This window comes from Thamnophis sirtalis, unplaced genomic scaffold (genome assembly GCF_051295495.1).
Source record: "Thamnophis sirtalis isolate CommonGarterSnake01/CBP01778 unplaced genomic scaffold, rThaSir2_p1.2 scaffold_1, whole genome shotgun sequence".
Taxonomy (NCBI): domain Eukaryota; kingdom Metazoa; phylum Chordata; class Lepidosauria; order Squamata; family Natricidae; genus Thamnophis; species Thamnophis sirtalis.
In genome coordinates, this window is record NW_028261381.1 from 101987855 (window position 1) to 102132033 (window position 144179).

The 144179-nt window shown below is 38.5% G+C and overlaps 2 protein-coding genes and 2 long non-coding RNA genes across 6 annotated transcripts; 2 read left to right on the plus strand and 2 right to left on the minus strand.

Moving 5' to 3' along the window:
- Positions 1-9232: 9232 nt before the first annotated feature.
- LOC148049634 (uncharacterized) lies at positions 9233-13119 on the minus strand. The gene is made up of 2 exons (XR_015697294.1): positions 12799-13119; positions 9233-9896 (listed from the first exon to the last, which is right to left on the minus strand). It is a non-coding gene; the product is annotated as an uncharacterized LOC148049634 (long non-coding RNA).
- A 233-nt stretch (positions 13120-13352) lies between these two features.
- On the plus strand, positions 13353-32557 carry API5 (apoptosis inhibitor 5). The gene is made up of 14 exons (XM_087719869.1): positions 13353-13531; positions 16097-16258; positions 16640-16733; positions 17498-17563; positions 19509-19660; positions 21589-21795; positions 23507-23611; positions 24007-24096; positions 25626-25807; positions 27728-27821; positions 28672-28728; positions 28946-29022; positions 29837-29973; positions 30689-32557. Exons 1-14 carry the CDS (start codon positions 13463-13465, stop codon positions 30766-30768), a joined length of 1572 nt encoding a protein of 523 aa, XP_087575995.1. The 5' UTR covers positions 13353-13462; the 3' UTR covers positions 30769-32557.
- On the minus strand, positions 31639-34267 carry LOC148049635 (uncharacterized). The gene is made up of 2 exons (XR_015697295.1): positions 34117-34267; positions 31639-33982 (listed from the first exon to the last, which is right to left on the minus strand). It is a non-coding gene; the product is annotated as an uncharacterized LOC148049635 (long non-coding RNA).
- On the plus strand, positions 34251-108113 carry TTC17 (tetratricopeptide repeat domain 17). 3 transcript variants are annotated; one of them, XM_014064941.2, is made up of 26 exons: positions 34251-34443; positions 64640-64729; positions 65406-65575; positions 65866-65977; positions 71603-71734; positions 72249-72358; positions 73454-73598; positions 73882-74021; positions 74372-74532; positions 75485-75597; positions 77112-77258; positions 77384-77499; positions 77854-78028; positions 79179-79256; positions 81848-82072; positions 83469-83655; positions 93016-93186; positions 95557-95819; positions 96246-96411; positions 97477-97512; positions 97628-97748; positions 99474-99633; positions 100361-100444; positions 104648-104767; positions 105513-105656; positions 107062-108113. In XM_014064941.2, the coding sequence occupies exons 1-26, from the start codon at positions 34282-34284 to the stop codon at positions 107191-107193; spliced, it is 3660 nt and encodes a 1219-aa protein (XP_013920416.2). In that variant the 5' UTR covers positions 34251-34281; the 3' UTR covers positions 107194-108113. The 3 variants fall into 3 exon arrangements, with proteins under 3 accessions (XP_013920416.2, XP_013920418.2, XP_013920417.2); XM_014064943.2 differs by having other exon boundaries at positions 73933-74021; XM_014064942.2 differs by lacking the exon at positions 97477-97512 and having other exon boundaries at positions 34255-34443.
- Positions 108114-144179: the final 36066 nt, after the last annotated feature.

A 144179-nucleotide genomic window follows, 5' to 3' on the forward strand; every position in this document is an offset into this window, starting at 1 on the left:
TGAAGAAACAGAGGACTCCCTAGTTAGCTGTTGCAAGAAGGTGATTGCATAGTCTGATGCAAGTAGCAACAGTGGTGCATTGGCGGATCTGCAAGAAACACATTTGCGTGCAAGCAAAAACTGGTGGGACCACAAAACAGACAAAATAATAAAAAAGTGACAAAGCTAAAGTGCTCTGGGATTTCAGAATTCAAACAGACAAGCACCTGCTACATAATACCACTCCAGACTTAACAACTGTCAATAAAAAAAGCAAAAAAATATCCAGATAGTGGACTTGGCAATACCTGGAGATAGCAAAAGAGAAGAGAAAGAACTGGAGAAAATTATCTCTCTCAGTAGTAGCTAATGTACATAATACTGTGACTAAGCCATACAGATGGTAGCCTCTCTTCTAGGGTTCCAAAAAGCACTTAAAACATGACTCTAACCCCAAATCTATGAATAACGTGTTGAGGTGTTTGTGTTCTGTTTTATTTTAATGAGTATTTTTAGTCCAGGCCATTTGTTTTAATCTGGCATTATATTTTGGGTCTGTTAGAGTGGGCAGCTATAATGCATGTAATTAAATAAATAATGTCCTAGGCAGCGAGATTCAAAAGAGGCTTCTTATTTGGAAGCTAGTTAGATGTTAGACCCGAATCAGAAAATTAAATTAAGAACATGCCTCTTTCAGCTGTACTTTAAACATTCAGAATGATGAGCAAAAGATAAGAAAAAAATGACTCTCTGGGACCCCTTCTGTATTAACCACAAACAGTTGAAGCTGTTAAGTCCTTCCCAATCTTACCTTTCCCCAGGGGTGGGTTCCTGCCAGTTCTAACCTCTTCTATAGAAGAGGTTCCACAAATCTATCGTGCCGTTTAGAATCAGTTCCACCTCCCTACCCCCATCCATCCGCACCACGCTTGCCCTGCCCGCCACTCACTGATTGGCTGGCTCACCAATCACCCCTCCTGCCTCTTAGAGTTCTATCTAAACCTTAAAGTCTTAAAGCTGTCAAGTTTGAACATCCCTTGGGGTTTTTTTCTAAATGGTTAGTGGTGCAAGGGTCTTGTAACTTGACAGCTTTAAGACTTGCACATTTCAATGCCAGAGTTCCTGAGCCAACATGACTAGAGGAGGAATTCTGGGAGTTGAAGTCCACAAATCTTAAAGCTGTCAAGTTTGAACACCCCTGGGTTTTTTTTTCTAAAGGGTTACAAGGGTCTTGCAACTTGATAGCTTTAAGACTTCCGTGCTTCAAATACCAGAGTTTCTGAGCCAACATTTTGGTTGCTAAGCAAGAGCATTGTTAAGTGAGTTTCACCACATTTTACAAGTTGGCCATGCCCACCCAGTCGCATGACTGCCAAGCCACTCCCACCCAGTCACATGGCCAGCAAGCCACTCCCACAAAGCAGGCCACACCTACAGAAGAGGTTCTAAAAATTTTGAAACCCACCACTGCCTTTTCCCCACCTGATTTCTTACTTTTCAATCACATTTTCCTACCAATTTAATCTTGTTCTTCTATTTTACTGCTCAGTTTTACTCTTAAACAAGAAAAGACGAGAGGAAGGTAAATAATAGAAGGGCATCAGAAAAGCAAACCGTGAAGTAAAGATGATTCTGCAACTTTTCCTCTGCAATCCCTTCAAACCAAATGCCAATTCACAGAGGAGCATGATGGTAAAATGCCAAGTTAAAACTAGTCTGATACCAACTTTGAAAAGAAGTTGGAGAAAATTGAACACATCTTGATACAGCTCTACCAAAAGCAATCACTGATTTACTTCATTTCTTTGCTTGCCTTTCATGTGGACTTCCAGTTCAAAATAGATGTCTTAATGGCTTGCAAATTAAACATGGTACCAGACCTTCATTATCTCCTGTGAAAAATGACAGCACTAGCATATCTATGTTTCTAAACTTGCATATGTTTTAGCATATACTTTTTACTTCTATACATTAACATAAGTACTCAGTAAAATGTTGACATAAAATTAACACTAAGTGACAATTTCCACTAAATTAAGTCTGACCTTAGCTTCTGTTTCTCCAAAGGGTTAAAGAAAAGACATAGAAAATGACCATTAAAAGCAAAAAGGAAAAAATATTATATTTGGGGTTCTTTAACCTAAGGAAAGAATGAAAATATGAGAAGAGAAGTGTATTGTCTTGTCATTTAGAAGAAACCCAGGAACATCCAATAAAATTGAGAATAGGATACTCAGGGGAGATAAAATGAAATATTTCTTCACACATGTATGTTTAAACTAAGGAATTTGCCACCGTACAGTGATGTTTATCAGCTTAGGAAGCTTTGGAATGTAGGTCTATCAGATCCAAAAGCAAGATGACCACTTTTAAGATTTAAGATTAAGATCATAACTCAAAGTTCTGAAGGATCTGGCAGACGTGATCTCAGAACCATTGAACTATATTTTTCAAAGATCCTGGAGCACCGGGGAACTGCCAGAGGACTTAAAAAGAGCGAATGTAGTTCCCATCTTCAAAAAAGATAGCTTTTTTGCTATCAATGGCTAAAAGCTATGATAATATTATTTCAGGATCACAGGTATAGACTGTGTTTTGCTGAAAATAAGACCTATTCTGAAAGTAAGCCCTAGCTTGATTTTACATGTGCACCTAATATAAGCCCTACCCCCAAAATAAGCCCTAGTTAGGACCCTACCCACTGTGTCCCACCATCCGGTTGTAGGAGATGCGGCGAGACGCATGGACAATAATCAAGATAGGGCAGAGGTGGGGGGTGGAGCCACGCCATACACCATGCACCTGCTTACCTTAGGACTACAGCAGCCAAGCCACCCACGTCCCGACACATGTCATGCTGCTGCTCGACTTCTTCTGTAGTCGTTTGCAGCCAATCACGGCTGGAACCACATGGCACATCATACTGGTGCCATCGCTTGTGGCAGGAGGCTACATGCCATATTGTGTCAGTGCCTCCGCTTGCAGCAGGATGCCATGTGCCATGCTTCACTGGTGCCACTGCTTATGTGTGCAATACTACAATACACCACACAGCCTCCTGCCACAAGTGGAGGCACCAGCGCAATGAACCACATAGCATCCTGCCACAAGTGGTGGTACTGGCACAATGTGCAATGTGGCCTCTGGCTCTAAGTTAAGTGGGTAAGACATTCCCCTTCCCCCAAAATAAAACCTGGTGCCTCTTTTGGAAATATATATATATAAATATATGTATATAAAAGACCGGTTCTTATTTTCGGGGAAATACCAGAGATAGCCCTTGAGATATTGTTCTAATGTAGCCAGCCCATTACAGTTGCATGTCATGACTGTTATTAACTGAAGCTTTTCACTAACAATCCCACCATTCCTGCTCTCTCCAATGAATTGTTAAATGAGTGCATTGGTTGTTAAATGGAGCACAGGGAGTTCATGCCCACCTGTCCTTGATCTCCCAAGGCCTCCCTCACTCCAAGGTGCTTTGTGGCCCACTTCCTGACCCTTGGGTCCCCACAGGCCTTTTCCCTCTCCTACTGCACACACACCCCCCAGGCCTTAAGCCTGATTCTTTCGCGCCCCCCCCCCCGGCCAAACATCCTCCTCTCCCCCCCTTACCTTTTGAAGATGTCTCCGATGTCTTCTAGAGTGCTCAGATTGATTGCATTATGCCCCATTTCTGGTTTTCGGTTTTCCAAGTAAGAATTACATAAGTCTGATTCAACATGATTCTTTTTATGTTTCCCTTGCAAAACATAAAACAGTTGAGGAGGTCTAGTTTATATCCATAAAGTTATCTAAGTTGTAAGGAAGACTTAGACAATCTTTTTTTTTATTCTACTGTTGATACTTTAAGAAAATTCACAATTCCGCTAGAATTTGTTTAACTCAGAATTAAGCTATTATGAAAAATTATTACAGCTAACTTCAATAAGAATTTCTCTCTCTCTTTATCTCCCCCTCTCTCTCTTACACACATACACTGAACTACAGCCTCACCATTTAATTTAGTAAATTCACATGAACCCATCTTGTGTAGGTAATGATGTAGTGTGACATAAAATTGTCCTGGAGTAACACTGTACACAGGTGGTCCTCAATTTAAAATCACAATTGAGACCAGAATTTTTGGTCTTAAAGAAGCCAATTGTTAAGTAAGCCAGGCTCAATTTTAGGATCTTTCTTGCCATTGTTGTTAAGAGAATCATAGCAGTTGTTAACTGAACTGAGAAATCGTAAAGGGGGAATCCTTATTTCTCCACTGATTTTGCTTGCCAGAGAATAGCTGGGAAAGTCACAAAGGCTGTTCATGTGGCTGCAGACATTGCAACCTTTAGAATACATACTAGTTAATAATGACCCAAATTTTGAACATGTGACCATGGAGATGCTATGATGGTTGTAAGTATGAGGACTGGCTGTAGGTTGCTTTTTTCAATGCCATTGTAACTTTGAACGGCCACTGGTTGTAAGTCAAGAACTACCTATAGTTATGAACAAATATAAATTAGAAACGAAACAATGCATGCTTTGTTCTTAAGGAAAAATTGTAAATGCCACTAGGGACTATATTTAGGATTATAAAGTCAATAAAAAGTATTGTACAATTTTACACTAAGGGTAGCACATTACATTTAACAAAATAAAGCATACAAAAACAATAAGTTGCCATCACAGAATCAAAACTTATTCTAAGATTCTGTCATTCCTTTCACACAGAACATTGTTGTGGAGCTGCCTACCCAGAAAAAAACAACAGATTGTCAAAATCTACCCACTTAAAAAAACATATTATAAAGCTAACTGGTTTTGTAAAAACTGTCATATTATAATGCAAAGAAAAAAAGAAGGAAAGCTAACACATAGAAATACCCTCAAATAACCTGTAGCAATTAGCTAATTGTACTAAATTGTACAATCTAATGTTATAAAGTTGTGTAAAACAACCCATACAATTCATCAGTGCAGATTTGTTGATATTCTGAATAGTTTCTTATGGTTTCCCATTTATTCCTTTTTCTGCCATAAGTCTTTCTCCCCTGCCAAGGATAAATTATAATTATAATTAGACTTTTCATAGGTTTTATGTTAGCCATGCAGGTGTTATCCCCAGGAACTATCACCTCTCCTTTATATCCCCCTAGCAATTTGAATCAGATTTTTCATATTACAAATATATCCCTTTTACCAACTCATTCATCTCTGTAAATAAAGATCTGTTGGCTCCTTGATTGGGCACTTAATTAGAATTGCTAGAGGCGGTCACTACCTAGGAGATTAATTATCACAGAGGGAATTCAATCAATTGTTAGAATGACAGAGGAGGAAAAATAAGTCAGAGTGGAGGAAGAGAATTGATATACCTCTAGTAACAGAAATATCAGGAAAACTCTTGAGCAGAAAAAATGCTGCATTATTGGTATGAAGAACAAAAGAGAGCCGTAACATAAAAGAGAGAACCATATTAATAATTGTAAAGATTATTTGATGAGCATATCTGCCACCCTAAACCTTCTTCAGTTTTTTACTCTAGATACTGTATGTTGGACCATACAACTCCGAGACAGCATCTGAGTTTGTTCTGTTAATTGGGTATCATGAGACTTGAGGTTTGTCAAATCTAGACAGCATCAGGTTGGAAAGACAGCAGGTTTTTAAATTGTTATTCTTTCTGATTTCTTTGAAGGGGAACAGTCCACCATACTATATTTGGGTTAAATATGAAGTCAAATATTGTTTCTAATAATGTCTCTGATATTTAAGGATTATTGGTACTGCATTACAAGATAGCCTTAGCTTCTTATTCATTCCAAGTTTGGATAATCTTTTTTTTTTTCATGCTATAGATATGCATCAATCTCTTTGGAGAAAAAAAAACCCCAGTATTTTGTGAGTATGTGTATTGAATGTCATCTGCTGGGCAAAGAAGGAACAACGTATCAGTAAAGAGTCCTATTTTAACCAAATAGTTTTGAAAGCCCAACGCCCAAACTAGCTAATCTAAATTCCTTGATTTAAGATTATATTTTCTTTAAGTCGCAATGGCATTAATCCAGTTTAAATCCCAATGTTGTATCACAGAAATGGATAAATGCACTGTCTTGGAAATAAACTTTATTAAACCCAATATAAATTACTAATCTGAAGCATGCACAAGACGATGACTGTTAATAGAAATCCAGAATAAATTGATAAATAAATAGCTCTAGTTTTTTAAGAATAAAATTTTGAATCTTCTTAGAGAAAAACCCAATGAAGGGATTCATTCAATGGATGAGCGATCAATAATTGGTTGCATTAATCAAGAAGATAGGTAAACATAAGCAAAATATTACAAGCTGAGATATGAGTTTATATTGTGCCTTCACTCTGAATTTGGTCATTCATAGTATGAATAGCACATCTACAGAGAAAGTTAACAGCAGTTATTTGAAGTACTAGAGAGAAAAGGAACAAAATTATTGTTTACAATGAGGCAACTTGGCATAGCTAGAGCATATCTTATAAGCTCTACAATCTTGTGACTGACCACAATTATAGAATTATTGGAGTCATTTAACACATTTATTATGTAAATATGTGTTCCGAAGCATTGGTTAAAAATACAAGCCTACCATTTCTGCACTACCAAAAAAATCTGGATGATCACTAGAAGGAAGAAAGAGGTTTCTATATCTATTTGCTATCCTCTAGTGGTTGTTTGGATTTGTGCCCTACCAGAAGCCCTGTATCAGAGTAATATTTTCTCAGTGCTCTTCCACAGCATTCAGCCAGATAGAAATACAAAATGAAGTTTTTAAAATAAATACTGAGATGTGTACCCAGCTGGCATGCACAAATCTGTTCATGACATCCAATCAGTGGATGGGCCCCAGCTTCATAGAGCACTTTATTAGAATATAAATTTCTAATTCAATCTGTGTCTTGATTACCGAAATAAACAAATTGTCAGGGTCGAAGTAACATTAATGAAAGAAGACTCCGCGGCTTGAAGTTCTTCAAAGTTCCATTTTATTAGAGATGTCATCTGAAAGCTTCCAGGTTTTCCCCAAATGGAAGTCCAAGACCCTGCCCAGCACCAACATGTCCGTCACATGCCCCAATCAAGCAGTGTCCCAACTGGGGATGCCTCCCAGTCACACCTCAGGTGCAGAGCAAAATGTCCTTGACTCTCTGAGAAAGGAAAGTTATTATGACTACATATATTTCCTATACTCCATATAATCTCCCTCTCATTTTCTCGCAGCATGAAATGTGACAGTCCTGAAGGCCCAATGCAAAAGATGGCTTCCAGGCCTGACACAAATGCAATATTTAGGCAATCAAATTTATAAATTTTCACATTGGTGTTCTGTACTAATGTTGGAATATAATTCTGGAACTAGGCAGAGTGTAGGATTAATTCAGATACATCCATACATTATTGAGTGACACCAGTGAAGCTCTACCAGTTCTTATATACATCGCAAAGCATGCAAAATAGCAAAGTGATATTAATATTAAAAAAGTAAAAAAAACTTTTGGAATGCTTTCAAATAGACGGGTGTTCTCTTGTGAGGCACACTTACTCTACACTTCTGCCACATTCAATCCTTAATCAATTTCAACCCCATCCCGGATTGGCTTTGGAATCAATTTGATCAGCCTGGCTGATCACAGGACTGAATCTGGTGAAGGCTTTCCACAGAATCAGCCACCAGGGCTTTTAAAAGAAGGCTGGTGCAGAATCTTTGTTTGACTATTCCCTTCCCCACACAAACATGCACTTTCTTCTCACTACCATCCATGTCAGTGTTGTTTCACCATTGCATTGTCCACCAACAGCAATAGCTCAGGTAACCTGATGAATGTGGAAAAACATGAAATACTAGAGTAACTTTTGCCATTATGTATAAAATATTGGTTTGCTTTGAATGAAAAATGTTCATCAATAATCCAATCATTTCAAATATGAAGTAATATTTCAGATGAAGTCTCCACCATGTGGAGTCTAAGCAATTTTCCTCATTATGCTCTTTTTAAAAGACAAAGTAGTTCATTAGCAGGATACTTGGGTCAGGCAATACTTTTGTTCTGTTTGAATAAAGGAATGAGACCATTTTTGCCAACTGCCCCTTTATTCAATGTGTCCTTAAATCTGCTTCAGAGATTAGAGAACATCTGAAATAGAGCTGAAAGTGACTCCAAGGTGACAGAGAGAGCTAACTGGGTAAAGAAACCTCTGAAAGAAAACAACCAAGTTTAGAGAGAATCAAGGACCCCTCATTTCAACCAGTGGCGCAATCAGCCGGTTCTACCTGGTTCGGGCAAACCGGTAGCGGTGGCGGTGGGAGGCTCCACCCATCCAACCAGAAGTCATCACGTGCTGTTTTTGACACTTTACACATGCTCTCACATTTGCGAACTGGTAGCCAAGGTAAGTTGATTTCACCTGTCATTTCAACCCCAAGCTACATTCTCCTTTGTTGGTAAGATTGATCTCTTTTCTGACAGAAAGAGCAATACAAAGGGTCTGATCCAAACAAGTTTGTTGCACAAAATTCCAGGCCAATCAGTGTTTCTGTTTGTGCCAATGTTTCTTACATGCCTTCTGTAGCTCCTAATGCAAGCATCCTGGCGTGGTTACCAAAACGATCAAGAAGCTAATGACAATAGGAAAAGTGGGAGGGGGGGGGGGCGGCAACTATTTCCTCTCCTTAGACCTACTAATTGCAATGAATATAGAACTATTTATACAACCTCTGTGTGTTCACACTTTATGGTTTTGACTTCTGGAAACTAGTACCTACAGCTTTCTTGGCAAGCTTTTTGAAAGGGATTTGCCTGCTTCCTAGGGTTAAAAGAGAGTGACTGGCCCAAGGTCACCCAGCTGAATCTGTGCCTATGGTGGCACTACATTCTCCCTATTTGTAGTTGGTACCTTAACCACTACATCAAACTGGTTCCCTTTATGCAACCATTCTGAAAAATCTAAACCTAATAAACCTCTTTCCTTTGCCATATAATGTCTTTAATAGAATGAACCAAAATGTTCAAAAATACTAAATCCATTTGGAAAATGTTGGATTTTTAAGCAACCATGAGAGGGAACCTATTATTGGATAAAAGGCATAAGATCAGCAGTCTCATACCAGAGAGGACATGGATTTCATATTAACAATGTGGTTTCCTTGTTTGTGTGGTGTGTAAACTACTCCCGTGATGCATTCATTCAGTAGATCAAGAGAACTAAACCATGATTTCCCCACTTATAAAATGTCAGTCATACCAGAATTCCCACTGGCATTTATTTATTTTTTATTTATTTATTTGTCAAACATGTACAAGATACCAAGTGTAGCTATGAACATAAACATGAACAAAGGAAGTAAATACAGATAAATGGGGACAGTAAGACAGGGATGGTAGGCACACTGGGGTGCTTTATGGCCCTCTTAAAAATGGGTTGAGGTCCACAGTAGACAGTTTGAGATTGAAGATTAATTTCTTATATCTAGAACAGGGGTATCAAACTTGCAACGTGATGGCAGCGTTACGTGACGTAACATGACTTTTTTTTCACCCTTTGCTACATGGGGTACAGGTGTGGCCAGTGCATGATACACCCAGCCCACGGGCCGCGAGTTTGACAGCCCTGATCTAGAAGAACCTTCCAACCATTATGCTGAAAAATGAGGGCAGGCTTTATATTGCCTCAACAATGGCTAGCTGATGCTAGAAGATCCTGCAGATCAGCAGTGAGGAGATGGCAGAGATCTTAACTAATGCGCTGGAAGAAATCATCAGACATAATGGGGATAGAATCAATTACATGATCACGGATTTCCAGCACAAAGAATCCGTCATGGCGGCCCTTTTCCTCTTTCATTTTAGCCACATAATTCAGGCTCATCTCCAGTTGTGAATGAAATGCCCAGGTCCTTTATGAAGCAGAGAAAAGTAAAAGGAAGCAAGGCAGTCGTTTATAATAGGCAACAATAGAGTGTAATTTTTTTATAACATGCAAAAGGAAATTACTAGAGAAGTGCCTGAGAGATCTATTTAAGTCACTAATTTAGATAAAACCCCGCATAAGAAGATGGTTCAATAAAGGACTTTCCTCTGATTAGAGAGAAACAGATGCAGCATATGTATCTGTACAACTTTGAAATTTCATTATGAATGGTTCAAGCCAAACAGTTCAAAAATACCCTGGGAATCCAGTATTATAAGCACTTTCACCAGCCATGGAATTGAAATGTTTTGCTCCTATTAGTGCCTTTCTTTTCATATGACATAAATTGCAGGCTGTCATGGATTCCTACTGCCATCTTGTGGAAATTAAATGTGGCTGGTAAATGTTTTGTTTATTGATAAGAAAACCTTAAAGTCAGCTTATGTCATAACCAGGGATATAACTGCCTCATTATAGCTCTGAATTACCCAGATGCCTTATTTTGTTTCTCAAAGCCTTTGGGGTCAGAGCTGCCAGATCCAGCCTGGAGCAATCTAGGTGATTACTAGATAAAAACATTATCTCTTTGCTGCAATCTGGTGATTTCCACTAGGAGAGTTTAAGCAGAGCTTCTAAATGTTTGGAATGTTGAAGTAATAAAATACCATTTATTCCACAAGAAGGCAAACTATTGAGGTTGATTCCTCTTATTCCCTCTAGACCAGGAGTGTCAAACTTGCTATGAAACATTGTCCTCACATGACATATTGCAACTTTTTCCCCCTTCACTTAACCGGAGGTGGCCATGGCCAGTGTGTGACGCATCCAGCCCGTGGACTGCAAGTTTTGACAACCCTGCTCTAGACTTTCAGTATCATTTAAAATAGCAGTGCTGGTTGAGGAATTTTGGAGATTGAAATCCACATATCTTCAAATTGACAAGTTTGAAAAACACTGGTTTAAGGTGTTGGATTGGCAGAAGGGAGATTCAACAGCAATAGCGCTTAGACTTATATACTGCTTCAGTGCTTTACAACCCTCTCTAAGCGGTTTACAGTCAGCATACTGTCCCCAACAATCTGGATCCTCATTTTACCCACCTCAGAAGGATGGAAGGCTGAGTCAACTTTGAGCCTGGTGAGACCTGCACTGCCAAACTGCTAGCCGCCAGTAATCAGCAGAAGTAGCCTGCACTCTAACCACTGTGCCACCATGTCAAGTTATCTACAACTATGGAGGCCAATCATTCTTTCTCCCTAGCTTATTTCACAAGGATGTTGTAAATGCTTTCTACCACTGCTGTATATCCCTGGTTTTTTTTCCCCAGAGCTGCCATTGTTTTTATCATGTAAACATTCAGGATTCAGGAGCAGTCCTGGAATTATGCTAGAGGTTGCCGTCTTGTTTTCTTCAGTCTCATCCTTTATGTTTGAATTAAAAGAATCCAAAAAGAAATGGATATTTTCAGGTGGCACACAGATTTGAAAGGTACTAAGGGAAGAATCACCTATATATTTGATGCCCTTAGATATCACAACTCTAGTCTGTTTGTAGAGACTTTCCATGCCCAATGAAACATTTTTCTTTACCTCTTTTAGATTTTTAAAAATGGATTTAATTCTCTTTCCCTATTAATTGCTCATCGGTTGTGGTTTTGGAGAGAGCACTTCAAGATATGTGTAACAGCATGCACACCCATGGGTGGTCATGTTGACCTGTGATTTGCTACAGGAAAATAACACATGGGTGAAACTGCATATATCAATCAAAGTAGAGCTGGAAGGGATCTTGGAGGTCTTCTAGTCCAGGGCTCCCCAACCCCCAGGCCATGGCCCACTACCAGGCTGTGGCCCACTCAAAACTGGACCGCTAAAGAGATGGGCAAGGGATACACACGTGAAGCCCCACCTGCATGAGCAGATGGCATTTGTGTGAAGCTCAATGAAGCTTTGTACGCAAGCGCCCGTTGCTTGACTGAATGGAGCTTCATACAAGAGCACAAGCGCCCTCCATTCATGCGAAAAGCTCCATTCGCTCAAGTGTAGGGTGTGCATGCCAGGCATTCATACAAATGAAGCGGTGCGCATGTGCGGGCACCTGCCACTCACATGCCTCCACCCACACCAGGTTGGACTGCCAAGCTGGAAAGGTTGGGGACAACTGTTCTATTCCAATCCTGGTTCAAGTAGGTGACCCTATACCCTTTCAAACAGGTAGCTGTCCAGTCTCTTCTTAAAAACCTCAAGTGATGAAGCACCTACAACTTCTGAAGGCAAGCTGTTCCATTGATTAATTGCTCTCAGTGTTAGAAAGTTTCTCCTTAATTTCAAGTGGCTTCTCTTCTTGATTAGTTTCCAATCATTGTTTCTTGTCTTGCCTTCTAGTGCTTTGGAAAATAAGTTGATCCCCTTTTTTTGTAGCAGCCCCTCAAAATACAGGAATACTGGTATCATGTCACCCCTAGCCTTTGTATCAGACATCTTAGGGAAATACATAGTACAGCATTTTTGCGTTGTCCTTACTCTGACACAATGTATATTGCAAACACCACTATGTGAGTGCTGTATGTTTTCTGACCATCAGCATAGCTAACAAAGCACACAAACACAAGTAAATAATATAAATAACAATATGTGTACAACAATAAAACGTATGCTAAAGTTTTTTGCAGGAGAAGACGAATACAACCCCTGATACAGAAAGTGTATTGAAACACTAAGATGATTGGGGTAACCAGAGCAAAGGGAACTTCTTCCAAATGTTATATGGCAGGGTCCGTTTAAAAATAGACCATTAAAAAAGAGATAAAAGAGCAAAAGAAACAATTTACCCAAAATGTAAACCGGGAATTTAACCCCCGTATTATAAATAAACAAACACCTCAATACCTTAGCATAAATAGCGAAATTTGTAGAAAGACATCATAACAATCCTATCAAAAACATCCAGAGAGAAGGACTTGGGAGTTTCCTTGACTTCCCGTGTTAGCCTTCTTGGTAGTCTTCCATCAGACGGAAATAATGCAGAGCGATCTCTACCTTCATAAACTCTAAAGGGTAAAAGAAAAAAAATATCAAAATTACGACATGTATAAAATGAACAACAGCTCGGCTTACAGCTTTTAAAGCGAGTTTTAAGACTCTGATTGGAGTCGGGCAACGAATAGCGCGTCGTCCGCAAACCCAACCATCAGCGATCACTCGCGTTGTTCCATGTGGCTAAAGCGGAATCACGTGCCCCGCTTCCTGACACCGCCCCTTGGCGACGTCACTCGCGCAGCCGCCCCGCCCCGCCCCGCCGCACCCCATCCCACCCCACCAGCGGTAAGGCTGCATTGTCACCTCCTCCACGACAGGGGCCGCTGTCGTTCGGGAAGCGAGAAGCCTTGGCCACCGGATGTTGCGTAGCTGTGCGCGGCCTGGCTTGGCGGTATCGCTGGCTCGGGTTTGCGGTGTGGAGGAGGAGGGAGGGTGGTTGTGTTCGCCGCTGCAGCAAAGGGCGTCGGGGGTAAGGAGGGCGGCCAGCCGGAGGAGCAGACGCCGAGGAGGCACGATGCCCACCGTGGAGGAGCTCTACCGTAATTACGGCATCCTAGCCGACGCTAAGGACACCGCTCCGGAGGTGGGACGCCACTGGGGTTTTGTTTGGGTGGGGGAGGGGGTTGCTTGGAGCTTCGGGCTCTGGCCTAGCGGGGAAGATAAGGAAAGGGAAGCCCCCCCCCCGCCTCTCCTTTCAGCGTGGGTTTGGAAGCGGCCATCGCGGCGCGAAGGACCCGGTAGGTCGACCAATGTCGCCGAAAGGCCCGGGGATCCGTCCGTCCTCCGTGTTCGTTTTGTTTACCCCAGTCCAGCTTTCATTGCCAGTTGACGAAGGCGAGAGCCTATGGAGACTTATTCCCAGGGGTGGGAAGCCGGTAGAGATTGCTGCTTTCGTTTCTCCCGCGCGCTGTGCCGAATGGATAGTAAACAGTAAGAGTTGGAAGGGACCTTGGAGACCATCTAGTCTAACCCCCTGCTTACGGAGGACGACCTGTACTAGGGATTGGAACCGGCGAACTGCCGACCTTTCTGATCAAGAAGCTCACTTAGCAGTCTTAGCCACTGAGCCATCTAGTCATGGTAGGATAGGATTCAACTTAAAAAATAAACAAGCAGAAGCTGCCCAGTTTTACATAAACAATGATTGGCGGACCCTAACATCTTCTCCTTCCCTCTGTCCCGATGAGAAATTTGAGGAGTGGGGTGTCTCTGTCTTTAAGATGTACTCTTTCCCCGACTCCCCTGAGGTAAAACGAAACGAACAGGCTTCTGGGATGCTCTTACTTCAGTCTGCCAACAGGAAGGTTTTGTAGACGGGATCCTGTGAAAATTGACTCTAAAATTGACTTTAACAGTTCTGTGGGACTTTCTTTAGGCTGTGGTTTGTTTTGATATTTTATAAGTGCTGCAGCATGGATCATTTCATTGAGAATATATGCTTTTTCCTATGAAATGGTCACCTGTGTAATAAAATAGAATTCTTTATTGGACACACAAGGAATTTGTCTCTGGTGCATATGCTCTCAGTGTATATTAAGAAAAAATAAAATACACTATATTGCCGAAAGTATTCGTTCACAACTGCTTCTGATTATGTGGATGGGTGAGCGAATACTTTTGGCAATATAGTGTATATTCGTCAAGAATCAGAATCAGAAGATACAATACAGTGATAGTCATAGGTTCCTAATAAGCAATCAAATCATACTAGGAAACACATAAAATTTCAATATTTACCTTTCTGTATGTTAATTAAGACAGGTTAGAGAGTTGAGTGCTTTTTCTGTTGTAGTGGATAATGTAAAATGTCAATTTTTAAAACAAAAAAATGAAAGGGCTCATTCTTTTCCTTTGAAACATTTTCTTAAAATACATTGGAATATGATAAGGTATCATATTAAAAAAATCTGCCTCAAGAAATATTCAAGGCTCCTTTTCTGGCTGGCTGGTTCTTATAACATTGTTATATAAAATATCAAGTGTATTTTTTACCTCAGTTATCCTTTTTCAGGGTGAAATCTTTAATTTACAATTTCTAGAGAAGCATTGCAGCAAAAAATGGTGTCACTGCATCTAATATTGCATCTAACAATTTGAGGAGTTACAGGCACACTCATTATGTAGTGTATATTACATAACATTTTCTATATTAGATATGCGTTATAAGATACAACAGAAGTCCCATTTTTCTGTATTTCATTTCAGCCTTGTACTGAAATAGTCAGCATATTAGAAAGGAAAACTGTACAAGTAGTGCATTTATATGGTAAGAAGACTAGATCCCCACCCCACCCTACACATTTAAAATGAATTGGCCTCTCTAGATTTTCTGAAAATATAGTAACTATATGTTTGTGTAATCTTCCCTTTTGGAATAGACATATTCTTACATTCAGGGTCATTGGCCTTTCAGATGAATACAGTATAATAGATTTTTTTTTAAAGCATAGAATCCACTAAGTAGAGAAAATATGGTTAGGCACATACATATCACAACTGCTGCTATCGCCTTAATTAAAGCAACAGGATCCAAGAAGAAGATGAAAGTTCTTTAAGAATTTGCCAGTGCAGTATTAATGTCCATGTCTATGCTGAATTACATTTTGATTACTGTACAGCCCTAGTGTTAAAATACTTTCAGTCCTTTAACAGATAAAGCTTAGTGTTCAAAAGCTAAAATACATTAAGAATTGCAACACCTATCAGCTATAAAAGATGCTTAGCCTCATGAACTTCCAAAGAAAGGCCATTCTTAACTGTAGAAAGGCAGCAAACATTTTCTGGTTGCTTGGTACATATGGAGGATGATAAAAACAGTGCTTGTAGAAAGATTGCAGTAAATTGCTTCCATACGTATATTCATTATTTCATAGGCTAACACTTTAATATGCTAGCAGGAATGGGAGCTAGCATATTACACCTTTTGAGTACACTATCAAAAACCATGTGTAGCAGAAGAGCACTCAACCATTACAAAATGTGATACTTTCAAAGTAATATGTCTCTGCTATAGTAAATGTAGAGTCAGAAATGGTGGGATAATCTGAATTGTTAATAATCTGATGAGAATTTTTTCAGTCAAATGTAATTTTAAGTTTTCATTGCTTGCTTAAGCTTTGCATTCTTAGAATTCTCTCTTCTTTTCTAGCACAAAGATGCTTATCAAGTTATCTTGGATGGTGTCAAAGGGGGTGCTAAGGAGAAGAGATTAGCAGCACAGTTTATTCCAAAGTTCTTCAAACATTTTCCCGAATTGGCAGATTCTGCTATAAATGCTCAGTTGGATCTTTGTGAAGATGAAGATGTTTCGGTAAGTGCCTTTTTCTTTACAAAAGGGAAAATGCTATTGGAATGTGAATTGATACAGTACCTTAAAATCACATTAGCAATACATTTTATGTGCCTATTTTGGCCATTCTGTGCAAGCAGTTGCAAAATCTTTTTAACAATTATGCTAATTGTTAATAATAGTCCATTACATGTGCTATTATTTCTGCTGTTTTGCACAATTAAAATATATACAACAGTTGCTGAATTATGTCATAAATACTATAATATGCTAGTTTTGATTCATTAGAATCCTAACTATTGTTCATGCTGGATTTTATAGTGAGATGATACTGATGCTGAATCTTCTGTAATTGAACATATATTATCCAGTTGTTCCATGTGTGTCTTTTTTTGTTTATAGATCCGACGCCAGGCAATTAAAGAATTACCTCAGTTTGCTATGGGTGATAACCTCCCTAGGGTAGCAGACATACTTACCCAGCTTCTGCAGACAGGTGAGAAAGATTATTGTATTAGTCTTAGTAAAAGGCATGGTGAAATATTCATTACTATAGCTTTCTTGCTTCAGCTTTCTTACTGTTTTCTTATCAGAAGTTGTATTAGTATATTTTTGAAGATTTTTCCCCTTTATTCTTGTTATTTTTCACATTATTCCTGAGTATTATATTTTCCCATTGAAAATGTGGTATGAGAAATGGATGTTGTGATCTAAGAGATAGATGCTAATTTTGAGTCTTTATTAGCACTGGTAACACTACATAATGGAGAAGAAACATTTTGATAGAAGACACTTTGCAGCTTCAAATTCTTTCTTAGTTATTACCTATTGTATATAATTCTGTGGTCACTAAAAGTCAACATCAACTTGATAGTATGTAAGGAGTTAGGAAATTGTGCTTTAGATACTGCTTTGGAAGTGTAAAAGCTAAAAACCGCCATTGATATCTGCTTACTTTTTAAATAATGATGCCTAAGTTCATTTTTATATTTGTGTCTGGTGCAAAATGAACCTTTTTCTTTTGTTCTTATTGCGGTCATATATTTATATACTTGGTATATATCTGTACATGCAAGTTTATTGTAAACATTTAGCCAGAATCATTTTTTTCTGAATTTTGTATTTTCACTGTCTTGGTTTCTTTGTAAGGGTTTTGCCTGGAACAGTTTATTGTGTGAAATTCTTTATTTCCTGAATTTCCAGTATTTGGCACTATCTAGCTTAAAAGAATTGCTGATCCTTTGTTTTCTTTATTTTTAGATGATTCTGCAGAATTCAACCTGGTTAACAATGCTTTGCTTAGTATATTTAAGATGGATGCTAAAGGTAAAGGATGCGTTTGATACTAAAATATTTTATGTTATCTTTTTTAATATTTTGAAATAAAAGAAAGGATTGAGTGTACTTTGTCACATAAAATAGAATAATAATCAGAACAAAAGATGTTATGGCAACAATAACAAAATTGCATGCAAGGAAAAGAGTTCAATGCTTGCACTGTGATAGTTATTTAGAAATATAATACAGATCAGTTAGAAAGTTATAAAAATCTTAAAGCTATATTTTCTATATTATTTCAATTTACATATAAGGTAAGTACAAATAATGAATTGCACTATCTCTGGCGGGCCAGGAATAGAGGACATTCCTCTATCCTGGTGGTGCTTGACCTCTCAGCGGCCTTTGATACCATCAACCATGGTATCCTTCTGCGACGACTGGGAGAGGTGGGAGTGGGAGGCACCGTGTTACGGTGGTTCTCCTCTTACCTCTCAGATAGGTCGCAGTTGGTGTTGGTTGGAGGACAGAGGTCGACCCCTAGGCCCCTAAAATATGGGGTGCCTCAGGGCTCGGTCCTGTCCCCCGTCCTATTTAACATCTACATGAAGCCACTCGGTGAGATCATTCGTCGGCACGGGATCAAATATCACCAATATGCGGACGATACTCAGTTGCATCTGTCCGACCCGTGCCAACTCAGCGAAGCGGTAGAAATGATGTGCCAGTGCCTGGAGGCTGTTAGGGTCTGGATGGGAGTAAACAAGCTGGCACTCAATCCAGACAAGACCGAGTGGCTGTTGATGTTGCTCCCCAAGAACGGACCAGATATTCCATCTCTTAGCCTCGGGAGCAAAACCCTTCGCCCTTCAGAGAGGGTCCGCAACTTGGGTGTCCTCCTGGATCCTCAGCTGACATTAGAATACCATCTGTCGGCTGTGGCCAGGGGGGCTTTTGCCCAGATTCGCCTGGTGCACCAGTTGCGGCCCTACCTGGACCGGGAGGCACTTCAAATGGTCACTCATGCTCTCGTCACCTCTAGGCTTGATTACTGTAATGCGCTTTACTTGGGGCTGCCCCTGAAGAGTGTTCGGAGACTACAATTTGTCCAGAATGCAGCCGTGCGAGCAATATCGGGTGTACCTAGGTACACCCATGTTACACCTATCCTCCGCAAGCTGCACTGGCTTCCCATCGGTCTCCGAACGCGCTTCAAGGTGCTGGTCGTTAGCTTTAAAGCCCTACGTGGCTTAGGACCTGGATACCTACGGGACCGCCTCCTGCCACATACCTCCCAACGACCTATAAGATCTCACAGATTGGGCCTCCTTCGGGTACCGTCGACTGGGCAATGCCGGCTGGCGACTACTTGGGGGAGGTCTTTTTCTGTAGCTGTCCAGGCCTTGTGGAATGATCTCCCCTCAGAGATCCGGACCCTTCCCACTCTCTTGGCCTTCCGTAAAGCCACTAAAACCTGGCTGTTCCGGCAGGCCTGGGGCTGTTGACCCCAAAATATGGCCCAGCCCCACTTGGAATGGAGTGCATGGTGTGTTTTTGAATCTATCTTTTCTTTCCTTCTCTTCCTTTTGATTTATTTGTATTGTTAGCCGCCCGGAGTCCTACGGGATTGGGCGGCATATAAATGTTATTAAACTTATAAACTTATAATTGGTATGTCTCAGCAATATTTATTTATTTAAAATTTTTGTATGGTGATCCACTTCAACCAAAGGTGACTCGGGTGTTTACAAGAAAAGCCAACAAAATTATTCTATTTCTCCCTTATTCCCCTTTGCAGAATCTGCTGAGCAGATTTAGAATAAAAGCGACGGGGCCGGGAAAGTAGTTAAAAAGGGGGAAACTTGCAAAGAGAGAATTCCTTACATAAGCAAGTGCCCTTTGATATTGTTGGATGTAGCTTTAAATGTTTTAACGAAAAGATCAGTTCCTTTCAGTTATAAACAAACAAATTAATGTCTTATCATTGTTTTAGGAACACTCGGTGGTTTGTTCAGTCAGATTCTTCAGGGAGAGGATATTGTGCGAGAAAGAGCCATTAAATTCCTCTCCACAAAACTCAAAGCACTGCCTGAAGAGGTGCTCACAAAAGAAGTTGAGGAGCTAATACTTACAGAATCAAAGAAGGTGGATATATTAATCTTGTTAAATGATTGCAAAGATTTTATAATAAACAGCATGAACTGTTGTACTGCATTTTGAGTAGAAAACAATTAAATTAACTCTAGCCATTCTCAAAAACCAGTTGGTGTTAATAATAATATTTTGGCATTGGTAAAGAGATGTTTTCTTTCCTGGATCATGACTCCCTATGCTCAGTTACTCAAGGCCTGGTCATCTCTCATCTAGACTATTGCAATGTGCTTTACATGGGGCTACCCTTGAAATCTATTCAGAAGCTTCAGCTGATGCAAAATGGGGCAGCGAGAGCAGTCTTTGGTCCACATTACACTTCTGCTCCATGAACTTCACTATTGGTCTGCTTCTGATTACATTTCTTTTGTTATGACCTTTTAAGTTCTTAATGGCAAACGTCTAGGTTACATGATGAACCAAATCCTGCTACGACAAGGTAGGCCTTGTGCCAACAGAAAGGTCCTACTTTGGATCCCATCAGTCAAAGAACTCTTGACTATCAGGATCCAGAAGCGGTGCCTTGTTGGCTGCAGCACCCGCCCTTTGGAATATCTTACCCTATGAGGCAGAGGTGGGGAACTATGGCCCCTTTAGAACTTGTGGACTTCCAACTTCCAGAATCCCATACTCAGCACCTTCCTATTCTTCCAAAAGAGCCTGAAGACTGCCAATTGGCCTGGGGACCAAATCGGGACCTTCCACATGTGGTATTTGCTGGATTGATGGCAGACTCCAACTCCCATCCCCCCCCCTTCACTCTGCTCTGCTTACCTTGCAGTTTCCATATGAAATTCCATTGTTGCAGAACGGCATAATATAACTTAATTAAGCTTATGTTGATTATTTTACCACATCAAAGATGATATATATACTATGTTATCTAAAACTAATTTCAAACCGTATCAAAATAAGACCTGACAAGTTTTTCTTATTGGTATAATTATAACTTGTTCCAAAGACGGAATTGCATGACTGTGTGTGTGTGTTTGTGTGTGTGTGTGTTTGTGTGTGTATGTATTAAATACCCATTGTTTCTGATGATGTGCAAAATATTTCAATTTCATTAGCCCAGCCCAGACCTTGTTTTTACTGTAGCAAGAGCATTCAGAGTCAAAACAAGACCATTCTGAGGTCAGAACACTTTCAATAAGATGAAAATGACCTATTACAAGATCTTAAAATTTAGAATTGAAAAACATTGGCACATTCTAGTTGGTATAGTTGTATAGCATTAGTTCCCATCTTAACAATATTGCAAATTTCACATTGAGACATTGTGTCAATATTTTTTTTCTGTTTTGCTTAATATCTATTTTGAAAAAGAATTCTTTGAATTTGTCTGTTACTTTTGTGAGAGGCTTAAGATCTCATAGGATCCTGTACCCAATAATTCATGTGAGATTAACAGTTCTTTGTAATATTAACACATTTTTCTCAGTTTGATTCCATGCAATTTTGAGTCTAGTTGATTCTCTTGATCATTAGCTTTTCATTGGATGACAAAGTTGTTTTAGTCAATCCTAATAAAAATACTATTACCATAATTTAATACTACTGTTAAACAGTACAACAATAGAATTACCTGCCTAAAGGTAAGAACTTTGCTTGTTCGCAGTGTCTTTTGCAAATTGCTTTCTCATGTTCTAATGATACTGCTATTACCTGTAACTACTGTAATAAGTCATTTAGTATGATATAACAAGAATATAATTAAAATTCAAATCTTTGCTTAGTTATTGAATGGACTTGGAAGAAATTAACATTATGTAAGAGTACTATTAGGCTAAATGAACAGCTATTTAAATACTGTGTACATTGCAAGTAATTACAGGATCACTTATTGGGTAAAGAAAAGGAATATGCAAATGTTTCCCTTTCAAGTGCTATCCTTTATTTCCTGTTTTCTTGCATTTCTTCAGGTGCTCGAGGACGTGACAGGGGAAGAGTTTGTCTTATTCATGAAGATACTATCTGGCTTAAAAAGCCTTCAGACAGTAAGTGGGAGGCAACAATTAGTTGAACTAGTGGCTGAACAGGCTGACCTTGAACAAACCTTCAATCCATCGGACCCTGATTGTGTGGACAGACTCTTACAGTGCACTCGCCAAGCAGTTCCACTGTTTTCTGTAAGTATTCGTGTTAAGGAATGTTGTGTCTTTCATGCCAAGTCTTAAAAAAAAACTAACTAGCATGGTTGGAGTGAATGCAGGTAATCCTCACTTTAATAATCATTCGTTCACCGGCTCTTCAAAGTTATTCATGACCATTCCTCAACACTGTGACTGCCACACTGGGAAGTGGTCACCATTTGGGTCCTTAGCAACTGGCTTGCAATTACAACAATCATAGCCTTCCAAAGTCACTTGATGGCATTTGGAACCTTCATTGCCAGCTTCCAATAAGCATAGTCAATGGGAAAGGCAGCAGGAGGTCACAAATGTCAATCATGTAATGTGCATAATAACTACGTTTAACGGCAGCAACAATAACTCTTAATTTGGTGTGGCCACATCATGTCATGCTTTGTGACCACATATCTTAGAGAAATAAAAAATGTTAAGTGGGGACTACCTGCATTCTATGAGGCAGGCCACAACTATGTATACATTTCTTTGAAAATGATTTTTATCTTGATTTTGAACTCTTACCACTAATGGACCACTAATCCAAAGGGGCTGACAGTAGAAAAACAAACATTCAATCACAGTGCATTAAATAAGGATTTGTCATTGAAAGATGTAAAAGGATACATGGGTCACAAAGTAGTAGACCTTCTTTACTAAGTGAAAAAATACCAAGTGAAAAGTGAAAAATATAATCTGTAAACAAGAATAAAAGATTCAAAGTAGATTAAGATTAAAAAAACAAATAACAACCTCTGGGATGTCCAAGACAGTAATTACTTTCTACTCTTGTGGCTACAGAACAGTAATTCTATAACATAGTAGCAATTCTCCCAGATTAATAATGTTAAAATCGGACACTGCAGGTAAATGTGACCTGGTTAGCAGGTGCCCAAAATTCAGTTTTGCGCATGGAAGAGAATGGCCATCAGAATTTGGAATCCGGCTCATAAATATCCCCACAGGATGCGAGGATTACCGATAAATGCACTCCCATCGAAAAAGCTAACTGTGTAATACTGTAATATATCTATTCTTATAAATATTTTCCAGAGGGAGAGTCATATTGATAGTGTTTCTGAAAAGTCTTTTAATACTAAATATTTGTATGTAACTCACTTTTGGAATGTACTTACCCATATTGCTTCCTCTTACGTACAGTATTTAAGATGCATTTTATTAATTGTGCCTGAACTAAAATGATTTATTCTTCAGTATTTTCAGTAAAAATAGTTTCAATAAACTTCTTTATGGTTTTATGCATGTAGCATACAACAGGTAAAAGAGAATTGATACATTCTTTAAGGTTCAGCTTTCAACTTCAAAATATCCTTTTTTTCCTTACACCGCTATTTTTTTTTTACTTTATCAAAGTTTGAACTTTGTTATAGATGTTATTTAGTTTTACAGATGAGAATGAATTAAACGTCAGTCAGCACTTTGCCCCCTCCAAAATACTAATTTGCTTGAGTATGAATAAGTAGTTTACTTGTGGGTAATTTTTGCCTAGAGGGATGGTTAAGTTCAATAGTGTTACAACTGTGCATAAACAGCACTTTGTGAAAATGAATTTCCCAAATGTTGAAGTTAATTCATTATCTGAAAAAATAAGGCCAGGCTTACCTGGTAATAGAGAATTGTAACAACCATATTGATACATTTTTCCCAGTGCTAATTATCTTGCAGTAATAATTGCTGTTCTGATTTGCCACAGAAAAATGTTCACTCTACAAGATTTGTGACTTACCTCTGTGAGCATGTGCTCCCAAATTTGAGTTCTCTGACCACTCCAGTTGAAGGCCTTGATATCCAATTAGAGGTAAGCTAATCTGAATATATCTGACATGACTAGAATTACAGTTATTCAATGTATATATGAAATAAATAGTAACAAATGCCTTTAAAGTTTTATTTTCAAAATTTTTCCAATAATTATAAAATTCCATTTCATTCTGTACATTGCAGTGCAAAAATAAAAAGCAAGTTACTTCTTTCTAAGTTTTTCAGTCTAGAATAATCTAGGGTATACTGCATTCAGTATGCAGGCTTTTTTTTTTTTACAAATCAGTGTTTTATCAGTTTCACTTATTTATGTCATAATCAAGTGAACAAGATTTGTTTTTCAGGTCTACTTCTCCTTAACATTGTCATCGTACAAAGTTATAAATCTTCATTTTTACTTCATTTTCTAAAGATAGAATTTATCTTTTTCAGGTACTAAAATTACTTGCTGAGATGAGTTCCTTTTGTGGGGACATGGAAAAATTGGAATCAAATCTAAAGAAACTTTTTGATAAATTACTGGTAAGTGTATTCATAATCTTAGAGATATTGTAAATGTTCAAAATTAAACTTACATTTCTGATCATTATTCCAAAGGTGCTTTTTTCAAGAGGCAACTAGACTTTCTAGGGTTTTTTTTAGATTGGAGATAGATAATGCCGTATCTCCCCCCCCCCTCCCTCTGTTGAGAGAGGGCTGTTCAATTTTGACATGGATGGCCTCTTTAACCCCTCTTATTTTGGACAGAGAGGATGCTAGTTTGAAAGAAGGGTTAAAGAGGGCATCTATGTCAAAATTGAGCAGCCCTCTCTCAACAGAGGGGGAGGGATACGACATATATCTCCAGTCTACAACACAGTCCTTTCAACAGTTCCAAGAAAGCTCCACACCGATTTGCACCACTCAGGTGACCCTGATGACACAGATAAACCTCCACGTGACTTTAACGCTCCCCCTAAAAGAATGCAAATGTCCTGCTGTCTGCAAGGAGTATAAATCCTTCCATTCCTCACCATCTAGTCACAGCTAAAGAAGCTTCTTGGATGACAAGTGCAATGTCTTCAAAGAAAAACCAGAAAGTCCAGTTGCCTCTTGAAAAAAGCACTTTTGGAACAACCATGACCTGGATGACTGAGACTCTCCATAGACATTCTGATTGTTATATAAACATTTCAGGAATTAAAACAGTTCTTAAGGTGCTAACTGGACAATCAATTTTAAACTGTGTGTCATAATAGCTAACTATTTTAGTGGATTAGTTATAGATAAGGTCCATGTGTTGTGTGTGTGTGTATAAAATTTGGGTATGTATAAATTTATAACTTATAAATGCATAATGCATTTATATAAAGCATATGTAGAAATGCTAAACATTTTTGAATGTCAGTTATCTGAATAATGCCGCATCGAAAAGATAAATGATTGGCAGTTTGTAGGACTTACTTTTATGTTAAAGGGTAGCGGTCCATGTACTGTGGTAATAGATGGGGACCAAAGTATTGATTCCATTAGTCACTTCTACTACAGAGTCAGAATTTTAAGTGTCATATTCATAGTTATAGAAAAGAAGTGAAAATTAAAGCAATTTTCAGAAATTGGAAAGTAGAAAACTGCATATGAAATATAAAAGAATTGAAAAACCTGATACTTAATCAGACAAGTATGGAAGACTAATAAACTACTGGGAAAAATGCTGCCAGTTATTGATCAAAGATGATGGAATGAAATTCTTTATTACCATAGCAATCTTATTTGTAGATACTTATTTAAAGGAACATTCAAATGGAATCCAGACTGTTGTTCTTTGACCAGTTCTATTCTCCCAGTAGGATTAAACCCTTCATGCATTTATGTACCCAAAAATCTGCTTAGTGAAGTTAGTTTTCTGCTCTTGAGTGGGAGAATGGAATAAAACAATAGAAAGTTCAATTTATAAATGAAAATGTCAGATAATGTTGGAAATAGCTCATTGTACATAATTTCAAATTTGAAATACATGAGAACTATTAGCTGAAAATAAATAGTATATAACTTGTATTTCTATTTCTCAGGAATACATGCCACTTCCTCCAGAAGAAGCAGAGAATGGGGAGAATGCAGGCAATGAAGAGCCTAAGCTACAATTTAGCTATGTGGAATGCTTGTTATATAGCTTTCATCAACTAGGACGGAAACTTACAGATTTCCTAACAGCAAAGTTGAACACAGATAAAGTGAAAGACTTTAAAATCAGGTAGTACTATGCAGGCTTTATTAGAGTGAAAATAATATGTCCAGGTTAGAAATATGAAATATTTTTCTGTGCTGCAAACAAATTATCTGTATTCATAAAGGAATGGTCAAAGTAATTGAAAGGGAAAGGTAAAAAGAGAAACGTTTTCTGTGCTACAATAAGTACAGTACTTATTGTAGAACTACAAATTACAATTTTAGATGTAATTGGTTTAATTGTGTCTTCTGAAGAATCAATCTTGTGGTTTTACCTGTAAAGAAATGCTATTGAATTCTGAGAAAAAAAAATAATGTAATAGTGGTTAAAATTATTCCATAAACCTTTTCTCCACTGTAAGTATTGATTTCATTTATCTCAGAATTAATTATCACACATTCTAGGTTTGGCTTTCTAAACAGCACAGCTGCCGCTAAATATTTGGGTTCTAAATAATACAAATGAAATACAATTTATTGATGTGAAAAAATAGGTTCACCAACAAAAGCGCGCCTGACAAAACCGCTGTGACAAAACCGCAAGTTCTAAACCGCGCCGACGAATGAGCGCTGAAGCGCGCCGACAACAGCGCGCCGACAACAGCTCGCCGACAGAAGCGCACTCTAAACCTGACCCTAACCCTTACCTTAACTTAAATCGCGCTTCTGTCGGTGCGCTGTTGTCGGTGCATTGATGACATCTAGGTTTTTGCGCTGCGGTTTTGTCGGCGTGCATTTGTCGGATCACGAAAAAAAATACACTTGTTCTATTTAGCACCTAAATACTTAGCAAACTCAAAGCAATATCCAATAGATTTACTACAAAGTATTGTCTGTATGTTCATGTCCCACAACATTTTTAGTCAAAATTGAACTGCAGTTTAAGTGTTCTGTAATAATGCATGAGGAATGTCTTCCTAAACCTAATTCCTAAATCTAATGCTGCTCTTATTAACAGCAGGCAAAATTAATCAAGTGGTCATATAGTGGACTTTTTGGCATAAAGTCTTGGCCTTTGTCTCCACATAAAGAAATTGTAGCCAGCAGGTGAAGATGCGATGTCAAAGTTGCTGTTAGAAAAAGTTTTTGTAGGTTTCTCAGTGACACTACTTTTTCTGGAATGCTATTATTGCCACATTACCTTTTGAATACTATTGCTGTCTTAGTGACTTTTTACATTCCAAATTAAATAGTTTGAGTTGTGAATGTAATAATATTATAATTTATGGGGAAAGAAAAAAGAAAAATCTATGGATTTGCCTCATCAAGGATATAAAAGGCATTTGCACATTCATACTGTTAGTAAATTAGTAGTCAATTGTTTCATTTGATTTATTCTTGTTTTCAATAAATATTCTAATTTAGGTGAGTCAGAGTGCAAAATAGCTGAGTAGACTGAGACGTTTGCCAGGTGGTAAACTAATAACATGTAGAGATTTTGATTTACTGCTAAGCCATAATCAAAGGAACCTAATGGCTAGTTTCAACTGTTCCTTTCCAGTATTCATCCAGAATTGTATTAGACAAAGACAGAGACTAATAAAAATACTTTATCCAAGTTCCCATGATAATTGCAGCCATTCTTGATTGTCCATCCAATATGCAGCAAAACGTTAGAATTTCAGAATCAGTGCTAAGATATTTCCAGGGTAAAATAATAAATGGCTGCACTATTATTCATAAAACTTCTACTTTTAATTAGCCAATTTTATTATTAAACAGCATTGGATTATAATAAAACTTCATTGTTTAAAATGTTGCATGCATTTATATCTTTGTACATGTTTCCTACTACTACAAATTCAGTGTTCAGAAGTTTTTCTGACGGGCAATATAGGTTTCTTTTTAGGTGGTCAAGTTTGTTATTCTTTCCTAAGATTAAGAAGGCTGTTGGTTTCACCATATAGTCCTGCACAGTTTTATATTAAATGCTTCTCTCTTCTAGATTACAGTATTTTGCTAGAGGACTTCAGGTTTACATCCGACAACTTCGTTTGGCGCTCCAAGGCAAAACAGGAGAAGCACTGAAGACAGAAGAGGTAAGTCTTTGAAAACTTTGACCTTAAATGACTTTAGTTAAAGGTTCGGTTTTCATGTCATTGTAAAACCTGACAAACACTTGTGTTACTCTCAAGTTCTTGAGTATCTGGTTCAGCAATTGCAATTTGTAAGCTCATAACAATATAAAAGATATGATTTGTACACCTAATAACAGTGACTTGGTTCATAACACTAATATGTGAATTTTTCTCTGTTTCCAAAAGTACTCCAAAAGTCTCTGCTCGTTAGAGTCTTCTGTATAATAAGATATATTATAAAGTCTGGCCAAGAACATTGATGCAGATCAGAAGCCTGTCTTTCACTAATAAAAGAGTCACTCGGGATAGCAATATGGATGGCATATAAATTAAATAAATAAATGCACAACTGAATGTGAATTGAACAAAACAGGATAATCAAAGCTAGGTACTCTTGGAGGAGGGAAGGAGACAATTTTGTTGATTTTACCATCGTAGCATCTGTGGAGAATCTTCCAGAGTACAGCAGTGGGTTGTTCACTTAGTTTTATCATTTCAAGAAATTCAATCAATTTCAAGAACTACTATAAAGGTTGTAAATAGCAAGTTTCTTAACTCAATAATTTTTGTAGCTGTTAGATAGCCATATCATAATTACATATTAGTTGCAGATTATTAACATGGTTTTCAAGGCTTCTGTGAATGTGAAAGCTTCCAACTAGAATAAAGTATATTATTCCTATTGAGAAATAATTAGTACCTTCAATGCCAAAAATTTGACTGGGGAAAATGGCAGAGGATATTTCAGTGTTTAAATCATATAGGGGTATGATTTAATAAATAGTCCGTTTTTTTGTGTTTTTTTTTGCAGAATAAAATTAAAGTGGTTGCACTAAAAATAACAAACAACATCAACGTTTTAATTAAGGTAAGTGTTAAATTGTGGGACAAAAATATTGACAAGTCTGTCATTATTCTATTTGAGCAATATGCAAAGCTTGTGTCAAGTATAATATTTATGTCTTTGAAAACAACATAAGGAGAAAATGAGGTTGTTACATTTTTTGAGATTGAGAAATTTTCATCATTCTGAAATATATGAGACCTTCAGAAAATTCAAAACAGACTTCTCATTTTGCCTCTAGGATCTTTTCCACATTCCTCCTTCATATAAGAGTACAGTTACACTCTCCTGGAAACCTGTACAGAAGTCTGAAGTTGGGTAAGATAACAGTGAATGTTCTAATCTTTTCTTTGCAGTCCAAAGAATCTTACTGTCTTTCATTATGCTTTTTATGAGCAGAGAAAAGGTGCCAAAATATGATGAAACGAACTAATTTTTCTGCAAGGTGTGTTGATGTAACATATGGGTGGCAACTTGTAAATGCAACATTGAAACCCAATCAGAAGGCATCGGGAGGTGTTCTCTGTTTTTGTGATGTTGCTGGGTAGGAACAAAAGTGTTCAGACTTTTTAGGAGATTGGGAACTATGGGATATGGAAATCTGTAGGAAGCAAATTACCTATTCCTATACTTAAAATTTAAAAAGATCCCGGAAAAATCATGCCTTCAGATTTTGGTCCATTTTTCAAGGGTTTCTGTGGAAACAGTTTGTCTCCCAAAGAGAATCTATTCTATTCCCAGGTTTATTTTAAAAAAAGAAAAATAATGCCATTCAAATTCAACGATTTTGCAATATAGAAGAAACATTAATTACACCAGAACTGCCTTTTATTTTAAAGTAAACATGCTACTGTATTGATTTTACATCTTCTAAAATAATTTTCTTTCCAAAGAAAACTGGTAATGTAGCCCCTTTCTCTCAGCCCTAGGAAGGAGGCAATGGCAAACCACTTATGGAACAACCTTGCCAAGAAAACTTCAAGGACTTGTCCAGGCAGTGACAAAGAATCAAATATGATAGAACAAAAAAAAACTTTTTCACTGTCATTGACATATTCCAAAATTGAACATTAAGAATCTTTCCATTTTTACTTGTCTTCTAATTATATTGGCCCTGACTTTTTTTTTAAAGGCAAAAACGAGCCAGTGAAGATACATCTTCAGACTTACCAGCAAAAAAGTCCCAAGCTGGCCCCAAAAGAGATGCTAGACAGATTTACAATCCACCCAGTGGGAAATATAGTAGTAACCTGGGTAATTTTTCATATGGTGAGTATTACAAGCTTAATACTATTACAATTCTGTCTAATTTGAGAACAATGTCTTTTTCCCTTTGTATCCTTTTTAGGATTATGTATGTGTCTTCTTAGCTCTTGAAGGCATTCCAATATTTCATTTTAAATCTGTATTATGTAATTTAGGAAAATATTGATATAGATAGTCCTCAGCTTACAACCAGTTGCTTAGTGACTGTTTGCAGTTAAAATGGACCTCTCCAGGGCTACTTACGATCTTATGAAATTATTTTGATTAGACTAAAAATAGATTATAGAGAAAATATAAACAATATGATAATAATAAGAATTTATCTTATCCCGTACATGTAATGCTATAAAAGAACATCAGAAGGAACGAACTTATAATCCTTTTTTCTCTTTTCTTTGGTTTCTGCACTTTTGTCTTTGCTCTTCTTTTTTCCTCTTTTTATTTTGGTTATCTGGTATTCTTGGTCTGGTTAACTGTCAGCGTTGCACTTCCTATTAAACAACTACATTTAAAAATAAACACAAACTCATATTTAGCGGAAGGGGGGGTTAACTATTTAGAAAACCATTTTTAAAATACTACTGTTATTTTAATTTCAAACAATGGTATAAGAACAGTTATGATCATTAGTTAACTTCCAGAAATGGGAAATTACACTGTTTTATGTCAAACAGTTTAAATGCACTGGGACGTAACCTTTTATTTTCTTTGATTTCAGAGCAGAGAGGTGGTTTCCGTAGTGGACGAGGAAGAGGATGGGGTGGACGTGGTAATCGCAGTCGTGGAAGAATCTACTGAAAGCATTTCCAAAGCCATTATTGTATGGCTAAAGCATCTTTAAAGTTTGAAGGATTGTCTGTAGGGGGCTACGTTGTCTAAAAGACTTGCCTTCTGCAAAAGACTGGTTTAAATGTTCTTACACCTTTGTATGTATGATCTACTTTTCTAATGGACAATAGATTCAGTGAAACAACAACTGTATTTTTGGATGTTTAACAGCTGGTATTTTGAGTTTGTGTTTGTTTTTAAAGCGTCTTCAAGATTTATTCAGGAAAAAGCATGGGTGTTCAAGCTGAAGCTGCTTCCGTACAGATGTTACATTCATCTAGAAATGTGGCTTATAATACAAAGTGGACTGTATAATAATAAAATACTAGATAATGGATGGAAATATTCTAATTGAAATGAGTAGGAACTTCTCTTCAAACTGAATCATATTTCCACATAGGAAAGAATTATATTGCAAAAGAACTATAAACCGCCAAAGGCATGGTTCATTGACTGAATTCTTCGATTTTTAAAGCGTTCAACAAGATAACATGTTATCTTAAACCAATCCAATCATTTCTGGAGAAATGTGTTAATTTTAACATTATCTTGCTCTTCTCCATATATGGTTATACAGTGTATGTGTTGCAAATTGATTTTTAAAAGTTCTGTACAAATGTGTCTAGGCGCACACAAAAAATCCAGTGAAAAATAAAATTCAATCCAGAGAAGTTGAATCCTGTAGCAAATATTAGGGTGGCTAATTAGTAACCTGATCCCTGTTAAATTAAGATGCTTTTTTGGCCTTGAGCAGCTGTTTCTTTTCAAGACAGTTAAATGAGTGTTTTAAAATAAGTAAAATTGCAACAGCTTAATTGTACTTTGTTTTTTTTTAAAAAAAAAACAACAACACACAAATATCTTGGTAATTCTTCCAAAATAAAAAGCTCCTTATGGTAGACATTTTCAAACCTTTATTTAAAACATTGTACTGTATCAGATGCAATTGCTTCAGTGTTTGACATTTAACTTTGAGAATTTTTCCCAGTTTTCTTTTTGGACTGAACATTGTAAGGTGCAGATGACAGTATAAATGTCAGAAAGGAGTAAAAACATTGAAATCAATCCAGCTAGAGTTGGATTTAAAGAACTGCAAATTTCTTTTTATCTTAGACCCAAGCCTTTTTTACCATTTTGGAAGGCATAACAGAGTCAAATTATTTGTACATAGACATTTCTGACAACTTGTAATGTGTATTAGCTAAAATTAGTTTATAAAATGGACAGAGATGCATTTCTTGGTAACTACAGATTTCTCTCATTCTTTTCAGATATAGAGATGTTGAGCAAAATGATTCAAGTTAAGGGTCTGCTCTACATTTGTTGTACTCATGTTATAAAGAAAGTGATTTTAAAGTTTCCAAGTTGCATTGAAAAAAAGGATTCTAATTTGGAGGGGTAATTTGTGTCTCCCATTAAGCTATTATACTAAAAATTGACCAATTCAAACCACAAATAGTGGATTAGATTTTGAAGCATTTTCTATTAATTCATTCTATTTGTTATTTGGACTGTCAGTTTTTAGAAACCCAGCTTTTATGGAAGTTTAACTACTTTTACTACATAGAGTTTTGGGAGGGGGCTCTGTTGAGTAATAGGTTGACAATATAGTTCTCGGAAATAATGTGCAAATTGTCAATTAGAAATAGCTCTCATTTTGTGTTATAAATGCAGTGAATTATTTTGGAGACACCCTTTAACCACTTTTTATTTGTAAAATTTCCTTTATTATTTTGCAATAAATCCATTTTGTAATTTTGTTAGTGATTTGTGGCTGTTTATTTTTTAATGATACTGATAAAACGTGCAGAACAAATTATGAAGCCCTTGATCTCTGCATTTTCAGAATAGTATAAATGTTAGCAGTGTTTAAGATTCTTATAGATATGTGGCTATGTAAAAATACAAGTTATTCAGAAACAAGCATACCTGGGTGTTTCGGCTTTTGTTATTGAATTCTTAAAACAAAGTTAATTCTTGAAACATTCATAATTTGCAACTGACAAGCAGAAGCAACTAATTATTTTCTTCACACAATCTACCTCTTGACAAGCTAGTTAATATGTGCTCGTATATCATGGACTGGACCATTATCTCCTCAGCTGGACTTTGTATTTGGTTCCTGTAGTCAACCGCTATTTATCGTAAATCTGGTCAAAAGGAATTAGAATAGTGCTAAAGGGACTTTGAAGGTCTTTTAGTCCAGCCTCCTGCTCAAGCAGAACTGTCATATACTATCTCAGATAAGTGACTGTCCAGTCTCTTAAACACCTTCCGTAATGAAGCACTTTTGCATGTTAGTAGTAAAATTTTCTAACCGCCCACCGGTTCCACAGTAATGGTGATTTATAAAGTAGGGAAGTAACTACTTTATAAAATTTATAAAGCAGAGTTACAGCAAACCCCTACCGCCCACCATGAAAGCTGGAACGCCCACTAGTGGGCAGTAGGGACCAGGTTGACTACCACTGGATTAGAACCTTTCTGATCGACAAGCTCAGCGTCTTAGCCACTGAGCCATCATGTCCCGCAATAATTGTCCTTACTGTTAATGATTTTTCTCCTCAATTCCAGGTTGCTTCTCGCTTTGATTAGTTTCCAGCCATTGATTCTTGTTTTACCCTCCGGTGCTTTGGAGAATAATTTGACCCCCCTCTTCTTTGTGGCAGCTCCTCAAACACTAGAATGCTGCTATCATGTCACTCCTAATTCTTCTTTTCTTTAGACTATCCAATCCCAAAACCTGCAGTCGTTCTTCATACGGCTCAGTCTCCAAGAAAGAAACATTTCTCCGGGTGGGGGGGAAATTTAAAAGAGGAATTGGGCAGGATTTCCGTTTCCAAAACAATCCTTTTGTTTCCAAAACGGCGCTTTTGTTCAACCAGCTGCCCAATCATCACTCGCAGTCCGAAGGCCAACTTCTTTGGCTGAGCCAAGAGTGACTGCGCGTTTTCAAGCTCTGCAGGGCAGGTGCAACACCGGAGTAACTTCCCCTTCCCTCCGCCAACAAAAGGGGCGTGGAACCTCGTTCGGCTGACGGCGCCACGGAGCTCCGGATTGGCTGCTGGCTCAGAGCTGCACGTGGAACCGCAGGACGGGCGACGAAAACAAGCAACAGGCCGCGCCTTCTCCCTTGGAGGCCACGCCCTCTTCTGCCACATTCTTCCTCCCGCCTCCGGTACTCCTGTAGAGATAATTACAAAAGTCAAGAGTCGCCTTCCTACCGCCATTCTACAAGTTAAACAGAGCACTCGCTCCGCATTTTTTTCATTCCCGCGTCAAACAGCACGCAGACATATCCACCACATATCCACCCACCCAATTTCGCGTCGTTCGAACTCTTCCTTTAAAAAAAATAACCCTCTCTTTCTTCTTATGATGATGTAAGACAGAGCGATAGAGCTAGACGCATTATCTTCTCCAAAATGGCGAATTGAGCGCTTCCGGTTCCGGGCAAGGCGGGCAAGGCTAAGGTTGTGGAAGATGGCGGTTTCAGCAGGAGCGTCCGGATGGAGTGGCCGAAGGCTGGCGTGCGCCTCCCTGCGCTCGTTCTTCGGCCTCTTTTTGCTGCTGGGCTTGGCGTCTCATCCAGGCGCTGCCACCACGCACTGGGTAGTCACCGAAGACGGCAAGATCCAACAGCAGGTAAGAGAGAAGGTGGGGGGGTGGGGGGTTCAGGTCGACGCGAAGAAGCTCCCCGTGAAAACATTTCTCCCTTCCTCCTCCCGTTTTTCTCGGGCCGGTGGGAAGAGCCGAGGACTGCGCGGTCTCCTAGCTAGGAAAAGCTTAGCCGGGTCAGCTTCCACTCGAGAGTTGCCAGGTAGGTAGGTCGGTAGGTAAGGGCTTGCTCCTTGAGAAGGACAGCTGAAGCTGAGGAGAGAGTTCCGAGCCGAAAGTTTTTTTCCCTTTGCGATTCCAAATACCCTGGAGGGTATATTTTCTCTCTCTCCCCCTGGTTTTTTTTTAAGTACTCGAAAGAAAGAAGTCTTGCCCAGCTTTTCTCTGAACAGTTTGTCTGGATCCACCAAGGCAAGGCGTCCGCCGTTTCCCCACACGGGCCAGTGTGAATTCACAAGGGAGGGGCGATGAAATCAACGCGCATCGTCTCTTGCGTGTGATTGTTCGAGAATAAGCTGCCCGTACGCGTGAAGGTTTTGTTTGGCCATTGAGAGACGGGTGGCTCTTATTGGAACAGAGGGAGTGAAAACACAGAACTCCCCCCCCCTTTTTTTTTTTGGTAAATGCAAAAAGCTAGAATATTAATTTTTCCGTATTAGAAAACTCTGGACCCTTAATAATTTGCTGCTTTTATGTGTGGCGTTGTCTACTTCTAATGATTTGATTTGCCCCAATTGTTTTCCCGTTATTCCATCTTGAGGCAATGCTTTCAAAAGGAAAAAATGGCTAAACCGAAGTATTTTTCTTTGGTACTCTCTCATATATACTTGGTACCCACAACTGCCATTTTATTGCTCTTTCAAGTCACCTAAGAACATGTTTGCAGAGTTTTTTCAGTCTTTCTTTGCTGAATTAGACTGGCTAATTGTAAATGCAAGCCTTTAGTAATTGAAAGCTAACATTGAAAGGGGGAAAAAAACCATCTAGTAATACTAGATTGCAGTTGCATCTCTGGAAATTTTACTGCTTGGCTCTTATGCATTTTTATTATTTATTACTTTGCTTAACAGTTTTATTATTTGAAAGCCTTAATCAAAACATGAGTTTTACACAAAAAGGGAACTCTGATTCTCAGCTGTTCTCCATTTTAATGACAAATTGTCCATGAGAAAGGCTACACTCTCCACATAAAGTTTACATCTCTCATTTTCCTGCCTATATATGGCAATGAGAAGCTGTTGGTGGTGAATAAAGTTTCAAATGCTGCTTTCTGTTCTCATTGCAATGAACCAGATGCCTATGTAATCTAATACAAGCATGACATCTCTTTGCAAAAGCCATTCTAATTCATTGTTTTTTAAAAAAATCTTCTAGGTTCAAGAATAAATTCTGATACACTAATTAGATTGAACACTGTATTTTCTCAGATTTTTGACTATTTCATTCAGATGATTCAGTGGACAGCATTGTCAACTTTACCTTTAGCCCTTTCATTCCATTTGCTATTTAGTGCCAGTAAAATTCAGCAAAAGATGGAGATTCTTAACAGGGTTTCAAGAGTACAAAGTCCCATTTTGTCACATAGTGACAGAACAGTGCTCTTTGGTGTTTACTGTTATGAATGCAGCAAACCAGATTGCTTTGTCATTTTTAAAATAAATTCAATCAATAATAGTGCAGATAATAACCATCAAATGGCATTTGGTCCTTAACAAAAAATGATCTATAACATATATTCTTTATTCCCTAATGTCCTTGTATCTTTTTGTCATACTGCACATGTACTGTAGGGCTTTTTAAAAGAAATTGAGAACTGTAGGTCTTGTAATGAGTCAATCCTATGACCAATGTCTATGAAAATTTGTGAAATTATTTAATATAGGAAGCCTTGAAGAGAATTCTATATTTTCTTTTTCTCCCATGTTTCTATTTTCTCTCTCCACCATCTGTTTTTTGTCTTTGCTCAGATTCAATAATACAAAAGAACCAACAAAAAATGTTTCAGTTTGTATATTAGATATACATTAGCTGTTGAATTAATAGAGCTACAGCTGATGAGCTAATTCATATTTCATATTAGATAGCCCACACCTTAAGAAAAAATATATTTTTTAAAAATGTTGCCTTAATTAATCAGTTTGTCCTGGAAAGAACACAAGGGACACAGTATTTTAGTCCAGATCACTGAATATTATTTTAGACTTTTTTTTTACAATGAAACATACTGATCAATTATTATGGAGAAATCTGCCTCTTCTGAAATTTTTAAAATTACATTTCATTAAGCAATTACTAGATGATATATAAATGCTGATACACATGGATAACTCTATTTCCTTGATGCAGATAATTAGATATATAATATAAAACTAATGTCATTACAGCTTTTTCTCCATTCTTCACATGTTGAGTGTTTGCCAGCAGAAGGGACCATTATTGTCCAATGAAGAAGTGCTCATATCTAGGTTTTGCATTGTGGTGTGTATGAGCATTAATGGATTTGTGGACATTTGGGGGGTTTATCACCTGTTCCTATTCAGATGAATTTAATTTTAAATAAAATTTATAATTGTGCTGCAAAGGATTCCCCTTATTTATTTCCAGCAATACCCCTATAGGCATTAGAAGGCAGTAACATTGATGGGTGGTAGTATTTCATTGTTTTGTTTGTTTTGTTTGTAATGCATTTACATTCAATGTTGAACTCAACTCCTAGTGACTATATGTATATTTTCTTTTCAATCATATAATGCTATTAATCTCTTCAAGAAAATTGGAGCTATGAAGGGAACATTTCATGCAAAGATGGGCATGATAAAGGACCAAAATGGCAGGGATCTAACAGAAGCAGAAAGGATTAAGAAGAGGTGGCAAAATTACACAGGAGAACTATACAGGAACAAGCTTAATGTCCCTGATAACCACAATAGGGTGGTCTCTGACCTCTAGCCAGACATCCTGGAATGTCAAATGGGCCTTAGGAAGTCTGAGCAACAACAAAGCTAGTGGAGGTGAGAGTATTCCAGCTGAGCTACTCAAAATCTTGAAAGGCGGTACAGTAAAAGTGCTACACTCAATTTGCCTGCAAATTTGGAAAACTCAACAATGGCCACAGGATTGGAAAAGGTTAGTTTACATTCCAATTCCAAAGAAAGGCAATGCCAAAGAATGTTCAGACCACCGCATCATTGCACTCATTTCACATGCTTGCAAAGATATGCTCAAAATCCTGCAAGCTAGGCTCCAGTAGAATGTAGACCGAGAACTACCAGACGTACAGGCAAGATTTTGAAGAGGCAGAGAAACTAGAGGTCAAATTGTCAACATACCCTGGATCATGGAGAAAGCTAGGGAGTTCCAGAAAAACATCTGCTTCATTGATTATGCTAAAGCCTTTGATTGTATGGATCACAACAAATTGTGGCAAGTCCTTAAAGAGAGAGGAGTACCATACAATCTTATTTGTCTCTTGAAAAACCTATATGCGGATCAAGAAGCAATAGTGAGAACTAGATGTGGAGCCACTGATTGGTTCAAAATTGAGAAAGGAGTTTAACAAGGCTGTATACTGTCACCCTGCCTTATATGCAGAGCACATCATTAGAAAGGCAGGGCTAGATGAACCACAAGTTGGAATTAAGATTGCCAGGAGAAATATCAACAACCTCAGATATCAGATGATACCACTCTAATGGCAGAAAGTGAAGTGGAACTAAAGAGCCTCTTGATATGGGTGAAAGAGGAGAGGGCTTAACACTTAACATTAATAAAACTTAAGGTCATGTCATCCGCCCTCTCAATTCCTGGCAAATAAATGGGGAAGAAATGGAGGTAGTGATAGATTTTATTTTCCTGGGCTCCAAGATCACTGCAGATGGGGACTACAGCCAAGAAATTAAAAGACACTTGCCCCTAGGGAGGAAAGCTATGGCAAATCTAGACAGCATACTAAAATGCAGAGGCATCACCATTCCAACAAAAGTGTGTATAGTCAATGCTATGGTTTTTCCAGTTGCAATGTATGGCTGTGAAAGTTGGACCATAAGGAATGCTGAGTGCCAAAGAATTGAGGCCTTTGAACTATGGTGCTGGAGAAAACTCCTGCGAGTCCCTTGAACTGCAAGGTGATCAAACCGGTCTGTCCTGGAGAAGATCAACCCTGAGTGCTCTTTAAAAGCTCAGATCCTGAAGATGAAACTCAAATACTTTGACCATCTAATTGGAAGGAAGGACTCACTGAAGAAGAGCCTAATGCTGGGAAATGCTAGCCGCCCGGAGTCCTCTGGGATTGGGCGGCCTATAAATCTAATAAATTGAATTGAATTGAATTGAAATATTGAGGGCAAAAGAAAAAGGGGATGACAGAGAATGAGGTGGCTGGATGGAGTCACCGAAGCAGTCGGTGTGAGCTTAAATGGGCTCTGGGGGATGGTAGAGGACAGAAAGATCTGGAGGAACATTGTCCACAAGGTCATGATGGGTCAGACACAACTTAATGACTAACAACAACAAATGATATTATATTTTTATAGAATTTTTTTTTAATTCTTAATATTTTCTTATGATCTTCCACCCAAATAGTAACAGGTCATCCTGTTTAGTTTTATCAAAGCCAGGCAAGGTCATAGGGAACAGTTTTTCCCATTGTTGCATTTAGTTTGTAAATGAACAGACTTTTCCCTGGCAGCCATTTTCTTTCAGCAAATAGCTTATTGTATAAAATTATTAGAGATTTTTTATGTATCTGATCTAGGTGTTTTTCTTCTGTTGTTCCTTTTATGTTTTCTTTTTTTTTTTTAGACTTAACAAATCTTTGGTTGTTGCGGTTCCTTTTTGTTTTAAAAAAAATGTTTCCTTTACACTGCAACTTTTCTCAATATAATCTTTCTGTTGATTAATGGACTAATTTCCAAAATTCTCAGCAAATGCCATGATTGCTCATTAATTCTGAAACTCAAAAACTGTGATAGATGAAATCCATTATATTATACTTAATAGGTACATGTGTCAACTTGGAAAGTTTAGTTACTTTTAAAATTCATGGTTGAATATAGAAAGCGAGAAGTTTATATTCTGGTCACAACTTTCCTACTTGCTTATCAGTAACTCCAATCATTGTACTTATGTTTCCAAATTTGTTACCTTCCAGTAAAAAGAATTTTTGCTGACATTTTAAAACACATAGGATAAAAGTATTCAACCATTTTTTTAGAAAATGCAAATCTGCAACAAATTCTATTTTAACTTGAAAAATAATTTATTCAAACTGCAACCCATTAAAAAAGAGAGAGAAAGACACTTCAGTAGAATTGAGGTAAAAACTGGGGAGAATCCAATTTGGAAACTTATATGAAGATGAGAATATTCAAAAAGTTGTCTGTCAACCTGGATCTAGGCCAAAGATAATAAAAAGGGCCCAAAGTGGATACCCACATTGGGATGACTTTTCCTGACCGTCTGGACTGACATTATAATGCTGTTTAGCAATTTTAAATTGTAGCTCTTGAGAAATTTCAGTTCTTTTAAGAACCCTGGTAAGGAAAAACATAATCATCAGTCTCCTCCACAATAAGTATAGTGTTGGCAGACTCTGTTGGTCTCAGGGTAGGCCAGTCCATAGGGATGGAGTTTTGTTTGGTACTTGACCAGGAAGTATTAGGACCAGAGGCTTGGTGGAGTTGAGGAGAGTTCATCTGACTGTCAGTCTGCTTTAGCTTTTCCAAGAAGGACAGCTAATATAGTTTATTGCAAATTTCAAAGGAACATATCTACTAGTTTCTCTAAAACTAATTGGAGATGATATGAGATATGGGAAATGCATTCCTACTTTTACTTGTCTATGAATATGGGATTGGTCAAATAGACCAGGTGAGTAGATGTTAGTTTTCTGGTATTTGAAGACCTGAATTAGGCAATTCAAAAATATGATTGGATGATACATATTTTTCTAAGATTAGTTTTATCCTGCGTTCACTTTGTATGAATAGCTCAAGGTGACAACATTAGCGATGCTTCGTCCTGTTATATTCCCACAAGAACAAGCCAGTGAGGTGACCCAGTCTTAGGCTTCCATGCCTAAGGTGGGAAAAGAGCTGACCGATTCCTGGTTTCATAACAACATGCTGAAAGTAGGATGATACTGTCAGGAAAGCAAATAATAATAATAATAATAACAACAACAACAACCCATTCAAATATGGTGAATACAAAAAAAATGAAATTTGTGTCAGCTGAACCGTGGTTCCACCACAAAATCGCAGATGACAAAATCACGCTCGACAAAAGCGCGCATTTGACGTCATCACAGCGCGACGAAAACATCGCGCTGTGATCGAAAAATGTAAAAATAAAGCTAAAACCTTCCCCTAACCCCCCCAAACCTACCCCTAAACCTAACCCTAACCCTTAACCTAACCCTAAACCTAACCGTTAACGTAACGCTAAACCTAACGCTAACCCTTAACCTAACGCTAAACCTAACGCTAACGCTCTAACCCTAACCTAACCCTTAACCTAACCCTAACCCTTAACCTAACCCTTACCTTTATGTGAATCGGCTTGGTTTAATTTTAATTTTATTTCAATTTTTAATTTTTTTCGTCACGCTGTGATGACGTCACATGTGCGATTTCGTCGAGCGCGATTTTGTCCTCCGCGCTTTTGACGGGTCACGCTGAACCGTCACCCGGATTAACAAGGGTTCCATTGGATGCTATGCCTCCTGGGCATTCTGCGCAAAATGAGTTACAGGGCTCAGCTCCCTCTGCTAGGCAACCAGGGCATGGAACTGACAAGCTACTGGAAGAAAAAGCGAAAAATCTGGACTAGGGAAACCAAAGCAGGCAAGGTCATAGAAGATGATGGAATAGAACTTGAGAATGAAGAAATGTTAAAGGCAGTAAAACCAGAAGAAGGCTACAAGTACTTGGAGATTTTAGAGGCCTCTGACTTAATGCATAATAAAGTCAAGGAATTAACTTCAGCCAAGTACATTTGAAGAATTCCCAAGATATTAAAGTTCAAATTGAATGGAGGAAACATCATAAAAGCCATAAATACCTGGGCTATACCTGTGATTCGATACTCTGCAGGAATAGTTGACTGGACCCAGATGGAGTTGGACAATTTGGACAGAAAAACAAGGAAGCTTATGACAATGAATCATGCTTTGCACCCTAAAAGTGATGTTGACAGATTATATCTACCAAGAGCAGAGGGTGATCGAGGACTCCTACAAGTAAAACAGACTGTGGAAGAAGAAAAACACAGCTTGAATGATTACATCCAGAAAAGTGAAGAACCAATGATTAAGGAAGTAAATAAAGGAGGCCTTTTAAAGACAACTAAGTCAAAAGCTGAATATAAGAAAGAAGTAATTGAGAAGCGAGCTGAAAATTGGAAAAACAAAGCTATGCATAGCCAAAACTTGAAAAGAATTGAAGGCAAAGCTGACCAAAAGCTAACTTGGAACTGGTTAAGATCAGGAGCACTGAAAAAAGAAACAGGAGGCTTTATTTTGCAGCTCAAGAACAAACCTTAGCCACAAACTACATGAAGGCAAAAATTCAACATGTTACCACCAACAACAAATGTCACCTCTGTAATGAGAAAGATGAGACAGTCGACCACTTGATCACTAGATGCAGCAAAATTTCACCAACTGACTACCTACAACACCATGTGTTGCTAAGACCATTCACTGGAAATTGTGCCAAAAGTTTGGATTTGAGTACAGCAAAAATCACTGGGACCATCAGGTTGAGAAGGTTTTAGAGAATGAGAAAGTCAAGATCTTGTGGGACTTCAGAATCCAGACTGACAGGCACTTGGCCCACAACACACCTGACATAACAATAGTTGAAAAGAAAAAAGTATGGTTCATTGACATTGCAATACCTGGAGATGCACAAATTGAAGATAAACAGCAAGAAAAAATCACAAAGTACCAGGACTTGCAAATTGAAGTTGAGTGACTGTGGAAAAAGAAATCGTGTGTTGTCTCAATTGTAATTGGAGCCCTTGGAGCAATACCCAAAGGGATACCTCGCTATTTGGAAATTTTAAATTTATCAGACTTGAACATTCTGATTCTACAAAAAACCACCCTACTTGGAACAGCTTATATCCTCCGACGTTACCTTAACAGTTCCTAGGTCCTTGGTTAGGACTCGAGCTGTTGAGCTACCAACTGGCCCCAAAGGCTGTGAATCTCACCAAAGATTAAACAAGCAATAATAATAATGCATTTTTGAATGTTCAGTTGGCTGAGTTTCATGTTTAATGAATAAATTATATAATATAATAATAATATTCGACTCTGACTTTGCAATAACAAAGTCGAAACTTTCACATTTAATATGTGAATGCACAAAATCGCACAAACTGAGTACAAAACTAGACACGACTGAATTGCTAAATTAATTCACTGGTTATTATGTAAAAAAATATGATTTACCTGTATCCAGAAAGTCATGGGAGCATAAAGTGGAAAAAGTTATCAAAAATGAGAAGGTGAAGATCTTGTGGGACTTTCGAATACAAACGGATTGTCATTTGGAGCACAGCACGCCAGATATCATGGTTGTAGAGGGCCAAAGTATACAGTTTATTCATATCGCTGTTCCTGGAGATGCCAGAGTTGAAGAAAAAGAACTAGAAAAAATAATGAAATATCGCGACCTGGCCATCAAAACTACACGGCTATGGATGAAGCATGTAACAGTGATACCCATTGTCATCAGGGCACTTGGCACCATGTCCAAGAATTTTACAAGATACATCAACAAATTGCAGCTTCCTGCAATAACACCAGCGGAACTGCAAAAAACTGTGCTACTCAAAACATCTTATATTTTAAGAAAGTACTTGGTTGATTCCTAGAATGCTGGCAGCAAACCGTATCAACCATTAGCACCAGTCACTGGTATTTGTAATGCATTTTTGAATGTTCAGTTGGCTGAATTTCATGTTTAATGAATAAAGTATATAATAATATTTAAATTGAACTATAGTTTGAATGACATGTTGGGAAAGCAACACTTGACTGGATTAATATATGTTTTAGAATATTGATAAAGTTAAGATAAGGATTACCCTTAAAATGTATCCTTAGAGATATGCTAGGCATTCCGCAATTTATAGTTTTAATTAAGATTAGATATTTTCTGAAAACCTGTTAAAATTTCTTTAAACATAAAATTAGCAAAAATACCTAAATTGTGTCTTAGTACTTAGATTTATATTTATGTCTTTTGATGGTCTTTTCCAGAATCAGGACGAGGGAAATTACCTGTTAATAATTCAAATTTATACTGATGTCCAGGGTTTTTCTTTAACATGTATACAACATAGTTTTAAAAGGGGGCTACTTTACAATAGTTATCACACTATAATAATCTTAATCCTATAAACAGTTTTATTTAGGGAAGAAAAGATTTTGTGCTCCATTTGGTATGGTGCAGTTCAATTTAAGTCATAATGTTTTAATATTCAGTTAGAAATATGGCTGAATTGGCCTTGCTGTGGTATTTTGAATACACAAGTAATATGTATTAAATTATACACACCTTGACTTAGATTTTTCTTCCAATTAAGCACAGAATAGACCAGAAGCTTAATATTATATAGGAATAGCTACAGAACTTGCAATAAGAAAATGAACAACCTTTAAAGCTGTGCAACTACTTGTTTCTTCATCATCATGCAAAAAGGGGTCTATAAACTTCATTCAAAGTTTAATTGAAATGGTTGAAGATCCAACAAGAATATCAAATTTATTTTTTATTACATCATGTACGCATGCATCTTTACTCAGAACATGTTAAGATTTAGGCCTTCTGACTATAATCATGAGTTTTTGGCAGTTCACTCACAAGGTGGATTTTATAGATTGAGTACAGTCATTTTTTAAATGTTGCTTAGGAACACAATGAGTTATGTCTGTTGTGTTTAAATATAAAGTGGAGATGATTGGATTTCTACTATGCAGGGATAGGGAAATGAATCTAGTTTCATGTAGTTTGTGTAAATTATAACGCAATTATAATATTTCAATTTTAGTGGGAAATTAGTTGAATTCCCCCATCCTACCTTGCTTTGAAAGTTACCTAAGAACAAGCTACTGATGTCACTGCTATGGTTTTGGTTGCTAATGATTCTGTTTTCTGGATTCTAAATATCTTAAAAGTAATATTGCGGGGACTTCCAGTGACGTCATTGGCTATGGCGGCAGGCTTGGAGATTGCTTTGAAGCCTAGCCGACAAACCAGGGGTCTAGTGGCATAAAGAGCGGCCGTTTGCTGGTCTCGGAGGGACTCAGCGAAGACGGGGGTGCTTCTCTGCAGGCGGGGGGAGGTGCGATCTCCTCGGCAAAGCAGAGGCTTAGCCCTGATCCCAGACGTCTGAAGAGGGATGCACAGCAGCCCCAAAGCCATGACACAGCACTTTTGTTTGGCGTAGGATTTTTGGCGTGAATCTGGATGCACTAAATTTTCTTGAAGAGTAAGTTGGATTTACTATTTGGTTACTGCATCTCTGGCAGTTTTTTTTTTTCCTCTTTGATGGGACTTTTAGTGGCAGTAGTAAGCAGAGCGATTTCGACAAACAGGAGCAAATAAATTAACAATTGAAGAAGGATCATAAAGAGTTGCCAAAGGCGGCCCAGGTGGTGGAAACAGAGGAGGGAGAGTGAAGTTCTACCCTGAGGCACAGCTGATAGATATATGTGGATTTGCCCTGCCTGCTCCCAAGATTTTTGGAGTACTTTTGTGCTGCTATACGAGACTTAAGACTCCATTTGAGACAGTCAATATTATATCCACTGTGCGCATTGTTTTCTCTTTTTTTGGAGCTGGAGTTGGACACTTGAAAGGGGAATATTTCAAGCTGAACTTCCCTTTCTTTGTGTTCTCTTCTCTTTGAGGTTTGATTCCTTTTTTTGTGTGTGTTGGTGTATTTGCCCCCCCCCTCCTCCTTTCTTTCTTTTTTCCGATATGAGCCTCCTCTTGTATTTTTTCTAGATCTCTGTATGGGACTATATTCATATATATTTTCCCTTATAGATAGCAGCAAAATAAGTTGGAACATTGCTTAAACTGGTAGCAGACAGCTTATGAAACAGTGGGATAAGATTCTTAACCTAATTGATATGAGCTGGGCAAAGGGGAGGGAAACCTCGGCACTACCTGCTCTGTCGTCCCCCTCTACAACCCCTCCAACACTACACAGAACTTCAGACAATATGGCTGAGGTAGAGAAGGCACCCACATTGCAAAATATACAGACAACTTTGCTATCGATACAAAATAATATGGCTAGGAATCAAGAGGTCACCGAAAAATCCCTGGCCAACATTAAAAATGAAATGGGAGACATGAGGAGAGAAATGAAACAGCTGTATTCACAGCAAAAGGAGATCTGGGCAAAAATGGAGAAACAGGAGGGTCAAATTCAAGATTTAGGAGTAAAAATGAAGGAAAGTGAAGAGAACATGGGAGATGAGGCAGCTTCATATCAATAGAAGGTTGGAAGATGAGATTGCTATATTGGAATTAGAAAGGTCAGCCTTCTTTCTCAGATTTCAAAATATTCCAGAGGAAAGAGGGGAGGAACTAAAGGAAATTATGGTTGAGATGATTGCAGGGATCACCCAGAAAGATAAGCTGTTGATACAGAGTGATATTGATGATGTGTATAGGGTCTATGCTTCCTATACTAGGAGACAGAAACTGCCACGTGAAGTGCACGTGAGGTTTAGTAAACGATCTCTGAGAGAAGAAATTTACCAGAAGGCACGTGACCAGAACACCATATACGCGGGGGAGATGGTGACAGTACTAAAACAGATACCAAGAAGAGTGAGAGAAAGGAGGCAGAAATATCAGGACCTAACAACACAACTGAGGAAACGTCAGGTGATGTATAGGTGGCTTTTCCCAGAAGGGTTGTCCTTCCTCTGGCAAGGCCAGAGGTTTCGGATTGAATCATTGCAAGATGCACAAGACTTTATGGAAAGTCAGTTGAAGAGGGGAACTCAGAGTAACGATGGAGAATTGGATAACAAGAGCCGAGGAGAGGAGCGAAAGAATAGTGTCCCGGGAGACGAGAAAGGGGGAAATGATAATCAAAACAGAGATGAGAGACCGCAGATGAGGCAGACAACAAAATCCAAAGCCTTACACAAATAAACATGGCGGATGAACTCCGCTTAATTTCTTTAAACATAAATGGTTTGAATTCACTAAGAAAGAGAAATGAAATATTGAATGCTTGACGGAAAAAGAATTGTGATCTGACATGCCTGCAAGAAGTACTTATAGTGAATCACCAGCAAAATGTGTTGTATTACCCCCGGCTGGGTATAATGCATACAAGTTTAGCAGATGAAAAGAAAAGGGGCATTGTGCTGTATGTTAAAGAGCATATCGATTCTAAATTGGTGTATACTGATGGGGAGGGGAGACTTTTAATGGTTGAATTGAAATTTGGTCGATATAAAATTTTGCTGGTGGTCATATATGCACTGAACGACGAAGTACCTTTTTTAGAAAGTTGCATCAAAAAATTGCAGAGTTAGGTTATGATCATATATGTGTGGTGTGTGATTATAACGCTGTGGCAGATAGGACAATGGACTATAACCCAGGAAACATCCAAAAGGGGGGGGGGGATTAAGAGGGGAGGAGAGCTCTCCCCAAAACTTTTGAAGATATGAGGGAGGAATATGAATTAAAGAATGTATGGCGTGGACTCCACCCACAGAAACAACAATTTACTTTCTATTCACATAGACATCAATCTTGTTCTAGGATCGACATGGCTTGGTTGTCACCAGAAATCGGGGATTTGATTAAGGAAGCAGCAATCGAGGTTAATACCTGGGCTGATCATAATCCACTCTTATTGGTGTGGAAAGGACTAAGACGGGAGGAAGAGAAGGTGGATGATGAATACAGAGATAGTGAAAGAACAAGAATTTCAACAGATGTTTAAAAGGGAAATGGGGGGGGTTTGAAGAAAATAGGAATGGAGTAACCCCACAAATACTTTGGGATACAGCCAAGGTTTATATGAGAGGCCTAGATATTAAATATACAATAGGCACACAGAGGAAAAAATTAGAAGAGAGGGCAAAATGGGTAGCCAAATTGGAGGTGGTAGAAAAAGCCTTGCAACCGGACCCACTAGATGATAAGAAAAAAGAAGAAATGGCTAGAATTAAGCACGGGATATCTATTCTAGACCAGGAGGATGTTGCTCGGAAACTTAGGGGGATTAAGCAAAACTTTTTTGAGCATGCTAACAAACCGGGTCGTTGGCTCTCTTATAGACTTCGGAAAGAAAGAGAGAGCAGACGTATAGCTCAACTGCAGAATAGTAAAGGGGAATTAGTAGAAACCAAGGGGGAGAAACAGGAAATTATTCAAGGTTTTTTTCAGCAACTATATAGTAGAGAAGAAACTTCTGAGGAACAAATTAAGGAATTTTTAGATAATGCAAATCTACCCAATATCTCAAATGAAGTGAAAGGGGTACTAAACCAAAAGATAACAATAGATGAATTAGAAAAGGCAGTCAAAAAAATGGAAAACAACAAAACTCCTGGCATGGATGGTTTGCCAGTTGAAATCTATAAAACTTTTTGGGAAATCTTAGGACAAGAGATGATAGTAATATTTAATGCTGTCTTGACGGATTCTATCGCACCGAAATCGTGGGCTGAGGCCTATATAACCCTTTTGCCTAAAGCTGGAGCTGACCGTACCCAAATTAAAAACTATAGGCCCATTTCACTTTTGAATGTGGATTATAAAATCTTTGCAGCTATACTGGCGGATAGACTTAAATTCTTCCTTAGTAAATTTATACACCCTGATCAGAACGGCTTCCTGCCATCAAGGCATTTGAAAGATAATGTTAGAATTATTTTGGATGCCTTAGAATATTATGAAGCCTGGCCGGATAAACAAATGGCCTTTATGTTTCTCGACGTACAAAAGGCTTTTGATCGACGTCCTGGGCGGGACTTGCTGATGGAAGCAGCTTAACAGTTGCTCCCGAGTCCCTGGTCACGTTATCTGTTTAGATGATTGTCTATCAGACATCTGACAGGTACCTTATCCTTCAGGCAAGAAGGGAAGGAGAGAGGTCCAGCTGGGCAAAGTGCCCTTTTGATCTTTGCAGCTTTTATCTCTGCAAAGAGAGGGGGCGAGCCAAAGGCAGAACCGTCTCTGTGCCGGAATCTCCAGCTGCTTTTTGCAGCACGAAGTAAGAATCCTCCCACTTAGAATAACATTTGATCTATTTGATTTTAATACAAGCAGAGCTCGTATGCAAGAACTTCATTTGTTTCTTTAAATCCTAGCTTCATTTTTACAAGATCTTCCTTCATTAATTTGGCTATTTAAAAAAGCTTTTAAAATGGCAACAATGAATTCTCCGTAACAATGTTTACCTTCTTAATCTTCTTGTAAAGAACAGCTATAAAACTTCAAAGGAAGGGAGTGACTCACTTTGCCTCATAGCCTGCCAGCAGATTTTTACTAATTAGTTTCACTTTTACAAGACTCTCTTTTATCAATCTTGCTAATATATATTTCTAATACAGAGACGGTTAAAATGGCGGTGAATATGCTGAGCTGTTTCGTTACAATGCTTTTTTTCTGAAACCTTTTGCAAAGTCCTATGGAGTTAATAAAGGGGTGATTTAATACCTCTTTCCATAGCTGCATAGCAGGCCAGTGGAGTTTGATTAATTGCTTGAAGATAAAACTTGGAATGGCCTCAAAACTAAATCCTAATCTGAAACCCCCTCCAGCCGCCAGAAGCACATCGCCAATACCTGGTACAAAGTCGCAGCCTCCACCCTCTATGCCCCCTACTGGAGACTTTCTAACGAAATAATTCTTCTTGGAAACTTTTAACAGCTTGACTATCAAAGTTGAAGATAAACTTAAAGATTTTAAAGAGGAGATAAAAGAGGAGATAAAAGAACTTAAGCAGGACTTGTATGATAAAATTGATGCCAGGGTTGCTAAAATTAAAGATGATATGCTGGGGCTTGTAACTGTGCTGACAGAACATGTTTCTGGAATTGAAGATAGTCTAGAGGATCTTAACGAGGCTAATACCAACTTGACATCGAAAACAGAGGTGGTGGAACAAAAAGTTGAAAATGCTGAAAAAGAAATTATTATGATACAGTACAGACAAATGGAGCTGGCATTAAGAGTAAGGGGGCTGCGTGAGGATAAACAGGAGAACCTGAAACAGATTCTTTCAGAAGCTTTTGATTGTCTGCTGGGAAGACCGGGGTCTAAGTTTGACTGGCAAATCGATAAAGCTTATCGCGTTAACTATTGGGTGGCAAAGCAGAAGCAGCTTCCTCGAGATATAGTTATATATTTCACTACAAGAGAGCTAAGAAACACGATATTACAAGAGTCTTATAACACTAAGCTCCAAATCGGGGGTCAGAATTTGACTGTTTTGAAAGAGATACCACCTCAAATGCTAAGAGCCAGGAGAGACTATGCTTTTTTAGTGGAAGAACTCAGAAACTGTCAGATACAGTACAGATGGGACGCACCATTTGGTATTATATTTACATTTGACAGGCAAAGATATCGTCTCAACTCCGTATGGAAAGCACGAGATTTTTATTACAATATTTTGAAGGCTGGACACCATGCACCATCTGGACCTGGAGAAAGACCACAAGAAGGACAACACAGACAGCAAACCACACAACTACCAGATAAGATGGACCATATCTCCCCCCTAGAAGTGCAAGGTGTCATGGAACAAAGACCTAGCCGTATGACTACTAGACGAATGGAAAAACAAGCTAAAAGGCAACAACCTCAACAATCACCGGCCATCGATCAAGGAGTTATAGTAACAAGTCCAGAAGCCGTGGGAGGAGCTAGGCCAAAGGTTAAACAGGCCATGCAGGAGGCTCTAAAAAAGCTTCAGGTAACCAAAGATGACAACTAAGATTTTAACATGGAATGTCAATGGACTGAATTCTCCACAGAAGAGAAAGAAAATATTTCACTATCTTAAACAGTTTAAGAATGACATAATTTGTTTGCAAGAAACTCATATTAAATCAACTGATCAAAAATATCTGATCAACCCAAAACTTGGTCAACATTTTGTAACTTCTGCTATGGAAAAGAAAAATGGTATAGTTGTATACCTAAGAAAAGATATGAAAGTTGAATTAATTGAAGCAGATCCTGATGGAAGATACATCGTGTTAGATCTAATCCTAGAAGGGAAAAAGACATTGCTTCTGGGAATTTATGCTCCTAATCAACAGCATTGATGGATTTTATAGAAATCTTCATGCTAAATTAGTACAGTGGGGTTATAGGTCTTGTATACTACTGGGTGACTGGAATGGCGTTATAGATACCAAGAGAGACAAGAAGATTTCTCGTCCAAACATCAAGATGCGAGCAAAGCTACCCAAATATGATGGATGACTTTGAACTGAGAGATATCTGGCGAGAAAGAAATGCAGAGGAATATGATTTTACCTTTTTTTCTGATAGACATCAATCCTTCTCTAGGATTGATTTCATATTAACTACTAATGATTTGCTTTCTAGGGTGAAGAAGACAAAGATTGCAGGTAGGATCCTTTCGGATCATAACCCAGTCTGGATGGAATTGGGAGGGGTGGTACAGGCAAGGTCTTTGAGATTGAATGAAAACTTATTTAGACATGAAAAGTATATCAATGATTGTAAAAAATTGCTAACTGAATACTTTGTTTTTAACATGAATAAGGATACATCTATGGAATTTGTATGGGATGCAAGCAAAGCATATATGAGAGGAGTATTGATAAATATAAATAAATCGCATAGACATAAACAAGGGGTAAAACGAACAGAGTTGGAGGAGGAAATTAAGAGGAAAAAGCTGGAGTTAACAATGAATCCAGCCGATACAAAAGTCAAGGAAGCAATTACCATATTAAAATCCCAATTTGATATGTTGATCTCTGGCCAGGTAGCCACCAGTTTGTTATACGCAAAACACAATACTTTCTGTAATGCAAATAAACCCGGCAGGTGGTTAGCTTATCAGATTAGGAAAAAAAGAAAATTCGAAATATATCTAAATTGACCTACAAAGGGAAGGAGGTATTTCAACAGGATGAGATTCAAAAGGCATTTCGGGAATTTTTTACAGAGTTGTACAAGGGGGATAAAATTAATGGTTTAGATATAGACAAATACTTAGATAAAGAAAAAATACCCTTAGTTACAGAAGAACACAGGCAAAAATTGAATCAACCAATAACTTCGGGGGAAATTTTACAGGTAATTAAACAGTTGAAGTCAGGGAAGGCACCAGGCACAGATGGCTTGACAGCGGCTTACTATAAAAACTTACAGTTGGAAATGGTAGAACCTCTCAGAGAATTATTTAATAAGATTCAAGTGGAAGGTAAGGTACCTCCTTCATGGAAGACAGCCTTTATATCTTTGATACCCAAAGAAGATCAAGATACTACTCAACCAAAAAACTACAGACCTATTTCATTACTTAATGTAGACTACAAAATTTTTACTAAAATACTAGCAAATAGGTTAATGCTGGTTATCCAACAATTGATACACGCTGATCAAACAGGTTTTATACAAGGGAGACAGATGAAAAGTAAAGTTAGATTAATTATTAATGCATTAGAATACTTGGGAAAGAACAATCAAATCCCTGCTGCGTTCATATTTCTGGATCCTGAGAAAGCCTTTGATCGAGTTAATTGGCAATTTTTGCTGAAGATATTGCAAAAAATGCAGATAGGAGATAGTTTTTTACAAGCAATCAAAGCAATATATCAACAGCAAACAGCTCAAATTATAGTCCATGGAAGTTTAACAGAATCCTTTCAAATTGGTACAAGACAGGGCTGTCCTTTGTCCCCACTATTGTTTATTATAACTTTGGAAATAGTATTGAATAAAATACGGGGGTTGGAGGGCCTAAAAGGAATTAAGGTTAGGCAGCAAGAATACAGAGTGCCGGCCTTTGCAGATGATTTGGTCATAATATTAGAACAACCGCAGGAATCCAGTATGATTTTAATGAATACGATTAATCAATATGGTCAAGTTTTAACCATGGTTTAATATGGTCTGGTTTTAAAATAAACTTAGGGAAAACGAAAATATTAGCCATAAATATGAATACTAAACAAAAGGACAATTAGGAGGAATGTTAGGATGTGAGGTAGTCAAAAAGGTTAAATACCTTGGAGTTAATATGGAGTTAATGGGAAATTATACAAGTATAATTATGAACCACTCTGGCACAGTATACAGATAGAGATGAAAAAATGGAGAAGTTACACTTAACTTTGCTGGGAAGAATCGCGGCAGTCAAAATGAATATCTTACCAAAATTTTTATTTCTTTTCCAAATGTTACCTATACTTAAAAAAAATGCAAATCTTTTAGAATGACAGAAGGGTATCAATAAATTTGTATGAGCAGGAAAGAAGCCGAGAGTAAAGCTGAAAATAATGCAAGATATACGCGAGAGGGGAGGCTTGAAACTACCCAATTTAAAACTATATTATGATGCAGTGGTATTGTCCGTAATTAGTAATTGGATCAATTTAACTAATGATAGGATACTGAACCTTGAGGGATAACCTTGAGGGATATGGTGTATGATTGGCATGCTTACTTGTTATTTAACAAAAAACTGGACAAAAACTTTAAAAATCATATTTTAAGAAATGCTTTACTGCGGGTTTGGAAAAAATATCAACATAAATTACCGTATTTATCGGCGTATAACACGCATCCCCCATTTTAACACAAAAATTTGAGTAAAAATTTTTTTCATTAAAAATAAATGACTTGGAAGCTCGGAACTTAATGTTGGATTAAAATTTATAACATTAGAACATGAATTATAACATTAACTCCTCTTAAAAGGCAAATATGAAATGAAAAAACACCTCTTTGAGCAAAAAAACTTAATCAGAATCACTGCTTTTTGGAAAACCAAAAAACTCTTCCTCATCTTCACTTGTATCCTCAAAATCAAACTGAGCACTGCTTTCACTGCTTTCACTGTCTTCATAGATCAGTTCGTCTTCTTCCCCATCCAAAGCATTGCTTATGCCACATTTCTTAAAAGAGTTGATAACAATATCTTCTTTGACTGCGTCCCATGATGTTTTCACCCACTGACACACTTTTGAAATGCTAGGTCTTTTCATTCGCCCAGAATTTGTAAATTCATGTTGAGTTTCATCACACATGTATTTATTCCACTCTTCACGCATAAAAGCTTTGAAGGGCTTGTTAATGCAAACATCTAATGGCTGTAATTGTGAGGTCAGTCCGCCTGGAATAACTGCTATATCAGTTTTGAACTTTTGAAACTCCGCCTTTGTTGTTTCTGTAAGATGAGATCTAAATGCGTCCAATACCAATAAGCATGGCTTCTTTAACAAAGCACCTGGGCGCTTCCCCCACACATTTTTAATCCAAAGCTTCATGCCTTCTTCATCTATCCATCTGTTTGGATGAACATGCACTTGTACGCCACTAGGAATTCTCTCCTTTGGTAACGTTTTTCTTTTAAAAATTACCAATGGAGGCAGCTTATTTCCATCTGCAGTGCAGGCAAGAACAAGAGTGTAACGATTTTTTTCATGCCCTGAAGTTTTAATTGTTACTGTTTTAGTACCTTTTGAATCCACAGTTTTATTTGAAGGAACATCGAAAGTGAGGGGAACTTCGTCCATGTTGCCGATTTGACCCATTTCAAAATTTTGTCTTTTTCTTGCATTGATAATAAATCTATGAAAATGTATTATCTTTTCCTCATAATCATCTGGCATACGCTGGGCAATCCTTGTTCTTGTTCGCATCCGAAGGTCATGCCTCTTCATAAATCTTTGGCACCATGACGTTGTCCCTTTAAAATCCTGGATTTGCAGCTCTTTGCTGATTTTCACAGCTTCAAAAGTCAGCATTTTTGTTGATAAAGCAATGCCTGCTTTTCTTTGGTTCAGGACGAATTCCTTCACTTTACTTTCTAGTTGTGGCCATTTCGTTATGCCACTGCGCAAAGCACATTTTGATTTTGGTAACATCTTGATTTTTTCGACATTTTTTCGCCACTCTCGTATTGTGCATTCTGTTGGTGGCTCTCCAAAATGCCTTGCTGCAGCCCTATTCCCATGTTGCTTGGCATATTCTACAACTTTTAACTTGAAAGCAGCTGTATATGCTGAACGCTTCTGTCTTGATTCCATCAGGGATATACAGTATTTTACCTATGGCTGTTTAAACAATAAAAGTTACCGTCAGACATGCGGTTCATTTCCCCCTCTGCCACTTCACTTCCCCACCCTCTTCTGTCACATCATTTTCCCCCCTCTGATCCCCCTGTACCACCTAATCCCCCCCCCCAGATCCACCTGTACAACCTAATCCCCCTGTACCACATAGTCCTGATACCACCTGTACCATATAACCCCACCCCCCATATCACATACTCTTTCCCCCTGCGCCACATAACAAGCCCCCCCCCACATAAACCCCTATTTCTATATGTTTTTGTTTTCACCACAGTACCTGGCCTGTGTCGCTAGCAGACTCAGGTTACTCTTTAATTGCGCTGACGAGTAACGTCCTCAGCGTAACGTCAGGGACGTCACTCGTCAGAAGTACGGCAGAAGTAACAGCAGCGCGGGCGGCTGCGGACTCACAGCTGATTGGGAGAATGCCGGCGCGTACACTTGGGACCAGAGAGCAGGCGGGCGGGAAGGTAAGCACCCGCAATGATGGAGAAAAAATACAGGCAGCGGGCGGCTCTCTGGCCGCTGCGAGCCGCTGCTGCTAGGATGGGGTTAAATCAGGCAGCGGGCGGCTCTCCAGCCGCCGCTTGTTCAATGATGGGGTTAAAGCGAACAGCAGGTGGCTGGAGAGCTGCCGCCACTGCTGCAAGCAATGTTCCCTCTAATTTTTTTTCAGTGTGAGCGGAAAAGTATAGTGTTTGAGCGGCACATTTTCATGCCTGAGCACCTGAATTTTTTTCACAGATGTCACCTAAGACAACAACGAAATCAGTATTATTTGAAACTCAAAGTTATGTTTATTCAAGGTACCCGCTTAATTAAAAGTGTTATATAATATCAGTATCACTTAACAACGGTCCTGCTTAGCAACCAAAATGTTGGCTCAGAAACTCTGGCATTGAAGCGTGCAAGTCTTAAAGCTGTCAAGTTACAAGACCCTCGCACCCCTAACCCTTTAGGAAAAAAACCCCAGGGGTCTTCAAACCTGACAGCTTTAAGCCTTGTGGACTTCAACTCCCAGAATTCCTCCTCCAGTCATGTTGCAGCAACGTCATCTGCGTGGATCTGCTCCATCTTCGGTTTTTTCACAGGAGGCAGGGCTGCTGCTGAAGATGCCAACGAGCCCCCACCGCCACTAGAATATGCATTTGTTTAGCATGACATAGAATAGTCTTTCAACCAGAAGTATGGAATAAAAGAGAGACTGATAAATATTAAAAAAAATAAAACCAAAAAGCAGCTATTTATTTGAGTTCTAGATAAACATTTAGTTCAGAAGAGATTAGAATAGAACAGAGAAAGAATAGAATATAGAGAATACAATAGAAATAGAATTGGAAGGGACCTTGGAGGTCTTCTAGTCCAACTCCCTGCTTAGGCAGGAAACCCTACACCACTTAAGACAAATGGCTATCCCACATCTTCTTAAAGACTTCCAGTGTTGGGGCATTCACAACTTCTGGAGGCAAGCTGTTCCGTTAATTGTTTTAACTGTTAGGAATTTTCTCCTTAGTTCTAAGTTTCTTCTCTCCTTGATTAGTTTCCACCCATTGCTTCTTGTCCTGCCCTCAGGTGCTTTGGAGAATAGCTTGACTCCCTCTTTTTTTGTGGCAACCCCTGAGATATTGGAAGACTGCTATCATGTCTCCCCAATTCCTTCTTTTCATTATACCCAGTTCTTGCAACCATTCTTCATATGTTTTAGCCTCCAGTCCCCTAATCGTAGAATAGAATGACAGAAGGGACCTTGGAGGTCTTCTAGTCCAACCCCCTGCCTAGGCAGGAAACCCTACACTACTTAAGACAAACGGTTATCCAAAATCTTCTTTAAAACTTCCAGTGTTGGAGCATTCCCAACTTCTGGAGGCAAGTTGGTCCATTGGTTAATTGTTCTCACTGTCAGGAAATTTATCCTTAGTTCTAGGTTGCTTCTCTCCTTGATTAGTTTCCATCCATTGCTTCTTGTCCAGCCTTCAGGTGCCTTGGAGAATAGTTTGACTCCCTCTTCTTTGGAGCAACCCTGGGTCCTGAGATATTGGAAGACTGCTATCATGTCTCCCCTAGTCCTTCTTTTCATCAAACTGGACATACCCAGTTCCTACAACCGTTCTTTATATGTCAATATCATTTAGACAAAGTTGATCCCCTTATTCTCCACTCCAGAACCTTGGAGTTTGAAGTTCTTTGGTTCTCTTCTCCCACCCTCTGTGTTCCCACGAGGGGATTAGCATCATAGCTCAACTGCCCCCCTCCCACCCATAAAGACCAGGAGAGCATCGCTGCGCATAGCCAAATGCTACCATAGCAACTATGGCGTTGTCTGATGTCTTTCTTGCACGCTAAGATGGACTGACGGGGTGAAGCATAGCTTGCATTGTCCCTAGTGCGGATTCTTTTCCCAGCCTTGGTCACTTTACGAGGGGTGGACTTCAGTTCCCAGAATTCTTCAGCCCTCCCTTATTCCTGTTTCCTTTTCCTTCATTATATTCAATTGTTTCAATATTAAGTGTAATTCTTCCTTCCTAACATTTTTCCATTTTTTCCCTTATATTCTTTTCCATTTCAACATTGTCTTTGTTCCTTCCATTCTTTCTTCCTTCTTTCAATCCTTCCAATATTTTTTCCTTCATTCCCTTGTCTGTTTCAATATTAAGTACATTTCTTCCTTTCTTCCTATACTTTTTTCCATTTTCTTCCTTATATTCTTTTCCATTTCAACATTGTCTTCCTTTTTTCCTTCCTTCCTTCCTATACGTCTTTCCATTTTCTTCCTTATATTATCTTTTCTGTTTCAACAGTCTTTGTTTCTTTCTTTCTTCCTTCCTTCCCTTCCTATACTTCTTCTTTCATTCATTATATTTTCTTTTCCATTTCAATATTAAGTGTAATTCTTTGTTCCTCCTTCCTTCTTTCAATCCTTCCAATACTTTTTCCTTCATTCTCTTTTCCTTCAATATTAAGTGCAATTCCTTCCTTCCTTCCTTCCTAAGTTATTTCCATTTTCTTCCTTATATAATATTTTCTGTTTCAACATAAAGTGCCTTCCTTCCTTCCCTCCCTCCCATCCCTTTCTTTATGTTTTCTTCATGCTTTCTTTTCTTTTTCCTCTGCTCTTTTTAAATCCCCCCCTTCTTCTCCTCCTCTACATTTAGGTTGGATAAGTTTGTACAACGGTCATCAAACTTCTGAAGTAAAAATAAATAAATAAATCATATTTAAGAAGAAGAAGAAAAAGGAAGACCTTTTTAGTTAAGTCAAACGTTTTAATAAAAGTTTCATCTTTTAAGATTTGTCCAACACATCCAATTGTAACCTTAACAGTAAAGAATATCACCCCAGCTGCTAAAGGTTCAACCAGTCTGAGAACCATTGAAAAGACAACAGTGCAAAATCCAAAAGACACAACTTCCTCACCGCCATTGCTTTGGTACCAAATCTTTGAGGAAGGGGCTCCAGAAAGAAGGAGGAGGAGGAGGAGGAGGAGGAGGAGGGAACCAAAGAGAGGCTTTTACCGAGTCTGCGCCCCACAGCCAGGACCGTCCTTGCGCCTCAAGCCGCGTTTCTTCCCCGCAAAGCCCTTCGGGCAACCCGAGAGTTCCTTTTGGCGCCAGAAGGGCTTTGCAGGAAGAAACGCCGCGTTTCTTCCTGCAAAGCCCTTCTGGCGTCAAGCGGAACTCTCGGGTTGCCCGAAGGGCTTTGCAGGAAGAAACGCGGCTGGAGGCGCCAGGACGGTCCTGGCTGTGGGGCGCAGACTCGGTAAAAGCTCTCTTTGGTTCCCTCCTCCTCCCCCTCCTTCCACAGTCTGTGTGACGCTGCCGCCAGGCTGAGAGCTGCCGCTGAAACAAGTTTGGGGAGGTCCTTTGCAGGCAGCCAGTTCTAGCTGCCTGCAAAGGACTTCCCCACGTTTGCTTTGAAAGAAACCTCTGCGCGGGAGTTAGAAACCTCTGCGCGGGGGTTTCTTGCCATGTGCGCGGCCGCGTGGCCGCGCACCTTAGAGGGAACAGTGGACCCGGCGTATAACACGCAGTATCGGCGTATAACACGCAGGCAGGGTTTAAGCTTGCAATTTTAGTTTTAAAACTGCGTGTTATACGCCGATAAATACGGTAAATGATAAGATACCTATGTGGGCAATTCCTAGACATGCAATTGAAAATATAAATATAGCACAAAAACAGGATAGAATTACTTATAGACAGCTTCTTATTTTGGAAGGAGGGGCACTACAATTAAAATCCTTAGAGATATTAAAAGAGGAGAAGGCAGTTCAAACATGGTTCCAGTATGGGCAATTACAGGCCAGGTGGAAAATAGATCAAAAAATTGGTTTTGTCCAAATTGAAGACAACTTATTTAAACAAATAAGAGATCAAAGTTTAATGCATATAAAGAGGATATATAATGTATTAATACAGATAGATTCAGAAACAGAGTTAGTTAAAGATTGTATGGTAAAGTGGGCTCAAAATATTGAAGAACCAATAATGTTGGATACATGGGGAAAAAATTGGGTAAGAAATGTGAAATTTACACAAGCTCAAAACCTGAGAGAAAATTTTTACAAGATGTTCTATAGATGGCATTTAGATCCTAAAAAGCTGGCTTCTATGTGTCCAAATTTACAACCCAAATGTTGGAGATGTGGTTCTCTCGATGCTACCTATTTCCATATAAGGTGGACTTGCCAAAAGGTTAAGGCATTCTGGATAAAAATATGGTGGATTATGCAAAATATCTTTAAAAGAAGGATAAAGTTTACTCCTCAGTTATTTTTGCTAGGTATAAGTACTGACTTTACAGCGGTAGAGACTAACTTGATCCTGCACTTGGTAAATGGAGAAGAGGCGGGCGATATTGAGATTGGTAAAGGCACAAGACAAGGATGCCCCTTATCCCCCCTACTGTTTATCCTCACATTAGCACCCCTTCTTAGAATAGTGAGGAGTGATACACAAATTAAAGGGTTACGAGCTAAAGCTCGGGAATTTAAGGTCCAGGCTTTTGCCGACAACCTTGTTTTTATTCTGGAGGATCCTATGGCTTCTGGGATACAACTTTTACATAAAATAGAGGAGTACGGTATGATAGCGGGACTACGTATAAATAAAGAGAAGACAAAACTGTTAATTAAGAATATGACTTTGAACCAGAAAAGGGAAGTACAAAGCCTGCTAGGGATTAACATGGCCCATAAAATACAATACTTGGGAATTTGGCTCACAGAGAGATGTTCCTCTATCAAAGTAGATAACTATATGAAATTACTACAACAGGTATCTAAGGACATGACTAGTTGGAGTGGTAAACAGCTATCTTTGATGGGCAGGATTGCGACAGTTAAGACACATGTATTACCGAAATTATTGTTTTTGTTTCAAACGGCACCAACTAAATTGGACAAAAAAAAAATTAAATCCTTGGAAACAATAGTGGCTCGATTTATATAGCAAGGCAAGAAAGCACGAATGAAAGCCGAAATGTTGCAAAAACGTAAAGAATTGGGAGGCTTTGGAGTACCCAACTGGGAAGCATATTATAATGCAGCAATTATGACATGGGTGAAGGATTGGATGACGTTGAGTAGAAGGCGCCTATTGGCTGTAGAGGGACACGACCTCCCCCAGGGATGGCACGCCTCCCTCTGGCAAGAAAGAGATACCCCCCATAGGTACTTCATGGGACATTATATTCGGACGATTTTGATGGGTGCCTGGGAAAAGATGAGGAAAAAATACTATCTTAGGGTTCCGTGCTGGTTGGCACCATTAGAGGCCTTAATGCATCCCAGTGTATTTAATTGGACAAGAAACATAACATATAAAGACATTATGACAGAAGATGGCGACATGAAAACTAAGATGGAATTAGAGCAGCAGGGCAGGAATCTGGAATGGTGGGAATATTTACAGGTTAGAAACAGGTTTAAAAGCGATAGGGTACGGTTTGGGATCTACCCAAACCCTCAGGGGCTAGATAAGATTTTGTTTGGTGGAGATAAGAAAATGTTATCGAAGATTTATCAGTTTTTGACCTGTCAAGATGCTAAAGAGATGGATAAAAGCCTTCTAATAACATAGGAGAGAAACTTTGGTTATGAGATTGAAATGGGCAAATGGTGGGATCTATGGAGTAAGACTATTAAACTTACAATATCTACAGCATTTAAAGAAAACATATACAAGATGGCTTATAGACGGAACCTCCCCCCCAACGAGGTTAGCCAAAATGTTTCCTGGGTTATCTCCACTGTGTTGGAAATGTGGAAGAAGGGATGGCACATTCTACCATATTTGGTGGTCTTGTACTGAGGCCACAAAATACTGGAGAAGGATTCAAAAATGGCTAAAAGAGGTTACTGGGGCAAGCATGGAATGGAAACCCGAGAATTTTTTACTAAGCATAAAACCAGAAAACATGAGTAAATCTATATGGTATTTGAGCCTACATATAATTTTGGCTGCAAGAATAACCTATGCACAATTTTGGAAATCTATTACCATACCGTCGGAAGATGCCATAATTAAAAAGATCTATGAATGTGCAGAAATGGACAGAATGACAGGTTGGCTGAGGGACAAAGGAGAAACAGAACATTGTCTTAGATGGAACCTATGGTATATGTGGACGACAAGGAGAACAGCAGGGACTTAAAACGGGGAAAGTTAAATAGCACATCCGCTAAAATAAGCCCTCCCTGAAAATATTGCAACACAGCAGCAGCCATGAGGTGACCACACTCGCTGCCTCCTGCACCTCAAAAATAATAAGACCTCCCCAAAAATAAGGCCAAGTGCTCATTTGGGAGGTCAAAATAAAATAAGACCCTGTCTTTTTTTGGGGAAAATACGGTATATATAAATTAGTGTGTCTGTCTGTGTGTTCGTGTTCATTCCAGCATAACTCTGGAACGCCTCAAGCAATTTCAACCAAAGTTGGTACATGATGACTTACTCTCTGGAAACAAATACTGTGGGAGTAAGACACCCCTAACACTCCTCAGACTCTGTTCACACACACAGCCTGTTGTTCCTTCAAATGGCTTCTACAGTACTGCCGTAAAATGGCTTCTACAGTGTAGTGGACTTGCCATGGTAACGGCTTCACATTACTCCACAAGGGAGCTCCCTCTGGTGAGGGGAAAAATCCAACATTACAAATTACATTTGGTCCTGACATTTCCCCCCTATAAATAAATACCCGAAGAACGCCAGGTTATTAGCTAGTATTTATAATATGTAATTTGGGTTGAAAGTAAGGAAGATACAGATAAAATTCTGAAAGCTCAGTAAAATGTTTAATACAAAAGAAAATCTAGAAAAAAAGTTATATTAAATTAAATTTATGCCTCTTTAATGCTACAAATATATAGATTTGAGAGTGACTGTTGGGTTAGCTGAAAATGTGCTGATAACTACTTGAAGCACAGTCTAATTTCCCTCCCTAATTCTTTGTGGAAATCTTCAGTTCCTTGTTCTATAGCTGAACTATTATTTTCTCATACTTTTCTCTCTCAGCTATACTATCTATAATGTTAAAATAGTGGATTGTGTTTCTTCATATGAACTTCACAGTTTATATTCATGAAATGCTTTCCCTTCTAAATATGCATCACCAAAAGATCTTTACAATGTTTCTTCAGGACCTTGGTCAGCTCACTTGTTTAAAAAGCAATAGGAAGGCACTGCAGCTGAAGTTGTATCCCCTTGACTTAAGTTTAACCCATGTGGGTTGTTTGTTTGTTCCCAAACCATGTTCTCATCAGTCTTTTGATTTCAAATTAATTCTGGTTTTTTTTTTCTTTCTTTTTTTCTTGCTTCCTTTTAGGTTACTTTTAGGTTTCATTCCACTTCTACACTCACCTGTTTATTGGCTTTTAATCTATTCATGTAATTTTTCCTTCATGTATATAGTCACTTTAGGACTAACTTAATTGCTGCTTTTTAGAAAAACCTCTTCAGTTTTCCATCCTGTTGTGTAAAAACATTGTTCTGTCTCTGAAGTGTTAATAGATTGGCCAAAATGCTGTATCATAATTGTAAATGCAGAACTTGCAGAATTTCTAGTGGTATTAAAAAATCAGAAATTAGATGCCTCTGAAACTAGACTTTTTTTCTGTCAAGTGTACCCATTAATTATTTTTTTCTGAACATTTAATTTCTCGCACAATTAAAGCTTTTGAATCCATTGTAGTATTTCTTTTTTATTTTTAATGGAACTTACAATACAATACAAAACAATAGTAGAGTTGGAAGGGACCTTAGAGATCTTCTAGTCCAATGCCCTGCCTAGGCAGGAAACCCTATACTGTTTCAGACAAATGGCTATCCAACATCATCTTAAAGGCTTCCAGTGTTGGGGCATTCACAACTTCTGGAGGCAACTTCTGTTCCACTGATTAATTGTTCTCACTGTCAGGAAATTTCTCCTCAGTTCTAAGTTGCTTCTCTCCTTGATTAGTTTCCACCCATTGCTTCTTATTCTACCCTCAGGTGCCTTGGAGAATAGTTTGACTCCCTCTTCTTTGTGGCAACCCCTGAGATATTGGAACACTGCTATCATATCTCCCCTAGTCCTTCTTTTCATTAAACTAGACATACCCAGTTCCTGCAACCGTTCTTCATATGTTTTAGTCTCCAGTCACCTAATCATCTTTGTTGCTCTTCTTTGCACTCTTTCTAGAGTCTCCACATCTTTTCTACATCGTGGTGACCAAAACTGAACTTACTTCTGAGTATTTATAATAAAAGTTCACAATCTGCAGCCAAGGAGCTCCATTTTTTGCAGCTTCCCGGACACCTCTGGACTGGGTAGACCCAAAGTTTGGGCTTTGGAAATGATATTAGCCAATAAATGGGAGCCAGAAACTCTGGAGAATTTTAAGTCACCTGTTTCATCTCTTAAAATAAAAAAAAATGACTTTTTTTCCTATCTAGTGCATTCAAATGAGAATTCAGCCTTTCTGCGGACATTTGAAACTGTCTCTTCAGAGCCAACTGGGCTAGTTCAGTTTCATTTCTTAACAAATATTTTTGGTCTAGTCATTGACCAGAAACATACACATTTTTGTGACAGATAGATTCCATTTGATTATTGAAGTATAAATAAGTATTGAATGTGGTACCTGAAGTATCACTGCAAAGAGAGGGAGGAGGGGGGATGAAAAACTAGTGTTATCTAGCTTTAAAAGTATTTTAAATCTTTTAGATGAGCTTCTCACTTGTTTGTATTTTTCTTTTGTTATTAATGGCCATTTAATAGTTTTCTCTATTATGCAGTATAATTTTTTTCTCTGCTTTTGAATAACAGGGCAATTAGGAAAAAATTGATCATAACATAGTTTACATTATTTGAAATTGTTTTCTCTCTTTCCATAATATTCTCTAAAGATCTGTTAATATGAATTTTAGTTTTTCTTTTCTATTGTATAGACAACAGCATGATATAGTTACCATTTTGCATTTTATTTCTTCATAAATTTGTTCATTTGTTATTTTTTTCTAGTTTGTAACAATGGCAAAATGATAGAAGTAATAGCAATATGTGTTTCCTAGTTTCAGAACCTTAACCCTATGTATCTTAAATTACAATTCTTTGTTAGATCCGGAACTGTGGTTAATACCAATTTTCTAACTAGGAATGTAAACTGTGTCAAAACTGAACATACCATATCTTTTTCAGCCAAATAGGAACCATCCTTAAATTTAAACTTAAGCTTAAATAACAAAGATGTAGTCCAAATCCAAAAAATAAGTAGTATTTGATACAGGTCCATGTAGTTCTGAAGATACTACAGTGTGATTTAGTAGGCTAGAGTAGTTTATTCAGAAGGATGCAAGAAAGTCAGCTTGAAGGAAGAAATAACAATGGTTATTTTTGATTGTTTTGCAGGTTGACTCACCAATGAATCTGAAACATCCTCATGATTTAGTAATATTGATGAGACAAGAAACAACTGTTAACTACCTCAAAGAGCTGGAGGTGAGATTGGTGTAATGATTTTATTACCAAAATCGACTTTTTGACAAACAAAAGTAGGAAACAGTAATTTTCTTTGCCAATATGAATTTGTAGTCTTAAAAATATTGAGTCTGGAAGTTTTAGCCTCAGTTCTACATTTTTAGTAGTGTACATTTACTACTACTATGTTACTACTATGTTACTATGCATGTCCTTTTTGAGAGTTTAACTGAACGCTTTGGACTATAGTTGTATAATAAGTTAGGGGTGGGTGGTTGTTGACCTTTACAGTTAAGATTCTTCCTTGTGCCCATGTATCAAATAAGCAGAAAGTTACATTTGAAAAACAATAAGCCAATTCAATTGCTGGCTTTTGATGTATGGTTTAGGTGAAAAATATTTTAATTTAGCAGAATTATCTTTGGCAACTTTTTCTTTAAAAAAATAATAAAGTGAGCCTAAGACTTTATACTTCCATTTTAACTCTTGTAATCCTAACTGTTCCCAATCTCAAAAAACAGGCAGATAAGTTTCAGATCATTAGCTACTAGTAATATCTCTGTGCATGAGGTTAAGGAACAAGAGATAATTGCCATGTCACTTTCATAGAAACATAAATGAGTATGTATTTTGGTGATATTTGTATTTTAAACAATGCATTTTATTTTATTTTGGATTTTGTTTTGTTTTTTTATAGAAACAATTAGTAGCTCAGAAGATCCATATTGAGGAGAATGAAGACAGAGATACAGGATTGGAACAAAGGCATAATAAAGAAGATCCTGATTGTATTAAAGCAAAGGTGCCTTTGGGGGATTTGGATCTTTATGATGGCACATATATCACCTTAGAGAGCAAAGACATCAGGTACTAAGAGAGCTAATTGTATCCAAAAAAAATAAATAGAAAAACTGTAATTTTAGAAGGGAAGGGGATATAACAATTCCTAGATGGTAACAAGCTGCTTGGATAATTAGTTATGTTAATTACAGCTGTCTTGGAAGAATGAACAATGAAGTGATATACAAAAAATATGTTTTAGTAATTATCTTTGGCAGTATTCCTACATTGCTTTTCCTAATTAGTATTTTGTAATTTATTTCATTGCACCAAAACTCTGTTATTTATTTATTTATTTATTTATTCTCATGCTTTAGTCCTGAAGATTATGTAGACACAAAGTCTCCTTTACCTCTAGACCTAGAAGAACCGGAATGTACTAAAATTTTAGACCTACCATACAGCATTCATGCATTTCAGCATTTACGAGTAAGTAATTGGTTTTATTAGTATTTGAAATACTGCAGACTAAAAACTTTACAGTAGTGTTATTAGCACAGTAAAAGGGAATTCGGAAATCACAGCTGTTTTGATGCCGCAGATCTTTAATTCTCTTTAGTTTTTTAAACAACTATACCTATTTTTTCTATTGTGTTTTATTTTCAATCTCATCTTGGTTTTTGTATGCTTATAAACACTCCTGTGTATAAACAGTTAACTTTATAGCCTTCTGAATTATTGAAGGAGCAATGCATTCATGTAGAATAATAAGCCTAAATTCTAAGGATTTTCTAGTTTGAAACATGATTTCCTTGGAACCATGATTCTATGTAAATGAACTCAGTTGCCTAATATCATTAGGTATTTAGCACATCAAGCCAGGGCTATTCTTTTCCATGCCTTTTGTATGCCTTGTACTTCATTTCTGCTATTATTTCAGTTTAATAACAAAATTCTGGCAAAGTGCATGCAAAAGTGCCTGTGTGTGAGAGTATGAACATTTTAGGATCTGTATAGAAAACCACTTTGGCAAAGAAATCCTAATTTGATGTGGACAACTATAGATTTTCTAGTTGTTGTGACTGTCATATTATGTTCACTTAAACTAGTTGCGGTCACTGGATCTTACTTCTGAGTAGATATGCATTGCACCTATCATTTCAAAGATTTGTAAATTACATTTCAGATAGATTCACCCATACCAAGGCTACTAATTTTCAAGCATAATAAAAATAATTACCTCATAAACTCTTTTTAAGCAGCAACATAAAAAGCTCCAAAGCTCCAACATCTTAAACCAATGGTAAATATATTTAAAATGCTTCTAAAGTTCTTCAATAAAGCCATGTATTGTTTTTCAAGTTGTAGCACTAATAGTTGCATGTGGGTACTTTTCATGGTGTTTTTGAGAAGTGTTACAAATGATCATTTAAAGCAGCTATAGGTAGACCTCGAACTGGGAACATTCCTTCAGCAACTGAAGTTATGACAGTTCTAAACAAATGATGAATACAACTGGTCCTCGGATACCAACCATCACAGCATCCCTGTGATCACATGATCGCAATCAGAACTCTTGGCAGCTAGTTCACTGTTATGACTTGTTGTAGTGCCACATGATCACCCTTTGAGACATTCCCTGCTAGATTCTCCAGTGCACTGCTCGGAGAGTCCAAGCGTGGGTTAACACAGCATATCTGCCCTTGGACTGAGTGATGTTTTTCTGTTGACCACGCCTCCCTTTGCCTCTGCATGCTCAGTCTGAAAACTCAGTCCACCCGTTGGGACTGTTTTGGGAGTGCTCCAGTCCGAGGTCAGATAGGCTGGAAGTTTTCCCACAGTTTGGAAGAACTGTCTGCTTGAATTCTGTGGAGGTTTGAGTCGCGCTGAGAGGGCGCCTGGGCTTCCCCTGCAGCTGCTGGTCGCAAGCGCTCCAGGGAATTGGGAACCGCTCGTCCAGCGGCTGCTGGCGAGTGGCGGGGGTTGTGGGAGGCCATCCCAACCAAAGCCCAGGATCTCAACCTCCCAACCGCCATACAAGGAGCCTGCAGGCCTCTTCGCCGCTGGCTAGGGCGGTTTCCCACTCTGCCCGGCAACAGCGGCGACGGTTGAGCCTTTCGCACGCTTTTCTGGCTGAGACAAAGAAAAAGGGCGGGAGGTGGCTGCGCGCGCACCCGCCACCATTTTGAGTGCTCCGGAGCGAGGCCGAGGCGAGGAGGACGCTCAGCTCGTGAGGAGAGCGAAGATCTTCGGCAGCCTTGCTCGTGGAAGAGCGAAGACACCAGGCAGCCTCAGCGGAGATCCATCCGGCCCTCAGCGACTGCAGAACGCCGCAGGGAGGCTGGGGACTAGTCCGGGGAGCCGGCTAGTCTCCCCCTCCGAAGAAGATAAGTCTCGGGGATCCGAGGGCGGTGGGAGGAAGGAATCCGACCAACAGGCGGCCCTTCCCTCCTGAAGAGTCTGCAAGCGTCATTTGAGCCGTTTTGGCCAGCACGTGCCCATCCCAGCTCCAGCTAGCTTCCAGGCCCTGTGGGTGCCCTGAGCATGGCAGAGGAATGCAGGGAGGCCTTAGGGGAGCAGGCAGGGCCCTCCAGCAAGCGCAGCAAGCTGGATCCCTCAGCTAAAAAAGGCAAAGGGCACAAGGGCTCTAGTGACAGGTCTTCCCCAGGGACTGCAAGAGCCACAGTGGATCCCAGGGAGGTATCTAGGCCCCATCAGGCGGCAGAACCTAGCCCTAACCATCGCAGCAGGGACTTAGCTTCCCCTGGGTGAGAGGCCCAGTCCCCTGGGGACAGTGAATTCCTGTCTGAGGATGTCTATAGGTCCAGGGATCCCTCTCCAGAGGCTTCTTGGGGGTACCCTGACTCCCCTAGCTCTTCCATTGGGGAGGAACGTAATTCCATCCAGGATTCCCCATGTGAGAAGGGTGAATCCAGCTCAGGCAGGGCTGGCCACCGCAGGCCTAGCAAGCAAAAACTGAAGAAGGGTAATAGTCCTGCTCTCTCGGATGAAATGAGGGAGGTGATCTCCTTAGCCATTTCCCAGGGGATAGCCGAAGGGATTAAGCACAGGGGCTCTCGCAAGTCCAAGGCCTCCACCTCTAAAGAACCTGCATCCTCTTCTGGCTCATCCAGCCCATCTCATTCTGAAAATTCCAGTTCTGAGCAGGAGGAAGGGGAAGTTTTCGTTCTATCTGAAGACGAGGACATTACCCCTGACAAACCGGCCTTCACTGGCCTGTTCAAGCCGTCTTTATTTAAATCCATCCTGCACAAAGCGATGACAGCTACGGAGCTAGGCCCCTCTTCCAAGCCTGAGGCTGCTCAGGCTTCTACGTCCAAGGATCACAAGCATGGGCTGTTCAAAGAGACAGTATCAGCACCTGAGGTCATCCCTGTACCTGACCTCTTTATGGATGCAGTGCAGCGCCAGTGGCTACAGCCAGGCTCGCTGACCAACCCCAGTGGGGGTGACAGGGCACTGTATGCCCTGGAGGGGAAGATGGAAGACATCCTGAAATTTCCTGAAATAGATGCCCCGGTTGTGTCCCTAACTTCCAACTCAAACCTGCTGGCTGAGCTCCTAGAGGACTGAAGGCAGAGGATAAGAGGTCGGAGAAGGCGTGCCAGAAAACACACATGGCGTCTGCCTGGGCCATTAAGGCATCCACCTCTGCTTCATTCTTTAATAGGGCTACCTTATTTTGGCTGCGGCAGCTCAGATCTAAGCCGCCCCCCAGGAAGTCTAGATGGCGCCATGAGCTGACTAAAATTATTACTGCTGTCGAGTATTCGGCGGATGCCACCTTGACAGCTGCGAAATTTTCGTCCAGGGCCCTCGCCTCCAATATTACTTCCCGCCGTCTCCTATGGCTTAGGCATTGGCAAGCCGAAATGAAAGCCAAATGGAAGCTGGCGTCGGCCCCCTTTAAGGGAGGCCTTTTGTTCGGAGATGCTCTGGACAAGTTTGTCACCGAAACTAAAGACAAACGTAAAATTCTTCTTGCAACTCTTAAGAGGGGCGAACGTAAGGGGGCGGAGTCCTTTCATAAGAGACCTTACAGGAATCAAGACTCAGGGCAATCTTCTCACCCTTCCTCCTACCAGAGAACCTTTCAGACAAGGGGGGATAGACACCAGGACAGATCCTCCTTCGGATCTCGTGCTAACCAATCCCAGTCTTCCTTTCGGAGGCCATTCCGAGGAGGCAGAAACAATAGTGGTAGCTCCCGCCCCTTTTGTAAGGGAAAGTGACGGTCACAGGGGTCCTCCCGTCGGCTGTGGCTGTATGCTGGCAGGTGGGAGGAGATAACATCGGACAAGTGGGTCCTCAACACCATTCAGAGGGGCCTTGTCCTGGACTTTCTAACCTTCCCCTAGAGGAAGTTTCTTCGTTGCCCCACTCCCAGAAACCCAGAGAAGAGGGATCGCATGAGGGCAGAAATTTGCCACCTCCTTCAGATAGAGGCGATAGAACCGGTCCCCAGGGGTCAGGAGGGGAGGGGGTTCTACTCCATCCTCTTCCTTGTGCCCAAGAGCTCAGGTGGCTGGAGGGCCATCTTGGACCTCAAAAGCCTGAATCAGCATCTGGCTTACAAGAGGTTCAAGATGCAGTCACTCCACTCCATTCTGGACTGTGTGAGGGAGGGGGACCTATTGACCTCAATAGATCTCAGAGAGGCCTACCTGCATGTCCCCATCCATGCGGCCCACAGGCGGTTCCTGAGGTTCTGTTCGGAAGGGAAGCATTACCAATACAGGGCGCTTCCCTTCGGGTTATCATCCCTAGCGCCCAGAACGTTCACCAAGATACTGGCAGTGTTAGCGGCCCATCTACGCAGCCATCCGGTCCGTCTGGAATGTTATTTGCACAATATAATTATTCATTCTCTCACCATCGAGCAGGCTCACCGCGATGTCTCACTGACTGTACAGATGCTCCAGGAACATGGTTTCTCTGTCAACATGGAGAAGAGCCAGTCCCGGCCATCCACCTGTATACAGCACCTGGGCGCAGTCATCAGTAACTTCATTTAGTAATGACGAAAGAAACCACTCAACTCCATTTGTTTGAAATCAAGTGTACTTTTACTAATTATAAACGAACAGTTGCAAAGCTAAGCTGAATCTGGTTAATTAGGCACGAAAGCGAATAATATCATGTACAATTCAATCCCCTCCCCTTGGCACCCCAGTCCATAGTCCAATTATAATGCACCCAACTGTCAGGTGGGAGATAACTTCAAAAGACATCACCAGGATGGAATGCTGGACAGTTAACCTTGGCGGGAAACTCCCTTCCTCCACGTGCGCAATAAGATGGTCAGGTCAACGTCTAGAATCTTCCTCCAGCACATCATGATTCCCCTCCCAAATACCATGCCCCCCCTCCCCGTTTCAATGGCAGCTGAAGCAGCAGCAAAGCAAAGGCTGACAACTATATTTTTTGTTGGAGTACAGGCAGGTGAAGTAAATATGGTAAAATAATAACCAATTTCTATTGAATGGCATTGCTTGGTTTATTGGGTTTTATATATATATGTTCACCTCTATTATCTTGATATCAACCAGATACTTCTTACTTTATTAATGAGAATTGCACACATCAAAATGAAACCTATTATACTTGAGAAATATTATATATGCACAGTTATGCCAAAGCGCAGTATGATGGCTCAGTGTTTAAGAGGCTGGGTTTGTCGGCTGGAAAGCCAGTAGCCTGGGTTCAAGACTCAAGTGCTACATGACAGGGTAAGCTCTTGTCCTCGCCCCAGCTCCTAACAACCTAGCAGTTTGAAAATATGGAAGTAAATAAATAGGTACCTCTACAGTGGGAAGGTGACAGCGCTCTGTGATGTCATGCTGGCCACAAGACCATGGAAATGTCTTCAGACAGCGTTGGCTCAATGGCCTTGAAATGGAGATGAGCACCATCCTCTAAAGTTGGCAGCAACTTTAAAATCCATAGGGATTCTTTTATCTTACCTTCCTTTTCAATTATGCCATAAAGTTTAATTAGGTTTAAGGGAACATAGAATCTGGGGGGATTGTTTTTTTCAAAAAGTCAAGCCATCTTAAGAATTCAAATGCTAATACTTTTTCTCTTTTCATCTAGGGTATTCAAGAAAGAGTTAATCTTTCTGCACCCTTGTTACCTAAAGAAGATCCTGTATTGAATTACCTATCAAGACGATTAGGAAGAAGTATAGAAGAAATAGGACATTGCATATATGAAGGTCTCTTGAAGGTATTAATGTAGTCACTACTTTGATCAGCATCATCTAGATGCAGCTTTTTAAGCCTGGGCAGCCTGAGGCCTGAGTCATCTTTCTGTGACCCTAAATGTCCCTTTTGACCATGACTACTGAAAACTGACAGTACAGTTTCTCATCATTTTGAGATGGGAAATTTATGAAGAGAATGGAATTACTGTTATAACAAGGCATATCCCAGTTATAAAATAAGTCCTCCCACAAAGCCTAACATGTATTTGTGTATATGATATAATTCCCTCCAGTTTGCAGTTGTCATTCTCCTCACAAAGTGCAGCTTCCAAAAATTTCTTTACTCTCTTTTAAAGGCCTGATGCAATACATACAACAGTATGATATCTAAAAAGTATCTGGGGGAAAAATAACTCCAACAAAGTTATAGTTATATACACAAAGATCATAAACACGGAGTGATGTTTAAAATCATCTTGGGGCCATATTTAGATAAAAGAACATCATTTCTTTCCACGTTTATTATTCCTTTTACAGAATTCATCATCTTGGGTGTTATACAATATGGCTTCCTTCTATTGGAGAATAAAGAATGACCCGTATCAAGTAGTAGAATGTGCAATGCGAGCTCTTCATTTTTCTACAAGGTAAGATACATATGGGGAAGTGATAGATAGACTTTACTAGGAACATAATGAACATATAATATGCAAATTAAGTGAATTGATTGTGGTTTTCATGTCACTTAGGATTGAGAGGAAACGCAGTTATATGGGCTCTCATGCACTAACTTATCATTATTATATTAATTATTAAATTAATGATTTCATTTTTGAAATACAATATGAATGGGGAAACTGAGAATTTCAGGGTTAATGGGCTGATTATATATACTATTGCTGTTTGCCCTTGTTCAGTTTCAGTTAGAGGAAACAAATACCAAGATCCTGGAGGAAATGTGTAATATAAATTGATCAGTGAATAAATGCAACATTTAATACATTTAAGTAGTATTACTTCATCTATGTAATACATTGGCGCAATCATTTCTTATTAGCTACTTCTAATGTACAGTAATGCTATCAGTTATTTTGAACCAAATTATTAAATATAAATTTCACAAGATGCTATCTCTGATTACTCAAAATAATGTCTTTCAAAGCAGCTGAAAGTACACTCCTAACTTTAAAATGTTTCCTAGGCTAGAACGTAAATGAATGTAATTATAACTTACTTTACTCTGCCTGTAGGATAATTTTTTTTATTAAAGTTATTATAACTCAGATAGATAGATAGATAGATAGATAGATAGATAGATAGATAGATAGATAGATAGATAGATAGATAGATAGATAGATAGATAGATACAAAGATTCATTCAGACTTAAATTTTCATTCTACTATTAATTGGAAATGTTAGCTATATTGTTGCCTTCTTAGCATTAGGTTAAACTAGTAGTCCTATCTACAAAATACCTGCTCTTCAATCCATGTGTTTAAAGTTACTCTTTGCATAGCAAACTAGATACAATTTACAATTTGAAATAAATCCTTCATATTGGGTTGGGCCACCAGTTTATCAAGCCCTGTGTATAGTTAACGTTATCAATTTGAATGAAATGCATTTCTCCATAGTTTAAGACTACTTCTTACTTCTGTTTTATATATTAGAAATCTGTTAGCTATTTAGAAAAATAAAAAACCAAAAATTATAATTATTATTTGTTTCTTTTCTCTTTCAGGCATAATAAAGATGTTGCATTGATTAATCTGGCGAATGTATTACACAGAGCGCATTTCTCAGCTGATGCAGCTATTGTAGTCCATGCTGCTCTGGATTACAGTGATGTCTTTACCAGCTATTATACTTTAGGAAACATATATGCAGTAAATAAGACCTTAATTTCAGTTCTCTCTTGAATAATGATATTGCATTATTTTACTCTATTGCAAATTATTCTGACTTAAGCTAGTAGATCATTTATATCCTATTAGGGAAGGGGAACAGGAAATTCACTGAACTAATAACACAGTAATTATCACTGTATCTCCAATACAGTCATATGATGAAATTGCTAATTAAGATAATTGTTGAAGTTCCATAACTGATATGTCTATTATAACTTTTATTTCAGCTGACAAATCTTTTTCCTTCTCAATCTTTTTTCAGATGCTTGGGGAATACAACCACTCAGTTTTATGTTATGATCATGCTTTACAGGCCAAGCCAGGGTTTGAGCAAGCAATTAAAAGGAAGCATGCTGTCCTATGCCAGCAAAAGCTTGAGCAGAAACTTGAAGCTCAGCATAGGTAGGCCTTTCTTCATTCCATAGTCATCAGAGGAAAACTAATGGGTTTCTGCACTTACATCATATTTAACTATTCTTGTATCAGTTATATATTGTGATTTAAAATATGATTAAAATAATGTATAACCTTATTTTTAAAAAAATAATTTAAAATTCATTTTTGTTTCTTGGTTTTCTTTCCTTTTAACATTGTTATTTTTTGAGGTAATAATAATAAAATTAATAAAAAATGGGAAACTAGTGTACCATTGGGTCTAGTAACAACAGTCTAAAACAATACATCAAAATTAGTACTAAAGTTCATTTAAATTTAAAGCAAGCTGAATGGAATTTTCTCTGATGTTTTTCAAGATCACTTCAGCGAACATTAAATGAATTGAAGGAATATCAGAAGCAACATGACCATTACTTGAGACAGCAGGAAATCTTAGAAAAGCACAAACTAATTCAGGAAGAGCAGATCCTGAGAAATATTATCCATGAAACACAGATGGCAAAAGAGGCACAATTAGGTATCTGTTTATATAACAAATGTTCTTAAAGAAACATGCAAGCCAAATAGGCATCCATATCTATTGTCTAAAGAATTCCATTCTGCTTCAGAAAACCAAGGTTTCTATGTTCAAATAGACACTAAGCAGAGTACTTTCCAGATAAATGTTAGCATGATTTTAAAAATTGGTTATTGTTAAGTTCAGGTTTATTTTATCAAAGTCAGCATTTCTTTATCGATAAACATTTGTAGAAATGTGAAGGCTTTCAGAATCTCATTTCAAGCATTAAGGACTTGTATTCTTCCCAGAAAGCCACCGTCAAGGCTGACTCGTAATACACGTCTACTCACAGCTTGACAACAGAAACGAAGGGAGGGAGGAGGAGAATGCTTGGAATGTATTGGGAGATGAGGAATCTTTGTGAGCTGTTTGCGGCCTGAGAAGGTCCTGATATTTCAAGGCCATACAATGGGAACCTTCTGAAGGCGCAGACTGTTTTCTCAAAATAAAAAGAATGTGTTGGATTGGTCGACAATGGACAATGAGTGGCCCACATGGAGAAAAGAGGAAATTGCATGAAAAGCTCACAGTTAGTTTTGCTGCTTCTGTGCCTGTATGGATCTATCAGTAAAGTTGTACTCTTAGTAAAATAATATCCCAGGAGTTTCTTTTGCTGCATATGCCAAAGGGACAGTTGACAGCTACCTTGCAAGGTCAAGGGAATAGCAACAGTCCCTAAACTGTGATTTCCTTTTGAAATAGGTAACTACATTGTACAAAAGACAGAGGTGTGCACATCTCTCTAAATCTATAAACTTGCAAAATGGGAGCGCTCTGAATTATTTAAAGAGTTCCAGAAAAACCTGAACTATGTTGCAGGTTTTTGTCCTGTAGCTCATTATAGCTGTTGTCAAACAAATATTTCTAAATATTCTATCTGTCCATCTATGCCTGTTTATATATCTTGCAGGAAACCATCAGATTTGTCGTTTAGGCAATCAGCAGCACAGCTTGCATTGCCAGTGGGACCAACCAGTCCGTTATCACCGTGGCGACATGTTTGAAAATGTTGAATATGTTGAGGTTTGTCTACACTGAATTTGTATTTGTGACCCATGATTTGTAAAGGTGAACAAAAGTCATCATGAGATGCCTAAAAAAGGGGGAGGTGTGCTAATCTGTTTCCATGAAGTTACCAGTAGCTAGGCTTTTAAACAATATCTAACCTGCTCCCTAAAACTCTATTTGGACTCTCAGTTCCATCCTCTATTAGATTCCTGAGCACTGCAAATGTACATTTGAATCTGATGGAATTATACTAGAGTATCATTTAATGTGATCTTAATTTCTGTTAGAAAAATAATCCTTTGTAGTTCTCAATTCTTTATATCCAAATAAAGCATGCTGACATTCCTTTTGGAACGAATGGCTTTTTCAGAGTCTTCTGACATAAACTTCCTCTTTCCATAAAAAATATATTGCCACGTGCCTTTAACTCATGGAAAAATGGAGATTCCTCAGTACCATGATGTGAAGTAGGCATTTTTCTTTCCATAACACTACCTTTCTTGAAGCTTAAGTAAGAACAGATGCCAAGCTAAAATCACTTTACCTATTTTATTTTATTTTATTAGATTTTTATCTCTCCCCCATGTTTATTACTTTATAAGTAACCCAAGATTGCAAACATACATAACACTCCTTCTTTCTCTTTTTTTTCCCCACAACAATATTTTTAGTTCTGGAAAAGAAAAGTAAAATACAGCACATCCCTTGCGTCTTAATTTTATAGATATAATTCTCAATCTGAGCCCTTCCATAAATTTCCATCTATTCACCACTCCTTCCTACCATTCCATTTTTTAAATACAGAAATGGAATACTATTAATATTTATTGAATATTGCTTTAAAACAATTAAGAAAAAATCACTTTTAATAAAACTGTTCTTACAGTTAAAAATAATCATTCTCTTGTACATATCATCACATCATTACATCATTAATGTTAAATTTGATTATTTCAACTCCAAATTATAGATTGGGGAATTGTTTATCGCTCAGATTTTATTGTGATGCCCTATAGTTCTTTTAAGTAAGTAATTAATAAATAAATTCCCTATTCTTTAATGCTATCAATTGCCTAGAAGAATTTCTTTTGTAGCACTTTAACATTTCTATGTTAGCACTTATCTGCCTCTCCTTAGGGCTTCAGAAGCAAATTATGTGCGTGAAGAAAGAAGTGTTGGAGAAGGTTATCTGCTCCTAGATCCACAACCTTCTACCAGACATATGTTCCCTTGTTTGCTTGAATATGCATAATATTTTTTTTTAAAGTATTGCTTTCAATTTCTGTTACATTCAACATTTTCAGGAAATGTAAAAATTGTGATATATGTACTAAGGAATTTCTTTGCATCTTAGGCAATTCAAGAGCAACCCCAAAAATCATATGTATTATTTAGTTTAGATGTTTTGTGAATGTTCCCAAATTTCCAAGTAAAATTGGGTCTAATTAATTTTTGTAAGAAATTTTTTTTAATGTCTTTGAGGTTTTAAGTTCTATCCTTCATTCTCATTCCTGTATTGCTGTTTGCAGTTCGGTGGTGATTCTTCAATTGCTACAATGTCATCTGTGAATTCTGAACTTCAAGTCAACAGCAGTGACTTCAGCCATTCCTTGGAGTCCTCCCCTTGGGTTCATTCTGTATTCTCATTATGGGGTTTGGAAGCTGATGATTATAGGGTAAATGACATTTAAGTAGAAAATTTTGCTCCCTGTTTTATTGTATCATATTCTAAAAAAAATTACCTAACATCAAATAAGTGATGATTAACAAAATCACGTTATATTTTTTTTCCTTTGATTAGGATAAGCAGAATATTATGTGGCCTAAAAGATCAGATTGTGTAAAATCTTATCCAGCTATCCCTTCCCCAGAGGAATTACCAACTTATATCCTGCACCCAGAAAACAGGGATCAAAGGTAAAAATAATGCATTTTATCTGCTTCTTTGTTGTACTTGAAGCAGTTTATATTGCATAGTTTAAAACATCTTAATGTAATAAAGCACAAACTGCACTATAAACTAAACAGTTGTGAAATTATGAATCTTCATCAATTATGAAACACGTCTTAATAATTACACAGATTTTATGATCATTTTCAATTTGCCATTAATTATGTGACCTCATGGGAGAGGTCAAACTGCTCTCTTGAGTATTTGTAATTAAAAGTTCTGCCTCTACTAGTTTCCCCACATGGATTTAGCTCTGCTGTCTGGGATTATTACTCTGCAATCTGAATCATATGGTTATTCTACTGTGTTTTCATTATTAGAATTCATTCATTACTTGGCAATCCAGGAGAAGATCTCACACAGACAGAATTTAATGAGCCAGATTGTTCTTCCATTACTGATATTCCTAACAGTGACTCTGTGTATTTCTGGATCAAAGAACTAAACAGCCATCTAGATTTAACAGAAAAGATGCCAGATGATTATGCAAAGCAAGTAAGTTTATTCTTGTAAACATGTGCTAGTTTGTTAGCATGTACATTGTCTATGTTTTATAAATAGATACTCCCCACAGTAAATGTTCCCCATATAAAATTCAAATTTAGAAACAGATGAATATTAAAAAAAGGAAACTATTATAAGATTTGTGTTTTAGTTGATGATAATAATCCGCATTGCAATTTCCCTGTTGTTTTCAAGATGGTTTTGTATGCATGATACATGCAACTATTGAAACATATCCCATATTTAAAAAGATCATAATAAACTATGAACCAAAGGTAATGCACACTTTGTACTACCGTGTTTCCCCGAAAACAAGACAGGGTCTTATTTTCTTTTCACCCCCAAAATAAGTGCTTGGCCTTATTTGTGGGGAGGTGTTATTATTTTTGAGGTGCAGGAGGCAGTGAGCATGGTCACCTCATGGCTGCCGCTGTGTTGCAATATTTTCAGGAGAGGGCTTATTTTAGCGCATGCGCTAAAAAGCCTGAATGAGCTTATTATCCAGGGAGATCTTATTTTCAGGGAAACAGAATACTATGAAGTATAATTTTTTAAACTTTGCTTATGGTTAAGAGATTGATTGGGAACAATTAAACACCTTTACTCAACTTTAATGCTAGGTTGCCATCACCCACCAATCAGTGATGGTAGTCTCCTAATATTAAAATATTTTACATTATATAATAATTATCATTTCATCTTCTGCCTGTCTATTCACCGTGAGAAATAGATGAAACTAAAGTTTTGGGGGAGAATAAGGCATGGAATAAATGTTGCATTGGGCATGAGAGAAGGGAAAATATATATTGTGCAATATTTGATTTGTACCCCATTTTAATTGATGTTTTTACAACCACATGTAAAATATAGCTAAGGCGAAAAACAAACAATATAAAACAAGAGATCTGTATAACCATTGCCCAGTCTCTGCCAGACCTCAGGATCAGTGACAAAGCTATTTAAGTCCACGTGAAAGGCTGACAGAGGCAAGATCAATATAATCTCTGGAGAAATAATGTTCCAGAGAGCTGGCACCACAGCATTTAAGATTTTCAAATAGTCTTGTCTTTTATACAAAATCTTATTTTTTTCTTCAATAAAAGCTTTTTATATTTTCTGTTTAAAACAATTTTTCATGCAGATCTTATATTCTCGTGTCAACAATCAGTCAGTTACACAGCAACAAATAGGATCACTCATCTATCATGCCATTTTAAAGGTGAGTTCCATTCTTTATAAGAAAGCCTTTGGGTTTGTTTTTTGATGGTGTGATTTATTGTTATGTAAAGTTCCTTGTAAAAACAGTACAGAATATTGATTACTGACTTAGTAATAATTGCAAGAATGTTTATGCCAAGCAATTAATACTACTTTTATGTTCTGAACTTCAAGCCCACAAAAAGTACTTCTGTTTAATATACTTCAGTCTTATCATTTTCCTTGCCTTCTGGGCTTTTCCAGCTCTGTTTTTAAATCTGTTTCAAGTAAGGGCCATAATGTATACAATGCTCCAGATTCTGATATATAATAGATTTGTGTTAATTTTATGCAGTTTTATTTTAGTTTGTTTCTGTCCCCTGCATGGAATATACACCCACTGCATACTGAACTATTGTCTTCATTGATGTATTTATTATCTTTTTTTATCCTAGTTAGGTACAAACATCTGAAATCCCCTCTATATGTACAGTATGTATGTGAGATTAAAGAACTTTGTCCATCAGAGCAAATTTTGCACTAATATGGATATGTTTACATTTATTTAAATTGAACCTTATTTATTGTTTAATTAATATCCAGTTTAAAAGGGGGATTCTGAATCACAATCACCTCAGGTTTTCATAATCTGAATACTCTGCTATCATTTCCAAACTTATTTGTCTATTAGTGATTACTACATTACCATAATTTATGAACAAGTTAAAAAGCATAATCCAAGCATAGATTCTAAAGAGCACTGTTCCAGATTTCCACTTTTAACCAGTTAATAATTCATAAAATAACAGTCCTATTATTCCATAACTGCCAAATTTGCTGAAAAGCCTTTGATGAAAATTTCATCAGATATGTTTTGAAATTGCAGCTGTATGGTGTCAACAGGTTAAGCTTCATCCACATATCTGGTGTTATATTTGAAAACTTCTTGGAGTTTGTTGAGGCTTTATAAATACTTATAAAATACCATACAGTTATATGCCATGTGATTAAAGGTAAAATAATATTAAACAGTTGAGGAATGACTATGCCTCACCATATAAGGTATTAGAATAAGTAAGGCATAGCAGAATGGTTTTTTTTATTTATATGCTATTCCATTTTATGAATGCTAATCTTGACTCTTAAAAATTATAAAATAATAAATCCTAAAGGAATATATGTACATAGATACTTTTATCATTGTAATGTGAGTTATTTGATTAAAAAATACTGACTTAAGGGATATTAAAATTAAATCTGGATTTAATAAGCTATTCAATTTATACTCTGCCTTTTTTACTTAACAGGGTATTCAAAATGACTGATAATTAATTGGATTTGCATGCACTGCTTCATAGTAGAACAGGATTTTTTAAAATTCATATAAGTCAATCAAAACTGAGGGAGATTGCCATTGAACTTTCAAACCAGAAGTCAGGGATGATGTACTAGTGGGTTCCTCCACTGAGCAAGAAGTTGGTGTAAATAATTTGCAAAATCACTGCCACGATTACTTCTGGATTCTTAAATTATACAAAGATTTTGGGTTATGACCATGTTTAGCCTTTAATTGGCATGATAGAAATCCTTGCTCAAAAATATTGGGCTGGCAAAGGCAAGCGTGACCCGACAAAAGCGCGCTGACAAAACCGCGTCGCTAAAACTGCGCCGTCATCACCGCGGCGACAACAGTGCGGCGACAGAAGGGCGCTTTAGAACAGTGCGGCGACAGAAAGCCGATTTAAGTTAAGGTAAGGGTTAGGGTTAGTGTTATGTTTAGGGTTAGGGTTAGGGTTAGCTTTTGAATGCTAGTAAAAGCATTTTGCTGAGCGCTTCGGAAGGTACGGATTTGCCCTCCGCGGTTATGTCGGCGTGGAAAAGGGCTTCGCGGTTTTGTCGGTGAACCAAAGACAAGATTTAAATGTTACCATACTTAATTTACCATTAAAATTAATTGTAACTAATATGATATTAAAATGACAATTTAATAGCAACCTTAGGCTGATTGTAGAAGCTGGAATCAAGATATTCAGGCGCTACATGTAGCTGTGGAGTCCCATCACTACCGTTATAGATGATAGGAGAAAAGGTTATTTTTGTTTTCTCACTTCACTAAAAGCGTTTTTCAAGAATGCAAAGAAAAGAAACTGAATGTGGAAAAAAGGGTTACTCTCATCTGAGAAATGCAAGTCATACTGTTCCACTCAATTCTAGATTTGACCTGTTTTACAAATAAGTTTTGTTAAAATCCAGCTTGTTTCTAGTTCAGTATTGTAGAATTAAACATATCTCTCTTCCTAGTTTTTATCTTATGTTTTGCCATTTTTCATGTTATATTTATAAATGCTACTTTTAGTGTAAGGAAAATCCCAAACCTATTGCTTTAGTCTCACTCTGGAAAGCAAGAAAAAGCCCCATTCCTTTCAATAAAGGAATTTTAATTGTATATGCAACTTGTTTTTGTAAGCATGACTTTTTTTAATTAATGGAAATGCTTTAGACGTGTATGTGCAGCTAGATTGACAAATGGTAAATACTACAACTAACAGTGAAATTAATAAGGAGGATGTTTACTCTTTTTCTTTTTTCTTTTCTTTTTCCATTGACTTTTAGGCAAGGGAACCCTTATGGCTGGTACTCAATGAGGCTAGCCTTTATTGGCGTGCACTTGGAAATGGCACCTTTGCCTTTACCTGTTTACAAAAAGCATTTAACTTGACCCCTCATGAATTTCAAGATATTCCTTTAGTCAACCTAGCAAACCTCCTCATTCATTATGGCTTTCACCTAGATGCCAGCAAGCTTCTCCACAAAGCTTTAGCCATCAATGATTCTGAGGTAAGTGATTTTTCTCAGAGGAGAAAAGCAAAATTTCCTGTCTCCACTTTTGCTCTTTCATAAGAGTTTCAAATGGAAATATGGAAGTACTCCTTTTATTCAAACTTTGAAAAGCAGGTTTTTGCACTACAGGTATTTCTCCCCTCCCCCTCCCACCTTACGATCATTTATTTAGCTAATTTTCACAAGAACAAATTTATCCAGAAAGAGTATTTATATTAGAAATTCAAAAAGAGGCCTCTGTAGCCATGTGACTTGCAGGGGCAGCCATTTTTAATTCTGTGACTCCTCTTTGCCATTCGGGGTTACAATATGCAATTTCCTGAAGCCAGCAGGGTTTTTTTTTCCCCTGGTAATATAGCCAAACAAGATCTGGTGATTTTGCAGCCAGCACTGAGTTTGTTTTTGGTTTTTTTGAGTTTAGCAGGGTCAAGTTTTTTTTTAATGTGATTCAAGCCAAGAGTTCTGTAAATTCCCCACCCCACACCCCATGCAGCTACCTGGAGACATTTGAGCTGACTAGCAGCTAGTGATTTCTTTTTTAAAAAGCAATTGTAAGTGGAGAGCTCTGGGAATTGCCTTGGAGGCAATTTAGTTCCTCAGCTAACGGCAGCACCAGAAACAGTTGAGGGCAGCCAGCAACAGCAGGGAAAGCCTGTCCATTCAGTAAAGGGTGGCAGTGATCAATTAGCAAATTGTGGGAAATAGTCAGCTCTTGGTTCATTTAATGACCAATTTGAATCAATTAACAAATTTGATTTTAAAATTGATTCATTTGATGAATTTTTTGACTTATGGGCAGGCTTCATTAGGGTTGTACCTTGAGGACTTCCTGTATTTTGAACTAGGAAATGAATGTTTGCAGGACTGTTACTTCTTATCTAGTGTAAACCAGGAAAACTATGAAAAATAAAGTTTGAATACATAACATGAAAGCAGCTGTTTTCTAATTTTGGCTTTTTTCCTTGTCCAGAAGGTTTCAGAAGGATTAGAATTAAAGATGGTTTATGAGCTGTAGTTAGGATCCAAGAAATATATTTAATAACAACTAGATGGATAACCTCACTGTAGTACAGAGAATCTCTTTCTTTTCTTGTCATCCTATTAGTTTGCCACTCAATAATTTTAGTCTTCATTTGAAATTAAAATTGTGTTAATACAAGAATGTATATAGCCTAAACTATTTTGTTAAAAAAAAGAATGCCCAAGAAAGTAATTACTGTAAAAATTCCAGTTCTTTTTATCACTTAGCAGTAGAAGAGTTTTTAAAAGATTAGGAGTTTTTTTCCTGAATTTCTTGGAAAAGTTAAAGCTACATAATTAGCATAAGCAAGTGAAATTCTGGCCTTTTCTCCCATGTGTCTATATTGAGAAAAGTTTGTTTTTCTCCTTTTAGCCTCTGACCCTTTTGAGCCTAGGAAATGCCTACTTGGCTCTGAAGAATGTCAGTGGGGCTTTACAGGTTTTCAGAAATGCTCTAGATATTGCCACCAAATGTCTTGAGTGTGAGAGGAACCTGAAGCTGATCCGTTGTTTGCAGTTCTATCCATTTCTGTACAACATCACGTCTTCCACCTGCAGTGGTAAGCTATTATTGAAAATATTCCCAAATTAATATCCTAACAGCTCATTTTTCCCATAGTTTCTATAGTTATGTTTGGTCACTATGTTTGCCCAATGTTTCTCAACCTTAGCAACTTCAAAATGTATGGACTTAAGAGAAAGGAGGAGAGCTCTGCCCAAAACTTTTGAAGACATGAGGGAGGAATATGAATTAAAGGATGTATGGTGTGATCTCCACCCACAGAAACAACAATTTACTTTCTATTCACATAGACATCAATCTTGTTCTAGGATTGACATGGCCTGGCTGACCCCAGAAATCGTGGATTTGATTAAGGAAGCAGCAATCGAGGTTAATACCTGGGCTGATCATAATCCACTCTTATTGGTGTGGAAAGGAGTAAGACGGGAGGAAGAGAAGGTGGATGATGAATACAGAGATAGTGAAAGAACAAGAATTTCAACAAATGTTTAAAAGGGAAATGAGTTTTTTTTTTTTTTGAAGAAAATAGGAAGGGAGTAACCCCACAAATACTTTGGGATATGGCCAAGGCTTATATGAGAGGCCTAGATATTAAATATACAATAGGCACACAGAGGAAAAAATTAGAAGAGAGGGCAAAATGGGTAGCCAAATTGGAGGTGGTAGAAAAAGCCTTGCATCAGGATCTACTAGATGATAGGAAAAAAGAAGAAATGACTAGAATTAAGCACGGGATATCTCTTCTAGACCAGGAGGATGTTGCTCGGAAACTTAGTGGAATTAAGCAAAACTTTTTTGAGCATGCTAACAAACCGGGTCGTTGGTTCTCTTATAGACTTCGGAAAGAAAGAGAGAGCAGACGTATAGCTCAACTGCAGAATAGTAAAGGGGAATTAGTAGAAACCAAGGGGGAGAAACAGGAAATTATTCAAGGTTTTTTTCAGCAACTATATAGTAGAGAAGAAATTTCTGAGGACCAAATTAAGGAATTTTGAGATAATGCAAATCTACCCAAGATCTCAAATGAAGCGAAAGGGGTACTAAACCAAAAGATAACAATAGATGAATTAGAAAAGGCAGTCAAAAAAATGGAAAACAACAAAACTCCTGGCATGGATGGTTTGCCAGTTGAAATCTATAAAACTTTTTTGGAAATCTTAGGACAAGGGATGATAGTAATATTTAATGCTGTCTTGACGGATTCTATCGCACCAAAATCGTGGGCTGAGGCCTATAGCAATAGCAGTAGACTTATATACCGCTTCATAGGGCTTTCAGCCCTCTCTAAGTGGTTTACAGAGAGTCAGCATATTGCCCCCAACAATCTGGGTCCTCATTTTACCCACCTCGGAAGGATGGAAGGCTGAGTCAACCCTGAGCCGGTGAGATTTGAACCGCTGAACTGCTGATCTAGCAGTAGCCTGCAGTGCTGCATTTAACCACTGCGCCACCTTGGCTCTATATAACCCTTTTGCCTAAAGCTGGAGCTGACCGTACCCAAATCAAAAATTATAGGCCCATTTCACTTTTGAATGTGGATTATAAAATCTTTGCAGCTATTCTGGCAGATAGACTTAAATTCTTCCTTAGTAAATTTATACACCCTGATCAGAACGGCTTCCTGCCGTCAAGGCATTTGAAAGATAATGTTAGAATTATTTTGGATGCCTTAGAATATTATGAAGCCCGGTCGGATAAACAAGTGGCCTTTATGTTTCTTGACGCACAAAAGGCTTTTGATTGGGTAAATTGGAAGTTTATGTTGTCACAATTAGAAAAAAGAAGTTTGGAGAAAACTTCTTAAATGCAGTTCGGGCAATTTATGTACAACAAACTGCAACATTATTGGTAAATGGAGAAGAGGCGGGCAATATTGAGATTGGTAAAGGCACAAGACAAGGTTGCCCGTTATCCCCCCTACTGTTTATCCTCACATTAGCACCCCTTCTTAGAATAGTGAGGAGTGATACACAAATTAAAGGGTTACGAGCTAAAGCTCGGGAATTTAAGGTCCAGGCTTTTGCCGACGACCTTGTTTTTATTCTGGAGGATCCTATGGCTTCTGGGATACAACTTTTACATAAAATAGAGGAGTATGGTAGGATAGCGGGGCAACGTATAAATAAAGAGAAGACAAAACTGTTAATTAAGAATATGAGTTTGAACCAGAAAAGGGAAGTACAAAGTCTGTTAGGGATTAACATGGCCAAGTATTCGCAATACTTGGGAATTTGGCTCACGGAGAGATGTTCCTCTATCAAGGTAGATAACTATATGAAATTGCTACAACAGGTATCTAAGGATATGACTAATTGGAGTGGTAAACAACTGTCTTTGATGGGCAGGATTGCGACAGTTAAGACACATGTAGTACCGAAATTTTTGTTTCTGTTTCAAACGGCACCAATTTTGTCCAATTTTTTTGGACAAAATTTTTTTAAAATCTTTGGAGACAATAGTGGCTCGATTTATATGGCAAGGCAAGAAAGCACGAATTAAAGCCCAAATGTTGCAAAAACGTAAAGAACTGGGAGGCTTTGGAGTACCCAACTGGGAAGCATATTATAATGCAGCAATTAAGACATGGGTGAAGGATTGGGTGACGTTGAGTAGAAGGCGCCTATTGGCTATAGAGGGACATGACCTCCCCCAGGGATGGCATGCCTCCCTCTGGCAAGAAAGAGATACCCCCCCTTAGGTACTTCATGGGACATTATATTCAGAAGATTTTGATGGGGGCCTGGGAAAAGATGAGGAAAAAATACTATCTTAGGGTTCCGTGCTGGTTGGCACCGTTAGAGGCCTTAATGCATCCCAGTGTATTTAATTGGACAAGAAACATAACATATAAAGACATTATGACAGAAGATGGCAACATGAAAACTAAGATGGAATTAGAGCAGCAGGGCAGGAATCTGGAATGGTGGGAATATTTACAGGTTAGAAACAGGTTTAAAAGCGATAGGGTACGGTTTGGGATCTACCCAAACCCTCAGGGGCTAGATAAGATTTTGTTTGGTGGAGATAAGAAAATGTTATCGAAGATTTATCAGTTTTTGACCTGTCAAGATGTTAAAGAAGAGATGGATAAAAGCCTTCTAATAGCGTGGGAGAGAAACTTTGGCTATGAGATTGAAATGGGCAAATGGTGGGATCTATAGAGTAAGACTATTAAACTTACAATATCTACAGCATTTAAAGAAAACATATACAAGATGATTTGTAGATGGCACTTCCCCCCAATGAGGTTAGACGAAATGTTTCCTGGGTTATCTCCACTGTGTTGGAAATGCGGAAGAAGGGATGGCACATTCTACCATATTTGGTGGTCTTGTACTGAGGCCACGAAATACTGGAGAAGGATTCAAAAATGGCTAAAAGAGGTTACTGGGGCAAGCATGGAATGGAAACCCGAGAATTTTTTATTAAAGCATAAAACCAGAAAACATGAGTAAATCAATATGGCATTTGAGCCTACATATAATTGTCGCTGCAAGAATAACTTATGCACAATTTTGGAAATTTACTACCATATAGTCGAAAGATGCCATAATTAAAAAGATCTATGAATGTGCAGAAATGGACAGAATGACGGGTTGGCTGAGGGACAAAGGAGAAACGGAACATTATCTTAGCTGGAACCTATGGTATATGTGGGTGACAAGGAGAACAGCAGGGACTTAAAACGGGGAAAGTCAAATAGCAGTTGTTAACAATGGGAACTAAAAGTGAACATGGGTATTGTAATAGATCCCTGAATTTTGTAACGAGAAGATGCAGCTTAGAGACTAAACAATGAGTAAGGAAAAAAAAAGTTGGGCTGTGAATGACTGTCACCACGGGGCGGGGGGGGGTTATGTTTAAAATTGTATTTGTATTTGTATGTTTTACTCTTTAAAAAAATTGTATAACCAATAAAGATTACTTAAAAAAAAAAATGTGTGGACTTCAATTCCCAGAATTCCTCAGATAGAATGACCGGGAAGAGAAATTCTGGGTTTTGAAATCCACTCATCATAAAATTGCTATGGTTGAGAATTACAGTATTAAAAAAAGCAATAGCTCCTGCAGATTTTTTTTTAATTTAAGTTTCATTAAGAATAATTGTTTCTTTTTTTTTTCACCTTGGCTATTTCCAATTTCAGTATCTCTGCACATTTTCTGATTAGATCATGCTAGATATTACCTAGATACTCTTTCCAGATCGTTGCCTCTATTTAGGACTGTTAATAATGTTTTCATTTTTATTTAAAAGATGCTAGAATTTATGTAGCATTCATGCAGCATTCATGTATACTGCTGTAGAGGAACAAAGAGAAAATCCAGTATTATTTTTGTTGACTACAGGATGTCATGTATTAAATATAGATAATATATTAAACCATGTTCTTTGGCATCTGCAATACATTTTAAAGTTTTAGTTTCCAAACCAAATAGTGAAAAATCTAAAATAAATGTGTCTCCGTGCATACTTGTTCCTTAATACTTTGCTTTATAATTTTTATGTCATGCCCTAATCCCCAAAATGCATGCACTCACGCACACATTTAATCAAAACAGCCATTCAAATTTGAGTGAAAGGCATGGTGAAACCATATTATTATTAATTCTTTTTAAATAATATGCTCGAGCCCCAGTTTATTATAAAATTACATTTTTCAAGGACCTAAAACCAAATTGCAGTGTCGTTGGGATTTGGTTGTCATATTCTTGATAAGTACTGAATTTAAAATCTGACTACCTAAGAATCTGGGTTTAAAACTGAAAAGTTTCAGGATTGAAGGAGTAGGACAAGAACTTCTTTGCGTATACAGTTGCTTATTTCTTTCTACTACTTTTCTATACTACTTCCATTCTCCATTAAGTATCTACTTCCTTTCTTCTTATTACTGTAAATGTTAGCAAAATATTTCCAGTTCTTGGACTAAAAACAGAAAATACACATAATACTACAATACATCATACGGGTATTTACAGCTTAAACCCTAATATTTCATCCATTTCCAGTTTGCTAAATGCAGATTCCTCTATTTAAAAATGAAATGACAGTTTTGGCTAAAGAACTCTGCAATTAAAATCTGCATAACTATTAGGATATGTGCCTTTTTTATGCTAGATTTCTTGTATATTTTGGAAGCAATAGCCTATTATTATATTTTACATACTTAAACAAAACCTGGGGAGATAAGAACTATAGCTTTCTTTTTTTTAAGCTGTTTTCATTTGTACGATTCTTAACAGCAGGACAGGTATTAAGATAAATGCTTCAAAATGCATTGCCAATTTTGTACTGATTGGTTTTCATGTGGATTATACTTCTGACTTTTATTAATAATTTTGTCTTCATAAATATTCAAGAACTAACTGTATATTTATAACTTACAAATCAATTTATAATTGATCTATAACTGTAGATAAATAATCAAGCTTATGTAATATATGTTGTTTCCCCTGTTGCTTTTCATATGCTCTGTGGCTGCAGGGGCAGTAACTTTGTGCTGGGCTCAGGCATCCCTTCAGTCCTGTCATAATGTTGAACAGTAACTGAATGAATGGTTGTAAGTCAAGGACTATCTGTATTAAAAAAATTATCTCACACTGCAGAATAAATATTATGATACTTTAAGGAAAATAATGCTTAAAATTAAAATATACACAGTGAGTTTTTCCATAAAGAATGTTCTGTATTATTCATAAGACACTGAATAATAACTAAAAGTATTAAATATTAATACTACTGTTGGAGAAGTGTGTTTTTCCCTCTTTGTTTCATTGTGGCAGCAATATATGTCCTAGGACAGTGATGTCTAACCTTTTTGTCATCATGTGCTGAAAGCACACACGCGCACCCATAATGAAATGCCCTTGCGCGCACCCCCCTGCGTTCCCCTCTGTGCATGCGCTTGGATCCCACACATGCGCACGCAGTCCCCTCATGTGAGACCCAAAAACCAGCTGGCCAGAGGGAGGCACGCATGCATGCACATTGGAGCTGAGCTAGGCGATGGCTCATGTGCCCGCAGAGAGGGCTCTGCCTTCCACCTGTGGCACGCATGCCATAGGTTCACCATCATGATCTTAGACCATAGTTAACCTAATAATGATTTCTATTTTCCTTTTTCACTATTTAAAATAGCATATATGATTTATTAGGAGACTATATTTCTACTTTCCAGATAAAATTATATTACACTGAAATGAACAGAACACGTTAATAATTATTATCTTATGTCACATTGGTTTTAGTTGGAGTAAAGGCATGACTAAAAAATTCTAACCTGTTATAAAAAATTGTTTCATTATACAGTAAAATAACTTTACTTTTACTATAAATTAGTAAAGTAAATTGGCCTCTGCTTTTGTTGCTTATTTTAATGATCAGTAACCAGAATTCATTTGTATAAAGAATTTACTACCTATATTTATTTAGGAAGTCAGAGTGAATAATTATTCCTACAGCTGATTTTTGCAGAATAATAAATTATGAGAAAAAAATAATATGAAATAAGATTTTAAAACTACAGTTTAGATCACAAAAGTTTGCCAACTTTAAGCTGTCACCATTCACTATTTATTATCCTCTGTCTTTTAAAGGACATTGGGTTATTTTGGAGGCATTAATTGAAATTCAGGCCACAATACTACTTATTATTCTGTTCTATATATAGCTTCAACATAACCTGAGAAGCCTTGCAATTAGCGTTTTATAGCCTTTCTGCTGATGATGTTCATAATTTAAATTTAGAAAACCATCTTCCATGTTGGGCCTCATTTTCAGATAATGTTGAGAACATACTATGATCTCTGTCCACGTCACAAAAAGAAAAATCCTGTTCTATCCAATAATGCAAGAAGAAAGATAGGTGCAACTAATTAGGTTGCTAACTTAACCATTTCTAATGGTCAAAAGGATGTTTTTAAAGAGATTGTGATATTGTTATTCATCCCAATACATTCTTAGAGGAGCAGAGAAAAGGTTTGTGGTCATATGCCCCATTTGTGCCATATTGTGTGTAATTTTCTAAAATATAAAATGCAATGACTAGGAATTGCTTTTATGCTATTGCTAAATGTTGAGTTTTCGTGTATTCTCCTGCTATTGCTTTGATATAATTCAAAATAAATATTTTATAACTAAAAATAAATAAAAAGTATCATGAGACGTGCAATTGTTCTGCTAAAATTGTGGATAAAGCTAAATTGGATAGGGATGAAGGAGTAAAGTAGAGGAAGAAGAAGTCCCACCATCTAAGCAGAAGACCAGATGTAAAGTTGTGGAGCGCACTTGAACCTGCTGAAAACATTGTGAATCAATGTTTATTAGTGTGCCTGCTTACTGGCATAAATGTGGCAATTTCTGTGGAATAGAGAAGAGCTGAGCTTGGCTTATAAAACAAATTGAAATGGAAGATTTATCCATTACTATCAAATATTCTAAGATTTATAAAATAACAAAATCCATGTAGGGAAGGATTTCAAATAACCTTCAGTGATAGAATATTTGTTGCATAAAGCATTGTATTATGTAGGTTCCTTTCGACTCCCTTTGATTTCCTAATTAGCCTGGATCAACTGTTGGCTCTTCAAATAAGCATGTTTGTTAGTTGAAGATTGAACTATCAGAGATTTATTATAGTTTCCAAAGTGATAATTTATACAGCTTGTCAACCAGTACATCTCTAGTTCATTCTTTTTACTGGTTTCATTCACTCATTCTTACTGTAAACTATCAAGTGTCTATTAACAAAACCCTACAAGAATTAACGTAGAATCAGTTCAAATATGCTATATTTTGACATTATCTTTTTTATTCCTAGTGTTACATTTTTACAAAACTACTATGATTTGCTAAGCATTCTACAGAGCTACAATAAATCCTATGGTCTCTTTACAATGAAATGGACATGCTACTCAAGAAAAAGAAAGATCGGATTATTCCCTGAACTTAGTGCTTCATAGCAAGACTCTGCTTGTTTAATGTGATGAGATGCTGCAAATGTCATAAATGCATGCTTTGGTCACAAAGTTATTTTTCCACCACTGCTATAACTGGGAGCAGTTGTTGTACAAGGCAGTCAGTAGGCAAGGATTTTAGCAAACAGAGCTGGAATTGGGGGAAGAGGAGGTATTTGTTATTAATTTAATTGTGGTGATATGTAAAAGAAGACATATAGCAATAGCACTTAGACTTATATACTGCTTCACAGTGCTTTACAGCCCTCTCTAAGCTACATAATGCCCCCAACATTCTGGATCCTTATTTTACTGATCTCAGAAGGATGAAAGGCTGAGATAATTAAACTGCTGGCAGTCGGCAGAATTAGTCTGCAATATTGCATTCTAACCACTGCACCACCACAACTCACATGTCTTTAACTGTTTATCTGCCAAGAAATGGCAGAAAATCATACCTCTAATTCATGAGTTCCATCCAAAATTAGGCAGCATGATTTATATGGATGCAAAAAATAAAAAGTTGCTCTGCAATTTCTAGAACCTCTAGTAACTGCCAAAAAAGAGAAGATTTGGAAACTACATGTGGCTATGGGTTGTTTATCCCCATTGTCATAGAAAGCTGACAGTACCTATGCTACATCCTACCAGTATTCTTTTCCATAAACATGTTCATATGAGCCTCAAATACAATGCCTCTTGAAGTAAGTGCTTAAAAGTGCTGTCAGATTGTCAGGAGAGACATATTATGGGTCTTGTCTCTCAAAATATTGTATATATTCTGATGGTACCCAGTATAGTCTTTTCTGCCACAGCATCTTTAAAATGTTGTCATTATCCTCCATTGTGCGTAAAAATGATTGGATTTGATTATACCATATTCCTTAATTAAACTTTGCATAAACTATCAGATGCTCCTTTTGTTCTATAACTAAATGGAGGCAAAGATAGTAAACAGCATATTAAAGTGGAATTTTAATTTAGTGTATAAATATTAGATCTTGTTTTAATTTTAGTTTATCATAATGTATTATCTAATATATATGGTATCTCAAGTTTTCCAGATTTTACATTTTTCCAGAGATGGGTATGTCATCTTCCTGAAATGCTATTTGACTTGTAATGGAGTTCAGCCATGAATATTAAGGAGGAAGGGAGAAATATTTGCCATTTCCCTGTACGATTTCCTGGGTATGCTGTGGTATCATGTCAATACATGGGAAGCTGTCATTGTGCTCTTAGCATGATAAAGATGTTAAACCACCAAGGAATCTATCCAAACAGTGTTGTAGGTTGGCATCCATTAATCTTACAGCATTGTATATATTTATTCTTCCCTTTAGGCCTTTTACTTCTGTATATCAATAATTCAAGAGATGTAGCAAGTGGTTTGCCCTGAGGGAATCCTGTCTATAATCTGTCTTTTTCTGTGCATATCTCACAGGTTACTGTCATGAGAAGAGTCAAGATGACAACCATGCTAAGCAGAAGTACTTTAACCCACAGGATTCTGATATCATATTAATAGAAGAAACTCTTAAAACAGCTGCTGAAGATGATTTGACAGATCAGGTTCCTGGTTCAGCAGGGGATTCATCCTCTTTGACTTTAGAAAGTAAGTGAATATCAGAACCAATATAACCTTTAAGCAAAGGCAGCTATGTCTGGCAGTGGAGTTTTAGTGACTTAAAAATACATCAAATGCATTTAATATTTGTACATTTAGTGCTGATAAGAAATCCTGCTAAACTTTCTGCTTCTGGTATAAAATAACTTGACCAAGTGATCCAGGTCCTAAAAGGTTCATTTAAGTTTAAATTCACAGAGACCTAGACCACTGACTATTTGTCAGAGTAACTCTGCAACACTTAGTTCTGGTCAAAATTAGATTGCATACTAGGATGAATAGGAACAGTACAAAACATTTTTCAAATTGTACTGAATTATTTACATTTTTTTATCATTAAAACATTTGCATATCGTAGGTCAAACCACTAAACTAGTGTCTCATCTAAAAACAGACTGCAGGGGGATTCTGTGATGGCAGAGCAGTAGGATGCGTGTTATTCTGAACTTTAAGAAAAGGTTATGTACCGGACAATCTTTGAGTTTTGCAACGTATAATTAGTAGATTATATAGTGCATTGGAGCACAGATGTAAATCATAAAACAGCTGTCTGTCTTCCCAGGATAGCATGTTCTGAAGCACCTTTTGGAAATTTAATCTAAAGTACTGCATAGCCATGATTTGGAATATATTCCATTCTAACTAGTTTTAACTAAAGCCAAAGAGTTATACAGGCAACTGAGTAATATTTTATTATGTTTTATTATGAAATCAAACAGGTATTTCTGAATTAATGTTTTTAACTGAAAAGCAAGGGCAGTAGAAGAACTGATAGGTGAACAAGGCACATTCATTTTAGCACAATCATTTCTTGACTACCGAAGCCTAAAACTGCCTATGCCATTCCCTTCCCCATTAGCGAATCAAGACAAATGAGCAAGGCGCACTTTCTGCAACTGCCAGCTCACACTGAGCCATTCACACTGCCCTTAATGTTGTCTTTGGCCTCAGTGAAGATGGCAGGTCCATACAAATCCTTTCCCTTTTATGCCAGCAGGAACTCTACTGTGAACAATTCTGGTGTGTAATCCCATTCACTTTTATATCTTACTGAAATATTCTAGTTTCTGGAATTGCTGTTCTCTTCAAATAATGGAAACATACTGTATATAGCTGCTTCAGATATATTTTTGCCTTTTGGGTGATTTCAGTATGGATATATTTTAGGAAACCCCTGCACAAGAGAGCAAGATCTTGAAAAGCGATTGAATACATTTTAATACACTTTACCTTCTGACCTCTTCAGATGGTATGTTGATAAAAGTTATCTCTCTTCCATATACACATGCATACACACTCACACTTGTATTCCAGTTTAGCATCCAATAAGTTGGTGACACTACATTAGAAATGTTGAATATAAAAACATACTCAGTAGAACAGTATTATGCAAAGTGCTTCAAAACAAGTTTTGAGAATTGGAAAGAGATTGTTCTTAACAGTCCAGGAAAATAGATCATTTTCACCCATGTTTTTGAGGCGTGGCCACAGGCGATATTTGTTTAAATTATATCTTTGTATTTTTTTAAAAATAAACAATGTAGTAAGAATTTGGAACTGATTAGAATGTATGTTGGCGTATTCTCTGTGAGGATGTAATTGGTTCTAAAAAGCAGAGAGAAATAGCTTAAGATAAGAAATAGCTTAAGATAAGATAATGTTCTGTAGAGCTTTGAGTGAGTGAGTGAGTGAGTGAGTGATACCAAATCAGTGTAAACTCTTAGTAATCACATAGATTTTCTCTATGATTATCTGTCACTATCCTGGTCCTTTAGTTCTTCCAACAGTATACAAACTGCACTATAACTGATTCCGTCCACTTTGTTGCTTATCATCCTCTTCTTTTCCTTCCTCTTTTCCCAACAGTAGAACTTTCTCCAGAGAGTTTGAACTTTTCATAATGTGTTCATTATGCCTAGTCATTTTTGTTTGAGCGAGAACTCTGGGTTGATCTGTTTGTTTTCTTGATAGTCCATAGCATTTTCAGTCTTCTCCAATGTCAGAATTCAAAAGCATCAATATCCTTTCTGTCTTGTTTCTTCATAGTCCACTGCAACCTTCAGTACACATACATTCATCACTATAAAATAAACTATTTTGTTTTTTGCCTTTTTTTGAAATAATATTTATTTAGTAGACCAATAATGAGTTTTTCAGGATAAGAAAAACCCTTTACAATGCAAATGGACTTACTTAAAAATAAGTATTGAGGCTTTGATAAGAGTGTAACATGCTTTTCTAGATAATCATTTGGTTTTGAACTAGCAGAATTGTCACACTTCTTTACCATAGCACTTGAACATAAAATAACTTTTGAACAAAACTTTTGAATATGTTTTGTTGATTCGGCTGTCATAGGTACTGTTATTGCAGAAAACAATGACTCAGAAGAAATAGAAAACTTGGGAGATGCTCAGATGTCTGAGGAGATGCTAGCATTAGTGGATGAGTTTGAAAACTCTTGGCCTCTTGAAGCTTTTGAAGGGGCACTGGAAGTAAAAGGCCATCGGATGGACTTGCAAGGGATCCGTGTCCTCAAGAAAGGTTCTCAAAATGGACTTTCCAGCTCCTGTTTGGGAGATTGTGGAGAGGATGATGGTGATGATGGTGAAACTGAATGGGTAAGGACTCTTAATATCTGGCTAAAGGAATAAAATTTGCATTATTATAATCTTAAAGAGAATATTTATAAAATGATGTACCATTGGTATATGTCACCAGAGAAATTTTCTGGAATGTATAAAGGCACTTCAAATGTATACTAAAAATGAACAACAAGAAGGTACATTTTATCAAACTTTTCTGAGGAACCTTCCCTACTGAATGTGTTACTCAGTTCTGAGCTAAGCAAATTATTGTTATATGATTATGTTTGTATGTTGGATGTATTAAGATGTGAGCAGAATTAGAGTAACCAAAATTATCAAGAAACTGTCTGGTAGTTGTCCTTGAAAATCAACTTAGTCTGAAAGGAATCAGCTCATTCTTATCAGCATGCCTGATGTTTTTAGTTCTGTTACCTTCACCATTTTTTTTACTTTTGACAGATCACTTTTCAAGTCAAACGTGTAAAGAAACACAAACCAGAAAATATAGACCCACAAGAATCTGCTGGAAGAAATGTAGAGGATGGAGTAGCTGGAGAAAATGAAAACCTTTACCAAATGGCATTGGAAATCAGTGGGCCAAAAATACCTTCCCCTGGGCCACCTGGTAATATGCTTTCTTTTTTTAAGAACAAGACCGATTCTTTTTCAGAACATCAGAATACACTTGATACACACATTAAATAGGTTGTAATAAAAGCATACTGTGCACATTTTGCAATAAAATCCTGTGCATATTCATTCATAAATATGTCCCAGAACATGCAAAGGGCTTACCAACTATATGTGTCTAGCTTTGCAAACTTGGGCTTTTTGACAAAGAAAAAAAGCAAAATGCTCTCCTGGGAGGAAACTGTAGCATTTTGTTATAAACAGTATTTATTTTTCTATGATGCGGTGCAAATTTTCCAAATACTTTATTTTTCAGAGTATAAGATGCACTAAGATTTTGAAGAGATAATTTTTAAAAAAAAGTTTTTGCAGACCTCCCAAATCCTCTGCATGCCTCATTTTTTGTGAAAAACGGGCCATGTAGAGAGTTTGAGAGGCCTGCAAAGTGCTCCTGGAAGCTTGAGGAGGAGGGCAAAAATGGCCCATTTTTTGCAAAAAAACAGGGCATGCATAGGCTTTGGGAGGCTTATAGAGTGCTCCTGGGGGCTGGGGCGGGGCAAAAAACATCCTGTTTTTCACTCGTTTTTATCCTCTCCAACGTCCAGGAGCACTTTGCAGGCCTCCCAAAGCCTATGCACGTTCATTTTTGCGAAGGGGGTGAGGTTTCAGGCCAAAAATGCTGTATTCAGTGTATAAGATGCATCCAGATTTTCACCCTCTTTTTGCGGGGGGGGGGAGGTGCATCTTAGAGTATGAATATTACGGTAGCCAAAATAAAAATAATGTTCATTAAATTAGCCATAATGAAATTGTAATTGAAGTTCTTCAGGTTCAACAGATAATAGTGCACTTAATTGGGAAAAAAGAACAGTTTGATAGAATGGATGAACCAAATTATTTTGGTGCCATTTTGGCGGGACCAAGTCCTACCCAGAATGTTCAGTCATATTTTTTAGACACAAGATGTTTGCTTTTAGTATAAAGCAAAGCACATGTTTCTTTCTTTCACGTGCATAAAACACAGCCTTTTAAAATGCTTTTCCCTTTGTTTGGTTCACAGTCAATACCTATTCTTTTGCTCCTGATATGATATCAGGTAATTTGTACTATTCAAATAATTGAACTTCCCATTATATATATATATAGAAAAAGAATTTTAAAAATGGAAACAGTTCTTCTTTTTTTCAAAAGATTATCTTGCTTCTTTGCAGGAAGAAAGAAAGACTATCGCAGCTTGGGCTGGCCAAGTCCTGATGAGTGTATTAAGTTCCGCAGGATGGATCTTACTACTGTAGCCAGCACATGGCTAGCTGTTTCTGCTAAAAATATAGAGTGAGTATTTTTGCTATAAACAAAATTAGGTCAGTACATAACTGGGACAGATATGTATAGCTTAAAATATTCATCTTAATGGGCTGGTACACCACTTTGTGACTGTATTATATTCTTTCACTTATTTGATAATGCTATTATTGGAGCTAATAATCCACAGAGGTCTGAGCTTCTGTGAGTGTCTTTGTTTTAATGTCAGACATGTCATCTCCAGCATTATGCACTGTCTTGCAGAATATCATGACTTATTTCTTAATGGCTTCAGAAATGAGTGGAAGTTAAGGGTGAGCAGAATTTAATCAAGTTATGTCCAAAACAAAGTCTGAACATTTACAGGAATATCTCTCCAAATGAGACAAAAAATATCAAGTGAGATTATAAAATTTGCAAGGTGTTGCAGAAGGGATGCAGAAGGAATTGTAATTTCACATCTATTTTGAATCAGTTATGACAACCCAAGAAAATATAGTTTGGGTTTATGTTTGATGCTGCTTTAAACCTGACTCTGAGGTGTATCTCTCTCTCAGCCCACAATATCAGGCTCAGACAAGTCAATTAGTCCATTCCTGTCACAACCAATGGATCAACACTTGGTTGATCTGAAAAAAAAAACCTGTCCCTGCACTTCCAGAAAAAATAACATTAGGGCTGTAATTAACCATGATTTCTGTGTTAGGCTGTGATTGGCTTCTAACTTTGGCCTAAGATTAAGTATTACCATCATTGTCCAGTAGCTCAGGTTTGATACAGTCCTGTTTTAATATGAAGTCCCTGAGGCATCTGTAAAGCACGCAACCAAATATTATCAGTATGCTGATGCCACTCAGTTATATATTTCAGCTCCAGGGGTAACAGGAGATGTGTCCCAATAGGCTAAATCTCAAACCTAACAATACAGAAGTTCTTGGATATGAAGGCCCACTAACTTCTGATTAGAACAGATTTATCATCTTTGACTCTGCACTGGCTTATGTTTCCCTATACAGAGTTAGTCCATAACTTAGCAGTCATAGGGAGCTGCCCGGAGTCAAAAATATGTGGATTTTTCTTTTAACTGACATCTATTAGGAGGAGAGAGAGTAATGTTCTGCTCAACTAGCATTTATTGTTTGCTTTCTTAATTTGTTTTATCTACAGGTAAGCATTTATATATATTATCATTAAATTTGGTGGGTAAATGCAAAAATGGCATTCCCCAGATGGCATCTGTAGAACCATATTAGGAAGCTGCCTCTGGTGGAATTCAGTTTTTAAATCAGGTATGTCTATCTACTAAAATATGCTAGACGTTTGTGGAGGAAGCATCTGGCCATAGCTAAACAGCATTCAATGTTCTTGGTATTTGAAGGGGAAATTTGATTACCAGAAAAAACCCAAGGCTAGCTTAGGAAGTGGAAACTATACAGAATCAAATTCATGTATAGCAGTGTTTCCCTTCCCCTTAACAGTTCACTTTTAGGAAAACTTTTCATTGTTTTCTTCTAGTATAATTTCAGAATAATGTAAGAAAACACAGTACTTGAGTTAATCACATGCTGTTCAATACACTTTTTTGTGTAAAGGAATATTCCAATATGATAGAAACATTAGAAAATATTTTGCAAAATGTGAGTCAGGTATACAGCAGCTGAAATAAATCTCAGTTCGAATGGTTTCATATATTCATTTAGATATGTAGACATATTTGTTTCCTTTAATATCTTAACAATTCTCTGTCTCTTGTAGCATCACAGAGCACATTGATTTTGCCACTCCCCTGCAAGAGCCCGCCATGGAGCCTCTCTGCAATGCCAACCTGCCTGCCAGCATGCATACATTGGATCACCTCCATGGTGTTGCCAATCGAGCCAGTCTTCATTATATGGGAGAGAGTCAATTGAAAGAGGTAGGGTTGTGCTCTCATATGGGCTTGGGGTCGATCTAAAAACCGCATGCTTAGATCAGACTCACTTGAAATCAGTATTACTTGATTTCAAAGTACATCCATACGAAGTTTGGCTGATAGAAAGCTACAAGTCTTTTTCTAGATAAATGTTCACTATGGTTAACAGTTTCTCAATTCTGCGCCACTAGTTGCTCACAAGCATGTACCCATGTGATGTTTGGAAAATCAGATTGCATCCTCAGATTTTAAGGAAAAAATATTTATTTAACTTTCCTATTTTTAGGCCTGAAATCTATGACTTTGGAGAATTTAGTTTGTAGAGAACAACATTATACTGGGCAAGTGAAGAAAGAATACAATTATTTTGTGAATAACATATCTATAAAAATGGGTACCCAACATTAGATAAAGATGTATTATCTAATTTGTGAAAAACTCACCATGGTGAATTTATTTTATCATGCAATCTGCTCATGAATTTCTTAAAGGTTTTATAATTTGAGGATTCCAGATTCGTAAATCTTAATCATTGAACTAAAGCATTCTTAAAAGATTTTTATATGCACAGATTTGAAAGTATTAATTTAACTATGTATATTAATTGCAGAATAGAAATCTGCAAAAATACTGGACTCAGCCTTTCAGAAGGAAAGAGATTGTATCTCTTTCTGTCAAGCCAATTTGATATAAATTATATCAGAATGTTTATTTTTTTATTGATTCACAGGTACTGCAGAATCTTGGAAAGGACCGCTATCCACCACAGTCTTTAGAACAAGTTGGTACTCGAATAGCCAAAGTACTTGAAAAGGTAGCTGCATGCATTTGAATTAACACAGGTTTAGGATTTCCTAGTTTAGTTCAATGATAGCTGTGGTTGTGATATGTAGGATTATCTAAACATTATCCATCCCTCAAAATAGTAAATTCCAAGTATGTTCCAATTACAGTTCCCCAAATTGCCAAAATAAGAGCCAAAATGTCTACACATGTAAAGAGAACAAACTTGGGAAAGGCTGATTTCTACCAATCAAATTAGAACTGATCCATCTTCCTGCTTATTTGCTAATTAGAAGAAAAAAAAGCATCTGGAAGCAAGATCAAAACCATTCAGAGTGCAATATCACCTGTTTTGGACCTGGAAGGCCTTCTGCATCAACCTGGAAGTCAAAACAGGATGTAGGAGCACTGCACAGGCCCCAAAATGCAATGCATGCATGGCAGACACTGAAAGACCAGCTGCCCAGTGGGAGGCACATGCAGTGGAGCTGGGCTGGGGTTACGGCTGGTGTGCCCACAGAGAAGGCTCTGCATGCCACTTGTGGCACATGTGCCATAGGTTCGCCATCACGGTCTTAGATCATGCCTGTACAACTTGTGAAGGACTACATTGATAATTTGAGAATAATTGTGGGCTGCCAAGAAAAATTGGATCTGTTTGGTGATCAGCTGTTTGGTAGTGAGCAAACCAGTAGCAGTGCTGGAGCTAGTGGCATTGGTGAGAACAGGAGGCATTGGTGGATTTACCAACCTGACTTTCAAGGCCGCAGCAATGGTGAATTTATTGAATTTTTAAAAAACACTATAGGCAACACAAGCCTGCTTGACAGCCTGGCTCAGAAGTCGTAGTAACCCTGAGATGTAGAGGATACCAATTCAAATAGTGAACTGGATGAGAGCACTATAGTCATTGAAGAGCCTCAGTTCTCCTGATTTTGTTTCTTGACAAATATAGGAATGACTGTCAGTGAAGTGAAAGGATGAATGAACTCCCATCTGGAATATTTTTTGTGGGTATACAAAATATTGCAGAGTTGTAACTTCAGATTCTGAAAGAGAGTATATCTACCTCACTGAGATCTAGACCCAGGAGCCAATGAATAGGACAGGGATAATGTTGTAGCTGATCAAACTCCTGATATCAATCTGAAAACGTTGAAGCCTGTATTTTTAACTGGAAATCTGATAATATTTTTATTTCTATTTTGGTTGCTAAAACCACTGGAGAATTAAATAGAAATTGACTCTTGGTGCTGTGTGAACTGAAGCATGCCATTCGTTTTGGCTAAATGATTTGAAGATCATGTTTATGGAGCTAAGCAGCACCATCCAGTCTGCTAGTCCTAGTAGTAGGTGTTGACCATCAATTGCTTTCAGAATACAGAAAGCAAGATGCAGTGTTCCAGGATCCCATCAGCCTCCAGAAATGCCCATGAAAGTACTGATGGTTTCAGAATCAAGTCATTACATCACTACTAAATGAGGTCTTGTTGTTGCATTGGTTCTAAGAGATATTTTGCATCCAGTGCTCAACTGCTCAGCTAAACCCAATCCCAGGTAAAATACTTAGCCAGCACTTGATATAAGAATCTAGGTGCCTGATTTGGGGTCTTAAAGAAAGATTGTATCTAAATGAGGTCTGGACAACACCTGTCTCAATTTTAAAGTATCCATCAATATGCTGGTATTAGTAGATCAGGTTGTACAAGGAGGAAAGGCTATCCACTCAAGTCAATTCATCCAGGATCCCATCTGCAAATCCTTTCTGGGAATAATCTTTCAGAGCTACCTCATTCCATTCCAGGTCTTGTGCTATGAGCCTGGTGTCATTTACATAATCCGCTATTGACCAGCTTCCCTTATTTAGCTCTCTAATACTCCCATTTGCTATAACTGATTTTGTTAGGTCTTCAAACATCAACTTGAAATGCTTGACAAATTTGTCATAATTAAACAGTACTATTGGAGTTGCAGATCGGTAGCTCATTTTACAGCTCAGCCAAAGAATAAAGGTGGTAACACCACCAGCTTTAACCTGGTCTGTGAGAAAGTCTTCAGGGCATCATAGCATGGTGTTGGAGGCACTCATAAATTCTGTGAGAAGCTGTATATTCAGTAGTTGAATTTCAACTTGTAATTTCTCATTTTCAGTGACTGAAGTTAAAGGAGTCAACTCCTTTGATTTGGAGGTAGCAAACAGTCTGTTTTGTGCTGTCAATTACACAACTAGCTTCTATTACAATCATAAATCTTTCACCAAAGTAATAAAAAGCTCTCAGCATAGAAAACAGGCTTAAGAGCGTGTTTGGGATATGTTAAAGTCTCAAAGCAATTCAAACAATCATCTAGTTTTTTAGGGAGACCACCAGTTCTTTGTCCTGAAAAGAATACCAATATACTAGTGTCAATCCCAAGCTCCCTATCTGACTTGCAGCCCATCATTATCTTACTACTTTCAAGATACTCCATTGGAGAAAGGCTCCCAGAACACTTGGATGGGTGGAAATCTCCATGCGTTTTATAGAGCGAATGTTGCTGAAGCCCTGCCCACCCACCGGCTCCCATCCTTCGGTCTTTGCCTCCTTGCAGCAAACAGCCTGGTCAGTTTCAGAACAGCCTGATTTAGCACAAGTAGTGATTGGCGGTTGGATCAGCTTCCCAGAATACCAGCAATCAGCTGTTTCAGGCTGTCGGTATCACCACCGCCCATCAACAGCACCACCACCTATCATCTCCATGCACCTCATTTTTGGCCTACGCATGCCCCATTCCAGACGGCAGGGATAGGTAGTGGCGATCCTTGCCACTGGAACAAGCCAAAAACGGCACGCAAAAGGCAGTGATAGGTGGCAGCAGTTGTGTGGCGACAGCGGCACTGATGGGCGGGGGCAATCCTCACAACCTAGAGCAGCTGATCAGTGGTATTCCAGGAGGTAGAACCAATTGCCAAACAGCTGCTTGTGCTAAATCAGGCTATGTTGAAACTGACCAGGCTGTTTGCTGCAAGGAGGCTAATTGCTGGGAGGCAGAGGTAGATTTTTTTTCATGTTTTCCTCCCTAAAAGCTAGGTACGTTTATAGTCCAGAGCGTCTTATAGTTCAAAAAATATGTCAATTCTTATTCTTCAAAGCAAAGCATCTTTTTCCAGTACAATCACTATTTTTTCAAATAAAATTTATTAGAAAGTAAAAGTTGCAGGTGAATTATTTGTGTTATGAAATGTGTAAAAAGCAGAGTACAAGTACAGAACATCCTATAGGCTAGATTGGGACAACCAATAGATGGGATAGCAATAGCAATAGCAGTGGACTTATATACCGCTTCATAGGCCTTTCAGGCCTCTCTAAGCGGTTTACAGAGAGTCAGCATATTGCCCCCAACAATCTGGGTCCTCATTTTACCCACCTCGGAAGGATGGAAGGCTGAGTCAACCCTGAGCCGGTGAGATTTGAACCGCTGACCTGCTGATCTAGCAGTAGCCTGCAGTGCTGCATCTAACCACTGCGCCACCTTGGCTCTTTCCAGTGATCTATGTTTATGTCTGTGTTTATGGAATATGCAGATTTATTGATATTGTTTGTTGTCTGTTTTATGCTTTGGTTTTTCAGTGAGCGGCATGCATGTCTCACCTTCCTCCTTGGTGTAGCTGGATGTTTTTCAATATATTCATTTCTTTGAGGACGGCTACTTGCCTTTTGTGAAATGGTGTTTTGTTGTGTTTGGTGCGGAAAAATATGTCTTGCTATTTGGGTTCAAACTCCAGATTTGCTTTGTATTGAAGTTCTTGAGAGAAGTACTTTATCGTCACCAGTTTGCATTTTACCATAGCGGTATTTTGATTGATTGGATGAACAAGCTCTAGTACTTCAGGAACCATTCTGTGAGAGTGGCGTCACTATAGTGTCAACATTCCAAATATACCCACTAGTTCAAAAACAGATTCTTAATGAATTGGGTTTTAGCCACCACAAAGTGGCAGTATTTCTCTGTTAAGCAAAAATCAAAGTTTTTATCTTGAAATAAAAATTAAATTACTTGTAACCATAATAAAGATCGACATACATTCTCTGACAGTATGGCTCCCTATACAAAGTGTACCTTGCTAAGAGAGAAGTGTTCTGAATTTCTAGATATTTGAATAAGACTGGAATGGTAGTGAAAAATAGTGAAAGCGTGAAACAAATGTAGTCAAACATCTGGTGACAGTTTCCTTCTTTCTTGTGTTTTATGGCAGAATCAAACTTCTTGGATCCTTTCCAGCATGGCAGCTCTTTACTGGAGAGTAAAAGGTCAAGGGAAGAAAGCAATTGATTGCCTGCGGCAAGCCTTACATCACACGCCATATTACATGAAGGTGGGTGTAATAAATAATACTGGAGACAATATGTCTGTGATTACATTTTTCATTTTATGTTTAGCAATATATGTGCTTTCACTGATTTTAAGAATTTCAGAATGATGCCCATATAAATTATTTATGAAATAGACAACTTTATATGGTCTGTTATCAGTATTTTGATAAAATATATAAATGAGAATGGGAGTGCAGAGATACTTCATTCACAAAAGCAGGGTAGTTTTCTGGTTGTTCTATTTCTGCACCAAATAAAAAGTAACCATAGGAATTCAAAGTACAAATTGGAGCCGAATGCATTGCAGTGGGGAAGGGGCAGACTCTGCAAGTGAATATCCAGTCTTAGTCTGTGTTTTAGGTTTACAATAGAAAAGACAGAACAATTTTTGAATAAACTATAATTCTATTTCCCTAACAAGATGGAACAAGTTTAAGATCTATCCATTATGGAGAAATGAACTGATTTTTTAAGTGTCATTTAAAAAAAAAGATGTATCCTTGTATCTTCATTGATTTAATTGATTGATATTAATTGCAGATTTTTTTTTCTGTAGACACTTTGTTGATTAAATAAGGCAGGAAAACCTTTGCATGGAACAGCTGACTTTTCTCTTTTATTGATTAAAATCTGTGTATCAGGAACATAAATACACTGTGCTTATTATTTAAATACTTGTTTTATTTTAAATAACTTGATTTTTTTAAAAAAACATTTACCTCTCACTGGATTTGTTCTACTTTTCAGGATGTGCCTCTCATAAGTTTAGCAAACATCTTCCACAATGCAAAGCTTTGGAATGATGCTATCATTGTGGCTACAATGGCAGTCGAAATCGCCCCACATTTTGTCGTCAATCATTTCACTTTGGCTAATGTTTATGTAGCAATGGTGAGTAAATAATAGCTAAATTCTGAAGCAAGTCTTTTTTATAGCATCTTGAGTCTCAGTGATAGAGTTACACAAACTCTCAACTTTGCAGGGAATCCCCATATGCTATGCAGTCTCTTAGAATAAAGAATCATATTACTGGCATTTATAATCATGCTCCTCTTAATGTGTTTTATATGGCTGAGCCACAATCTTGGCAACACTGGCTTGTCTATAATTCCTGGAGCAATGATAGACATAATCTTCTGCCTTCATCAATCAGCACTGTTTCTAAAGGATATATGCCTCTTCCTTTGCCATAGGGAATATGGGAAAGGAATGCTGGTTTCAATTCAGATTGAACCAGGTTCATCCCAGTTTCAGCCCATCAGGTTGTGATACAAATTGCTGTAGATGCATGACCAAAGGAGTATTGAAAGCTACTCCTGTTGTGCTACCTTTGTACCCTGAGGCATCTTGAGCTTTGCAGGGGCTGCCTCAGTGGACACAGTCTTCTCCATTCATAAAGCCATAATATTGATTCCCAGAGGCAGGCAAGAAAAATAGTCTTGGCATCATTGGCTTCATTCATAGAGAACAAAATGAAGAATTAGCTACCTATTTGTAACTGCAGTTCTTCTGGTGGTCATCTGTGAATTCACATAACCTCACAATCTTAGTTGTGTAATTGTTTTTCAGTCCCTTGATTTTGTCATTGTTATTTTGAAATGGGAAGGAAGAAGGACCCACATCTGTCTGTATAAATGTGCGACAATAGGACTCCCATCAAAAGTACTTTAACTGTGGAATATTCCAGTAGCACTAATGTGCAAATGCAGAACCTCTTAGGTGCACATTCTTGGATGCCTACTAAAACTAGGTATGGGTCAGTAGATATTTCTTCCCAGTTTGGGCATAATAATAATAGGGTTGAATTTAACTGAGAAAATGGAAGTTTAAGAAAGTGGAAGTATATACAGTTTGGGTTTTGACCAAGAAAAGGGAGAACAAATATTTACGCTCAAGAGCTAAATAAGTTTGTTCACTAGCTCTAAGTTATAACATATGGGTAATTAGCCATATTGGGCTGTTGGAAGAAAGACAGAATATGTTTCTAATAAAGTAATGAGTATTAACAATTGGACAGGTGTGGCCTAAACGTTTCAGTAACAATATTGTATTTTGCAGTTGAACCTTTACAGCAGTGATGGTGAGCCTTTTTGACATCGAGTGACAGGGAGAAATATTTTTAAAAAGAAAATCTTGTTTGTAATGTTCATTTGCCTGGGTTAAATATTTCAATACTTGAAGATACGTTAAGATTCAGCACTCTATCCCTAATAACTTAACAAAGTATGGTATATATACAATTGTAAGGTATAAGGTACTTTGAATGCTGATCATTTTGGATCTTGGATTCCTACAGGAGGAGTTTGAGAAGGCAATGCGATGGTATGAATCTACACTGAAGCTTCAGCCTGAATTTGCACCAGCAAAGAATCGAATTCGTGCCATTCAGTGTCATTTACTCATGAAAAATGAAAGACATTCTCCTTAAATATTACAATCTTCTTCCCTTTTTTTCCCAAGAAAACAAAATCATTGTTCATTAATAGACTTGAAATGAAGTGAGCTAATAGAAATTGGAAAATACTATTTCTAGTAAGAATTGGAGGTTGGTTGTATTATTCAGAAGCAAGAATATCTTTGGAGAAACTATAATAAACATTATACCAGACAATTGTATAAATAAATTTTGAGCCCCGAGAACTTCCATGTGCCTATGTCCCAAACATCATTAGATATTCCACAATATTTGATTGGATGCCAGTATAAAATTTTACCTGCTTCTTGTCTTAACACGTCTATGAAAATGCAAAGCACTTCATTGCACCAGACACTATATGTAAGAGGAAGGCATAATTAGCTTGTCATCCATCAGGAGCTCATATTCTACTTCTTCATCCAGTCCATACTTTAGTATTACCAAGTCAGAGAAAGCTACTGAGATAACGCAGGAGATTGCAAATCATCTTAGTACATTTTAAGAACAAGCAGTCTTCTATCAGTTGCTTTTACATGGGGGAGGGGGTGGGGGAGTAGTGAGAACAACATTGTGTGAAATCATTTATATTATGGTTTACAAGAAAAAAAGAAAAACAAGAAAGAAATGTAATTTCAAAGGTTTCTTTTAATCCATTATATATTAGAAGCCCTTTGCAGCCTTTAGCCTGACTTTACTCATTCTTTTACCCAACTGAGTGTAAACTGCAAATGTTAAAGGCATATGCACATATGTTCTTTCTCTGTATGTCTAAACACTTAAGCGAGAGAGAGCATGTTAGCAAATAGGACAAGTGGTCTGTTTCTTAATCAGCATCCAGTTTGGTCAACAAAGGACCAAATTGCAGATTTCATTGTTGAATCAACAAGGGCACAAAACGTGAAGCAAAAATAAACAATTATTAATAAACAGAATTTTGATTCCTCTCTTTTTTATGATGATATTTGTGTTACATGATACACTAGTACCTTAGCCCAAAATTCCACATACCATGACCTTTATTAGATAAGATTTTTGCTTATACATGTAGAATCACCCCTTGATTTATTACATGATAAAATTGCATTTGAAATAAGGCAGTTACAGAGTTATTTCTTTTTAAAAAATAGTATTTATTAAATTTTCCAACATTTAAAACACAAATTTACACCTATAACAGCTTTTCCATAACTGTATCAATAACAATCCTATTTACAAAAATTCTAACTGCAGAGTTATTTTAAGGAGAAAAGTAGTTGGTAAGAGTTTCAGCTTTGCTATTAGTTTATTTGCTCTACAAAAGAGAGTCAGGGGTCTTGTTACTAAACACATTAAGATGATTTGTATATTAAATCATGGTTAAGCCACAGTTAAGCACAATATGTGAATCCAGGCACATGAGTCCCTCGGGAATAGGGCGGCATACAAGTTGAATAAAACCTAAACCTAAACACATATTCTGTTAACTCGCCATCAACAGTTCCATTGCTTTTTCATTTCTAGCACAACTTGACTAAAATCGGTTAATTCAAATTCATAGGAAAATTTTCTGTAGACACAGTTGTAAGGAAAACCTGTGTATTTCTCTTATAGCCAAATTCTATTGCACAGGTAAAATTTGGAAGCTAGATTTGGTACTCTTTTCATTTGAGTTGAATTAAATTGGATTAATTTGAATCCAGTGTTTGCTTTTTACTCAGTCCCAGATTTTTCAATGACACTGATTCAAATACAGTTTGATAAGAACCTGTTAAAAAATTAATTGAGATATCTCAATATCTGGGATACTGTGTCTTCCTTAGCAGTTGTTGCAATCAAGTTTAAAATACTGACATTCTTAACTGTCAATTTATATACTTCAGAAATGTTTTAAAATATGAAAAATGTAAAAATATGTTGGTGTTGCCTAATCCAGCGTATAAATGTTCATGTTTCATCTTTAATATCTAGAGCAGGAAAATTACATAACTTGGTTTTAAATAAAATATGAGAAGAACTGTAAATAAAATGTGGGGAGAGTACTGGACTTAATGCAAAATATAACAAAAGATGAAGGGATGAGTTATAGGTTTATTTTCATACATGAAAGGAATATGCACATGTACTGTATTTTGTAGAGGAGAAATCAATGTTATTACGCTTTATGGTTGTTTGTGTACATACACATACAGTACAATAATATATTTGTATTTCTGAATGTCTTCATGAAAAATTATATTGCTAATTTGCAGCTATTCCTTGAAGTCTTTCTAACCAACATGTCCCTTTAAAACAATGAAAAATTGAGGTATCTATATGCAAAATAGCAACATAAAACATAAAAATATATATTTCATGTGACATGGAGCTAACCACTTTACAGCAATCCAGATACTGCAGGTTGTATATAAACTTAGATCTTCAAACATTTTTCAAGGCCAGTTGTGTATAAAAGACACTGAACACAAGGAAAAAGAAACAAAGATTTAACTGAAATTTGGAAGGAAACTTGAATATGATGGGCAACAAATAATTATCTATGAAAGTAACTGCTCTCTTTGTCTCCATCATTGCACTTGAATATGGAATACAAAATATGTATTAGAGAAACATTGTAAGAGTCCAGTATCATTTTTCCAGAAAAGAATCATTCTTACATTCACTTTCATGAGTAATGAGAGGCTCCTAAAAATTAGATCAACCTAACAATGCAATAATACAGAAACACATCTTCATAAACCAGTTTCTAGTAAATAAGATTTTCAGAAACCCTGAATGCATTCTCACTCTCCCAACTACTCTTCCCTCTATCAGTTAAACTGTTGAACAACAGATTGTGATGAAAATAGCTGCCAACACATCTGGAATCCTCCAGGTGGCAGCTTGAATCCATATTTAGCATCACTTTTTCTAAGACCCTAAAAATAGATACTCCTGCATAAAACAGGATGGGCAGTTCCCTTACCTCCAGTAGCTAAATATAGGAGAATGCTTTTACTTACTTGAATGAAAACCAGAAAAGGGTATCTATTTCATTTTCATACATGTATGTACGCCATTTTGTGATTATTTCTTTGTTTTGATTTTTAAACGGGAGTGAGCCGAGTTCCTCAGGGCTGAAGTAGATGAAAAAAGCTGTTTTCTTCCTGCCAAATACCTCTTTTTCTCTTTGTCTTTTTGACACTGCAGCAGGCATGGGAAATGGGAAAGGTATCTCATATTAAAAATCTAAACTTAACCCTCAGAGGATTTTGAAAGTAGGCCATGGACTGCCTGCAGCCTTAGAATCACAGGTTGTCCATTCCACATCTCTGCTTCACTAATGCATTCTGAATTTACAAACATAAGTGCAAACCCAGAATATCTTACACAAGTTGTTGGCTGTAATTAATTTGTGATATTCATGGAATCTTCTTTAGGTACACAAGATGTACTAGTGAGGCCTCAAGTATGTCATGATCCACTAGAAGCTGGCCAGTGATCATTAATTTGACTGGTCATTCCTTTTGTTCCTCTAGATGTGAGCTTCCTTGCTATATTGTACAGCTGTAGGCAAGTTTAATGCTTAACTAAACATAAAGGATAATGTCAATGTGCCCACCTTTTCTGGTACCCTATTTCATGAATCCTTTCCTTAGTAAATTTAAATAGACTTTTCTTAGATATATTTCAGAATTTTAGTGCAATTAGCTGATCCACAAATTAAATCAACTATAGCTTTAAGAATAAAAAATGTCAGCCTTTTTTAAAGGATTGATCTGATCCTATTTGAAAAGAAGACACTAATAAATACAAGAAAGAACAGTCCAATGAATATTAAATTCATTATTTCTTATACACCGTCCTAGAATAATAAAGCAAATGATTGCAAAGAAATTTGAGATACCAAAAATTTGAGATTTTTTTTTAATCGGCCACAGAAGAAACTCCAATATTAATAAATGACATGTTGTAGAAAGAATGTAAATCCGCTGAATCATACCATTTTGCAGTGGAAACATTAACAGAAAAGAATTGCCCTATAAATATTTTTGTCCTAGCTTTGTTCAACGTTGAACAGATTTCATCCATCTACGTTCATGGCTAATGGAAGGATCTAAGGGAACTGGAGTCTGAAGTACCAGATTATCTATTCCTAAACACTGTCGTGCAGATATTTTTACATCATTAGATGCATATTGAATGTTTAGGTCTGATCCTTAATGACATCCGAGTCTTTTTTTACAACATCACCACTCTACAACTCTACAACTCCTTAATTCAATCAAGTAAATTAATGTTTGGGATCCATAGGAAACTAGACATTTATATGATATGTTCATTAAAAGCATATTTATTTTTCTCCTTTGAATTAAAAAATTGTTACTCCTTCCTCTCCCACCCCACCCCCAGAGTGGTATTTTTCAAGCTTTGATTAAAAAAAACTCAATTAACATAGACCCTGGAAGATAAAGAAGATTGTCTCCCTAGTGCATTTTATTGGGAGTGGGTTGGGGGGTAATATATATAAAAAGGGAGAATTACCAACCGCAAAGAAATTTTAACGACAACAAAAAAAAAGGAACAAGAAATTTTCAATCCAGGCTAAGTGCTGCACAGGCAGAAACCTTGCTCTGACGTACATGAAAACCCTGCCAGGATTTAACTCCTTCATGCCCATGAAAGCCAGGCTCTTCACAGTATTTGTCTTGCCATGAGCTTCATAACTCTTTCCATTAGAGGTCATGCAGTTTTATTTAATTCTGCTGTCACATTACATGTAGATATTGGAGACAAACATTTGTACACAGCATTAATGGATGGGTTAGAAAATCTTTGTCCACCTATTGATTCTTTTTTGCAGGTGGTACACAGAAGTCCATTAATTACAAAACAGGACAGAGATTTCCTTTCTGAAATTGATATCCTCAGTAGCAATTATTTTTCTTATTGCCTTTATCTGGCAGCCGGAACACACATAGGCATCTTTCATTTAAAATTTCAAAGCAACTGATAAAAATGCTGCCAAGGGAGGCTTATATTCTCAAAGTTTTTTATTCTCCAAAGAAGACATAACAGGATGAAAAACTCTTTGCAGATGGGACAGCTGCAGGCTATGAACTGAATACAGAGACCACATCTCTATCTATCTACTAGTTGCTCCCTCCTACAAAATTGCAGTACAGATTTCCAGAATTGTCTTTGTGATGGAATAGAAAAAAACAGGACAGGAATAGAAGAACATGAACAATACTTAAACTGCCTTCTACAAGATTCTACATGAAGCCCTCTGGGATAATTTCAAATATCTTTGGGTTCCCAAAAATAAACCGCCATTTGACTAAATATGGCCTGTCTCCTGAAGTCCTTTTCCAATGCAATGACATCCAGATGAATTTGAATTGGATCACCTAGTCAGTAGTGGATTAAGGCTCACTGGTGCCCTAAGCACTGACAAATCTTGGTGCCCCTCCTTTGTACATACTGTACAAATCTTCATTGTATTTTTTTTCTTTCTCAACTTTGTGGTGCCCCCTTTGGGTCTGGTACCCTAAGCACTTGCTTAGTCTGCTTAATGGTTAATACATTACTGCACCTGGTACTCCAGGTAGGATGCCAGCTAAGAATTCCAGTTGTAATCTCAGCAAATCCAGAAAACACTAGTTGATGATGACATTTTTAAAAAAATAAAAAGCACAGAAAATAATTTTGCTATGATTATGTTCTGACTAGAGATCTTTCACAGCATTACCCAGAAAGGCAAGCAGAAATAACATCATTTCCTACGCCACATACTTGGTATGCCTGACATTACAAAAGGAAACACAGAGGGATGGCATTCTGAATTGTATCTCAGGCCAACTGTATGAGGTATGATTGTATTTTTTCCATTTTGCACTTATGGGAAGCCACTGGAGTTTAGTCATGATTTTAAAAAACCTGTTGCTTAGGGCAATGCGTGAAGCCAAACTGTATCGTAGTTTCATCCATTAGCCAGGCTAACTATGCCACTCCCAAAGATTTCCTTCTCCAACTATAAAAGACAGATACCTTCTTCCCATCCTGTGGGGTTTGTTTAAGATTATAATTATCATTATTGACTTACACTAGCCCAGACTATTCAAATCTAAGATGGACTGCGGACCTAGATATTCACAATTCAAAGTATCATTTTTAAAAATCATCATATTATGGAATGATATATTGTAGCATGTTTATCAGAAGTCCCTCAGCAAAAGACTATGCAATACCTGAGCCAAGAACCTTCGGAGTCCAGTTTCCTAAGCTATAATCCTGGTACTGCTGCTGTGACCACAGTATCAGAGATTCTCCGTAACTGATTACTTCCAACACTGATCATCTTCCTGATTTCATTTGTTAATTGTGAATATGAAAAATTTGATACCTGGTAACCTAATGCTAAAATCTTGCAATTCTCTAGTTTACAAAAAGCCCAGAGTACACTCGGCAGCCTAATTAAATTGTAGCCAATGATATTTACCAATGCTACCAACACCTGCCAATTAATCCTGTGTCCAGTAACATGACTCATTTTGTATCTTTGTGAAAATGATAAAATGGGAATAGAAATTTGAGTTAATTATACTAGATAGAAAAGCAACTTATGGTCAAAACTAAGGGCCTCTCATGAACATTTGTAGAACTCATAAATGTCTGCTATTGGCCTTAAGGAAAAATAAATACCTCAATTATCAGGAATTGCATCCTCATATTTTTCCAGTTCTGCCCAGTATTGCATGTTTACTTCATCTGCGTTTTACCTGTTTAGAAATTATTTGAAATGGGAGTGATTATTTTGTGACCAGGTATCAAATTGCTTTGGTGTGTATGGAGATTGTCAATCATCCAGGACATGGACTTACTTGGACTTAATCTTCGTAAACGTCAACATCCACAAGGCAGTGACCGTTGCATTGTGAAGGCCAAAGGCAGAACGTCACGGATTACAGAGTTGTTTATCCGTGTGTTGTCCTGCCATTGGATTCTCAGCTTGTTTCACGGTTCCGTCGCCACGGGAACCAACACTCCCCATTCATCCGGGCTTGTGACCGGCTACGGTTTCCCATAGGCTGGGTTATCCAGGACATGGTTGTCTCAAAGATGCTTTTCCAAAAGGCAACTGGGTTTTCCTGATTTTTTTTCCTTGAAAAAATATTTTGCTTCTCATCCAAGAAGCTTCTTCAGTTCTCTTCAAGGAAAAAAAAAACCCTGAGATAATCCAATTGTCTTTTGGAAAAGGATCTTTGAGACAATTGTTTTAATGGTTAAATGAAAGAGGGCAGCGCAGATCATAGGGCCAACAGGACTGGTAGGCCAGCGGGTCTGTCCAGATGGCAGGGTGAGTGGAGTGTAGGACAGCGAGATGGCTGGGGCTTTGCACTGGGGTGCTGGGGTGGCTGGTCACGGTGCAGAGCCTGACAGTATTCCTCAGAAGAAGCAGTGCTGGGCCTGAAGTAGAATCCCAAAGATGATAGCAACTGGTTGAGACTGCTGAAGACCCAAGGTGTTTACTTCAGCCTCTGCATCACCACTGCCACCAAAGAGTGCTAATGCGCAGAGGTATGGGGAGAGACACTGTATGGGTAGATGGAGGGAGTAGAATCATCACTGATTGCAAGTGCATCCAGACTGCCCAAATTTTGGTCACATGACCGCAGATCCATAACTCAAAGGCTACCTGTAAAAAGTACTCTCCGATAAATTGGGAAACAAAATGACGTTTAAAAAAATGGAAGAAGGATACAGTATATAACAAAAACAGACTATTAAGGACTAGCCCAAGTCTGTCATGATGGGAGTCAAGATGGCTAAAGTTAAGAATGAAAAGAGGCTTGCAGTGAATATCAAAATGTAACAGGAACAAAAAGGTTATTTGGAATGTTGTAGAAGAAAAAGAAATTCAAGGAAGTGCTCAATCTGCTAGTTGTAGAAGGTAGCAAGATAGTGATGGGGAGCACTGGAACTGATAGGGAAACATTGGCAGAATACTACCGGCAGATGTCTCGGGAACATGTTATTTCTTTTCAGTGTTGCTTTGCTCAGTCCAGTGGTTTTACCTTTGTTTACATTTTCTGTTCCTCTATTTCTTAGTTTGTGTGCTGTTAATGATACATAGCTCTTATATGTAGATCTATGCCTCTATATCTTGGCATGCTATGTATGTATGTATGTATGTATGTATGTATGTATGTATGTATGTATGTATTACTTTCAAGTACTCACTTTATTTTGTTTCTTAAAATAAACATCCTTTACTTGTGATATATTTGTATATCACATATTTGTAATGGTGCCAATATTCCAACATCTCTTTAGAGTGACTCAAACTGGAGGTCCGTGGGCTGGATGCATCATATACAGGCCACGCCCATCCCAGCTCTGCAAAGGGGATGTAACGGCAACATGACACCACAAATTTGACACCTGTGCTTTAGGCTGACCGTCTTGGTTAACACAGAGAACACTGAAATCATGTATTTAAAAATGCAGTGATGGAAGGGTCTATCTTTTATTTTGTTCCATCTGGATATCGGATAAATCATCTTCACACTCGTGAACAGGTGGTAGCAGCCAGACACAGGTGTCTTGTGGGAATGTCTGTCCAAAAAGTCGAGATTACAATTGGAACCATGTAGTCAAAGCCTGTAATTTTTTTTTTCATATATTGCATTCACATAAAAAGGAGGCTTTGATTGTGTGGTCACAGTAGCTATCTTGATTTGTTTTGTTGTTTATTTAGTAGATTCCCTGGCTGCAGCTTATTTACTATCCTATATAAATTCCTTTCATTCTGGTAAATTATTACATTAGGATACCCCAGAATTCGGAAAGGAATCTGGCCGTTTTGCAGGAAGGATACCAAAAAAGGAGTAAACACTGACTTTTCTTGATGTGGAATTTCAAAGGCCTGGAACAGCTGCTGTCAGCAATGTTTCCTGCAAATATGATGAGCATCCTTTCTGTCTCATTTGAGATATTTATCAACATTTTGAATATTATTAAGCCCAGCACAGAAATCTCAATACCCCACAACAAATCTCCCCCTTCTCAATAGATTGATTAAAGACCAGGCAATGGTTATTGTTCTTAAACAAGAATCAACATCCATTTGATAGTGGGACCATCATTCCCACATTGTTCCATTCCACTAAGAAGGGGTGAATTCCGACAGTCACTACTGCCGGTTCGCTCGTTGGCACTTTGTGGGCATGCACAGTACAATAAAAATTGTTATATGCATGCGCAGAACCAAAAAACAAGATGAGGTACCTATGGAGTTACCTGGAGAACTAGTTCAGGGGCGTGGCAGGCCTGGGGTGCTGCTGGTTTCAGCGACCAAGGGCGCCAAACCACTACCAGTTTGGCTGAACCAGTCCGAACCAGTAGGAACCCACCACTAGCTATGGTCAACTTTATAAAATTACTGAGTGTAACTCCACTTCACTCATAGTATTCCTTTGAACTAGTAAATTAGTCACTGTAAAAAAAAAAGCAGTAAAATAAGTTGGGCACAACCATTTTTAACAAATCCTAATTTGTTCCTTTCTAAATCCAACACAAATTGCAATATATTATTCTGTTTGTGTTTTATTTTTATTTTTTCTCTTGATGTTTTTAATGTTTTTATTTGTAATGCTGATCTATATCTGTAATTAACAATTCCTTTCTAATGCTTGCAGTCCCAATGTTTGATTACCTTTTCTGGAATTTTCCCGGTACCAATGTCAAGCCAATAAGTCTCTTTTATCTTGTTTATTCCTAGGTCATCCTGGGTTTCCCAACTTTCTCCCAGCTTTTAAAAATATTGAAAGAACATTAGTTGTTTACCAATCTTTCCCTGTATTTCAAATATCGCATCCACCACTATTTTTAATAGCCTGGGATGGAATCTACCTTGCCCTGGAAATTTTAATTAATTCAAAACAGCTAGATGTTATGTCCCCTCTTTTCTACCTATTATGACCCGGATTTCTCTTCTGTTCCCCATGATGAGTCTTCCGACAAGTTGGGCTTTTTGTGAAAAGACAGGCAGAAAGTAAGAATTTGAAGCATTCAGCCTTGTCTCTCTTTCCTATCACCCCATCAGTTAGGAAATCAATGTTATTCTTAGAAATTGAAATCAACTGACAGAGAAAAGAGTCCTTTCATTGGAAAAAGATTTTTTTCTAAGAGCTATAGCATCCTAGTCATCAACCAGCATGCAAACTTCTTTATCCACTACACTGGCATTAAATAGATTTGGGTTGTGACTTGGAGGTGTAAATGCCATTCCTAATGGCATTTACATGGAAAAAAAGAACTTTGTTTGGAAATCCAACTGCATTATTAGATTTCAATTATCCATTTTTATTGTTATTGCCTTAATGTCATTTCACAAAATGATAATGTGTCCAAAGTATGATCATTTGAACCTATCATTTGTGCTTCAAGTGATAGCTCTGGGTTGATTTCTTTGATGAATCATTGGTTTCCTTGGCTCTCCAGTCCTATTTCAGAGGAGGGTTATCAACTAGTACTGGTTATTGAGGGTTCTTTCTCCAATTTTAAAATCACATTCAACTCTTCCCAATACAATCTATACATAAAAATGTGATCTCATTTTAGAATCATAGAGTCATATGGCTAGAAGGGATCTTGAAAATCTTCTAGTCCCACCCTGCCCAAGGCAGGAGATTTTAGTGCATCTTGAACAAATGGCTCTCTACACTTCTTGAAGCCCAACAGTAATGGTTCACTCACAACTCCAGGAGGGAAGCTGTTCCATTGATTAATTGTTCTCTGTCAGGAAATTTCTCCTTAGTTCCAGATTGGATCTCCCTTTAACAAGCTTCTACGCATTGCTTCTTGTCCTGTCCTTAATGCTCTGGACCCCCTGCTCCCTATGACAGACCTTTAAGTACCAGAAAATAGCTATCACGTCACCCCTAATCCTTCTCTTCCTCAGGGTAGGCATAATAGTTCCCTTAATTGTTCATCATATCATTTAGCCTCTGGACCCCTTACCATCTTTATTGCTCTTTTCTGCATTCTTTCTAGGGTATCAATGTATTTGTATTGCATTTTATCATTTGTACTGTAGCAACCAGAACTGGATACAGTATTTCAAATTTGGCATTTTTAATGCTTTAATTTAACTTAGGATTTTGTAACAAAACAGTTTAAGAGAAGCACAAGACAAAACATCTAAAATCCATACATTACTCAGAAAAATGTCTCACTCATTGTACATGAGTGGACCTCTATAGGTTAGTTTTAAAGGAACAGAAGACATAGCTTAGCAATAGCAATAGCAAGTTAGACTTATACACCGCTTCATAGGGCTTTCAGCCCTCTCTAAGCGGTTTACAGAGTCAGCATATTGCCCCCAACAATCCGGGTCCTCATTTTACCCACCTCGGAAGGATGGAAGGCTGAGTCAACCCTGAGCCGGTGAGATTTGAACCGCCGAACTGCTGAACTGCAGTCAGCTGAAGTAGCCTCGGCTACTAGTATGTAGTATGTAGTATGTAGCTTGTAGTATGACACAAGTAACTTAGCTGCTAGTGGCTATTAGATAGCACTCATATTTCCAAGCTCAGTCCTGATGGCCAAAATGACTATGGAGACCAGCATGCTTTTCGTGATTGTTTTAAATATAAGAATGTTAATAAAATTTTAATAAAGGAGAATGTGTGGTTAAGTTGAAGTGAAGATCAAAAATGAACTCATAAGTCTATTATATGTCTTTTCCACAGGTGTTTTCGTGAATAATAAAAAGTGCAAGATTTCCCTTCATGTTACACTTACCTTATCCTAAACCTGATGTCAATGACACAGTGGATGATGGTTGGGTTGATGAGGAAAGAAATACCAATATTTTCAGAGTTCACGAAATTGATAGGCATTCTGCCATAGTAACTTTAATCATGTTTGCCACATTGTTTCTCAAAGCCTCAGCATCTCTGAACCTATTTCTAATATCTTTCTAAATATCTCTAAAATCACAAAATGGGCAACACAGAAAGTTGTACGTTTCTGATCACCAAATGCATCAATGGCACTAGCTGGTAGTTCGTGACACTTATACACCCACGTACGTACTCTATGTCACCAAGTAAAGCAATGGATGCACATGGAGAGAGAACTTAATTCTCCCAAATAATATACTGAAGCTTGATCTTGAATTCCTGCAGCAGAAAAACTACAGCATGCAAAGGCATCTAGAGGAAAGATTTATTTGCAAGGAAGTAGCTGCTACAGATTTTAATTCACAAACCAGACATCCACAGAAGTGCATCCTATGGGTGCCGTGTTTCATTTTAGGCATAATTCCCCTTGCCCTCACCATCAAATTGAATATATTTATGAAAAATCAAAGCAACCTGGAGTGTTGCATATATCAAAATAGCATGGTGTGTGAGTACCTATAGCTACACACCTATTTCTCAAAGCATACTTAAGGATATGTATTTTAAAAGCTTCCATAAATTCCCTTGAAACAAAATGGACTTGCTTCCAAATAAATTAAGATGTTCCTTTCCAAATGCAGCCCGAGTCTCTATAAATTAAATGTACAAAACTGTAAAGTTGAAGGTAATTACTATCCAGATTTCAAAATATTTGTTCTCTCTTCAGCCTTGTCTTTTATCTCTCAGGCTTCTACACGTCACTACAGCAACATCCATAGCTCCAGCGAGGACTGCCTCACTGAATGTGCTCTGCTGTTATTAATGGAAGGAAGCACTGTTACACCTTCTTCTAAATATAGGCAATCTGTGTGTGCCTAATGACTACAATGTGAGAACTGAGAGGGACCAAAATATTGACATCCACTAGGTGTACATAATTTGTTTTCGTTCCCGCTCTCTTCCGAGGCATTATCTAAACCTTCATGGAAAATCTGTTATTATTTCACAGGAGGAATGTGCAAACTGTTATTTAGATGTGAACCTGTTAGATGGAGTTTCCTCTGTTTGTTTTCCCATGCTCTAGCCAAGCCGTGTCAATGAGAAAGCATTTGCTGAGCTATTTTTAACTTCCCCCTTCCTTCCTTTTCTGTCTCTCTGCAAGGAGCTGCACCTTTTCATCAACACTGCAGGAAAATGGCATCGGGAGCCCAGGGGTGGAGGAGTCTTTTTGGGACACAGTTTGCCAATGTGCAATATGGGAAGAGAAAAGAGGGTTGAGGATCAACCACGCCTGATAAAAGAAAACAGACAGAATGGAGCAGCAGGTCTCTTGCCATTGGCAAGAGAAATGATAAAGAATCAGGGAAGAGAGAAAATCTGGGCAAGAAACAGAACAGAAGGAAACACAATGACCTGGTATTAAAGAGAAAATGTGAAAGCAAGGGATAATTCCAAGTTTATTCAAACATTGTATTCAGTGAGTGTTTCTCTGCTATTTATCCACTTCTTCATTCATCAGTATGCCTTTCTATGACCCTGATCCCATAACACCCAATCAGCAAGAATCCTACTCTACTAGTGATGCTGCAGTGATATTGGCAAAGCACAATCACACTAAGTCATCCTTTTGGAACACAAAGTCCCCACCCATTTTCTCCAGGAACAGCCAAGTATTCTATAAGCCCATGTAATGATAGGACTTTTAACAGGAGTAAGAAAACAAATGCAGACATAATGGCACATGTGCCACCACATCAGGATGCAATGTAAGTAGCTAAGTCATAACATTTGTCCATCATTGCATGTGTCATCCTTTCCCTTCTTTCTTCTCTTCCCTGTGGATGCCTAGGTGTGGATTCAAAGACAAAAAACAAAAATGTGTTGGAGCATGTAGAGTTGTACGCATGAAGTCTGTCTACAATTCTTTGAAGCAGCAGCATCACTTCCTGGGAGTTGCATGGGTCACTTTTGTATCATCTTTGGAAAAGGTGCCTTTGGTTTAAGAAACTGCAAGTAGATGGTGATGAATCTCTCCGCATACTCCAGAGTACCGTTTGCCTTTGGAAACAATGCATGTATCACCAGACCTTTCACAATTATTCAAGGAGACAGCAGTTAGTGTTTGGGATGTTATGTACTGTGCAGCCAGGGCTTGGCAATGGATTGTGGAATGCAGAGGCTTACTTTTTCATCCATTCTTCCTCTCCAGATTTCCCCCCCTAGAAGATTAAGTAAGAAAACTGAGCGGCTTTTAGTACTGGCATGAAACCAGTGGCTGGGTATAATTTAACCTTCTGCAAGACTAGATCTATTTTGGGCTAAACCAAATCTTGAGTTGATTGATTGGACAAAGTGATCCAAAATTCATTTATACAATAGCAATAGCAATAGCAGTAGACTTATATACCGCTTCATAGGCCTTTCAGGCCTCTCTAAGCGGTTTACAGAGAGTCAGCATATTGCCCCCAACAATCTGGGTCCTCATACATTCTTCAACACATTATTTCCCTATCTCCATTGCATCCTAGGAATATGATGATTTATATGAGTCTCCCAGAACAAGATACTGTATATTCTGAAGAGAGATCATATAACATAGAATAACAGTATTGGAAGAATGTTTGGAGATCTTGTAGTCCAACCTTCTGCGGGGGCAAAAGACCCTATAATACCATTCTATACAAATTGTTGTCCAAACTCTGCTTGAAAACATCCAGTGATGGAGCACTCACAACCTCTGGAGGGAATCATTCCATTAATTGACTGTTCTCACTGTCAGAAAATTTCTACTTAGTTCTAGGTTAGATCTTGTTTTAATGATCTTCCATCCATTATTTTTTGCCTTCAGTGCTTTGGAGACTAAGTCAGCCCCTTCTTTGTGTCAGCCCTTCAAGTACTGGAAAACCCCTGGTCCTTCTCTTCATTAGAATAGTTCCTTTAACTGTTCTTCATATGGTTTAGCCTCCACTCCCCGAATCATCTTTGTTGCTCTTCTGTGCACTCTTTCTAGGGTCTCAGAATCTTTTTTGTATCGTGGCAACCAAAATTGGACACAGTATTCCAAGTATGGTCTCTTCAATATAGTATAAACTAGAGTTAAGAGTACTAACTCTTCACGTGACCTCAATACTATCTGTCTGATACTAACCTGCTTTTCTGGCAGTTGCAGCGAACATATGGCTTATATTTAAATGGTGGTCCATTAGGATATCTAGATCAGGTTCTGGTTTATTTTCCCTTTAATAAGGGCCTTCTTCCCAGTTTGTAATCGTAATTACAAATTGCCTATGGTCTCATTATATACATGGTACATGTAGTGGAAAGGCAGATCCCCTCCAGATATACGCTTAGGTTAGTACCATTATTTCGGAGTCATTCAGGTTTTGTGTTTTTTTTAATAAACAAAGGACAAATGTCTCTGTACATTTGTCAGAGAAAATCTTTACTGCACTCTGCAAAGAGCAAGGTGATAAACACAAAAATACAACCTGCCCCATCTATTTTGTGTCCCAGCTACCAAATAGACCATCTGCCACCATCAAGTAGTGGTCCAGTTTTTTGCAGCACAAATTTCAATTCTGTCCTGTGTAATAAAAGCCATGAAAATTCATTGAGCACATATGGATAAGCATAGTGAGCATAGAAAATGGGTATCTGAAGTCCACATAGTTTTCTCATATGGACAGTAGTATATGTATGAATATATAAGAACTGTAAGAGATAATCAGGCTGAGCTCAATGGAGGGGGCAAGCATGTCATCAGTTTGGAGTTCTTTCATACTCACAAGAGATCTAAGTCCAGCCCACCTTGAATTCCATTGGCTCTTATCTACCACCAATTTGCTTTGGCCCTTAATAGTTCAGATTCTTGTTAGCATTCAATAAACCTGTAATCATTGAATCGCCTTGCGCCCTGATTTCTTGTGTCTGACAAGAATGTCATTAGTCTTCTAGTTCACAACTTCTTATCATTGACTGGCAGCTGGTCTTATGGGTTTGAGGCCTTTCTTAGACTTTCTGCTAAAAATGACTTTCTTTAAATGCCAGCTTTCAGACATAACAGCTTGCGACAAACCTTGGAATTCCTTCTACTGCTTTACTTCTTAAATACCCACTCATTCATAAAAGTCACCAAGTACATAGCAAAATATTTTTTTTAAAATAAACTTACAAAACTACCTGCTACAAAATCAGAGTGAAGAAATCGGGAAAGAATGGTTTATTGTTACAATTTCATGCCAGTTTTCCATTTAATAACACCATAACTACATACATATTGGATTTACACTTTGCGCTAAGCCATTGTTTCCTAAATTTTATTTGTTAAATAAACTGTGTGTGTGTGTGTGTGTGTGTGTCTGTCTGTCTGTCTGTCTGTCTGACTGACTGACTGACTGACTGACTGAGTTCATGGAACAAAGACAAGACCAAGCCATATAGGACTGTCCTTAATCAAAAAAATCAATCCATTTACAAGTTAAACAATTGATCATGATGGTCACAGCAACTTGCCACTTCCAAATAAAACCCATGGATGCCCTGTAGCCAAGACTAATGATGTAGGTACATTTAACTGCAGCATATCAAATAACAGTGCTGTTTATTCCATTCACCAGCTATTTCATTATGCTTTTAGTCAGTGTTTTGCTTAGCTGGTTTGCTTGCCAGATGAGACTAGTTAGCTATATTGGTTGACTGGTCCCCCAGCGCCTGAGATTTGTCCTCAGCACAGGTTACCCAGAGAGCATGGATACATGGACAGCCCAAGGTATTTTCCTGCCTGAACCACGGACTAGATGATGCACAAATGCTCATTCCCCCTATAAAGATCAACTGAATTGGCAACCGAATGTACTTCAGATCTGACATTGGAGAGCAACCTGTATTGCATCTGTGAGCAACCTTAGAAATGCAGCCCATGTAGAAAACTGCTGCCATTACTCCAGCTGGCATTACCCCGTTACCAACAAGCTGCCATTGCTTGTTCCTACTATCAGCATCTACTGCCAAAAGTCTCTATTGGAAGAACCAGGCCTCCCTATTTTTCATATGGAGAGAAAAGGATAGGAAATTGATGTTCTTTACAATGAACAGAGCCATACTGGCTTTGTACTGTTTTGATTTGCTAGGTTTTAAAATCTGTAATGATCTTCATAGGCTTCCAAAAGAAGATTATCAGATGGAAGATCCTTTCACTCTCTGGTTTCAGTGATCCATCAAAAACAAGGCCACATCCAATATGGAGGCAAAAGTTACTAGTAAGACAGCATCAATGGGGCAGACCCTTCTTAAAGAGCCATAAGCCTCCTACAGAAGATGGCAAAATGAATGCGTACTATTAACTGTGGTACCTGAAAATCCAGACTACCAGTAGATGGCAGCAAAAAGAGCTTTCTAGATATGTCTAGGTCAGGGGTGTCAAACTGGATTTCTTCAAGGGTAGTTCTCCTCTGTGGGTGGGGAGGGGGAGAGACTGGACAGATACCTCCTGAAGCACTCTGCCAGCCAAAATAAGTGTAGCACAACCTTTGATTGTCTCCACTATAACCCAGTGAGTTAAATTGGCCTGAAAGAGAGTGACTGGCCCGAAGTCAGCTTCCATGGCTGAGGGCAGACTAAAAGTTTAAACGCTTTAAATCACTACATCCATATTAGAAGGTGATTCTAATCCCATCTCTATTTCTTTTCCTTTTGGTTGTCATTTTTTGCAGACATTCCTCAGGATGCTGCTATATCCTTCTTGTTTTAACAGTGGCCCCATTCATTTATTGTCCGAAATCAGTATTGTAAACCTTGACAACTTTTGATTGCAGAATTCCTCAGCCAGCAGACAATTACATTGCCTATTCCGCCCTTCCTCATTCAATGAATGCAGAATTTGAACTTCTGGGTGCTCTATGGAGAGACAGCCTATGGCCCATAGGCAATATGCTGCCAGTCCGCACCAGTTCGAGCGAATGGATAGTGGCAGCAGTGCGAGGCTCCACCCTCCCATCCTGATGTCATCAAGGACCTTCTGCCATGCGCAGCTTCTGTGCATGCTCAGATGTGCATGCCCCCGCTACCAAACCGGTAGTGAAGAGAATACCATTACTGCTATGGCCATTTGCTCACAGTGATTTTACAGCATCACTCAGCCATCACTGAAGTGACCCAAAAGCCTCTCCTCATTTCTTTTAATTTAGATGGTTGGGTGACCCTTAAAAGCTCTATCTTGCTTAAGGCTGAACAATATAGTCTGAGCAAGCCCCCCAATTTCTCCAGTGTTAATGTATGAATTTTGTTTGTTGGTTTTGACACTTCTCTCTTGGGGGGATATATATGTGTATATGTATCTGTGTGTGTATGTATGTATGTATGTATACATACATACATACATACATATGGAGAAGGGCGGAAAAATACTGGGGTGTCTGTGTGTAATTCCTTCATATAAATATATATAACGTAGAAGAGCTGAAAAATCCTTCAGGAATTACACACAAGACTCCCCAGCATTTTTCAGCTTCTTCTTTATTTAGCACCTGGTTATGGTGAGATAAAAGGTTCAGAAACAAAACTAATACTGTATTATTTTCGCTTTGAAAGGATGGCTTTTAAACCAACAGGGTTTCTTTTGTTTCCGCAATTCACAACGGATCAGAACCCCCCTCCCAAAAGCTTCTAAATTTGGGATTTTCTCCTTTCCCCACCAATACGAAAACCTCAAAGGGCACCGTTTTGCATAGACACCCGGCTTTCCTATTCAACAGGGCGGGTGGGAGGTTTTTTTTTTGGGGGGGGGGTTGGTTCAGGCGACGGGTTTCTGGAACGCCGCAGTGAAGCGGAGAAGTCGGCGGAGGACCCACCTCTGCTGCTGCTTCTGCTGTTGCCGCCGCGGCCGGCGGGCGGGCGGGCGAGGAATTCTGCCGGGCCCCGCGGTGCAGGCTGGCTCGAGCTGGCACCGAGCAGAGGGGGGAGGCGGCCAGATGGGAGGCCGGGAGGGGGAGGGGCCGCGCTGGAGGCAGCCGCGGGGGGGGGGAGCGAGACACCTACGCAACCAGCGAGCGAAGAGGAGATCCTTGGATGCAAACACAGGCGTCCTCCTCATCGCTTCCCCCCCTCCCGCAGCCCCAGCTCCTCACATGCCCGTGATTCATTTCCACATGCCGTACACGTGACATGCTAATTCAGGGCTACTACACAATTCCGAGGCGGCGGCCGTCGGAGAAGCAGCGAGCCAGAGGCATTGCGAGAGAGCTGCAGCTTGGCGTGGAGAAAAAAAAAAACCGGGGAAAGGATGAATTGGGGGCGCCGCAAAAGGGGGAAAAGCCTGAAAAATAGGGGTACATTTAAGCGCGCCTGCAGCATCCCTCTAATGTCCGTACCCTCTCTCTCTTTTTTTTTTGCCTTCGCCTCCCTTTTTTTTTCGCCTGAGCGCCTCCACCGCCGCTCACCCTTTCTTGGGACACGGGGTGACGGCAGACCCAGGCGCCGCTCGCCCACGCTTCCCAAGCAGCCGCAGGAGGGGCTGCAGAAGGCGGGGCCAGCGGCCGCCCTCTTCTGTCCTTCTCTGGAGTTAGGCGCTGAGGGAAGGGTTGGGGCTATATTTAAACACAAAACAAACGCACGATCTTTATTCGCCGGGGACGGAGCGGGAGGGGGGGGAGGGAAGGAGGTTAGCTACGCAAACTACATTTGCTGTTTTTCCTTTCTTTTCTTCCACCGCCACCACCCTTCCCTCCCCTCCGCCAAGCCTAGCGGGGACTGCAATCCTCTGCACGCTTCCTTTGAAGTCAGCTCCTGGTACCTCCGTGGGATTTGCCTGCGGAGTAAACACGCCTGGAATTGGACTGAAGCGATAGAAAGCGGAATGCCTTCGGTCGTGTGCGCCATTTTAACCACGCGTCTGAAAAAAAGGGGGAACTCCCTCGGTGGTGGAAGAAGCTGCGGTCAAGCCGGCTTCGCTGTTCTTGCGAAACCTGAGGGATCCGCGCGTTTCGCGGATGGTGTACCAGGGAACGGAATAAACTAGGAAGTTGTAGGTTTTTTTGGGGGGGGGGGAAGGTTGCCATATAGGAAAGAAATATCGATGTATTTTTCAAGGTTTTCACACACTCCGTGTCACTTGTAGGAAGCCCCCCCCCTTCCTGCCCCCCCCATCCTAGAAAACAAAATATTTTGGGGGAAATTAAAAAAAGAGGGAGAATATTATATTTTCCCAAAGGAGAAATGGAGAAACGTGTTCTTAAAGGCAGAAAGCAGCCCCAGTCTTCCTGCATAGTAAAACAGCCTCTAGCAGATGCCTGAAGTCTTTTTAAGAAATGGATTTTTTTTTTGTACCCATTAAGAAATCTGGCCCAATCTATTCACAAGCAAATCACCTTCAGCTCCAGCTGATGGAATTAAAATTTATATCCCCCTCCCCAAATTTTAAGATCAGGACATGACCTCTAGGACATAATAGGATTAACCCACCATCATTAAACCAGCAAAAGGCACAAGGCTCACTACATTGCACAACCCCCTGCAGCGTCTCAGAAACCTATAAAACCATCCGTTCCATGCTTTGGTTGACCAAGAGATCAATCACCCCAGAAACATGCTTCTGTCAATGAAGTTTCTGGAATCCAAGTAAACTTTTCCTTGCAGCCAGTCGGCCTCCATTTTATTTCCAGTGCCTTTCTCCCTGCTCAGAACTGGATCGAATTTTTCTTCCAGCAGTTTGATAACTGCAAAATCTTGTGAGACAAAAAGCCTTCATTAAGGTGTAGCCCCTTGGAAGAACAGTCACACATTGGCAGTCTAGTCCTTTTAAATTCTGTTCTGTTCGTTAGTGTAACTTGCCAGCACATCAGTTGGGTCCTTGTATGCTGAACCTTGGTTTGACTAAGCATGTTTTTAAGCATAGTCGGTTGATTTACAAATCAAGATGCGTGTTCACAACACAATAAATCAAAACCACATTATGGTTTAGTGAACTCAGCATTAGATGTAATAGCCCCGCTCTCCCCAGATTAAAATATTATTTATTCTTAATAATAAAAAGAGGCAGGATAGAATATATTTTTCCCAAAGAAGAAATGGAGAAAAATCAAGGCAGAAAGCAGTCTTCTTGCCATAGGAAAACAGCCTCAAGCAGAAGCTTGAAGAGGCTGGTCTTTTGGAATAGAGATTTTGTATCCCTTCAGAAAGACTGGGCCAATCTATTCATAAGCAAAGAGACTCCAAATTAACACAATTGGGCAAGACAAACTCACAAGATTAGCTGAGACAAACACCTAGGGCAGTGATAGTTGCACCAAAATGCATGCTCCAGAAAAGCTTAACTTCTGTGTTTTAGTGCGCATGCGTGCCCATCAATCAGCTGGCTGGTGCACATGCTCAGACCGGTTTTCGGCATGACCGCGCATGCAAAGGGACCATGCTCTGGAAAAGCTGAACTTCTGGGTTTTGGCATGCATGTGCACCCGACAATTAGCTGGCCAGCGCACATGCACACACATTTTTGGCACTGCTGCGCGCATGCACATGCATGCCAGAAATCTGGAAGACAAATAGGTAAGGCCACACCTGCTGGGCAACATGAATTCATGTGCCACTTTGGGCACACGTGCCATAGATTCACCATCACGACCTAGGTTTTGCATTTCCCCTTTTGCCTGTAGAGCCAGCCATGACTCCATAGGAATCTGCCAACAGCTGTTAAAATATTAAAGGACACATTCTTACACAGGGAGAGACCTCTCAATAACAAAGTCCCAAAGAATGTATAAAGGCCCACATGTCTGAACCCTGTTTTGTCAGTCACCCCAGAAACACATGCTGTTGTCACTGAAGTTTCTGGCATCCAAATAAATATTTTCCTCCGCCATCCTCCATTTTATTTCCAGCATCTTTCTCCTGGCTTGAAACCAGACCGGATTTTTATTCCATTAGTAGATTTCCTACCAAGTATGATGCAGACATCTGCAAGAGACCGCCTACTGCCAATTACCTCCACGCGACCTATTAGATCTCATCGATTAGGCCTCCTCCGAGTTCCATCTGCCGGTCAATGCCGACTGGCAACTACGCGGAGGAGAGCCTTCTCGGTGGTAGCTCCGACCCTATGGAACGATCTCCCCGTGGAGATTCGTACCCTCACCACCCTCCAGACCTTCCGCACAGCCCTCAGAATCTGGCTATCCCGTCAGGCCTGGGGCTAAGACTGTAACCCGCCCGAATGGTATGAATGTTGTGTTTTTTAATTATGTATTGTCCTATATGTTAAAAAGTTTGTCTCCCCCTCCCCCTTGGATTGTGAGCCGCCCTGAGTCCCCCCCAGGGAAAAGGGCGGCATATAAATAAACTTCTATCTATCTATCTATCTTTTAAAAAGTGCCTATTAGTATAATTTTACTATTCCATGATACTTCCAGCTTTATATTTTACAACTGTAAATGGAGCTCTTTCTTAGCATTAATTCTAAAACAAATTAACAAGACCACTTTAGAATGCTATTTAATATCCACTGCTAATATGTTCTAGTGGCAGGATGGTGAAACTGTGGCACATGTGCAACAGGTGGCACAAGGAGCCATATTTGCTGGCATAGCAACCCTCAGCTCTGGCGCACATGCGCGCACTGGCCAGCTGGTTTTCTGACTTCTGGAGGATTGGAGGAGGCCATTTTTACCCTCCCCAGCTTCAGGAAAGCGTCTGGAACTTGGGGAGGGCGAAAAATGGGCCAGCGAGCCAATTGGAAGTTTGAACTTCCAGTTGGCCCGTTGGGCCTGTTTTTCGCCCTCCTCACGCCCCTGGGGCTTTCCTGAAGCCTGGGGAGGGCAAATACCGGCCCAACAGGCAAACCAGAAGTACGGGAACAAACTTCCAGTTGAGCTGTTGGGTCGTTTTTCACCCTGCCCAGGCTTCAGGAAAGCCTCCAGAACCTGGGGAGGATGAAAAACAGGTCCAACGGGTCAACTGGAAATTCAGGAACAAACATCCAGTTGACTAGTTTGGCCTGTTTTTTGTCTTCTCCAGGCTCCGGAGACTTTCCTGAAGCCTGGGGAGGGCAAAAACAGTCTCCCCAGGCCCTCCCTGGGGAGGTCATTTTCACCCTGCCCAGGCTTCAGGAAAGCCTCTGAGTCCTGGGGTGGGGAAAAACTCCCCTCCCCCACATGGGGAGTTGTGCACGGATGTGTAGTGAGGGTTATGCACGCATGTGCAGGGGACTGGGAATGCTTGCACACATGATAGCACATGCACATACAATTTTGGCACACCTTTAGAAAAAGATTAGCGATCCCTGATCTAGTAGAATGATTTTAGGAAATTCCTAGGAGTGCCAGGTGAAGAATCTCTTTTTTTCTGGCTGAAGCTTGTCAACAGAAAGACATCGCATTGACAATAGGGGCATTTTTCATAAAAGCCATAGTTTTCCTTAATTGTAACATGTTTGTAAAAGCTGGAGCTTCAGAAAGGCTGACTAGAGAAAAATTGATGCCTTGGGTTTGTCATGCTGGAGAAGAAGAAATATTTCTATAACAGTAATGATGAAAATGAAATTAAATGTCATGAACGCCTATTGCAAAAGCAAGAGTCACTGGAGAAGAACATGATACTTGGAAAAATCAAAGGCGTAAAAAAAGGAGGACAATGAAGATAAGGTGGATAGATACTATCACTGACACAAGACTGAACTTACAAGAACTCAAGTAGTTATGGGCAAGCAATCTTGCCATTGCATCACAAAGAGTTAGGCATGATTAAATGACTGAATAACAGTGTTTGTCAGCGATGTTTTTTTCTTTAGAAAGTTAATATTGCACAGTCCATCTGGAACTATAGCAGTCAGCAAAAAAGTAACCAAAACCAATATCAAACTTTCTCTTCCTAATCCATAACTATAGTACATGAGCTTACCATCTGAAGGAAATGTCCTTCCATCTCAAAGGTTCCATGAGCCTTTAGGAAAAAAATGATGTAAAATTTAAAAATCACAGTGGTTCTGCCTTCTCCCCCTCAGCTTATAATTGTGTTTCCAACAAGATAAAGGACAAACTCAACTATGGATGACAGACTTTTCTGTAGGCCCATCCTTGAGTTAGTAAAAACACTATAATAGGATATCATTTGCTGTCCTAATTGCCGATTCCTATCCCACTTTGATTGCATCTTTCCCAGTCACCTGCAATCCCTACAAAACAATAGTAATAATGCCTATCAGAAGTTTTAAATCCTGAGGTTTGCCCTTGAATAATATTGGAATAAAGGGAAACACTAGTTTGATATCAGAGCACATAAGAACATTAAGCCTGTCTAATTCATGGTCCAAGGACAAGATGAAGTGAGGATGCTTTGCTTTCCAAGGACTTGGCACACCACAGGAATCTGTTGTGATTTCTTCGTTCCAAAAATCTAAATTATCCTTTCTGAAACCATATATGTAACTTGCTGTTACCTTCAGGATTATTTTTCACTTCTTGCAGTGTTACTTTTGGAAAGACTGATGTAAACAACTATTGTGTTCTGGATTCCTTCACCTGAGGAACCATCTCACCCAGGGGTGATATCCACTTACCTTTGCTACTAGTTCGATAGCAATGTGAGCGTCCTCGCTTCGGTCACACGCATCACCTCTAGACACATTGCTAGCGTATGTGTAGAGCATCAAAATGACGTCCAAGAGGGTGGACAGAGCCTGCTACCGACCGCCCCTGCAAAGGTAAGAGAATAGTGGGGGGAGGGGCAATCTAGGAAATCCTGCTTTCTAGCTAATATAAATTGTGCAGCACAGCTGATTGATGGAAAAACTGGTTCGCCTGAACCGGTAGCATTTTTTTTACTACCAGTTCGGGCGAACCGGTCTGGTAGCATTTCACCCCTGATCCCACTGCTATAAGACAACCACCCACTCCACTCCAGCAGAAGGGACCTTGAAGTAAACCCTGTTGGCCAAGGATTCCAGCTGGCAGAGTCAAGGAGAAGAGTCTTTTCCACTGACGCCTTGGCCCTATGGGATATTGGAAGTAAAAATGGCTTCCTTTCTTCTGGAAGGGTATCAAGATCTGATTTTGCTTGTTGACCTACCTCAAGGGGAGTCCGCACCGCTGGAAATGGTTGATAGTGTAAGAAGATCTCATCTCCAGGTTGTGTGTTTTATATGGTTGTAATTTTAATTATTCCTGATTCTTTGCACCTGACGCATGATACATAATGCTCATATGTAAGTTTTCATTCAACACATCTGCACAGATCAGCCATGGCTCATCTCAGCCATCATCACATACTGTTCTTTCTCATGGTGGCTCTTGGGTTTTTTCATCCATGAGACTAAAATGATTCTATAATGTTCCAGGACAAAGTGTACTCAGCTGTGATCATCCTCTGGAGAGAGATTGCTGCTTAAACCCTCTTAATCCTTTGCTTCTTTGAGTCCAATGATTTCAGTCTTTGACTCTGCCAACGGGGAGTTTTCCTGTATAATTGTGTTCTTTCTGACTCTGAAGAAGTTCACCTGTCCTGTCCTGGAAATTCTCATCTTCCTAGTTGTGTCACTGTGTAGAAATTCTCTCCTCAAACCATTCATTCATTCTTTTATTTTATTATTTGCCACCCTTTTCATATCCAATGACTCTGGGCAGCTTACAACATTTAAAAAAAAATTAAAATCATCCATTATAAAAGATTAACATAAAAGCAAGGAGACAAGATGGCAAGGAAGGGGAGGCAGACATATGGGGGAGGGCGGGAGGTGGCTTTGAATTTTCACTACTCAACCATCTCCAGTATGAAGCTCTCCCATTGGGTCCCCAAGCCATCTGGCAGAACCAGGTCTTGAGGCTCTTTTAGAACATCAGGAGGTTGGGACCAACCTTCCACCTATAGTACTTATACTTCAGGCCTCTTGAGGCAAAATGAAGTCTGCATATATATCTCACAAGTTGCAGCAAAGATCCTTTCATTGCCCCTGTTGACTGGTGCCTATCAATACCCCTTGCAAAACCCTACAAAATCTTCCAAGGGTCCTCCTTTGCTGTGGCCAAGAGTTTCCAGAAGCTGCTTCTTTGGACAAGAAATCAGCTGTAATCAGGGGTGAAATCCAGCAGGTTCTGACAGGTTCTGGAAAACAGGTAGTGGAAATTTTGAGTAATTCAGAGAACTGTCAAATGCCACTTCTGGATAACCCCAGAGTGGAGTGAGAATGGAGGTTTTGTAGTATCCTTCCCCTGCCACACCCACCAAACCACACCCACAGAACCGGCAGTAAAAAAAAAAATGAATTTTTGAGTCATTTTTTTTTTGAGTCATTTTATTAAGACTTATAGGCCGCCCTTCTCCCTAAGGGGACTCAGGGCGGCTTACAATCATAAGGGAAGGGTGTGCAACAACAAGGGACAAACAATAAGTGACCAAAAATAAAAAGGTAAAACCACAACATGCATTCAACAGTCAACACTCGGGCGGGTAAATTGGAAACCTATCCCCAGGCCTGCTGGGAGAGCCAGGTCTTGAGGGCTGTGCGGAAGGTCTGGATGGTGGTGAGGGTACGAATCTCAACGGGGATATCGTTCCACAGGGTCGGAGCTGCAACAGAAAAGGCTCTCCTCCGTGTAGTCGCCAGTCGACATTGACTGGCGGATGGAATCCGGAGGAGGCCCAGCCTGTGTGATCTAATCGGTCGGAGGGAGGTAATCGGCAGAAGGCGGTCTCTCAAGTATCCAGATCCACTACCATGGAGTGCTTTAAAGGTGGTCATCAGTACCCTGAAGCGCACCCGGAGACCAACAGGTAGCCAGTGCAGCTCGCGGAGGATGGGTGTAATGTGGGCGAACCGCGGTGCGCCCACTATCACTCGCGCGGCTGCATTCTGGACTAACTGCAGTCTCCGGATGCTCTTCAAGGGCAACCCCATGTAGAGCCCATTGCAGTATTCCAGCCTAGAGATCACAAGGGCTCGAGTGACTGTTGCGAGAGCCTCCCCGGTTCAGGTAGGGCCGCAACTGTCGGACCAGGCGAACCTGGGCAAATGCCCCCCTGGTCACAGCCGACAGCTGATGGTCGAAAGTCAGCTGTGAATCCAGGAGGACTCCTAAGTTACAGACCCTGTCTGAGGGGTATAAAATTTGACCCCCCACCCCTGGCTGTCATGGAAAAATATCCCCATCCCCCACCCCACTTGCCAAACATCATAGGTCTGTCTGTTCATTTACTTGGGGTGCATGTGGTCTTTAAACTGGATTTCATTTAGGAGGAAGACACTTAGGAAGACAGAAGAGAAGATATTACCAGGCCCAACACTATGTGTTGTGGTTAGGTGCAAGTAGAGAAAGTCTATATATATTTATAATTATATCGTTTACCAATTCTGTCTTCCCAGCCAATGGCTATGAAAATTTAGGAACAAACATATATCTGAACTAACAAATTAAAAGTGACAGCACTGTCAACATTCAGAATTGCTAGATATCTTTTTGCCAGTTTCAGTCCTTAGTTAAAATTTATCACATTTCCAGAATGGCCATGTGTGGCAGATGTTCTGACGTGGTCTTTGTGGGTGTTGTGTTTCTTCCATTTAGACTTAGGTTGCAAGGAGTGTAAGAAAATTTCTAGAAGACATTAGGTACCTGAAGTATCATTGGTGATTACTTTGAACTCTGTGGTTGTATAATTGAAGAGTGGTGGCACCATTTTGTATATTGTTTGTATCTGTAGTGATGATATACACTGAAAACATGCCCTTACCTCCCCCTCCCCATTAAATGGGCAGGATGCCATCATTATTATCAACAGAGTCCCAATTGGTGAACACTTACAAAGTGTTTCTGCCATTTCTAAGCCATTTTTATGTTCTGGTTTTTCTTCTGTATGCAGTGAGTGTTTTGTACCATATTACAAAATCATTAAACTTGTGCAAATAATCAACATTGTTTTCATTTGCCAAATGCAAGCATTCAGTCTTAAAGCTCATGTTCATACATTTTTTTTGGCCAGGATAAGTAAACATAGTACCAAATTCATCAGATTTGATCATCTTTGCTAAGTAAATATAAAATTATAATTGACTGTTAGAATCACTATTGTATGTAAAGAAGTCCAATGTTATCATGAAACTATAGTATACACAGTCCTCACTTAACAATCCTAATTGGACTGGTCCACCACTAAGTGAAGCAGTCACTGAGTAAAAAATCTCATGATTGCAACTGTGATTTCTGGTTGGAAATAGACAAGACAAAAATCCTCATTTAGTAACCACAATTGGGACTGGTAGTTAAGCAAACCAATTGGTAAATGAAACCATGACTGTGTTTATGATCTTACTTCAACCTTCCTTTGCTTTAAAGATCCACAAAGATCATTCATGCAAGGATTGATTATAAAGTTATTTTTTCATCGCCATCATAATAGTAAACAGATGCTTGAAAAACAAGCACTACCTATACAGCCTTTATATGATCTGCAAGTTTGATCCTAAATTATTACTTTTTGCTGATCCAAACTGATTTCCCTCAATGCAGCAGCTACATTTGACTGAGCCCAGGGCAATAACTTGGTGCTCTGGTTAGTTTGCTAGGTAAGAGCAGCAGTTTTAGTCACATAATGATTGAGATGTTATTCTCCACATCACTTAAATTGTATGGAAGAAAGGCAGTGTGCAACCTCTCGGTACTTAAACTACTGCTGCATCCCTGCCTTCTTTGCATGTTTATGCTGTCCAGATTCTTCCCATTAGATCCCTCCTGGGTGATAGGAAATAACAAAAGAAAATAAGACGGGGACTGTTTTGAAAGAAATTCATAGCAATAGCAATAGTCAGAACTGTAGGTTGTGATTGTAATGACAAATTGGTTTCTACGTTTTTCAGCTACATAGAGATAGCTACCATATTTTTCGGAGTATAAGACGTACCGGAGTATAAGACACACCAAGGTTTTGAAGAGGCAAATTTTTTTAAAAAAAGTTTTTGCACTCTGCAGACCTCCCAAAAACAGCCCGTTTTTCTTAAAAATGGGTCCATTTTTCTTGAACTGCCTTTAGGAGGCTTGTAGAGTGCTCCTGGGGGGTGCCCCCCCCAAAACGAGCAAAAAATGGCCTGTTTTTCACAAAAACAGGCCCATTTTTGTGTCAAAAAAGGGCATGCATAGCCTTTAGGAGCCTTGCAGAGTGCTCCTGGGGGCCGGGGGGGGGGCAAAATTGAGCAAAAAAATGCCCCATTTTTTGCTCATTTCTGCCCTCCCCAGCCCCCAGGAGCACTGTGCAAGACTTGTAAAGGTTATGCATGGCCATTTTGGTGAAGGGGGCAGGGTTTCAGGAGGCAAAAAATGCTGTATTCAGTGTATAAGATGCACCCAGATTTTCAACCTCTTTTTTGAGGGGAAAAGGTGCATCTTACACTCCAAAAAATATGGTAACAATACACAAGGCAAATTGGGAGACACAAGATGATCTTGCAGTGAACCTTTACCACTGTCTTGGGCAAATAACACTTTCAATGATAGAAAGTAGAAAATAAAGACACACGTGACATACTCTATATGGATAGTCCTTGGTTAACAACAGTAATTTGAATTTCTGTTGCTAAGTTATGTGGTTGTAAAGTGCAACATCACATGAATGCATCACTTAGTGGCAGAAATTCCAGCAATCCCCTTTGTTGTCATTAAGTATTGAGAGTCATTAAGCAAGAACCTGCTTCTGACTTCCTGCCAGCTCCACAACTAAAGAAGTTAATGGGGAAGCCATCAGGAAGTCCCAAATCCCTTACAAGCAGATGAGTAAGCAAGTGGCTGCTGCGATGTAACACACGCACTGCTGAGCATGAGGTGGGTGCTTCAGAGGGCAGAGGGTGCTGCAGCCTGGTGCAAGAATGCCAAAGATGGGGGATGGGAGGACACACAGACTTGTGGTAAGCCTACAGAGAAGGTCAGATGGTGATCATGTGACATTGAATCTATCCTAAGTATAAGCCAGTTGCCAAGCTCCCAGATCATGACCACATGACTTGGGGGGATTGCTGGGCTGGCCAGAACTTTGAGGACCAATTATACATATCATTCATGGGTCACTTCTGTAACTTTGAACAATCATGGAACTAGTGGGTTATTAACCAAGGACTACTTATTTGGTTCAGTATGTCAAGGGTTTGAAAATCTGGAGCCAATTGTTGTACATTCTCTGGGAAAATAATAACAACAGAATAATAACAGAACACTCTCAAGATACCCCAAAGGATATCCAGTAAAAGGATGACAGCCTTTACCAAAGAGTTTGTGCTTCCTTTAGCAATTGCGTTTAGGTGGCAAATATCTGAATCTGATTTCACAACCCTTTATTCTAGTAAACATTGTTATCTTCTGCCTGTATAATGTCAATGTATAATGGGAAGCACGAACATACAATACCTACAGAACAGACTTTATCAATCTAACATTCTCCAAATGTGTTGGATTGCAATTCCAAACATCCCCAGCCAAAATCTTCAGTGGCTGCATTGCCTGTGAAAGCTGGATTTGGGAGTCCACCAGTCTGGAGATTACCACGCTCTGGAACAGACCAACATAGAAATGTTTTCTCTCCTGCTGGAGCATCTCCCTCATTGAAGCTCACCAACCAAAAGATCAACGTTTGTTTCCTTTGATAAGGAGTACTTTAAGGGGAAGGGAAATCAAAGAATTCCAGTCTTTATTTAAAGCAAAGGTCCCAGAAAGGAAGTTACAGATTGAAGTATCCCAAGATTTCTGCAGGAAATGTTACTGTACAATATGTATGTATTTGGTGCAGCCCATCTTGAGCAGTTTGTTGTTGATGGTGATGGTGGTGTTTTTCCTTCAAATCAATGTTGACTCAGGGCAACTGCCTGAACACGTCCCTGCAGTTTTCTTTGCAAGGTTTGGCAAAGTGGTTTGCCTTTGCCTCTTTCCTAGGGCTTAAAAGGACCCAGGACCCAGAACCATCCAGATGGCTTTGTGCCCAACATGGAACTAGAATTGATGGTCTCCTGGTTTCTAGCCTGGTCCCTAAACCACTACACCCAACTGGATGGCTTACAAACAATTCAAGCAAATATAAAAAAGAAAAAGAACATGCCACAATTGAAGAACAAGGGGAGGGAAATCAATATAAAAGCATATGAAGCCCATCATAAAATGCACAGAGCTCACAGCCGAGGTAATCCCATTCATCAAAACAATCAGTCACTGACTAGTTCCAGTATAGTCTCATGCCTGTAAGAGAAACCATATCTTGAAGGCAAACCGGCAGGATTAAGGCCACCCAATCTTTGGGAGGAATGATACTCCACAGTGTGTGTGCCATGGTAGAAAAGGCTCTCTAGTCCCACCAGACAACATCTAGGCTGACAGGACTCACAACATGCCCCTCCTGTATGTATTAGGACCCCTTGTAGATGGCCTTGGAAATTGGCAGGCACTTTTACTGTAGTGCTAGTGGTAGATCTAAAAGTGCAGAACTTCTCCTGGCAACCACCTTAGCAACACTCCTAAAAGAGCCTATGGCTAAACTCACAACGAGATACTCAAAATTCAGGTTTCTTGTGTGGCTCCACCGACAGCAATATGACTGAGGAGCTTTGGGTTCACTTCACCAGTCAGCTATGAAGTAGACTAAATGACCTCAGGCCAGTTTGTACTTAACAAAAGGATTTTGTGTCAGATCAGGCTTCTCCTCCGTTCAACTTGTTTGCCATTTTTGTGTGCTGCTTCATTAACTACTTTCATACTTGACAAACTAGGCTTACTCTCCCTAGAGCCTTTGTCTCCTGTGTGCTTGCATCTTCCTTTTCTGCTCTTCATCAATCTTCATAAAAAAAGAAAAGAAATCTAAAATATATCCTAAAGAAGGTGCAGTTCAGAGCTACTTCAAAATGTTTCCTTGCTTTCTCTCAACCTTTATGTGGCCTTGTGGGCCCATTTTGAATTTTGAGCACCGGTGGGCATTGTTGTAAAATAGTTTGCTAGTGAAAGACATGGTCATTCATAAAATAGCCGCCGCAGGAGACATAAGGGACAAAGCTACTCACAAAACATCAGAAAGCTGCCTGTCATTCTTTCTAGTCTCCACTTCCCACACACCCCAAACCCTGCTTATCATCTTTTCTTACATTTGTACTTTTTTCTAGGCAAGTTCACAAACTTATAAACAAAATATTCTGTTGTAGCCTCTACTTATGCTTTGGGGGCCCATGAAGTTGGAACTGGACGTAGCTGTTTGCTTTTATAATGTGACAGCTTCCTATTTTCTATCATTAAAATATTTTATTCTACAAACATAAAAAGTTGATTGGCGAGAAAGATTGGAAGACACCAGACACACTGACATCATTTGACACCATGTTGAAGACCTCTGCTCTTCTTATTTCCCTATGAAAACCCAATAGCATATCTTATAAGTTCAAAGAACAGTAACTCAAGATACAGCCTGACTATGTGGCTCTGTGGCTAAGACACTGAGCTTGTCGATCAGAAAGGTCGGCAGTTCAAATCCTAATACAGGTCTCCTGCGTGAGCAGGTCCCTTCCAACTCTGTTACTGTTTACTCTTTGCATGTGGTTGGATGTCCCTGGTCATGGAAGGTAATTTCAGTTCACGGAATGTTCAAGTTATTCCTGGATCAGAGATGTATTGTTTATATATTTATATATCCAGCAATATCTTCCTGCAGAATTTAAACATTTTTGGCTTGATGATTGAAGCATTACTCTGGTTGTAGCCACCACAGATAGTTTTGACTTATGACCATTTGTTTAATGACCATTCAAAGTTACAACAATACTGAAAAAAGGGACTTACAACCAGTCCTCAAACTTATGACCATTGCTGCATTCCTGTGCTTCACATGAATTCAGGTGCTTGGCAACTGGCACATATTTTATAATGGTTACAATATCTCGGGGTCATGTGATCACCATTTGTGACCTTCCCACGGGGCTTCCAACAAACAAGGTCAAGGGAAGAAAACACATTTGCTTAACAATCATGTGATTCCCTTAAAGACCATGGGGAAAAATTGTAAAATTGGGTGCAAGAAATTCTGGTCCCAATTGCAACCATAGGTCGAAGACTACGCAAGTCTTTGGGAGTGTTGGTATCAACACTCAAAAAACACAACTGATTTAGACACACAACGGTTGCTCACAAAGAGCAGCAGACCAGAACTGAAGTGCATAAACTGTTGATTCCACTGGAAAGTACAGTTTGAGATGACACAAGACAGCATAAAGAGCAGTTCTAGTGACTTTTGGAATGACCCAGCTGACGCTGTGTGAACTGCACTTCTTGAATAAAGATTAAATAAAGTAGATCCTCACACAAACAGGTGGAAATAGAGTAATTTCTAACGTGGGAGGTTGGAGGTGCAATAATGCATTTTAAATTTGCACGCTTTTACCTAATCTCTATTGGTAGCGGTTACTCAAGGTGACCAGAAAAGAAAGAGGACTGCCATATTTTTCAAAACAAGAAGTCCTATCAGAGGAGACGTTAGATATAAATCATTCTCCATATCATCTTTTGAAGCACTAGTCCCGTGATGGCGAACCTAACGTGCCAGAGGTGGCACACAGAGCCCTCTCTATGGGCACATGTACTGTTGCCCCAGTTCAGCTGCACCGCGTTTCTCCTGCCATCGCTTGCAGGGAAACAGAAGTTTCCCCCAAACAACGACACGGAAGCTCACAGAAGAAAAAGATAGTGCCTCTTACAGAGCTGCCAGTGTTAGGATGCCCTGCCTCCCACCAGTCAGCTGGTGTTCAGGATTCCGGCACATGCACATACGCACGCACTCCCAGCGGTGAATTAACCATTAAGCAGACTAAGCATGTGCACCAGGCCCAAAGGGGACACCACAAAGTTGAGAAAGAAAAAAAACAATGAAGATTTGTACAGTAGGTACAAAGGAGGGGCACCAAGATTTGTCAGTGCTTAGGGCACCAGTGAGCCTTAGTCTGCCACCGTGCACGCCTTCCGGTTTTAGTATTCAGTGCCTAAAAGGTTCGCCTTCACTGCACTAGTCTATAGGAAATAGTCTTATCTTATTGGACTGCTTAGCCTGAGTGTTTTTCTCTCCCAGTATTGGGAATCATGCTCTTCACACGTTCAAAGCACTCAGAAGGGCTGAGTGTGCAAATAAAAATAAATCCTGGGATTGATGAGGATGTGGTTGCATTAAGAAGGGAGAGGGAAATAAAAAGAAAAATCCTTCCTCTAAATTTTAGAGGAAAAAATTCAGAGATAAGATACAGTGCATCCTATGCAAGTTAATAAAAGGCCTCTACAATAATGCAGAATCGTAGGAGCAGTATATGGGACGAATCTTAATTTCCCCAGTATATTGGAAATCAAGCTGTGGAAATGGTGGGCTTTATCCCTCACCTACCCTTTAAGTGCTCGCTGATGACGTGAGCATCCCAATCTGCTTCGGCACTCATGAACACGGTGGGGGCGGTAACTAATCAGCAATAATTAACACAGAATGCAAGCGTGTGGTCTCGTGCCTGACATCATGCACGTAGACAAAAAATGATTTCTCTTCGTTTCCCTCCTCTGGTAACAATGGTTAGCAGCTCCTGATTCCCAAGGAAAGCTGTCTTTCTTTCAGCTCCTATGCCCTTAAATTGAAGTGGGTCATTTGCCTACAATGGACATTTTGTTCCGGCACTTGCTGCCCTGTTTTTTAAAAACATACAGGCAATGCCTGGAGAGCTTGAGCGTCTCCTCGGTTCCAGCTGCTCTGGGTGTGGAAGGAGCTTGCATGATAGCAAAGGGAGCCAGTGACAGCCACAAGAGGGCATGCGCTGTTTTAATTCATAAAATGTGCATTCATTGACAAAAAAGCATCGGAACTCTTGGTGAATGGTGTATATGCCTAAGTTAATGCTACAGGAGTCTAGACACTCACAAGTGCTGGGAGGGCTGGCTGCAAAGGAAGAGAAGAAGGCCAGTCAGGGCCTGAAATCTGCAAAGCGTAGATCTACGATGTGAATTTGCAGACCATTTTTTTAAAAAAGTATTTATTATTTTATCATAAAACAAACAAAACAAAACATAAGCATACATTCAACCCCAACAACAACAAAATGGAACAAAAGATAATGTTCCAAAAAAGAGGAAAAAGTGATCAATTAAATTTAACATTCAACATGTAGGATCCACCCTGGCTGGGTGCTGAAAGAAAAGAAAAAGCAGTAAATTCTCCTCCCCTTTACCTGTATTATATTTAGCATGTAGAAAGTCCATAAATGGTTTCCAATTTCTTATAAAGCTGTTTAGTCCATTATCTCGAATGGGTAGAGATTTCACCATCTCTGCCCATTCAGTCAATTTCAAAATCCATTCTTTAACAGTTGGCATCCCTTTTTCTTTCTAGTGTTTGGCAAGTACAATCCTTACAACTGTCACCATGTGACAGGAATAGCACCTTAAATTGTCTTGTCCATAGTACCTATGGTTTCATTAATATTTGTATCTTAAAATATTTTTTGCACTGTCATTATGTTTATCCAGTATGTTTTCACATATTTGCAGGACCACCACATATGATAAAAGGAACCTAGATTTTGACTACATTTCCAGCACTTATTATAAATCCCTTTATACATTTCTCTGAGATCAAGTAGATCATTTTATAAAAGTTTTCTTTCAAACTATAATTTAATGTAAATTTTAGTCCATTCATCCATGCATTCTCCCATTTATCTAGCATTATATTATACTCCAAAAAAATTGGCCCTTTTACCATACAATTTTTAATGTATTCATCTTCTAGATTCATCTTGAGCAATATTTTATATACTTTAGAAATCAAGTGGTTGTAGACCATTTTCGACTTGATGGTTAAGACATTACTCGGGTTGTAGCCGTATTTCCAAAAGGTGCACTTTTCATTGCTTTCACAGCTGTGCAAAAAAGGAGGCAGGTCATTTTTCCAACTGGTTAAACTGAACTCTAATGCATAACTGAGGTATATTCATGATGAATGTTGATGAGACGTACATGTACACTCATATGATGCATGAATGCATGCTTGCTAACAAATAGCTTCATTTGAGATTATTTAGGCTCTGTGGGAGAGAAGAAAACAGTTTAGAAACTTCAAAAAGCTAAGGGATCCACCAGAAAAATGCCAAGATCTTATTAATGAGTTGGAGGATAATCTCAGTTATACATAGAAGCATTGGAATGAAACTCAGTGGGGAGGGTATGTACACTCTTTACTTTTGGGCTCTTTTACTAACACCTGAAAGAAGATAAATTTGGGAAATGTTGGAAACATTTCCTGTCAGTAAATTTTTAAATGTCTCCATTGGGTAGAAGATGAAGAAAGAGCACCTGCACATAAAAAAATAAGGAATATTTTTTTAAAAAATAGGTTATTCTTAGTGCTTCTATCCAGATGTGTTGGATGTGGAAAAGACATATACATATCACTGGTGGGAATCAAATAATTTAACAACCGGTTCTCTGCCCTAATGACCAGCTGGGTAGGCTTGGCTCTGTGGTCATGTGACCATGTGGTCGTGGCCAACTCAACCTCACTCAGGTCGATGGGCGCTTTGCCTTAGCTGTTTCAATGTAATAAGGATTAACCAGAGAGGCATCTTCTATAAGCAGGGCAATAAAGATTAGGCTAGAAATAACACCAGAATCTTTCCTTCCTGCCTTCCTTACAGAATTAGTCCTGTAAAGTGGAAAAAAACAAAATGAGATTTTTCCCAACAACCGGTTCTCCGAACTGCTTGGAAAGTTAATAACCGGTTCTGCCGGATAGGTGCGAACTGGCTGAATCCCACCATGGATATACATATACATATACATATACATATACATATACATATACATATACATATACATATACATATACATATACATATACATATACATATACATATACATATACATATACATATACATATACATATACATATACATATACATATACATATACATATACATATACATATACATATACATATACATATACATATACATATAGATTTCTTTCTTTCTTTCTTTCTTTCTTTCTCCCACCGCCACCCGGTAGTTCATGTATTCATTCTGCTTTCCATTCAAATTATGCCTCCAAATTCAAATGCCTCCAAATTCAAATGCCTCCAAATTCTGATCGAAATCATCAAATGATCTGTGAGTGGGT

Excerpts from the sequence above, each read along its gene's own strand:
- API5 (XM_087719869.1), top strand. The coding sequence starts at position 13,463 with ATGCCCACCGTGGAGGAGCTCTACCGTAATTACGGCATCCTAGCCGAC. Across the intron at positions 25,808-27,727 it reads GTGAAAGACTTTAAAATCAG|ATTACAGTATTTTGCTAGAG; the intron begins GTAGTACTATGC and ends TCTCTCTTCTAG. Across the intron at positions 29,023-29,836 it reads GTACAGAAGTCTGAAGTTGG|GCAAAAACGAGCCAGTGAAG; the intron begins GTAAGATAACAG and ends TTTTTTTTAAAG.
- TTC17 (XM_014064941.2), top strand. The coding sequence starts at position 34,282 with ATGGCGGTTTCAGCAGGAGCGTCCGGATGGAGTGGCCGAAGGCTGGCG. Across the intron at positions 72,359-73,453 it reads GCTCTTCATTTTTCTACAAG|GCATAATAAAGATGTTGCAT; the intron begins GTAAGATACATA and ends TTTCTCTTTCAG. Across the intron at positions 73,599-73,881 it reads CTTTAGGAAACATATATGCA|ATGCTTGGGGAATACAACCA; the intron begins GTAAATAAGACC and ends ATCTTTTTTCAG.